Source organism: Nyctereutes procyonoides, unplaced genomic scaffold (assembly GCF_905146905.1).
Source record: "Nyctereutes procyonoides isolate TBG_1078 unplaced genomic scaffold, NYPRO_anot_genome, whole genome shotgun sequence".
Classification (NCBI taxonomy): Eukaryota; Metazoa; Chordata; class Mammalia; order Carnivora; family Canidae; genus Nyctereutes; species Nyctereutes procyonoides.
Genome location: NW_026575126.1, coordinates 24,758,816 through 24,902,994, shown reverse-complemented (window position 1 = coordinate 24,902,994; position 144,179 = coordinate 24,758,816). Strand labels below are relative to the sequence as shown.

Genomic DNA, 144,179 nt, shown 5'->3' with positions numbered 1-144,179 from the left:
CACTGTGGAAAATAACATAGAAGTTCCTAAAAAAATTAATAATAGAAATACTATGTGATCAGGTAATTCCAGTACCATGTATTTACCCAAAGAAAATAACAGCAATTTGAAAAAATACATGAGCTCTGTTTATTGCAACATTATTTACAATACACAAGATAGGGAAGCAGCTTAGATGAATAAAGAAAGATAGATGATAGATAATAGATATAATGGATTATTATACACACACATACATTTAGAACCACATATATTAGACACAAAAATATAATGGATTATTACTCAGCCATAAAAAAAACCCCAAGACCTTGCTATTTGCTACAGCATTGATGTACCCAGAGGGTATTATGCTAACTGAAATAAGACAGAGAAAAACAAATACCATATGATTTCATTTATATGTGGAATCTAAAAAAAGAAAACAATGAACAAACTAAAACAGATGGAATCTTAAGTACAGAGAAAGAACTAGTGGCTACCAGAGGAGAATTGGGACAAACTTCCAGTTACAAAATAAGTCACAGAGATGAAAAGTACAACATAGATAATATAGTCAACATTGTAATACCTTGTATGATGACTGATGGTGACTATACTTACTTGATGAGCAATGAGTAATGTACAGAATTATCAAATCAATATGTTGTACACCTGAAACTAATATAACTTTGTATTTTAATTATACTTCAATCATAAATGAAAAGTAGCAAAAGAAGGACAATATATGTTGACTATACTGGAATTTAAAATAAAATTTTAAAAATTAAAAAAATAAAAACACAAAGGATAATATTTATATAACATATCAGGATAATATGCCATGAATTCTTCTAAATCTTTTCTTTAAAAAAAAAAAAAAAGATTTTTATTTGTTTATGAGAGAGACAGAGAAAGAGGCAGAGACCAGACAGAGGAAGAAGTGGGCTCTCTGCAGGGATCCTGATGCAGGGCTCCATCTCAGGACCCTGGGATCACACCCTGAGCTGAAGGCAGATGCTCAACACGAAACCAGGGTGTCCCTAAATCTTTTATTTTATTAATTCATTTAATATTTACAACTCTATAAAGTAGGGACTAATATCCATTTTATAGATAAGCACAATGAAATAAGTAGTCAAAGATCACACAACTAAAAATTTTCAATTCTGCTAGAATTCACATTCAGGGAGTCTTACCCCAGACCCTGTGCTGTAAACGTGCCTCCCTGTGTTGAAAAGATCCAATACTACGAGGGTAATACAAAAGTGCCGAAAGTACTGACAACACATTCTGGAGCATTCCCTGAAAAAAAAGATCTCTGTTTGCAGAGAGGCCAGGGAAGGCTTTGTAGAAGGAGGAGGCCACATTTCTACCAGGATGACAAGGCATACTAACTTTGAAACCCAAATAAGCAAACTGTTACCTCACCTCAAAATTCCATTTTTCTCAGTAAAAGACCTATATTACAAAAAAAATTGTATTCAATTATGATAATACCAACTGAGTTCTATTGATTAATAATACTTGATTTTTATTTTAAAAATTTATGGACATCTGTTTTCTCTCTTTTATGTAAGTGCCTACATAATATCCCAGATTTTACCTCTTGGCCCACAAAACTAAAATATTTACTATCTTCTCCTTTACAGGAGAAGATTACTGACCTCTGCTCTAGAATATCAAAATGTGAAAATAAATTTGGGTGATTGGAAAGATGATCATAAGTATATTAACCTTTCTCTTTTTTTATTAGCCAGCTGTTATCAATAAACTTAGGTACACTTCAGGCATTACAGTACTAATTATATTTGTTTTAACACATCATTGTAAGTTTTAGAAGTCATTATTGTTTGAATGACAGAAATAAAAGGTTTCTTGAATGATAACAAAATGAATAAATGAATGTGCAAAGAAGCATCATACCGTGACTATTTTAACCAGATATTTCTATCTTGTTCCTATGGCTATGGATCATGCGATGACAGCCAATAGCATTCCTAGACATAAAAGCTAAGACAAGATAAATCTTAATGCTCAGTAGGTATGCTCACTATACCCTCCATTTGGAGCATTGTTAATCTATTGCTTTGTTTATTTATCCGGATACTGTCATATGGAAATTTTCCCACTACATACACTCTTGACTTGCATAAAAACATTGCTGTTATATGTGTGGAATTAAATGTGAATTAGAAATTGAGCATGAGTAATTTCTATAACTTTAGCGAGATACTTATGTTTTTAAAATATCCTATGTGTGGTCCAATGAGCTGAAAATTTTTAGCCCTAAGTTCTTTTTCAAGTTGACCTAGGCCCACCAAAAAAATTCAAAATCTGTTCCACAGAAATGCTAACACATCCCCACTTCTCCAAGTTTTGAAAACCAGATTCAGAATTTTTACACAACTGCACTATTTTAGTTACTCTCACCACATTTGGTAGTGGATAAAACACCTCAAGAGGCAAATTCTGGCAAAATTAAAATCCAGGATATTATATCATCTAAAATAGTATCAAAATCCATCCAGGAATAAAACTGCATAATCCTTTACTCTTTTTCCTCTATGGCTTCAACAACTGATCAGTCACTAACATTGTAAACATTTATCATTTACCTCATACACGTCCTGACATCTAAGTGCTTCATATATATATTATTTTTAGTTCTCATAATAAATAGCCTTGCAAAGTTGTTTTTATAATTTGATTAAAAAAAATCAGAGTCTCAGAGAGGTTAAATAAATTGTATGTATTGTATCTCCTAAGTACTCAAGTGCAGATTAAAATCCAGTTAGTCTGAGGCCAAAGCATCAGTATTACTAATTACACAATTACTGCAGCATCACTATTTTTTTCCTTCACTCAAATTCTCTGCCCTTCAGTTCTTTCCATTCCTGACACCTCTAGTGGCAAGCTCAGGTGCCAATCATTTCCTTTTTACCTGCCTCCCAGGCTCCAGTTTCTCTCTCTCTCTTTTTAAAGATTTTATTGATTTATTCGTGAAAGACACAGAGAGGCAGAGACATAGGCAGAGGGAGAAGCAGGTTCCCTCCAGGGAACTCAATGTGGGACTTGATCCCAGGACCCCGGGATCATGCCCTGAGGCAGACGCTCAACCACTGAGCCAGACAGGCCTCCCCAGTTTCTCTCTTTTGAGTCATCTTTCCACTCCTTCTGCTACTCATCTTTCAATCACATGAATGGGGAGGGGAGAACACTTTGAAATCTTCCCTAATTGACTCTCCTTTTGAGTCTTTATTGTTAGCTTAATTATAGTAGTCTACTATAAGGACTGATTTGTCCTTGTATGGTAATGTTGTCATCTCTTTTCCTATTAGAGTCCAAGATTTTAGCAGGTAAGAATTTACACCCAATAAAGATTACTAAACATATGAAGCCTTCTAATTTTTATGCTCCCTAAAGGAATTTTTGTTTGTTTCTTTTTTTCTGTTTCTGAAAGTCAACAAGGCATTAAAGGACATATAGTAGCAGAAGGACCTTTCCATGAGAAAACTTTATAAATGTGTGTTTGCCTGGCATGAGAAGACAATTTGACTTCTCTGAGGGACACTCGTGCATCATTTTGAATAGCATTCAAATGACTATCTTTGCTAAATCTCCCCTCTCATCGCTGTCTTTGTTAAAGTCAGGGGACCAGGGAGTTCAAGGTGAGATGGTATAAAGCAATTCTCTGTCCCCTCTTGTATTTTCAAAGATCACTTTACATTGTCTAAACATCTCAAAATAGCACAGCCCTTCTTCGCTGTGGCATTGCACTGTGAACTCCTATTCAATTTGTTATCCACCATCCTCCCCAAATCTCACTCAGCATGACAGCTTCCTGAGTAATACCTCCATAATTTGAATCTGTGCTGAGAGTTATTTTCTCTCAGGTGCATATATTATTTTGCGTGTCTTTATATTAAACCTCATCTCACTTTTGTTCAACCAGTGATCTGAATTATCTATATCCTGCTGGGTTTGTAATATGTCATCATCCTTATCTCCCCTACCTGCAAGCTTTGTGCTATTTGCAAATTTGGTCAATATCGCATTGACCTTCTATTCGAGGTCAATTATAAAAAGGATTGGATGGCAAAGATGGGCTCAGGCTCATACCTGATGGAGCACACAGGACCCACATCCCAGTCCTGTACTATCCTTATGATAACCACTGTTTGTATCCTCTTTGTAAACCTTTCCAATTTATCTACAACTCTTATTGTTCTCCAGATAATACTTATCTAATCTCTCAGTGAGTTGTGTTGTGTGTGATCAGGGGTCAGTTGCCCTGGGAAAAGTAGAAAAACATTAAGACTATTATAAGAGCCAGGTGAAAAGGGCAAAGTGGAATACAGTGTCCAAACTTTTTCTTTTTAACCTCTCAATACAGGTATTATAAGGATGAACATCATTTAGTTAATTGCTAACGGTTGTTTTACCCATCATTTCATGTGTTGGGTGTTTTAACTCTATTCTTTTGCTTTTTATTTTTTTTATTTTTTTTTTATTTTTATTTTTTTTATTCTTTTGCTTTTTAAATTCAGCATCTGTACTTTCTTCTCTTAGAATCCGTCATGGGACTTACTTGAGGTTAAATGCTTATGTGTTACTCCTAAAATGTGTTTATCTGTTGTGTTTACCACTTTATCTCAGGTTTGTTCCAAATTGTTCATTAAATTTTCAAATCCAATTCAAATGCTCCTTTTCCTATGTATTTGGACTCCAAAGATGGTAGCTACTACATGTAACTTGGAATTCTTTGAGTGGGAAGCAGAGCTCTAGTCTGGGGTCAGTGGCTAGAGGAGTTAAAGACAATGGGCTGTGATTAGGTATTGCCGTGGCCTCAATTCAACTCACCATCTTCACTCTTCATGGGGACATTGGGTGCTTTTTGTCATGAAGGTGAATTTTGTAGTATTTTTTGAACCGTATTTTATTTTTTCTTTGTTTTATTTAGATATAATTGACATACAGCCCTGTAGAAGTTTAAAGTGTACAGGATAATGAATGACTTGACTTACCTGTATTATGAAATTACTACCACAGTTTAGTTTAACATCTAGTACCTCCTAAAGATACAAAAAAGAGAAAAGAAAAAATTTTTTTCCTTGTGAAATCCTTTGGGATTTACTCTTAGTAATTTTCCAATCTACTATATATCAGTGTTAGCTATAATCATCATATTGTATATTAATCCCAAGGACTTATTTATCTTATAGCTGGAAGTTTGTATCTTTTAACCACCTTCCTCCAATTCCCCCAACTCCCATCCCTCATTTCTGGTAACCACAAACTTGATCTCTTTTTCTATGAGTTTAGGGTTTTGAGGGGGAAGGTTGCTTTAGATTCCATACATAAATGATATTATACAGTGTTTGTCTTTCTTATTTCACTTAGTATAATGCCCTCAAGCTCAAGCCATGTTGTCACAAACGGTGGAATTTCCTTTTTCACTATGAATAAGTTTTCTGCTCCACTTTAGACTACAAAAATCACAGGCTAAAAACCTCAGTGAATGTCCAGCTAGTCTATAAGGCAATGCAGTGGTGTTAACAAGGGTTAATTCCCCTGTCCCTACCTAGGGACCATTTGGCAATGCCTAGAGGCATTTTTGATCGTCAGAGCTTAGGAGAGTACTACTGGCATCTAGTAGGTAGAGATCAGGGATGCTGCTAAACATCCTACAATACTCTGGACATCCCTGTACCCCAAAATGTTAATAATGTCAATGATGAGAAACCTTGGTCTAATGTCTTTGCAACATTATACTGCTAAAAACAAATAAACAAAAATACCCAGCAAGACAACTGAACTGAATCGACATATCTTGGTTCTGCAGGTCTCAGTATCTCCCAGTAAACTTGTAGTATTTGTTCTAATTTTCCCACTCCACCCCACTGTAATTGCCTATTAAACTTCATTCTGACTCCCTGTGGAAAAAAATAGATGCCACCACTCCACATAGTCACAATCCTTTCTTAGCAAAACAGACTCACTAAGGTCTCTTTATTTCCATTTCTGTAGATGTAGGGCCTTTTACAAAAATCATTTATTTTCCCTTTCTCTCATCTGGATCCCATTTAAGATTTTAGATTTTTATGACATCTTTGGACTAAAGTTCCCTAATCTGTGGCTTCCCAAGGCTGTTCAACTAATGGATATCTAAAAAGAGGTGGAGAGGGCTGGTTGGTGAGAAAAGAGGGAGGAGCAGGAGAAGAATAAGGAGGAGAGGGAAAGGAAGTCCTGCTGGATCAGAAAGAAATTTCATTTCATTCCTATCTGGCAATTAACTTACAGAATTTATTTTTTCTAGTCAAGTGCAGCATACATCAAGTCACCCTCTTGGTTGTCTCACACCTTCACTGTAGGTCTATTCTCCAATTAATTTTCTACCTCACGCAGATAAAGAAACCAGGTATCTGATTAGTTATCTGATTTCCTTGATGCTGCCAAGCAATCACAGCCACTGTCTCTCCAAGGACTTTAGCATCCTGCACTATGGTCTGATGTCCCAGCAGGTACCCCAGAAGGTAGGCAACCTATGATTCAGAGCCAGGAGGGGTGAGTAGTACCATTGGGGGAGGTGCTGTTCTCCTGCTCCCTCTTCCTGGGTTCCACAGCCTTCCCTTCCTTTTCTCCTGTAGACAGAAAACTTGCTTCCTGTCATCTTGTAACAGCCACTGACATTTCCCACTGTGATGTAGCCCTGGATTTGTCAGAGGCTCTTCTAAGTATTTTTTTTTCAAATTTAACTAAATGCCATAAAGAATTTTGATGGGTGTCTAGATTCATGTGTGAACAGAGTAGCACTAAAAGTTTTTGTACATTCTTAAGCTGGGATCAGAGCCAAAGTTTTCACTGGTCCAGGATATGGGAGATCATTGATTTCATATTCTAGCTAAGGATATCTGATTTCTTTGCCAAGCAAACTTTCTTCTTTCCTGCAGTTCAGATTTTAGGAAACTAGACAATTAACAAAAATAATCTCTCCTTCCATTCTGTACTATTACTGCATATAGGTTATATACCACTCTACAAATACAGAGACAGTGGCATGATAGATAGATAGATAGATAGATAGATAGATAGATAGATGATAGATAGATAGATAGATAGATAGATAGATAGATAGATAGATAGATGATAGATTTTTTAAATATGTGCCAACTTTTCTATTAATTAGATCATATCGTGGTTTGGTTCAGTGACCATATGAGTGTCTGCTTTGTTGTCAAAGATGAGCCAGAAACATTGGAATACAATCCACCAATTACTGAGGGCTGTCAATAAATCAGGTGTTATACTATAAACATGCTATCATTAAACCTTATAATAACCTTTTGAAGAAGGATATTTTCTTTTTTTAAAATGAAAGAATTCCTCATTTTCTCAGGGAGAACAATCAGAAGGTTCATTAGAAGTATTGTCAAAGTTGAGTCTTAAAGACTTGTATGCTCTGGAATCTCTGTCTACAAATTCTGATGTGTGGTACATTTGATTTTTTTAAAAATTGAATTTCTATCTTGCATCCCCATTCTGCCAGATGATGGAATCTTCATCTCCATCAGTTCGGAGATGAAGTTACCTTCTGGAAATGTTTGTAGTATCTAGTTTTAGAGAGGTGGAGAGGGTAGCTGGCATCTACAGGGCCATCCATCCTCCTACCTGCTCCAAAGGGCTAGTCCATGCAGGTCACACTGAAGTCATCCTTCACATCCAGTAAAAGGACACATCCAATCCAGCAACTCCCTCTGGCAATGGTCTTCCTGCTGCTGCTGCTGCTGCTGCTGCTGCTGCTGCACTTTGGGAAACTATGGGTGCTGAAATCCTACGGCACTTTCCTTCATGTAATCATTCTGAGATGCCACAGTTCCCTGGACTGGGGGGCTCCTGTGTGGTCTCCAGGGCTGAGATGGACCACACAGCATATCCTCTCTAGGGCTACCCCCTACAGGATAAGACATAGCCTCCTATGCTCTCAGGTACACACACACCTCTCTAAGAGATCTGCTTCTCCCCGTCCACCTGGTACCCTCCCCAACTGCTTACTCATTCTTCGTGTCTGCTATACTCCTTCCTGCCCAAATAATAGAGAATTCACCTCTGGTGGCTTCATCTGTGATAGGGGGAAAAAACTGTTTTTATGCATTATTATTTTCACAAATCCATGGTTTCTCTACCCCTGAGGGCCTAAGGCTTTTAAAAACCAAAAAGCAAAGATGGACTTCTTTGTCTTTTATTTTCTGCTTTTCCTGAGACAATAATGCCTGAGGTATCTTATTCCTAAGAACAAATGCCCCAGATGACTGAATAAGAAAAAGTCTGGAGTAAAATAGGAGAAAAGAGAGGTTATATTCAATTTTGAAGAGTAAGAATTATTCAAGTAGACAAGTTAAGGAAGGGATCCCAGGCTGATGGAACATAATGTATAAAAGGTCATCTGGGGGCATGGGTGGCTCTGTCAGTTGAACAGCTGACTCCTGATTTTGGTTCAGGTCATGGTCTCAGTGTCATGAGATTGAACCTCGTGTCAGGCTTCACACTCACTGGGGAGTCTGCTTGAGATCTTTTCCCTCTATCCCCACTCTAAGTTGTGCACTTGCTTACACTCTTTCTCAGAATAAATAAATCAATCTTTAAAAAAAAGTCATCAGAATTCACATTGTACATGGCCTAGAATAGATGAAGGTCACTTGTAAGGAGAAAGATAGGAGATGGGCTGGAAAGCAATGGAGAGTCAGGAAGTCATTGTGAGAAGGTGTCTAATTCAAGGTGAAAGATACTTTCAAGGTCTTTTAAGAGACGTTATTACGGAATGAGTGCCTGTGACACCCCCTACTCCAAAGTTCTTATGTTGAAACCCTAACTGCTTCATTACCATTGGGAGGTAATTTGGTTTGGAAAAGACCCTGAGAGTGGAGTCCCATGGTGGAATTAGTGGCTTTAGAAGAAAAAGAAGAGCCATGTGAGGACAGAATAAGGGGGTATCTGTGCAAGCTAGGAAGAGAGCTCTCACCAGAAGCTTACCACGCTGGCGGCTGATCTCAGACTTATGGCCTCCACAACTGTTTAAGCCACTCAGTCTGCAGTATTTTATTATAGTAGCCTGAACTGACGAATGAATTTGTGTTTTAGAAAGATTGTCATGGCACCATGACAACAGCAACCAGGCCTCAACCTCTTCTGGGTTTCCCACAATCTTAGTGCTGAAGCACAGAGCAGGTGGTCTATAACTACATGGAACAGAATATAGAGTTTCACAGATTAGAAACACTGCCAGTAGAATGTCCTGTTATTTATGCTAACTTGATTCCTCAACAGTAACATAGGCCTGCAGGCTTGAGAGTGGCACAGCTGTAGGGAAACTTTGGTCCTTATTCCTTTAAATTCCTTGTATTTATCTTCTTCACAAATGTCTATGGAATTTTTCAGACTCTTATTTTAAATGGTGGTTATTAACTCCAATTTGACTTTTAACATTAAAGAAATTAAAAGGTATCAAATATCTAATTAGACTATGGTTTGTTTTAAACTGAAGTTGAGTGCCTAAGTGCTTAGTCAATGGGAGATTTCTCTCAGTATCCAGCCCTAATTTTTAATTAAAAAACAAAACCATGATGAGTTGCTTACCACATGTATTTAATTCAGCAAAGTTGTAGGTAAAATTATAAAAGGATTACTGAGGAGGGATCCTATGTCCATGTATGGGTTAGAATTGATATAAGCCTCAATTTTCTTTTTTTCATTCTCTGTGAGATTTGCTTTTATTATTCAATTTATAATATTCTTATCTGAAAGAGTTAGTCTGGGAAAATGGGCTGAATCAAATGGTCCTTCCTATAAAGAGGGGCAATTTTTAAATTTCAGTGAACTGGACCCTTTACTGAGGGGTTACTACAGCAGTGGGAAAGGACTAACTGATCTAAGCCATCAAATTCTGAAGCACCTAGCAGAGGAGTCTGTGAGTTGATGGTGCCTTCCTTGGCAGTTGCCTATTTTCAAGATTTCAAGAAAGGGTAACCCATCTTACTTGATTGAAGCTTCAAACAATCTGATTTTAGGGCAAGTACACAAAATTACAATGTTTGGATAGGAACACTTTCAACTCTACTATGGAGATAAGGCAAAAAAAAATGCAAACAATATGACTTTTCCGGAAAAACGAAGTACACTTAAATGTATACTACAGTGTTAATAAATGATGTGAGATCTTTTGATGAGTGCAGATTTTGATGGAAGAAAAAGGGAGCAAAAACGTGGGGTAATTAAAAAACAGACAGTCCAAAGATAAGGATGTTTGTTATTTGTTTGCTTAAATCTCAAGAACATTAGGAAGACAAAGACATCTTTTTCACCAGTGTGCTGGGAACTTTTGCTCAACCATTAGAAGCAGAAAGAGAACTACATTCTTTCCCCACCCCTGTAAGATAACCAATTCATGTTACAGTTTGAAACCATTGGCTGCAACACTGTTCTCAGGCCTAGGGTCCAGTTCTCAGGCCTAGGTCACAATTCAGTTGTGTGGTACAATCAGTTATTAGATGTTGTAATTTGTCACCTTTAATAAATACTAAGGTATATGGAGAATTGGATTTTTAATAAACAAACCAGAATCAAGATTATATCACCAAAATAACATGAATTTCACTCACAACTCAGTATGTCTCTCTTGAATGAAAAAAAAAAAAATGGTGGACCTAGAACTAGGCTGCCCAGACTTGCAGGTAGACTGCTCCCAGTCTGACCCTTGCCACACCTGGGTAGAACCATGAGAGGATGGTACATATAAAGGCTATCTGTAATATGAATCAAAACAGAAAAAATTGGAAAGCCACTGATCTAGTATCACCAAAATCAAAAGCAGTCTATACTCAGAGTCAGGTTGTTTTTCTCAAGGCAGCCAGACCCCAATCAAGGTCAAACAGAGACCCTCAGGGGCCCATGTCCACCACTTGACCTAGTTAATAAATGTGGAGGTAAAGCAAAAGGTGACACTATACTTAAGACTTGAAACACTGCTTGGCTTTTCCTCTGGCTTTGATGAATTGCATAGATATTTTCCTTAATCAAGTTCTAGGGTCTGAAAAAAGCAACTTAGAGCAAACAGAGTCTGAAGACAGGCTAACAGATTAATGGAAAGGTTGAAGAGTTGAGAGAGGATAGCATGAGATAAAGTGAATAAATAACTAAAATGTAACTGCCGGGCTCTCTCTAATAGCCTCCGGGGCTGTACGATGACTCTCAGTTGATTGGGTACTAGGACACTGCAAATACATGGGAATTTAATTACACCTAAAGGAAGGGCTCTAAAAGGCTATGTTCTGAGAATTTTTAATGTTCTTGCGATATCTTTGAAATCATGGCTCTAAAACCACATGTGGTGTTCCTAAATAAATTGGATACACAATGTCTACTCTGTTTTCATCCTGTGTCAGCACAGTAGCCATATCAAAAAGGAAAGCAGGATGAATTTGGCATGATTTACTCTTAATTAGCAGAGTTGATTCACGTTAATTGTGCTTTCTTTTCTGAGTATTTGTTAGCCTTTTTAAAAAGCAAATCTGGTCTAGAACATTGCCCTGCATTGCCATTAAGCTCATCTGCTATGGTTTGAAAACTTACCCTTTCCCCCCACATTTTTTTTAAAAGATTTTATTTATTTATTCATGACACACAGAGAGAGAGGCAGAGACACAGGCAGAGGGAGAAGCAGGCTCCATGCAGGGAGCCTGATGCGGAACTCGATCCCGGGATTCCAGGATCAGGCCCTGGGCCAAAGGCAGGCACTAAACCACTGAGCCACCCAGGGAACCCCGGCCACACACACACACATTTTTTTTTTTTTTAATCAAGAGTATTCCTTCAGTTTTGGGGGCATCCCTCTAGGACTTCTCATTTCCTCAAAAAATCACTAAGTAGCATTGGAAGGTTATATCTGTAAATTCTGAGGATAATCCAGGATGAAGTTCCTCCACATTAGAATCCTTGAACTTTTCTCTCCCTCAGTCCTAATTTCCTCTTACATGTGTTGAATGAAATATTTTCTGGTAAGGTTTAATTTTCTTTAAGAAGAAAATAAAATAAAATAATAAAAAGAGGGTAAAATTAGTTTAATGATTCTTTCCTGTATGTTTCTCACAGGTAGACCCAAAGCATTGGTTCCGTTAATTGCTTTCTTAACCTTTTGAGAAATAAAACTGTTGATAGAACAAATCAAAGATTAAAGTCATAATGTTTTCTTTAAATACATCCTTCTTCTCCTAGGCCAGAAGCAACCTGAAAGTTGAGATCATACCTTGTAATTTCCGTTCCTGTCTGAGTCATGGACTTAGCACAGTGCCCAGTGCAGAAGAGATTCTCAGTAAATGTTGAATTGCTGTACTTTATAGAGTTGAGTGTGAGGGAGAAATATCAAGGGTGATTGTCCTAGTTATTCAGAGTCTGATTCTAATTTCTTTATGACCTTGTCCAGGAGCATAAAGGTTATCCTAGGCTACTAAGGATTTCTGACTCAGAGCACTGAGACAAAGAATGGTCTTTTTTCCCCAAAGTCATTTATTCATGACATCTTTTTAGTAAGTATGTACTTTCTAAATTATTATTCATATATGAATAAAGAAGGCCCAAAATTGATACATAGAAGGACTCCATAATCCCTAGCATTCTGTGTTATGGGCAGCAAAAATCTTTGTTGGACCTTTTTTATCCTTCCTATAGTAGTCATTGTTTCTTCTAATGGTGCTAATGTTAGACAAATCTGCAAAATGAGGCTAGGCATTGTTCTCTAAGGATGCTTCCATTTCTACAAGTCTACACATTCATAAGGAACTTGAAAAAGTTTTCTGCTGCTCCAGAAATGCTAAGACTTTCTGCTAATGGGAAGCTGCCCTGCTAGGGGCTGGCAGTAGGTACATCACTTTGAGTCTGGTACTGGATCTGTGAAACACACAGACAAGTATAATGTCATCTTCACTTGGATGACCAACAAGTACCTCAAAGACAACACACCCAAAACCAAACTCCTTTCCGTCCCACTAGTCCAATACCCTTCCTGTATTCTCATCTCAATGGCTGGTACCTTTACCACCAAGATACTCAAAAGAGAAAATCCAACAGCTTTTCCTAATGTTTCCCTCTCTCACTACCAGCTCCACTTCCTCTCCAAGGCAGTGAGCCACCAGATGAAGGTCTTTTAATAGCTATAATCTGTCCACTTGGATTACTGTCTCACCTGATAATTGTAAAATCGTCCTAAATACAATCTTATCTACAGTTACCCTTTATCCTTCAAAACTCAACTGGAGCATCCCTTCCCCCAGGCAGACTTCCTGAACCCAGTTTTATTTTGCTGCTTTTTATGGATCAACCTGTCAGGACACTTACCTTCTGTGTTGTGAGCATGAGCTACCTATGTCTCCCATAATTTGTTTAGTGTTGGCATTGTGGCTTTTTTAGTCCCAACGTCTGTAAGGATATTTTCAGACTGAACGAATGGCATGTTTCTTGTTTTGAGATTCTTCTTCCTATAGATTCTTGCTTGTAACTGAAATCTTTTCTGTTAGAAAAGCTCCCCTTCCTTTAATGACAAGAGTTTGTGACCTTAGGCAATGCTAGAAATCCAGCCTGGGAGTAAACTCCTGGCATGCAAACCAGGGGCTACCTATCTACCAAGCACACACCTGAATTCTCAGTGCCAAGTTGCAAGGCCGCAAAGAAGAGACTCCAGGCCATAAAGGGGGTCCTTGTCTGACAATATTCACAAGAGTTGCCTTAAAGAGGAGAGGAAGACTCCCCATGCCTTTGTTGTGGGGGGAGGGGAGGCAGCAGGGAGCAGGAAAGCAAAGATGCAGTATTAACCTATGGGAATGCAAAGAAAAGGGTCTGGGGAAAATCTCTGGACAGGAAAGAGAATGCATGCAGCTAGCTTCTATGCTTAGTGGAGGCAATGAAGCCAGTCTCCAACTTGGCTGGGGACTAGATAAAGAACTGGATGAAGGAAGAAAGATAAAGCTGACCCCCACCCCAATTCACACACAGACACACGCTCACCTGGTATCTTGTGGCCATAGGTAAGGAACACAAGACTACTTGTATCTGTAGAGACCTCATCTATGAAAGCAGCAAAGAGAAATGACCCTTTTTGAAAAATGTAGAATCAGATAATGGCGGGTGCTGGGAGGCCATAGTTGGCACCTGACCCCCAGAGGGTTACTGTTCTTCACTACAAATCCCTTTCTAAGAGTCATGCTGCTATTTCTGACTGCCATCAGATAAACATCCACTCCCTACCAGCCATGAGATCAGTATCTTCTGGCAAAGTTGATCCCCCTTGGGACAAATCTCTTTGATCAGAAATTTTGTTTGTTTCAGCTCATGGAGACAGATCAGAGTGAAGCTTCTGAGAGTCAATAAGAAAATGCTAATAGATTTCCTCTCACTGGGGAGGCCCGTATCAGTGATTTAATCATCTTGTGGCTGCTTAATTAACATTTATTGGCATTATTTCTGCTACTCTTAGCAAAATGTAAATATTTAAATGATATGTATTTTTCATGGAGCAGGAAGACTATATGCACAGAACTTGAGGCAGAAGTCTGGCCTCATCTTCATCTCAAGTCTCATAAAACACTCTCTTTGGCTTTTGGCAAATGTCTTAATTTCCTAACTTGCCTACCTCAGTTTCTTTACCCATGAAAGAGAAATAATGCAAACAATTCTAGAGTTATAAGGATTAATCATTAACCATCCAGAAAAATTATTTGAAGACAATAATGGGCAATGTAACACTTCCACCTGTGAGCAGACGGACTCCATGGAGGGAGAACGCAAACAAGTGGAGTTATATAAGAAAATTCTGCATACTTTGTGTTCATCTCATTGTAGCTGTTCACAGTGCTACACATTAAGTATATTCATTCATAGACCATGATGAGCAACAGAATATTCAAGAGAATGAACTAGCTTACTCTAAAAATAAAGTTGCTCACTGAGAAGCTGTTTATTTCAAACTGTAACTAACACCCAGATGAATCTTTTCAATATATCCATATCCCAACTTTTTTGCTTAAACTTCCAGATTCAAATTATTTACAAGTCAAGAAAACACAATGACAGAAATTAGAATTCCAAGTGTCATGAGCTAGCAGTCCCCAGGAGAAACATTGTTCATGTTCAGTCTCTGAGAACAGAGTATTTACTTGCTTATTTATCTTTGATAGTTATAGTACAATAACAAAACCAGGAAATTTATATTAGTCAACCATTGCTTTTTTCTCATTTAGGCAACTATTTATTTTATATTTTTATTGTTGATTTTCCTTTTTATTGAAGAATAATTGACACACATTGTCACTTTAGTTTCAGGTGTACAACATAGTCACTTGACAACTTTGTGTGATGCTATGTTCACCACAAGTGTACCTACCATTTGTCACCATATGATAAAATTGATTATATTCCTTATGCTGTACCTTTTATCCATGTGACTTACTCATTTCATAAGTGTATTGTTATTCAACTTTCATTGTTCCTCCCACTACCCCTTATCTTGTTTGCTCATCCCCACTCCCAACCTCCTCCTCTCTGGCAACTACCAGCTTGTTCTCTGTATTGCGAGTCTGTTTCTACTTTTTTTATTTGCAGGTTTTGTTTTGTTTGTTTTTTTTTACTCCATATATAAGTGAAATCATATGTATGGCTGAATTTCACTTAGCGTAATATCCTCTAGGTCCATCCATGTTGTCACAAATGGCAAAATCTCATTCTTTTTTATGGCTAATAGTCCATTGTGTATGTATGTGTATATATCACATCTTCTTTATCTATTTATCTAATGACAGATACTTTGTTGTTTCAATATCTTGGCTATTATTAATAATGCTGCAGTAAACATAAGAGTGCATATATATTTTTGAATTAGTAGTTTTTGTTTTCTTTAAGTAAACACCCATTAGTGGAAATACTGGTATTTCTATTTTTAATTTGGTATGGTATTTCTATTTTTAATTTTTTGAGGAACTTCCACACTGTTTTTCACAGTGACTATACCAATGTATATTCCTACCAAGAGTACACAAGGGTCCTTTTTCCTCACATCCTGGCCAACACTTATTATTTCAGTTATTTTGATACTAGGCATTCTGATAGGTGTCAGGTAATGTCTCATTGTGGTTTTGATTTGCATTTCCCTGATGATTAGTGATGTTGAACATCTTTTCATATGTCTGTTTTGGTCACCTGCATGTCTTCTTTGGAAAAATGTGTATTTGAGTCTTCTGCCCATTTTTTAATCAGATTGTTTGTTTCTTTGGTATTGAGTTGTATAAGTTGTTTGTGTATTTTGAATATTGATCCTCTATCAAATATATTATTTGCAAATATCTTCTCACAATCAGTAGGTTACCTTTTCACTTTGCTGACAATTTCCTTTGCTATGCAAAAGATTTTTGTTTTGGTATAGTGAACAATAGTTTATTCTTGCTTTTGTTTCCCTTCCCTTCTCCTGAGGAGACATATCTAGAAAAAGGTTACTAAGGACATGCCAAAGAGATTACTGCCTATATTTTCTTCTAGGAGTTTTATGGTTTTAGGTCTCAAGTTTAGGTGTTTAATCCATTTTTATTTTATTTTTGTATATAGTTTGAGGAAGTGGTGCAGTTTCATTCTTTTGCATGTAGCTATCCAGTTTTCCCTGTTCCATTTTTTTATGTATTTTTTAAGATTTTATTTATTTATTAGAGACAGAGGGAAAGGGAGAGAGACAGAGAGAGAGAGAGAGAGAGAGAGACAAGCAGAGGGAGAAGCAGGCGCCATGCAGGAAGCCCGACGTGGGACTCAATCCTGAGTCTCCAGGATTAGGCCCTGGGCTGAAGACAGCACTAAACCGCTGAGCCACCCGGGCTGCCCCACCCCTGTACCATTTATTGAGGAGACCTTAGTTTCCTCATTGTATTTACTTGCCTCCTTTTGTCATAGATCAATTGACCATGTATGCATGGGTTTATTTCTGGCTTTCTATTGTGTTCCATTGATCTATGTGTCTGTTTTTGTGCTATATGTGTTTTGATTATTATAGCTTCATAATATAGTTTGAAACCTGGAATGTGATATCTCTGCTTTGTTCTTTCTTAATATTGCTTTGTCTATTCAGAGTCTTTTGTGGTTGCATTTGAATTTTAGGAGGATTCCTTCTACTTGTATAAAAAGTGCTATTGGTATGGATCAAATTCTATTTGTAGATAGCTTTCGGTAGTATGGATATTATAACAATATGAATTCTTCCAATCTATAAGCATGGTATGTCTTTCTACTAGTAGTGTTATCTTTAATTTCTTTCATTAATGTTTTACAGTTTTCAGAGTACAGCTCTTTCACCAACTTGATTAAGTTTATTCCTATTTTGTTCTTTTTGGTATAATTATAAATGAGATTGTTTTCTTAATTTCCTTTTCTACTATTTAATTATTAGTGTATAGAAATACAACAGATTTCTGTATATTAATTTTACATCCTTCAAATTTACTGAATTCCATGATTAGTTATACTAGATTTTTGGTGGAGTATTTAGGGTTTTCTGTATATAGCATCATACCTACAAATACTGACAGTTTTACTTCTTCCTTGCCAATTTGGATGCTTTTTATTTCTTTTTCTTGTCTTATTGCTTAACTAAGATTTCTAATACCATGATGAAGGAAAGTGACTGAAGTAGACATTTATGTCTTATTCCTGATCTTTGAGGAAAAAACTCTCAGTTTTTCACCTTTGAGTATGATATTAGCTGTGGGGTTATATAACATAGGGACATTAATATGTTGAGGTATGGGGGATCCCTGGGTGGCGTAGCGGTTTGGCGCCTGCCTTTGGCCCAGGGCGCGATCCTGGAGACCCGGGATCGAATCCCACATCGGGCTTCCGGTGCATGGAGCCTGCTTCTCCCTCTGCCTGTGTCTCTGCCTCTCTCTCTCTCTCTCTCTCTCTGTGACTATCATAAATAAATAAAAATTAAAAAAAATATGTTGAGATATGCTTCCTCGAAACCCACTTTGTTGAGTGTTTTTATCATGAGTAGATGTTGAATTTTGTCAGGTAGTTTTTCTGCATCTTTTGAGAAGATCAAATGATTATTCTTCATTTTGCTTATGTGGTATATCACATTGATTTGTGGATATTGAACCATCCTTGTACCCCTGGAATAAATCCCACTTGATAGTGGTAAATGTTCTTTTTAATATGTTATTGAATTCAGTTTTCTTTTACTTTGTTGAGGATTTTTGGTCCTATGTTCATCAGGGATATTGACCTGTGGTTTTCTTTTTTCTTTTTTTTTTTTTTTTTTGTAATATTTTTGTCTGGTTTTGGCATCAGGATAATGCTGATCTCATAGGATGTATTTGGAACCTTTCCTTCCTCTTCTATTTTTTTAATAGTTTGAGGAAAATAGATATGAACTCTTCTATAAATGTTTGGGAGACTTCCCTGTGAATTCATTTGGTCCTGTACTTCTGTTTCTTGGAAATTTTATTACTATTTCAATTTTATTACTAGTAATTGGTCATTCAGATGTTCTACTTCTTCCTGATTAAGTTTTGGAAGACTGCATGTTTCTAGGTATCTATTTCTTCTAGGTTGTCCAATTTGTTGGCATATAATTTTTCATAATGGTCTCATATAAACCTTTGTATTTATGTGGTGGTGATTACGTTTCCTCATTCACTCCTGACTTTACTCATTTTAGTCTTCTCTCCTTTTGATGAATCTAGCTAAAGATTTATCAATTTTATTCATCTTTTCAAAGAACCAGTTTTTGGTTTCATTGATCTTTTGCATTGTGTTTCTAGTCTCTGTTTCATTTATTTCCACTCTGATCTTTATTATTATATTATTTCCTTCTATCTATGAACTTTGAGCTTTGTTTGTTCTCTTTTTCTAATTCCTTAGGCATAAGATTGGATTTTTATATTTGATATTTTTCTTGTTTCTTGTGATAGACCTGTATTGCTATAAATTTCTCTCTTTTGTTATAGCTCAAAGATTTTGGACCATTGTGTTCTCATTTTTATTTGTCTCTGTATTTTAAAAAATTTCCTCTTTGATTTCTTAGTTGACACATTGGTGGTTTAGTAGCATTTGATTAGCCTCCACATATTTGTGTTTCTTCCTGCTTTTGTCTTGTAATTAATTTCTTTTTTTATACCATTTGTGGTTAGAAAGTATGCTTGATAGGATTTCAGTCTTTTTAAATTTACTGAGACTTGTTTTATCTCCTAATATGTGATCTATCCTGGAGAATATTCCATGTGAACTTGGAAAGGATATTGGTTTTGGATGGAATACTATATATAATGTGGACAATCCCTTCTGGCCTGCAAAGTTTCTGCTGAAAAGTTGGCTGATAGCCTTATGGGGTTGTATGTACCTATTCTCTTGCTCTTGTATGTACCTATTCTCTTGCTCATTGTATGTACCTATTCTCTTGCTCTTGCTTTTAACATGCTTTTTATCTTTGACATTTTAATTATAATGTGTCATGGTGTGGATCTCCTTAGGTTCGTCTTGTTTGGAGCTCCCTTTGGCTGAACGTGGATATCTGTTATTTTTTCCAGATTAGGGAAGTTTTCAGCTATTATTTTTCAAGTAAGGTTTTTGCTCCTTTCTCTCTTTCCTCTTCTGAAATTCCTATAATGTGAATGTTTGTTTGCTTGATATTTTCCAAGAAATCTCTTAGCCTATCCTTTCTTTTAATTAATTTTATTCTTTTTGCTATTCAGCTGGGCACTTTCCATTACTGTCTTCTACATCACTGATCCATTTTTCTGCATTCTGTAATCTATATTGGTTCCCTCCAGTGTATTTTTCATTTCAGCTGTTATATTCCTCAGCTTTAATTGCTTATTTTTAAAATATATTTTATATTCTATATCTCTGAAGTTCTCACTGAGTTCCTCTACTCTTCTCTCCAGTCTAGTCTAGTGAGCATCTTTTTGACCATACTTTGAACTCTTTATCAGGTAGATTACTCTTCCATTTAGTTCTTTTTCTGAAGTTTTGTTTTATTCTTTCATTTTCACGATATTTCTGTCTCATTTTACTTGACTTCCTGTTTTTTTTTTTTCTATAAGGCCAAACAGCTACTTCTCCTAAATTTGAAGGAATGGTTTTATGTATGATCATCCCCATGTAGACTGTGTGTGCCTGGTGACTTTGGCTAGCATGGGCTGAGAGTCTCAGGGCATGCATTGCTGGGCCAGAGCTGAATTGGCTGTGGGCCAGGGTGATCTTGGGGCTCTTAGCACAGAAAGCACCTGGTAGGATAGCTGAATATAAACTGAGTGCAACTCTGTGAATCCTGGACTCTCCAGGAAGAGGGGACCTTGGCAAGACAGCTGAAGTTGAAGTGGGTACAAGCCAGAGTATTATAGGCACTTTGCACAGTGGGCATGTAGATAGGGCTACTGGAACCTAGGCAGGTTCAGGCCAGGGTGTCAGGAGTGCTCTGCATCAGGGGTCACTGATAAGTCATTTGGAGCCAAAGAAGTATGAGCTGGGAGTGTGCTGTGGTGCTTTGCACCTGTATCATTTTGGTGAGATGGCTGGAGCTATAGTGAGCACTGACATGGGGTGTCCTAGTACATACCATGGTGGGGTCATTCTGCTGGGACAGCTGGGTTGGTATGGGCTGGGACCTAGGGCTCATTGAGGTGGTAGGCCAACCAACTAGGGTACCCACACTCTTCTATCCATGCTATAAAGGTGGAGGAGGGTATGTAAACCATGGCACTTGCCAGCCAGCCCCACTTCCAACCTGGAGAGAGTTTCTATGGCTTCTCTGTCATTTGGCAGGATTCTAGGGAAGATTTCTTTATATTCTGGTTGCCCTTTTAAACCACAGCTTTTTTTTCTGTGCCTCAGGGCGAATAAATCTATTCATAGTCCCTCAGTACCATTCTTCCCCACTGCAGTTCACAGCATGGGGGGTGGGGGGTGGCAGGGGGGTCTCTTCGTCACCATGTCTCTATATCTCTTGCCATTCTTTATGTGGTCTCTGTCTAATTATTGTGCAAAAACAGTTCAGTCAGTTCTTCAGGAGGAATTGCTTTATAAAATGGGTATAGATTTGGTGTGTCCATGGAGGAGGTGAGTTCAGTATCTTCCTATGTCACCATCTTGGACCTGTCCCTCCCCAGTGCTTTTAAATATCTTGACATGACCTCATAGATATTTGTCCTTTTTTGGAGGATTTCAGCCCATACACCAGGCTTATAAAATGCAGTAGTTTACATGAGGAAGGGCTCATTACCAAAGGCTATAGAAAGATGAAAGGCAGTGGATAGTGAAGTCTTGCACTTCCTCCATTGTCTTTAATAGTGAAAAACTACCTTTATTCTAAGTCCACTTGTATCCCCGCTTCCAGGTTAAATACAGCAATTTCCTATGCCTTCCTTTCTAAACTTAGCCAAAAAACAAAAAGGGGAAAAAAAAAGTACTAGTTTTAATAGGAGGTTGTAGGATGTAGGAAGATTACAAAATTAGGGTTATATTTCTGTCTTCACCATTGAACAACAATGGTGCAATATCTGTTTCCAAACCTGTGAAACAGGGACAGTATAGAGGCTTATAGTAGAATAAAGAATATGCAGGTTTCAGATCAGAACTTCTGGGTTTAATTCCTGGCTAAACTACATATAGCTAACATAACTGACATGACTTACTTCTCTCTCAGTTTTCTAGTCAGTAAGTAGAAATGTAATAATCATGGGGAAAGTTGTGAGGGCAAAATGATAACACATATAAACCATTTAGAACTGATGGAGGCCTATAGTTGGCGGTCCTTCAAAAGTTCACCATTACCATCATCATTATCATCATTTTCCAGACTATCCCTGAGAGTTTTATGTAAAGCACAAATGAATATAGAAATTCATTGCAAAATACAAAGAACTATGTGAGTATATGTTATAATTATTTTTCATAAAAAGTGAAGATCTGAGAGTCTGAGATATCCCAGATTGTGTAAAAGCCATGAGTGGCTCTTAGAGAGAGGTAGCACACTCCTACATGGCTTGGGAAAGTTTTCTTTTTTCAAAAGAATCTGGTATGAGGAAAGACCATCTGCTTATTCCAGCTCTAATATTGTGCAGTAGGAAAATTCTTTCGCCAATCTGCGTCGGTCTCCTCTTCTTTCTAGAGTGCCATGGATTCAACTGCCTACTGTACAACTGTACAGACAAGGAGGCTACTTGTTCCCAAATAGAGAGGAATGTTTGCTGTACAGAAGGCCTGCAGGAAGTTTAAAAAGGGGAAGAGGAGAGTGGAACATGGTGAAATGTGAAATACAAACATGGGAGTCTGCAAGACCAGAGCCGCTTTTCCAGCAGTAGACCTGGGGGAAGTGTGATACACTCAGAAAAAAAAAGATCAACAGTTGAGGCAGGAAGTAGAATCTAGCATAGAAAGGGAAGGAGAAAGAAATAGCAGGTTGCCTATTTTATTGTTAGAAATTTCACCTGCCAACTCCAGTGAGAAAGAAAGAAATGCAACTGTATATTTTTCTCTTACTGAACTATTTCTAGATTGGTAGAGATACCCTCAAGTGGTTCCTGTTTCAGTCTTTGTAGCTCTGTCACATACACCCTGCAGGAATTTCTCAAATGCTTCCTTATCAATGAAGCCTTTCCTAATCACACTATATAAAATATCAGCCTCAGCCCTATTCCAATCTCCTTCTACCCTGTTCTGCTTTAATTTTTCTACAGTGCACTAGTATTGCTTGGTATATCTCTATATAATTTGTTTATTATTTATCTTCCCCCACTAGAATGGAAGCCCCATGAGGACTTTGTTGAGAATCAAGAACACCTGTGGTAATCTAACTTAGATAACTATAGACCATCTATGCATAACTTAGTTCTTTGTTACCAATACAAGGCTATAAGCCAATGAATAATTTTATGATTTACTTCAGAAAATTCCCTCAGAACAATTTATCAAACACAATGACCTCTCATGCGGACAATTTGCTCATTAATGATGGTTTACTTAGCATGACTTGCTTTAAGACTGGACTTCCCTGTGATGGCCAATCCTGAAAGTTTACATCACAATCTCTGTTAAATTCCATGCCATTCACCACTTTGGAAGACCTACCTTAAACTAGTTGACTCAGACCCCAAAGTGTTATACCATTTTAATTTTGGCTTTTCCTTTCTCAGACAAAGTAGTATTCTCTCTTACTGGAGCCAGTTCTAATAAATTTACTCTGCTTTATTAACAGATTGTCTGGTGATATTTTGGGGGGAAATCAATTTTGTTTTGTTTAATTCTGTGTTTATAGGAAGATAGTAGGAGCTCTGTAAGAATTTGTTGAATGAGGGAACAAACAAAGGAATGAATAAAGGTCTCCACCCTCTAGTCCCTGCAATTCATTGAAGGGTGTTTTATGCAGTGGCACCTGGGCTATGGTACAACTTCTTAGTCCAGACTGGCATCTGTTATGACATTAGTCATCCCTTTGGGTCCTTAGCCATTGGATCCCGAAGGCTCATTCTTTTGTTCTTGTCTATGCTGGCTCTTTAAAACCCTAATGGAATTCCTGGTTATTTCTATACAGTCATCATTCTGCACTTCCATGCTACACACAAGCTGCAAAATATTCACTAGAATTGTCTTGGCCTTTTCTCTATCTTTTTAACACTTTGAGTGAGTGGTAAATCTTTTGACTGTTAAGTACCATGCTGGCTGACTTAAGCCCCTTTACCTAAGTGCGCTAACCATTTATTCTATTCCCATGAACTACTTTACACACTATTTGGGAAATGAAACTGCCAATGCCCTAGGCCAAGGGTTGGCAAACGTCTTCTGTGAAGGGCTAGGCAGTAATTCTTTTAGGTTCTGCAAGCGATATGTAAGCTATACGATCTCCATTGCAACTATTCAACTCTGCCATTTTAACATAAAAGCAAAAATAGATAATATATAAATGAGCATATACTTATAAAAACAAGCAGCTGGCTTATAGGACAGTCAGTCTGAGGAGTCTGCCTTTTGCTTTCCTAGGGAGTAAAATACAGACCTTCTCTAGAGATTTGATGTCCTGTCCCTAAATCTCAATCCACTTTTAGGGGCAGAATATATAACTCCTACTGAGCCCTTCCAACACTCTAAACTCTATTTTTCCTTTAAACATTTATTTGTCCCAAGTCTTGGGGACAAGAAAAAGCTGGCTTAGGGGCACCTGGGTGGCTCAGTCAGTTAAACATCTGCCTTCAGCTCAGGTCATGATCCCAAGGCCCTTAGATTGAGCCCTGTATCAGGCTCACTGCTCCACGGAGAGTCTGCTTCTCCCTCTCCCTCTGGCTGCCATTCCCCCTGCTTGTCAAATACATAAATAAAATCTTTAAAAAAGAGAAAACTGGCTTTGATTACTGACTTTTTCTTCCAAATCCATTATTTTATCTTTGTGCCTCAGCTTTAAGAAATGTCAAGTATTTGACTCTCTTATCTATTTATTCTTCTTGAGGAAAAGAGGTGATATTTCTCCAACTGGAAGAGTGTAAAAACATAATAATAGGATATCCTGGGAGGAAATATCAGCTAATGTTTCAAAATATCATGGGCATTTTATCATAACATGATTCATGGGGAGAAGAGTAGAAGGAAACGGAAAGAGAACTGAGGCAGTCCATCAATGGGATAGCTGGGGGGATGCGACGCAACAGCACTGGATGTCCACTAGGGACTCTGCTTCTCATGGGATGAAAGTGAGCCATGATGTGGCAGGCCTTTCTCTCACTACCTCAGCCTGGTTGGGGCCAACAAAAAGGTTTCCTGCCATTCAAACTAAAGAAAGCATTTAGGCGTGAGCTTTAGACCAGAAGAGAAATTTGACTCTTTCTGGGGGATGGAATCAGAGAAAGGAGGCAGGTAAGAGCTCAAAAATGATCTCATCCAAACTCTCGACTCATTTTCTAGTGATTGGCAACTGGATTGTGACAAATTAACAGTTCAACAAAATCAGCAGAGGGTGGTTTAGCCTGAAGAAAAAAAAGGATTATGAATTGAACTGTAGCAAATGGAGTCTTTCCACGGTTCTCAAATAGGTATGGTCAAAGACGTAATGTACATGTGGCTGAAGATACCACATGAGCTTTATGTTACATATCACAGAGAATGGTTTTGGAAATGGTCATAAGTAGTTTCTCCTCTAAAAATGACTGAGTTCCCTGTCTGGGGGTAAAGAGCCTGCCTTGCGTTTCTATAGTGTCTGATGATTTCCAGGGTGCTTTCCTCATCTATGCCCATTGCATAAAAGTATTTCATAATAGGAGAGAGACACACAAATGGGTCATGATCTGAGATTTAAAAAAAAAGAAAAATATTAAAGTGGGTAATATTTTCCCAAGTGAAATGACAAAACCTACTTTGAAAGTGGGGGACACTGTGAGAAGAGAGATGTGTAAAAGGGAACTTTCAAAAGACATGATAAAGGTGATGGATTTCAGAAGGATGATGAGATCAAAAGCAACTTTGATCATAACAGAGTATAGATCATTCATCTCCTTGTTTAAGTTTATTCTTACTCATATTATCTTTTTGGTGCAATTGTAAATGGGTTTGTTTTCTTAATTTCTCTTTCTGCTACTTTGTTATTAATGTATAGAATGCAACAGATTTTTGCGTGTTAATTTTGTAGCCTCCAACTTTGCTGAATTCCTTTATCATTTATACCAGTTTTTTGATAGTTTTTAGGGTTTTCTATATATAGTATCAGGTCATATGGAAACAGTGACAGTCTTACTTTTCCTTACCAATTTGGTTGCCTTTTTTTTTTTCTTGTCTGATTGCTAGAGCTAGGATTTCCAATTCTATATTGAATAAAAGTGTCAAGAGTGGAAATCCTGTCTTGCTCCTGATCTTAGAGGTAAAGCTCTTAGTTGTTCACCATTTAACATGATGTTAGCTGTGGGTTTTCCATATATGGTCTTATGTTGAGGTATGTTCCTTCTGAATCCACTTTGTTGAGATAAATGGATGATATTATATTTTGTCTACTAATTAGTTTGCAATTATTGAAGAATCCAAACATCCTTGGAGTAAATCCCACTCGACTGTGGTGAATGATTTTTTAAAATTTTAATTTCAGTATAGTTAACATAGTGTTACATTAGTTTCAGGTATGCAATATAGTGATTCAACAATTCTATACATTATTTAGTGATCATCATGAACAGATGTTGTATTTTATCAAATGATTTTTCTGCACCTATTACAATTATCATATGATTTTATTATTTCTCTTTTTGATATAATGTATCATGTTGACTGATTTGAGAATATTGAAATATCCTTGCATCATGGGAATAAATTTCACTTGATCATGGTGAATTATTTCTTAAATGTATTGTTGGATTCAGTTCATTTGTATTTTCTTGAGATTTTTTGCATTTATGTTCATCAGGGATATTGGACTATAGTTCTCTTTTTTTGTAGTGTCTTCATCTAGGCTTTTTTAAAGATTTTATTTATTTATTTTAGAAAGAGAGAGAAAGCAAGCAAGTAAGGGAGAGGCAAAGGGAGTGGTAGAGGGAGAGAATCTCAAGCAGACTCCACACTGAGTGTACAGCCCAACTCAGGGCTTGGTCCCATGACCCTGAGATCATAACCTGAGTCAAAAACCAAGAGTCAGACATTTAACTAACTGAGCCACCCAAGCCCCCTGGCATATACATTTTTATAATATTCTCATACTCCTTTGTATTTCTGTGGTGTCAATTGTTATTTCTTCTTTTTCATTTCTGATTTTATTTGAATCCTCTCTCTGTCTCGATTCATCTGGCTAAAAGTTTATACAGTTTGTTCATCTTTTCAAAGAACCAGCTCTGGTTTCATTAATCTGTTCAATGATATTTTTTTTTTTAGTTTTTGTTTCTTTTATTTTTTCTCTAATCTTCTGATCTTTATTATCTCCCTCCTTCCACTGGTTTGGGGTTTGGTTTGTTCTCCCCCTGCCTCCTTTTTTTAACCTCCTTCAGGCTTTAATTGTAGGGTGGTTAGCTTGTTTGAGATTTTTCCTGCTTCTTGAGATAGGCCTGTATCACTGTAACTTCCCTTTTAGAACGGTGTTTCCTGCCTCCTGAAGATTTTGGACCTTGTGCTTCATTTTTGTCTCCAAGCATGTTATTTTACTTCCATATATTTGTTCTTGTGGTTTGAATTTGTAGACACTTTTTTGTGGCCTCGAAAGTGATCTATTCTGAGGAATGTTCCATGTGCACTTGAAATGAATGTGTAGTCTGCTTTTTTTTGGATGGAGGTTCTGAATGTATATTTAGATTCAACTGGTCCAATGTGTCATTCAAAGCCACCGTTTCCTTGTTGATTTTTTTGTTTGGATTATCTATCCATTGATGTAAGTGGGATGCTAAAGTCCCCTATCTTTGTTGTATTACTATTGATAACTTCTTTTATCAAGTTTTACTTGATTACTTTTCTTACATGTGTTATTAACTGCTTTGTATACTTAGGTGTTCCCTTGTTGGGTATATATTTATGCAAAGTATCCTTCTTTGTCTCTTGTTACAGGCTTTGTTATAAAGTTTATTTTGTCCAATATAAGAATTGCTACCCTGGCTTTCTTTTCACTTCCATTTGCATGAAAAATGCTTTTCCATCCCTTCACTTTCAATCTGCATGTATCCTTAGGTCTGCAGGGAGTCTCTTGTAAGTAGCTTATAGGTGGGTTTGCTTTTTTATCTATTCTGTCACCATATGTCTTTCAATTGGAGCAGTTATTTCAAAGTATTTATTGATAGGTATGTATTTATTGCCATTTTGTTACTTGTTTTACACTTGCTTTTGTAGTTCTTTATTTTTTTCTTCTCTTGCTCTCTTTTCTCATGGCTTGCTGGCTTGCTTTAGAGGTATACTTGGATTTCTTTCTCTTTATTTTTTGCAAGTTTGCTACTAGTTTTTTATTTGTGGTTACCGCTAGATTTATATACATCATCTAATAAATAGAGAAGTCTATAAGAAGTTGATTGTCGCTTAAATTTGAACCCATTCTTTACTCCCCTCCCCTCATTTTAGGTATAAGGTATCAGACTCTACATCATTTTACTTTGTGAATGTCTTAACTAATGTTTCTAGATATACATAATTTTACTGCTTTTATGTTTCCTACTTTTCTCCCTACTTCTTTCATTTCCACTCAAAAAGTTCCCTTTAGGAGCAGTTGAGTGGCTGAGTCATTTAAGTGTCTGACTCTTGATCTTGGCTCAGAGCTTGATCTCAGGGTCATCAGTTCAATCCACACACTGGGCTCCACACTGGGCATAGAACCTACTTTAAAAAGTCCCTGTTAACATTTCTTGTAAGGCTGGTTTAGTGGTCATTAATTCCTTTAGCTTTTTTTTTCCTGGGAAATTCTTTATCTCTCCTATTCTCCACAATAATCTTGCTTGATAGAGTATGCTTGGTCACAGGTTTTTTCTTTTAGCACTTTCCAACTATCATACCATCCCCTTTTGGGCTACAATGTTTCTGCTGAAAAATCAGCTGATACCCTTATAGTACTGCCCTTGTAGCTGCTTCCTTTTTTGCTGTTTTTAAAATTCTCCCTTTATCACTACTCTTTGCCCTTTTAATTATTATGTATCTTGGTGTGGACCTTCTTGAGTTGATTTTCTTGGGGAGCGCTGTGTCTCCTGGATCTGGATTTCTGTTTCCTTTCCCAGATTCAGGAAGTTTTCAGCTATTATTTCTTTAAATACATTTTCTACCCCTTTTCTCTGTCTTCTTCTTCAAGGATTCCCTATAATGCAAATGTCATTACATTTGATGGTGCTGAGTTCACCCTAAGTCTATTTTCATTTTTCTTCCTTATTTTTCCCCTCTCCTGGTCAGCTTGATTGTTTTCCATTATTCTGTTCTCCAGATTGTTGATCCTTCTGCTTCCTTTAGTCTCCCATTTATTCCCTCTCATGTATTTTTAATTTAGTTATTGAGCTCTTAATACCTGGTTGGTTGTTTTTTATGTTTTCTCTTTGTTGAGGGACTCACAGATGTCCTACACTCTTTGTCTCAAGTCCAGTGAGTATCTTTATAACCATTACTTTAAATATTCTATCAGTCATATTACTTACTTCTGTTTTGTTTAGCTCTCTTGCCGTAATTTTGTCCTAATCTTTTCTTTGGGACATGTTCCCCTGTCTCCTCATTTTGTGTAACTTTCTTTTTCTATGCGTTTCATGGTATTTCAGGGATGTCTTTTCTGTGTATTGTGTTCACCGTACTATTGTAGCTGAGCTGTGTTTGCTTTTAGTCCAGTCATCTGCAATGACTCTCTTTGCTTATTGTGGGCAGGATTTTGCCTGTGTGGTCAGGGGGCCAATCTGAGGCCACCTTGGGTGTGAGTTAAGTCAGACCAAATGTTTGTCAGAGATGCATAACACTGAACTACTTTCCCTGTGTTGTCTCCTGAGTAGCTTTCATTGGCAGACAAGACTTGCAGTCAGACCAGATGTCTGCTCCCAGCCCACTGCTAGGGCCATGGTTGGACTGGTATGCATTATTATCTACCCCTCCACCCAGAAGTGGTGTAGGCCCTCTCAGGGCTGCTTGCACACTGACAGACTTGTGGCTCCACTTGGGTTCTGGCCAGGGCATATTGGAGAGGGAGATCTGCAAAAGAATGTTGAGATGGGGCATGTGTGTTAGCAAGGTTTTGCAGATCTGGTGTGGGAAGAGACCTGGAGCTGCTTTAGAAAACTGCAGCAAGGCTAAAAAGAGTGGATCTACAGAAGAGTGTGAGGGTGAGGGTACATGTTAGCAAAGTTTGCAGGGGTGTGCTGTGGGAGGACACCTGGAGCTAAGGCCTGACTGGATGGGGCATGTCCACAAGAGGATGTGAGGGCAGGGTACACTGTTAGCAAGTTAGGTGGAGAGTTTGGCACTGGGCTGTTTTTTGCAGTGTCAGTGTGTGTAGACCGGGAAGCAAGGGAGGGAAGTGGTGCCTGCTGGCTCCATTCTTGCTGAAGAAATCTCCAAAGGATTTCTACCCATCTAGCACATGCTCTGATATTAGTAAATAAATTTCTTTCCGCCATACCCCAGGCATTTTTCAAACTGCTGTTTCTATTCTGTATCTCTGTGGCACCATTTATTGTGGTGTTTCTTTAAGGATAGGGACTCAGTTTCCTCTCACTCTCCAGCTCTCCCAGAGCTGAGAACTGCTGATTTTTAAAGTTCCAGGTGTTAAGCCCCACTGATTGTAAGAACTCTTCAGATTAGGCCCCTCTGGTTTTCAAACCCACATGTTATTGGGTATTTGTCTTCCCCATGTGAGTTCCCCCATGCCTGGGTGCTTAGTTTGAGTTCTGTTTCTCTCCTTTCTCTGTACCTGTGGCATCCTTTCCTCCTGTGGACAGTCCCATGGGTCTATTTAGTTCCCAACCTCATCTCTGTTCTTTCCATCCTCTTGGATATGAACTCTTTCCTATATTTAAGTGGTGAGTCTGTTCTGCCAATCTTTGGGTCATTTTCTGGGTTATTTACACTGATATGGATGTTATCTAGGTGTATTCAAAGGATGAGGTAAGTCTAGGACCCTCCTAGTCTGCTCTCTTCCCTGTAAGTCCTCAGTGAATTATTTTTTAAATGTATTGGTTTGCTAATATTTTGCTGAGGATTTTTATATCCATGTTCATTAGAGATATTGACCTGTATTTTTCCTTTATTATGATGTATTCTTGTGGTTTTGGTGTGAGAGTAATGTTCATAGAAGGTATTTGGAAGTTTTCCTTCCATTCTATTTTTTGCAATATTTTTCAGAGAATAGGTATTAACTCTAAATATTTGTTAGGATGTACCTGTGAAGCCATCTAGTCCTGGACTTTTGTTTGTTGGAAGCTTCTTTTTTTAACTTCTAAAAAATTTTTTAAAAAAGATTTTACTTATTTGAGAGAGAAAGAGAGCAGGAGGAAGAGGAGCAGAGGGAGAGGGGCAAGCATATTTTGTGCTGAGCACAGAGTTCAATACAGGGCTCAATCCCAGGACCCTGAGATCATGACCTGAATTGAAATCAAGAGTCAGACTCTTAACCAACTGAGCCACACAGATGCCGCTGAAAGGTTCGTTTGTTTTTTTTTTTTTTTAAATTATGATTCAGTTTCATTATTAGTAATAGGTCTGTTCCAATATTCTGTTTATTCCTGATTCAGTTTTGGGAGATTTTATATTTCTAGGAATTTATCTACTTCTCTGCTGTCCAGTTTGTTGGCATACGATTTTTCAAAATATTCTCTTATAATCCTTTATATTTCTGTGGTGTCAGTTATTATTCTCCTTTGTCATTTCTGATTTTAGTTGAGTCCTTATTTTCTTGATGAGTCTGACTAAAGGCTTATCAATTTTGTTTATCTTTTAAAATAAGTAGCTTATGTTTTCATTGATCTTTTCTATTGTGTTTTAGTCCCATTTTATTTATTTATGATCTAATTTTTGTTATTTATTTTCTTCTAGCTTTGGGCATTGTTTGTTTCTTGTTTCTTTTGTTTTGTTTTGTTTTTAGCACCTATATGTTTTAGGTTAGGTTGTTTATTTAAGATTTTTCTTGTTTGTTGAGATAAGACTATTTCCAGAAATGTCCCTCTTACAACTGCTTTTGCTGCATCCTAAAGATTTGGACCATTGTGTTTTTATTTTCATTTGTCTCCATGTGTTGTTTTTTTTTCTTCCTCTTGATTTCTTGATTGACCCCTTAGTAGTCTAGTAGCATGCTGTTTAATCTGCATGTGCTTGTGTTCTTTCCAGCTTTTTCCTTGTAATTAATTTCTAACTTTACACTATTGCAGTGAGAAAAAAAAGCTTAAGATAATTTCAGTCTTCTTAAATGTATTAACACTTGTTTTGTGTCCAGCATGTGATCTATCCAGGAGAATATTCCATATGCACTTGAACATGTATTCTGCTTTTTTTGGATGGAATGTTCTGTATATATCTATTAGATGGATCTGGTCTAGTAAGTCATTCAAAGCCACTGTTTCTTTTTTGATTTTCTGTCTGGATGATGTAGCCATTGATTTAAATGGGGTGTTAAATTCCCCTACTATTATTACATTATTGTCCATTTTCTTCTTTATGACTGGTAATATATATTTTATATATTCAGATGGTCTTATGTGGGGGGAATAGGTATTTACAATTGTTATAACCTCTTACTGGGTTGATCCCCTTATCATTGTGTAATGCCCTTCCTTGTCTATCGTCATAATCTTTGTTTTAAAGTCTATTTTGTCCAATATAAATATTGCTACCCTGACTTTTTCTTGCCTGCTTGCTTGCTTGCTTCCATTTGCATGGTGTATGTTTTTCCATCCCTTCGCTTTAAGTCTATATGTACCTTTAGGTCTAAAGTCTCTTGCAAGTGGCATATAGATGAGTCTTGCTTTTTTATTCATTCAATCACCATATTCTTTTAATTGGAGCATTTAGTTCATTTGCATTTAAAGTAATTATTGATAGGTATGTACTTATTGCCACATTTCTAGTTGTTTTCTGCTTGTTTTTGTAGTACTTCTCTATTCTTCTCTCATTTTCTTGTCATTTGATGGCTGTTTTTAGTGTTGTTGCTTATATTCTTTTCTCTTTAATTTTTGTATATCTATTAAAGGTTTTCAATATAGGGCTACCATGGGGTTCATATATAACATCTTATGTGTATAGCAGTCTATATTAAGTTGATGGTCAGTTACATTCAAAGACATTCTAAAGGCAGTAAATTTTTACTCTCTCTTACACATAGAGTATTCTTGGTGCTCTGGTTTTTTTCTTTCAGAACTTTGAATATATCATGGCACTCCCTTCTGACCTGCAACGTTTATGCTGAAAAATTATTTGATAGCCTTATGAGATTTCCCTTGTATGTAGCTGTGTTCTTTTCTCCTGCTGCTTTAAAAATTCTCTCATTTTTATCACATTAATTATCATGTGTCCTGGTGTGGACCTCCTTTCAATCATCTTATTAGGGGCTCTCTGTGCTTCCTGTTGAGATGTCAGTTTCCTTCCCTAGTATGGGAATTTTTTGGCTATTATTTCTTCAAATAAATTTTCTGCCCTCTTCTCTCTCTCTCTTCTTCTGGGACCCATATAATGTGAATATATTACACTTGAGAATATCACAGAAATTCCATATTATATTCTAATTTTTTATTCTTTTATTTTTTCCTTTCAGCTTGGTTGCTTTTCATTGCCTGTAATCCAGATCGCTGATCCATTATTCTGTATTCTCTAATCTGCTGTTGATTACTATAGTATATTTTTCATTTGTTACTGAATTATTCAGCTGTGACTAGTACTCTTTAATATTTTCTCTCTCTTTGTTAGAGATCTCACTGAGATCATCCACTCTTCTCTCAAGTCCAATGAGTATTTTTATGACTATTACTTTGAATTCTTCATCAAGTACTTTATCTTCATTTCATTTAACTATTTTACTGTGATTTTGTGCTGTTATTTTATTTGGGACACATTTCTCTGTATCTTTATTTTGTCTAGCTGTCTGGGTTTGTATCTATATATCAGGTAGGTCCACCATGTCTCCTGGTTTTGTAAGTAGTGGTTTTGTGTAGAAGAGGTCCTGTGATGTCTTGTAGCACAATCCTCTCTAGCCTGTAGGATCACGATATCCAGGGGGAATCGCCTGTGTTTGCTGAAGTACCCTAGTATGTGGCTGAACCATGTTGCCATCAGCCCAGCTGGCTGCAAGGACCTGCTTTACCTGCCATGGGTGTAGTGGATATGGTTTTGTCCTCATGCTGTTGAGAGGCCTGTCTGAGGCCACAGTGGGTTTGTTTGTGGACATGGTCAGTAGTCAGTTCTGGTATCTGAAATTAGCCTCTCTGACACAACTTTAGGCACACCAAAAGGCAAGTATTGCTCCCTGCATAGCCAGCTAAAATGTGAGGCCGCTGGAACTGCAGTTCAGTGGTGTCTGCTTACGTTCCCACCTACCCTAGAGACCTTGGAGTGGTACTGGTCCCTTGGAGTGGTGCTAGTCTCTTCAGAAGCTGCCTGTGGGGTGTAACAGGGCAGAAGTTGCTTTGGAGGAACACCTTCTGCGGCAGGCAGGTTGTATGGTCCTTAGGGAGACTCTGAGGTGGGACACATGATAGTAGCAAGCAAGATAAGAGTGTTAGTGCTGGTTCCCCCAAGCATCTGGCTATCTAGGCTGAGGGAGTGGAAGAGATAATGGCGTCCACCATCACTTTTGTTTCTAGAGAAATATACTAAAGATTTCTACCCCTCCAGCACAGATTCTAAGATTAGTCAATAAATCTTTACTTATACCTCAGGTGCTTTTCAAATTGCTGCTTCTGTGGCTGTGTCTTCGGCTGAATTATTATGCTGGCTCTATCATATCTGTGTAGGTCCTCAGTGCTGGGGTATCTGATTTGGGGTCTGATGCTCTCATTCCTCACACTTGAAGTGTCCCTCCCTTTTGTTGTTATTCCTGCCAAGGGTTTAGCTCCCAGCCAGATCTCTGCCTTCATACTTCTTTTTTTTGTGGGCTTCTCTCTATGATTAACTGTGAAAGATCTGTTCTGCCAGTCTTCAGGTTATTTTCACAGTTAGTTGTATAGATATCGCTGTTATTTCTGTGTCTGTAGGACAAGGTGAGCTCAGTATCCTCCTCTCTGCCATATTCTTTCCTCCTTGCTTGTGGAAATTTTGTGTACAATAGAAAATGAATACAGTTGATATTTTAATTTTTATAAAGATTTTGGTTACATAGGATGATGCAAGTGTATACGTGTGTATTAGTGATTATTTTATACAATTTGCATGTGTTTATAGGCTGAGACAGAATCCAGAGGCACAATTTAGAGATAGAGAAAAGAGTAATTCATAGAGGAGTTTCTAAAAGGGTAGGAAGAAGGACATTGAAAGGAATTATTCTTGAGTAGGATGGATTCATTCTGAGACAGAAGAGAAGGCAATATGGATTGTTATGTTGTCAGCGAGAGGTTGAGTGTTTTCACTTGACAACTTGTATTTTGATTATAAAATTGTGTTGTGAAGGAGGTGGGTTATCACAGGATAATATTTTTCCCTCTAATTCAATAAGCATTTTTATTAAAAATTATTCTTTAAGCTTTATTGGAGTATAATTGAAAACATTGTAAGATATTTAAAGTGTACCTTATGGTGATTTGATATATTTACACATTATGTCAAGATTGTCCCCTTCTAGTTAATACATCCATCACCTCACATTTCTTTTTCTTTTTTCTTCCTCCTCTTCCTCCTCCTCCTTCTTGTGAGAACATTAAAGTTCTATTCCCTTTGCAAATTTCAATTATACAATACAATGTTATCAACTAACCATATTTTACATTAGATCCTCAGACCTTATTCATCTTACAGCTGAAATTTTGTATCATTTTACTGTACATACACATATATGTATGCCTAAGTAGAATGACAGATACTTCGACTATTTTTGTGTCTTGTCTATTGTGAATAATGTTGAACATGAGGGTGCATGCAGATCTTTCTTAAATATCCTATTTTTCTTTTCTTTGGATATATACCCAGAAGTAAGATTGCTAGATCATATGGAATTTCTATTTTTAATAATTTGAGGAACCTCCATACTATTTTCCATAGTGGTTGCACCAATAAACATTTCTATTCACAGTGCACTAGTTTTCCCTTTTATGTACATTCTCATCAACACTTATTATCTCTTATCTTTTTGATGGTAGCTCAAAAAGCTGAGGTGGGGGATTCCTGGGTGGCGCAGCGGTTTGGCGCCTGCCTTTGGCCCAGGGCGTGATCCTGGAGACCCGGGATCGAATCCCACATCGGGCTCCTGGTGCATGAAGCCTGCTTCTCCCTCTGCCTGTGTCTCTGCCTCCCTCTCTCTCTCTCTCTGTGACTATCATAAATAAATAAAAATTTAAAAAAATTAAAAAAAAAAGCTGAGGTGGTTTTTCAGTACGGTTTTGATTTGTATTTCCCTGATGATTAGTGATGTTTAGCACATTTTCACATACCTGTTGGTCATTGGTATCCCTTCTTTAGAAAAATACCTATTCAGTTCTGCCCAGTTTTTAATTGGATTGTTTGGGGGGTTTTGCTATTAAATTATAGTTATTTATACATTTTGGATAATATTTACCAAAAATGTGATTGGCAAATACTTTCTCCCCTTTTGTAGGTTGCCTTTTCATTTTGTTGTTGATTTCCTTTGCTGTGCATAAACTTTTAATTTTGATGTAGTGGTACTTGTTGATTTTTGCTTTTATTGTCTTTGCTGGAATAAAATTCAGTAAATTGTTTTCAGATCTTAAATTTAAGTCTTTAATTGATTTTGTGTATGGTATAATATAGGAAGCCAGTTTCATTCTTTGGCCTGTGACTGTTGAGTTTTCCCAGAACCATTTACTGAAGAAACTATCTTTCCCCGTGGTATATTCTTAGATCCTTTGTCATCAATTAATTAATTATATATATGAGTTTATTTCTAAGCTTTTTATTCTGATCCATTGATGTATGTGTCTAATTTTTATGCCAATACCATACTGTTTTGAATACTATAGGTTTGTAATATAGTTTGAAATTAGGACATGTGATTATTCCAGCTTTATTCTTTCTCAAGATTGCTTTGGCTATTCAGGTTCCTTTGTGGTACCACACAAATTTCATAATTGTTTTTTCTGTTTCTGCAAAAAAATAAATGCCATAGGAATTTTGATAGGGATTGCATTGGATCTATAGATTGCCTTGGATAGTATGAATATTTTAATTATACAAATTTTTAAAAAGATTTTATTTATTTATTTATTCATGAGAGACATGCATGAGAGAGAGAGAGAGAGAGAGAGAGAGGCACAGGCACAGGCAGAGGAAGAAGCAGGCTTCATGCAGGAAGCCTGATGCAGGACTTGATCCCAGGACTCCAGGATCACGCCCTGGGCTAAAGGCAGGCACCAAACCACTGAGCCACCCAGGAATCCCAATACTAATTTTTTAAATCCATGAGCATGATAGCTCTTTCCATTTGTGTTATTTTCGATTTCTTTCATTGATGTTTTATACTTTTCAGTGTACAAATTTTTTAACTCTTTGGCTAAATTTATTCCTAGGTACTTTATTTTCTTTTCTTTTTAAAGGTTTTATTTTTAAATAATCTCTAACTCAATGTGGGGGTTGAACTTACAACCCCAGGATCAAGAGTCTCATGCTCTACCAACTGAGCCAGCCAGGTATCCCATATACTTCATTCTTTTTGATGCAACTGTAAATGGGATTGTCTAATTTCTCTTTCTCATAGTTCATTGTTACTGTATAGAAACATAACTAATTTTTGTATATTGACTTTCAATCTTTTACTGAATTTATTATTTCTAACAGTTTTAGAACTGTTAAAACTGGTGGGGAGTCTTTGGGTTTTCTATATATAATATCATGCCATCTGCAAATTGAGGAAGTTTTACTTCTTCCTTTTCAATTTGAATGCCTTCTGTTTCTTTTTCTTACCTAATTGCTTTGGCTAGAACTTCCAATATAATGTTGAATAAAACTGGTAAGAGTGGGCATCCTTGTCTGGTTCCTAATCTTAGAAGAAAAGCTTTCAGCTTTTCACCATTGAGTATTAGCTGTGTGTTTGTCATATATGGCCTTTTTATATGGAAGTATGTTCCCTCTATACCCAATTTGTTGAGAGTATACATTATGTTTAGATATTTAATTTCGTCAAATGATTTTCTTGCATCTACTGAAATGATATAATTTTTTAAAATTTTTATTTATTTATGATAGTCACACAGAGAGAGAGAGAGAGGCAGAGACATAGGCAGAGGGAGAAGCAGGCTCCATGCACCGGGAGCCCGACGTGGGACTCGATCCCGGGTCTCCAGGATCGTGCCCTGGGCCAAAGGCAGGTGCTAAACCGCTGCGCCACCAAGGGATCCCGAAATGATATAATTTTTATCCTTCATTTTGTTAATGTGGTGTGTCATATTGATTGATTTGTAAATGTTAAACCATTCTTCTATCCATGGAATAAATCCCATTTGATCATGGTATATGATTCTTTTAATGTATTTTGAATATAATTTGTTAGTATTTTTTGAAGATTTTTGCATGTATATTCATCAGGGATATTGGCCTATAATTTTTTTTTTCTTATAGCGTTTGGTATCAGGTAATGCTGGCCTCCTAAAATGGAAAATTAAGAAATAGAAAAGAAAAGATACTTCCCAGAGAAGTTTCTAAAAGGGCAGGAAAAAGAGCATGGAGAGGAATTATCTTTGAATAGCATGGACTTCTTTCAGACTGTAAAGAAGGACATACATATGTGATGATTATATAAGGAGGAATTGAGATTTTTCAGTATATGATTTCTATTTTGATTATAAAATTGGGGTACAAAATGGTTAGGATATCATAGGATCACTTATCTAGTGAATTAGCACATGTATGTATGTATTAGGGCTGTGTATACATACGTTTATTAAGTAGGGGACTTGAGTAACGTGTTGAGGACAAGAGGAGTCGGAGTTCATCAAGATCAATTAAAATGACTGATAGGAAGCATTGAGGGCCAAGTTAGTCTAGAAAGCCCAAATTTATGAAGGCCTCAATTTAATAGTTGTGAGCCTGTCTTCATCTTTAGATGCTAGGCCCAGCCATGTGAATAAAGAAATCTGATTATAAGACTTCATTAACAATGTAGAGAAATACATAGTACTAAACAACTGGTATTTACAATAAGTTTTAGAGAGACTTGCCATTTGGATTCTGTCTAAAGTACTCTTTAAAGAATTCCGTCTCTCTAAAGCGACTGTAGCAGTCTTTTAAGGAGCTCACCATCTCCATTTTGTATGTAACATATTCTACACCTCTGATGATATTTAGTCATAGATGTTAAATCTTAAAAGTCCTGTAGAGATTTTTCAGGTTTTTTTTTTTGGTTTATTTATTTATTTATTTATTTATTTATTTATTTATTTATTTATAAATTAATTTTTATTGGTGTTCAATTTACCAACATACAGAATAACACCCAGTGCTCATCCCGTCAAGTGTCCCCCTCCGTGCCCGTCACCCATTCCCCCCCACCCCCCGCCCTCCTCCCCTTCCACCACCCCTAGTTCATTTCCCGAGATTTTTCAGGTTGATCATGATCTTCAAGATAAAAGTATCAGTCCTTAAGCTAGTTAAGGGTAAAGCCTATTTTAGGAACTCAGTTTTTCCAATCTAGATCAGTGTTTCTCCCATGGTACTGTACTTGTTTTCTTCTACTTACTGAATTTTTTTTAAGTGTTTTTCTTCCTAGAGATCAAATCTCCAAATAATTACAAGCATTATTTCTTGTCAGAATGTTTTTAAAACTATGCAGCATTTTCTGTGTTTCCAAGATAGAATGATATTTTAGTTTCTTGGCAATTGCATTAATCAATTATAGTAATTCTATTCATAAGAAATTTTATCTCGTAAATGGTGAAATGATTTATTTAAGGTCAGACTTAAATCAGTAGTAATACTGGCTCATTCTCTAAGATTTTTAAATGCGTGTTTTTATACATTAGGTTTTAAATAAAAGAGTATTTTGGGGCACCCAGGTGGCTCAGTAGTTAAGCATCTCACTTCAGCTCAGGTAATGATCTGGAGTTCCTGAGACTGAGCCCCACATGGGGCTCCCTGATCAGTGGGGAGTCTGCTTCTCCCTCTCCTTCTGCCCCTCTCTCTCACTCTCTCAAATAAATAAAATCTTTTTAAAACTAAGAATTTTTCATGATAGAATAAATATTCTCTAGATGGAAAAAATATAATTGAACCAAAAAAGTATAGTAAATCAGAGGCCACAAAGTCTTCATTTTGTATAAACAGACTTCAGTATAAAATTAAAAGTCTAAATAAATATTTAGTTAGGAAATATTCATTTATTTCTCTTTTAAGTTCAATTAATCATTTTTGAACTCTATCTTATTTAATCAATTGAGAGAAAAAAGAGACTTTAGTTTACTACAATTATCTACAAGGGGAAAATGCCTTGCATTTTTACTCTAGGTAAAATCCTCCCAGTTTGTCCTTTTTTCCCCATTGATCTTAGAAATTATATGTTAGTTTTAAATTCTGTTATTTCAAGCAAGTAGTCTTTTTAGGCCTCACAAATTTTTGCTACATCAAATATAAATGTAATGGAACTAAACTATACTTCATAAGGAAGTATAGTTTAGTAATTGTCAGTTTAGAAATTGACAAAAGAACTTGCATATAACTCTAGGTATAAATACAACATTTAGATGAACAAATAGAAATCCTATTTTATTTTCAATATTATGGTGTATACCTTCTGATTTTTGAAACATATTAGATTCCTCTATTTAAGAAAAGTACTTTAATAGATATCAGCACACAAATTATTTAATCATGTTCTTTTTAAAGTAGTTTCCATTTGAGAAGATTTTGAACTACCAGTGAACAGTTTTAAAAGATATATGCATTTGTTCTTATTTTAGTAAGTGATTTGTCCTAATATTTTCATGGATATATCAAGTATTAGACTTGGCATCCATAAATCATGCTTATAATAATCACAACTGCCAAAATAACTTCATAGTCAATTTAATTCCAAACCAGAAAACATTTTTATACTGCACATAATATTATCTCTTAACACTGTTAAGGCTGAAAGTTCATCCATAATCACAGATTTTTGAGTTAATATGTATTGTATTCAAATATTTTCATTATCACTACACAACTAAAATGTGTGATATGGTAAACTTCCCGATGTATCGACAATTAAATAAATGAAGATACACATGTGATAAAAGTAGCAATATACAGAGTATCTACCCTCAGAGAATGTTAAATTGAAATTTATATTAAAAAATAAATATAATAGGCAATAAAACCTCTGTGATTGACTGATAGGCATTCCCCAAGAGTTATATGAATAAATTTGAACCCCAGAGTTAAAACAGGATTTTAGCACTGAGTGATTTCCTATGATAAAATAGGTTTCCTGAGATTTAACTTGAGAATAAATGAACTTTCTAGCAGCTTCATTATAGCAATAAGACAACTTTAAGACAGTGCTTCTTGAAATTAAAATCATGTTTGTGAATTTCAAACAAAGCTCTTGTTGAAAATGCCTCAAGGTTATGATTATATCTTTTCCTCTAAAGTAGTTTTAAAGATTGGATGAAAACCTGAAAGTCTGTAATCTGAATGTTGTTTTGATGCCATAATATATATTTTAAAATACAATACCCTAGGAAAAACAGAATGCTGAATAGGGTAACTGAAAAGTTTCCAAACATTTTATAAATCAGATCACTAATAATATCAACTAAGTGCTGTAAATGTCAACAACTATAAGAAATGCACAGTTACTGGCTCTCTTTATAGGTTTAAAAAGTATGGAGTAACTAATGATGTGAAATGCTTATTACAAACTTGACAGTTATACAGATAGGTATTAAGAACTGGCACAAAAATGATAAACTGAACCATAGAAAAGACATTTTGAAGCAATTACTAATCAGGAAAAGATTCTAATAAATCAATCAGCATTAAGGTTGCTCTTCATCAGCTAGATTCATGGTATTGCAAATTATTTACATTTTTAAATGGCTCACCTGGCTTAGCAATGATATTCAAATAATTTCCATAATGTCTCCTGACAAGGACATCTTAGAGAATTGCTTATTTAACTTGAGATTCTAATGGAACAAAGAGAGTATGGGGGGAAAATTAGAGAAGGAGAAAAAACCCACTAAACCAGATAAGAAGAAAATATTAAGAAAAAAAATGCCAAATCTAAAGAAATTAAATTTTAAGTATCAGCAAATATAGATTAGGCCTATCTACCTAGAATGTAGGTGTAAATGTAGAACTGTGTATTTTCTCTATGATAGTATATCTATAAGTAACTGTTATCATTACAGAGTAACCACTGACAGTCTAAGCCCTTTTTCATACACTCAGTACAAACCACATATTACATAGGCCTGTTTGTATTTTGTAGCCTCTCTTATTTGGGTATAGTTAAGTCTCAAAGCAGGATAATAGAAGTAACAATACATCATTAACATTTCTTTCCAAAAAAATAGTAACTTTTCTATGTTCTTGAAAAGCCTCGAAGGTGAAACTGTGTCTGGCATTATATAGTAAGTTCCACGGAGCATTCAAACTTTTCCCTGTGGTGGAATTTCATTATATTATACACCTTGCCAGAAATTACTTTCCAAATTATTCTCTGTGCTGAATTGAACAGAGAGTGCATAAGCAAAGAAAGACAAGTGCTTCAAAGGTAAGAGAGCAAAGAGAGGGGAAAAGTTCTTGAGTGAATACTCATGCTATTTTTTTCTGCTCAGCTCTTAGAAGCATGTGAAATTTGACTCAATCCCAGCCCTCAATGGGCACATGATTTACTTGGGCAGAGAGGACCAATAGAACAGAAAAAATAAAGGTCTCTTCCAACTCTTTATAGATGATCTTACCCACTCCTACTGCCTCAACTGTTAAGTAGAGTGTATGGCCAAAGAGTTCCAGGATATCTCTACCCCCACCTCGTCTGTGCTTTATATATCCTTTTCTAACCTAAGTATTTCAACAGTTCTTTCAACTGATGGTGTAAAGCCATACTACAAGAGCTAATTCTTTTCCTATTTTGTTAATACAAATAATAGCATAACACTGTGTCAGTTCTTCCTTTTCCTTCACATCCTTTCATTTAATTGGTTTCCCAATCCATCTCTGAAAATAACTTCAAATTCTTTCCACTTCCGCTGAGTTCACAGCATGATCTTTGGCTTACACTGTTCAAGAGTTTTCCCAACTGATCTCAATTATTCCAGACTCTCTTCACTACAATCTGTACTCATCATGCCTACCATTATCTGATACAAATCTAATCCTATAGAGCCCCTTTAAATATTATTTTTAAGGGATCCCTGGGTGGCTCAGTGGTTTAGTGCCTGCCTTTGGTTTGGGGTGAGATCCTGGAGTCCCAGGATTGAGTCCCACGTCGGGCTCCCTGAATGGAGCCTGCTTCTCCCTCTGCCTGTGTCTCTGCCTCTCTCTCTGTCTCTCATTGATAAATAAATAAAAATCTTTTAAAAAATTATTTTTAATTTAAAAAATAATTTATTGAATTACAGCCGACACATAATGTTATATTAGTTTCAGTTGTACAGCTCTATATGTTATGATATTCTCACTACAAGTGTAGGTACCATTTGTTACCATACAACACTATTATAATACCATCGACTATAGTCCCTATGCTGTATCTTATATCCCCATGGCTTACTCATTCCATAACTGGAACCTAGTATTTTTTATTCCTGTCACCTATTTTGCCCAATCCCTTCTCCTCAGGCACTATGAGTTTCTGTATATATGTGTCTGTTTCTGCATTTTTTTGTTTATTTCTTTGTTTTGTTTTTTAGATTCCACATAAAAGTAAAATCATATGGTATTTTTGTCTTTCTTAGTATGGTTTATTTCACTTTGCATAATACTCTTTCAGTCCATCCATGTGGGCACAAATGGCAAGATCTCATTCATTTTTTTGTGTCTGAGAAATATTTCAGTGTGTGTGTGTGCGCGCGCGTGCGTGCGCACATTTATATAACATCTTCTTATTCATTCTTCTGTCTGTGGATACTTGTGTTGCTTCCATATCTTGGGTATTATAAATAATGCTGCAATAAACACAAGGGTGCACGTATCTTTTCATAATAGTGTTTGCATTTCCTTTGATTAAATATCCAGCAGTGCGGATGCCTGTGTTGCTCAGCAGTTCAGGTGTGCCTTCAGCTCAGGGCGTGATCCCAAGGTCTGGGATCAGGTCCCACATTGGACTCTTTGCAGGGAGTCTGCTTCCCCCTCTGCCTATGTCTTTGCCTCTCTTTCTCTGTGTCTCTCATGAATAAATAAAACCTATAAACAAACAACAAATATCCAGTAGTAGAATTACTGGATCATATATTTCTATGTTTATTTTGGGGGGACACGTGTATACTGTTTTCCACAATGCCTGCACCAGTTTGCATTCCCACCAGTAATGCATGAGGATCCTTTTCTTTATACTAGCCATTCTGACAGCTATATCTCATTATGATTTTGTTTTAATTTCCCTGATGATTAGTGATGTTGACATCTTTTTTATGTGTCTATTGGCCAGCTGTATGTCTTCTGAAGAAAAATATCTACTCAGGTCTCTGCCCTTTTTTGAATTGAATTATTTGGCGTTTTTTGGTTGAGTTGTATGAGTCCTTTATACATTTTGGATATTAATCCATTTTCACATATATCATTTGCAAATATCTTCTGCATTCAGCAGGTGGCCTTTTTGTTTTGCTAATAGTTTCCTTTGCTAAGCAAAAGGTTTATATATATATATATATATATATATATATATATATATATATAGTCCTAATAGCTTATTTTTGCTTTTATTTCCCTTGCTTAAGGAGACATATCTAGAAAAATGTTGCTAAGGCCGATGTCAGAGAGATCACTACCTATGTTTTCCCTTAGGAGTTTATGGTTTCAGATTTCACATTTAGTCTTTAATCCATTTTGAGTTTAATTTTGTATGGTGTAAGTGGTCTAGTTTCATTCTTTTACATGTTGCTGTCCAGTTTTCCCAGCACCATTTGTTCAAAAGACTATCTTTTCCCCATTGTATATTCTTATTTTTAAGATTTTATTTATTTATTCATTAGAAATACAAAGAGAGGCAGAGACATGGGCAGAGGGGGAAACAGGCTCCCTGCAGGGATCCCAGTGCAGAACTCCATCCCAGAACCCGGGGATCACGCCCTGAACCAAAGACTGACTCTCAACCAGTGAGCCATCCAGGTGTCCCTCCCCATTGTATATTCTTGCCTCATTTGTTGCCATTGACAATATATGTATCAGTTTTTGGGCTATTCTGTTCTTTTGATCTATGTGTCTGTTTTTGTGTCAGTTTCATACTGTTTTGATTACTTATAGCTTTGTAGTATATTTTGTATTCTGAGATTGTGACCTCAGCTTTGTTCAAGATTGCTTTGGCTTTTTGAGGTCTTTTGCACTTCCATACAAATTTCAGGGTTACTTTTTCTGGTTTCATGAAAAATGCTACTGGGGGGTGCCTGGATGGCCTAGTCAGTTGGAAGGCCAACTCATGATCTCAAGGCTATGGGATCAAGTCCTGCATTGGGCTCTGCAGTGGGTGTGGAGCCTGCTTTGCTTGGGATTCTCTCTCTCTTAAAAAAAAAAAAAACGCTATTGGTATTTTGAAAGGGATTGCATTGAATCTGTAGATTGTTTTGGGTGATGTGTACATTTTAAAAATGTGAATACTTCCAATCCAAGAGCATAGTACATCTTTCCATTTGTTAGTGTCATTTTTTATTTCTTTCATCAATGTTTTATAGTTTTCAGAGTACAGGTCTTTCACCTTCTTGGTTAATTTATTCCTAGATATTTTATTCTTTTGGTGCAGTTGTAAATGGAATTGTCTTCTGGATTTTTCTTTGTGCTACCTTGTTATTAGTGTATAGAAAAACAACATATTTCTGAATGTTAATTTTGTATCTGGCAACTGTAGTGAATTTATTTATTAAAGGTTCTATCAGGTTTTTTGGTGGAGTCTTTTTTTTTTTAATTTTTTTTTTTAAATTTATTTATGATAGTCACAGAGAGAGAGAGAGGGAGAGGCAGAGATACAGGCAGAGGGAGAAGCAGGCTCCATGCACCGGGAGCCCGACGTGGGATTCGATCCCGGGTCTCCAGGATCGCGCCCTGGGCCAAAGGGAGGCGCTAAACCACTGCGCCACCCAGGGATCCCTTTAGTGGAGTCTTAAGGGCCTTCTGTGTATGTTATCACCTCATCTGCAATGTGACATTTTTATTTTTTCCTTGTCAAATTGACAATATTTATTTGTTTTTCTTGTCTGACTGCTGTGACTAGGACTTCAAGCACTATGCAGAACAAAAGTGGTGAGAGTGGACATCCTTGTCTTTTTCCTGACCTTAGAAGAAAAACTCTGCTTTTCTCCTTTGAAGATGATATAAGCTGTGGGTTCATCGTATGTGGACTTTATTATGTTGAGGTACATTTCCTCTAAACGCACCTTGTTGAGATTTTTTTTATGAATGAATGTTGATTTTTGTGACATGCTTTTTCTGCATCTATTGAGATGATCATATCACTTTTATCCTTCATTTTGTTTAATGTGTTATGTTGATTGATCTGCAGTGTTTGAACTATACTTGCATCCTCAGAATAAATCCCACTTGATTGTAGTGAATGATCCTTTTAATGTATTGTTCTACATGGTTTGCTTATATTTGCAGATCCCTGCATCTATGTTTATCAGGATTATTGGCCTGTGATTTTCTTTTTTGGACTATCTTTGTCTGGATTTGCTATCAGGGTAATTCTGTCCTTAAAGAATATACATGGAAATTTTCCCTCCTCTTAATTTTTTTGAATAGTTTGATGAAAATAAGTATTAACTCTTCTTTAAATGTTTGGTAGAAATCACTTGTGAAGCCATCTGGTTCTAAAATTTTATTTTTGGGGGATTATTTTATTACCTATTCAATTTTGTTACTAGTAATTGTTCTACTCAGATTTTCTATTTCTTCCTAATTCAGTTTTAGAGAATTGTATGTTCCTAGAAATTTATCCATTTCTTCTAGGTTGTCCAATTATTTGGCATAGAATTTTTCACAGTAGTGTCTTTTATCCTTTGTGTTTGTGTTGTTTTTACTTCTCTTTCCTTTCTGATTTTATTTATTTAGATTCTTTTTTTCTTTTTTACTTGATATGTCTGGCTCAAGTTTTATCAATCTTTTTTTCAGAGAACCAGATCTTGGTTTCATTCATCTTTCCTATTTTTTTATTCTCTATGTCATTTATTTCTGCTCTGATATTCACTATTTCCTTCCATTTATTAACTTTGAGTTTTGTTTTTCTTTTTCTAGTTTGCTTTCTAGTTGCTTTAGATTTTTCTTATTTCTTGAGGTAGGATTGTATTGCTATAAATTTCCACCTTAGAACTGATTTTGCTTTGTCCCAAGATTTTGTACTATTGTGCTTTCATTTCCATTTGTCTCCATATAATTTTTAAAAATTTTCTCTCCGATTTATTGGTTGATCCATCGGTTGTTTCGCAGCATGTTGTTTAGCATGTTACTTGTGTTTTTTCCAGTTTTTTTTTTCTTATAATTGATTTCTAGGTTTATACCATTGTGGTCAGAAAGATATTTGAAATGTTTTTTATCTTCTTAAATTTATTGACGCTGTCATTGTCACCTAACATGTGATCTATCCTGGAGAATGTTCCATTTGCACTTGATAATAACATATGTTCTGTTGTTTTTAGATGGAATGTTCTGTATATATCTGTTAGATCCACTTGTCCAGTGCATCATTCAAAGACACTGTTTCCTTATTTTTTGCTCAGATGATTATCCATTGATGTAAGTGGGGTGTTAAAGTCTTCTACCATTACTCTCCATTTCTCCACTTACATCTGTTAAATTTGCTTTATGTATTTAGGTGCTCCAATGTTGAATGTTATACATATAACAATTATTTTATTTGTTGAAGTGAACCCTTGATTATTTTGTAATGCCATTCTTTGTCTCTTGTTACACAGTCTTTGTTATTTTTTAATGATTATTGAAAAATATTTTATTTATTTATTCATGAGAGACAGAGAGAGGCAGAGACATAGGTAGAAGGAGAAGCAGTCTCGCTGCAGGGAGCTTGATGTGGGATTTGGTCCCAGGACCCCGGGATCATGACCTGAGCCAAAGGCAGACACTCAACCAGATGCCCCACAGTCTTTGTCTTAAAGTCTATTTTGTCTGATAGAAGTATTGCAACTCTGGCCTTTTTTTTTTTTCTTCCATTTACACAAAATTTCTTTTCCCTGCCTTCAATTTCAGTCTGTATGTGTCTTTAGGTCTGAAGTGAGTTTCTTATAGGAAGCATATAAATGAGTCTTATTTTTATCCAGTCTGTCACCCTCTGTATTTTTTTAAAGATTGTATTTATTTATTCATGAAAGGCAGAGAGAGAGAGAGAGAGAGAGAGAGAGAGAGAGAGAGGCCAACATAGGCAGAGAGAGAGGCAGGCTCCATGCAGGGAGCCTGATGTGGGACTCAATCCCAGGACTCCAGGATCATGCCCTGGGCTGAAGGCAGGCACCCAACCGCTGAGCCACCCAGGGATCCCCTACCCTCTGTATTTTTATTGGAACATTTAGACCATTTACATTTAAGTAATTAGATAGGTATGTACTTATTATCATTTTTGTCATTGTTTTCTGCTTGTTTTTATCTCTAATCCTTTCTTCTCTCATGCTCTTCTCTTGTCATTTAATGGCTTTTTAAAGTTTTATTCTTGGATTCCTTTCTCTTTATTGTGTATGTATTACAGGTATTTGAGTTGTGGTTACCATTAGGTTCATATATAACATCCTAAGTATATAGCCATCTATATTATTAGAATTTCAAACACATTCTAAAACAATTTCATTTCTATTTTCCCCTCTACATTTTAGGAATGTGTTATTTTACATCTTTTTATTTTGTGAGTCCTCTTAACTAATTTTTTAGATACAATTGATTTTACTTTTTTTTAAAATTCATACTAGCTTTATAAGTGATTGCTACACTACCTTTCCTGTGTGTTTGCTTTTACACATGACATTTTTTTCCTTTTCTAATTTTCTTACTGGTAATTATGGCCTTTTCTTTTCCACTTTAAGACGTCTCTTTAATATTTCCTGCAATGCTGGTTTAGTGATGATAAACTCCTTTAATTTTTTGTTTTGTTTTGTTTTTGGGAAACTCTTTAACTCATCTTTAATTCTGAGTAACTTTCCCAAGCAAAATACTGTTTTTTTTTTTTTTCTTGCAGCATTTTGGGGATGCTAGGTTGCAGTTTTTGCTGAAAGATCAGCCAATAGCCTAATGGGATTTCCCTTGTATGTAACCCAGTTGCTTCTCTCTTGCTGCTTTAAAAACTCTTTAATCATTGACATTTTAATGATTATGTGGCATATGCACCTTCTTAGGTTCATCTTTAGAGCTCTCTGTGATTCCTGAACCTGGATATATGTTTCCTTCCACAAATTAGGAAGTTTTCAGTTCCTTCTTCCAGTAAGTTTTCTGCCCCTTTCTCTTTTCTCCTTCTGGGATTCCTATAACACAAATGTTTGCTTGATGTTGTCCAAGAGATACCTTATCTTGTCTTCATTTTAAAAATTCTATTCTCCTTTTGCTGTTCATATTGGGTGCTTTCCATTACCATGTTTTTCCAGATCATTGATCCATTGTTCTACACTCCCCAAACTACTATAAATCCCCACTAGTGTATTTTTCATTCTGGTTATTGTATTCTTCAACTTTGTTAGTTTTTGATTTTCTATCTCTTGTTAAGTTCTCACTGAGTTTATCCACTTTGCTCTCCAATCTGATTAGCATCTTTATGACCATTACTTTGAACTCTTTATCAGAGAGATTGCTTATCATAGTTTTATCTGATCCTTTTTTTGAGTTATCATCTTTCTTTCATTTGAAGCATATTTCTCTGTCTCCCCATTTTGCTTGACTTTGTATTTGTTTCTATGGATTAGGTGGAACAGCTACCTCTCCTAAACTTGAAGGAATGATTTACATGTGGCCATCCCTTGAGTAGACCGTGTGTGCTTGGTGACTTTGGCTGGCTAGCTGGAGATGTAGCTGTGTAGGTTGGAGATCCTAGGGCACTCTGTGCTGGTGTCTCCCTGGTGGAATGGCTGGAGCTGAAGTGGGCACAGGCTGGCATTGTTCCTGCATTCTCCATGCAGATGTACTGGCAGGATAGCTGAAGCTGACTTGGGTGTGAGCTGGGTACTCCTGTGCATCTCTATACAGAGGAGACCTTATCAGGATAGCTGAAGCTGAAGCAGGTCTAAGACAGGGGTTCCTGAGGTCACAGAGTCCTAATTTAAATATTCATAATTCCTACCTCTAAGGAAGACTAAAATCCTCAGCTTAAAAGAGGGCACTTAGCAACTTTTCTAGACTTATCTCTCACCACTCCCTATCTCCCATAGTATATTTCATCAATACTGTACTATTCATATGAGCTAAAAATAATCTTTCTATTACTCTGTGCCTCTGCCTAAATCCTTCACCATAACTAGGATACCTTCTTTAGCCATTTCTCCTGGCAAATACTTACCCTTCAGTTCTCTAGTCAAAATGTCACATCCTTTGTGGCATTAATTTATCCTTCCCATGTGTCCTTATAGCACAAATACATATATATATATATATATATATATATATATATATATATATATATACATCTCTATTTAAACATGGCAGTGTGAGTTTTTTCTTTATTAGACTGTGTGTCATTTTTGTAATTTTTGCTTTATTAGAATAAATTTGGCAAGTGCCATGATACAAACACATGGTTTGGAGAGACAAATTACCAAGTCTAGGTTGAGAAATCAGGTAAGAATTCTCAGTAACACAATTCAATTTTAAGAATAAATACAAGTCGGGAATTGCTGGGTGGCTCAGTGGTTTAGCATCTGCCTTTGGCCTAGGCTGTGATCCTGGAGTCCCAGGATTGAATCCCACATCAGGCTCCTTGCATGGAGCCTGCTTCTCCCTCTGCCTGTGTGTCTCTGCCTCTCTCTCTCTCTCTTTCATGAATAAATAAATAAAATCTTAAAAAAAAAAAAAAACAAAAAACGAATAAATACAAGTCGAGGCACCCAGCTAGCTCAGTCAGAGACTATGTGATTCTTGATCTCAGGATTGTTTGAGCCCCATGTAAGGCATAGAGATTATTTAAAAATAAATAAATAAAGACAAGTCTAGGCAAAGAAAGTAGATAAGTATAAAGGAAATGAAGATTCTAGTGAGAGTGGTTCAGATGACAGTTCTTGATTCCAGATGAGGTAGAAAAACGGAACAATTAAGGGACATAGGCTGTTTTCAAAAATCACATATATGGGGATTAAGACATTAAAAGTTGTAATTTGGGGGGCACCTTGGTGACTCAGTTGGTTAAGCATCTGATTCTTTATTTCAGCTCAGGTCATGATCTCAGGGCCATGGTTTTGAGCCCCACATTGGGCTCTGCACTCAACGGTGTCTGCTTGAGAGTCTCTCTCTCTCCCTCTGTCCCTCCCTCCATTCATGTTCTCTCTCAAATAAAATATTTTAAAAAATAAATAAAAGTGGTAATTTGTGGATCCAATAGGTATTTATTAAGCACTTACTGTGTACCAAATACTGTTTTAAGCATGGGATACAGCATATTTTTAAAAGGACGAAAGTCCCCAAGATATTTATCAAAGTTCAAATTTTCAGAGGTAAAGTAGCTCTGGAAGATTCAAAGATCAGAAAGATGTCCCATGGGAAGAGATGGCTAAAGTGTTGTGGCCTGGGTCTCTAGAATAGGAGAGCAAGAAACTCTGAGACTATATTCCATAAGTTATAAACAATGGACAGGAAATCAATCCAGACATTGTCAGCACTTGGGTGATAGGAAAAAAAAAAAAACCAGATGCAAAAATAATCTTCAATGAATGTGAGGTAGTGAACAGAAGGTTGCTACATCATAGAGACGGAAAAGGCAGAAGGCAAACTAGATGCAAAAGTTTCATTGGAGTGGTAATGTTTAACAAAAAAGTGAGATAGTAGAAGATAGAAGCAGTAGTTGAGAGAAAAGAGCATGCCCTACCTTCTGACCCAGGGATACATATAAAATGAGAATCAGTTTTTAATTAAGGAAGTGGAAACGGTATTATATGAACTCTCTAAGGGCTTTGTTGACCAAGGAATGAGGAGTGAGGTTTCCACTGCCCAGTGAAAAGAGAAAGCACAGAAAAGTATGAGGATGAATATACAGCAGACCTTACACTTTGGGCAGTGTTCAAGGGATGGACCTAGCTGACTCAAATTTTCAAAAATGTTTCAAATAGGTACAAGTTGAATCCAGGTTCTAGAGACAGACTTCCTAAGTTAGGTTTCAGCTTTACCACTTATATATAGACTCCATGACTTTGGAAATTATATAAAATGCTTTGTGTAGAGCTTGCACAGGGCAATTCTTAATTATTAGGTATTATTAATGTGCTGAGGCCCAAGGAAGTTGTTGGAAGCTAATGAGGCCAGTCACAGGCCTGTCATAAAATTCTATAGTTTGAGGCCCTAGAAAACAAAGGTCTGATCAATAGACATTGAAGCCATTACTAGATTAGGTCCCTGGTGGAAATGTAGGCCAGTGTCTTGAGAAACTCAGGATTTGAGGCCTCAGGACATTGATACCAATAGAAATAGAAATAGTCAAGTTAAAGACTCAATGGCAAAGAATACCATCACCTGGACCCTGATTAAAATACTCCCACTGAAAAGTGAGCCCAGTTTCATGTTTATTTGCCCCATCACATGGATCTGAACTTTAGAGCCTGAGGTAGGCAGGGTAATAAGAGGCTTAAAAGTAAATGTGTTGAAAAAAGCTGTTTATATTAATGAAGGCATAGGATAAAGTGTGATCACTAATGGTCTATGGGCTGATATGATAGTGGATTCGTGTTTAAAACAGGCTCTGGCTTTGCCATTTACTATGTAACTTTGGTAGTAACATCTGCTGATCCTCATTTTCTCTAATATATAAATAATAATTGCTTCACACTGTTACCACAGGAACCAGATGTACAAATGCATTTAAAGTACAGCATAAATGTTACTAGAAAATATTTTTTTAATTATAGCTATTATTTACTACAGGACCAGAACTAAAATCAGATCTACTGGACGTTAGATTTATGCTGTCACCACTGCTCCAACATGTGTGTTATTTCCTAAAATTCCCCATTATCTAAAAAGGAAAAGCAGATGTTCTCATCCTGTGAGAGAGAAGATGGAGGACAGCTGAGAGAAAGTTCTGGCTCTCTAGTGCAAAAAATCCATTTAGATCTTACTATAAAAATGTACAAGCTTTATATTCAAAGAGAAAAGTGTTATGTAAAACTGTATCAGGAATGAGTTATACAGATAAGTGACCAAGATGGATAGATTCAATAAAGATCTTTTCATCTCTCCTGGACTGAAGAGCTACCATTCGGATAATTTGCTTTTAGTTATGGTTGTATAGACAAATTAAAGGAATTTGTCTTCTTTTGGCATTGTGATCTAACAAAGGTAAATTAGGTCCATGGTTGACGCTGATCATGTCTTTATCACAGCAAATTAGGATCTTAAGGAATATATAATACTTCCCCCTTCTCCCTGAGGAAAAAAAAACGGCAAAAAAAGGGTTCACCCTGATTTCAGATCTCCATGCATGAAGTGTTGATTGTAGAGTATAGATATAATGGGACACTTAACCATGTTTCTGTGCTTTCAGAAATTGTTACAAATTATAAGACTTTGCTGCTTGTGTCTTTGTAAGCTAAATGATTTCCTATTATTTACTTCAACAAATCTATAAGGAAATATATACTTCAGCATAAGACCACATTCTAACTACTCTTGGAAAAAAACCTAAAAATTCTTGTTGGCTAGATATAGTCTTGTATATATCATGTTCAGATTTAGAATTTAACAAAAAGTGAGGGACACCTGGGTGGCTCAGTGGTTAAGCATCTGCCTTTGGCTCAGGGTGTGATCCTGGAGTTCCAGGATCAAGTCTCACATCAGGGCTCCCTGCATGCAGCCTGCTTCTCCCTCTGCCTGTGTCTCTGCCTTTCTCTGTGTGTCTCTCATGAATAATTAAATAAAATCTTTAAAAGAAAAAAAAAATTAACAAAAGGTGAGATAGTAAATGAAAACAAACATTGGATGAATTTTGCCAGTTATTTTGCATTTACTAGGCCACATTAGACCAAGATGGTCTGAAATGTATGGAGTAAATATATTAACTAAACAATGAATGAGAGTTCTTAGGTGGAACACTATTAAACTATTTATAATTAAATTACATCTGTTCAAGAACAACTCATTTAAAATATGTGTCAAAAACGTGACCGTCTTTTGAAGTTTTTAACTAGAATTTGGCCTGCATGTCAACGCTATACGCCATCTCAGTTAAGAATGGTTAATAAAAACATTTGAAACACCGAGAATATACTTGAAGGAGAGAGAATATATTGGTAAAGGACCTCTATAGAGTTCTAGGTTAATTAAGTATGGTGATTCAGTGACCAGAAAGAAAGCAAATGCTAACACAAGTATTTTTGGACTTTCTATTTATCTGTTATGAAGTTCAATATTCCCATAGATATCTTGCATTTTTTAAAATTTGTTTTCTTGATTTCAAGTAATTTTCACTAAACTCAATTACATATGGCTTTTGTATACAAAATGATAAACCAAAGGAGATGGCAAATTTAGAGACACAGGTGGTAAAGAAAAGTGTGTTGAATTTTCAATCATTAAACTCGCTTTGAGTGTGATTATAAATCCAAGAATATATTGCAAGTATAATTCTACTTTAGCTAAAAGATAAATTATGGTTAATATACCGCTATCTTTTCTCTTATTAACAAATAATATTTAAGCTTGCTGTGAGATATCCTTCTTTATGGTTGTTTTCATAAAGGGGTATTTGTTCATCTACACCAACTCTTTTTACTCAATAAAATTGGCACTTCAGATTTAAAACTTCACTTTTACTTATTAAGAGTAGGGATTCTCAGAATTCTCAAGCCAAACAGCAGCTTCAACAGCACAGGAGAGTGAACCAATATTCCCGGGTTATCGTGATGCACAACCTAAAATGGTTCTTTTTGGCTTTGAAATTTCATTTTAAACCTTATGTTGTAACTTACAGGTTTTATATTTTGCATTCTTCCAATGAATGTATGTTTGAATGGGAAAATAGTTTTAATGATCATTAAAAAAAAGACAACTCAAAAACATGCAGCATTCCAATGTCTTATCTAATCCTTACATAGAGAAGCATGGTTATGCAGTTTAGATTATCAGGATAATTACATTAGAGTAAGCGTCTTCCTTTTAATGTCATTTGACAATATATTTTTGGAGGTCTTAACTTTGTATTCTTTAAAATAATATCAAATTTTGAGATTTTTAGATGGATAGGTTTAATAAATTTAAATTTTATGTGATTTTTAGAATTAGAAAAAAACTTCAAATTTAAAAGGGATGGTTTTTAATAAGCAGAGTAAATTTACCAGTATTGTCATATCATCCCTGTTTGTTCTCTTAAATCCATTTTACCAGTAATTGTTTAAAAACCCTGATCTTAAAGAGTCCAAATTCTTTAGCAAGGCCCATGACCTCTTTCTATCAAAACACATTTTCTCTACTGCTTCTGTCACATAATCCACAACCTAGCCATGTTAAACTTTTAGTTTCTCTAGTGTGCCATAATCTTGATTCAGGTTTTCTTTTAAACACACTATTTTTGTCTTCACAACACTTCCCTTCTTTCAACCCAGCTCTTAACTGTCTCCAAGAATCCTTACTGGATAAAGGTTGAATACGATATAATAGCACCCAAAAGTTTCTATATAAAACTTACCAAACTATTTAAGTATATCACCCAAAAGTTTCTATATAAAACTTACCAAACTATTTAAGTGCTTGTTTACTTATCTCACACCAGACTGAAAGCCCCATGATAAGAAGGAACTGTGTTTTATATTTTGTTTCACAGCATCTAAGGTGGCACATGGTTAGCATGTAGTATTTGTTCAATGAATGAATGAATTCTCAAGAGGTTAAAATATGTCAACAGACGAAGTAGAAAATACTCTAAAAATTAGTTTATATTTCTAGTTGGTAGAAATCAGGGGGATAGTATTTAATTTGAAAGCATGATACTTGGATGTTTTATACTGACAATCTTTCAAACTGGAACCTACTTGTTCAAGGTGCTCTCCTGTAGTTAGTTTTGAAGAAAAATAATTTAACTATTTAAAACCCAAAAGTCGTAAGGGAATAAATCAACTATAACTTATGTACATTGTTGTCATTCACTGGTGTAAAAAGAGCATAGGCTTTGAGGTTAAAAAATCTCTATCATTTCAGAACAATTTTTACAATCACCTCACCTTAAAATTGGCCCAAAAGGTAATTTTTGTACCACTACAGACATTACCAAAGCTACACTTCTACAGTGTTGATATTTTATATAGTGCTTGCATTAATTATCTTAGTTAAAACTAAAATAAGACATAAAGGATATAGATGAGAAAAGGGGCTCAAATAACTGGCCTTGCTCAAGCTACTATGATCAGTAAATAAATGGTGATGCCCAACATCAAATCTTGTTTTCTGATGTCCAATATTTTGCCATATACTGTCGTCATGTGAATTAAATCAGAAGCTCCTTGAAAATAGTTCTATTAGAACATAGCACAAACATTTCCATAAGCTTCTATATTATCCAAAAATCACAGAATTAAGTCCACAGGGCTTAATGGGGAAATAGCGGGGTTGGGGCACAACACTCAAAAACTATCAGGAACATAAGAGTAAGAACAGTAAAAAAAAAATGGCAGCACAGTTTTACATATATTAAGTGGTTAAAAATATATAAATAGTGCTACAAATAGGACTTCTTAAAAAAAGATCTTAAGCTGCTTATGTGGAAGTGGGTATGGGAAGTGGTGTTTGAGTTTGCAAGTTATTATTGTAAAGCGTTGGTTAACTAAAACTGGACCAAAAGTGAACACCAAATGTGGATTAAGCGTGGCACCTAAACATGTAGAGAACTGCAGTAGCCAACAGATGTCTGAGGAGTATTCTCAAGCACATCTTGGGTACATTTCTACACAGCTGATTTAGCTGGGTGCCGGTTTTTGCTTTTATCAGGTTTCCCATGATGAATTGCACATAAATGTGAAACTCATGTAATGCTTATTCTCTAATATTTATCAAACATATTGGAACAAGTTTGCCTTTTCCAAGTATTATGAAACTGTATTGTGGTTCTATTTATCCTTGAATTCCCTATAATTCATGTAGCAAGTGTCCAACAATAAATGCATTTTGAATGAAAGAGGTCTAATATTTATGGGGGGAAAAAACCAACTTCCATAAATGGAATGCCAAAAATCTTCCCCAAACAAGGGAAAAGAAAAACTATAAATGGGGATGGAACTGAATTTCACATAAATCCCCCACAGTGCACATATAAGGTTGATATTACCTCCATTTTACAGATGGGAAAGTTAGGGCTTTTATAAAGGACTCACAGCTACTAGGTAGCAGAATAAGGCTTGAATACAGTTTAGTGTAACATCAATGCCTATGTTTTTCCAGAATTAAAAAATATAACTTAATGTCTCACAAAATTACAAACTTATGAAAGAGCAAACTATTGTAATGTCCCCCCCCCCCCCGGTGCTCTTTCAGAAACTTACATCTTTAGAAAATATTAATTATTCCTTTGAACATATAGGCTTTACTTTCTTGGAATCATGATTAAATGAACTGTTATCACCTTTTAGAAGTTTCTAAGTCTCCTTTATTAAAGGAGCTCTTTTTAAAAAGGTTTTATGTATTTGAGAGCCAGAACACAAGTGGGAGGAGGGGCAGAGGGAGAGAGGAAGCAGACTCCCCACTGAGCAGGGAGCCCAACATGTGGATTGATCCTGGGACTCCAGGATCATAAACTGAATCAAAGGCAGAAGCTTAACGGACTGAGCCACCCAGGTGCCCCTCCTTAAATGAGCTCTTTAACCACAATTATTTGACAATTTGTCCTCCACATAGTAATACGTGAAAGCTTCAGGTTCCTGGAAGACTTCTCATGTTTTTAACCATCTGGAATTGTTAGAATCCCAAAATTTAAAAAGCAAAATAAAGGCAGAAGGATTTTAAGCTGAACCAGACAAAAAATAGGAAAACATCTGAATATTACATACGATGCACTATCATTTGTCCGTTCATTAACCAGCAGTAAAAAGGAAAAGTGTGATCGGTTGGTTATGGTTATAAAAACGAAAAGTCACAGGAGCAAGAAACTTAATTGCAAAGAAGAGAAGAGGATGGGTGAGAAATGAAATAAAGTGTAAATGACAGCTAAAGCAGCAACAAGATTTAGGGACAGCAATAGTAGTGGTAAGCAGGAAATACTCAGCAAGACAGGACACTGGAGGAAACTGCTAGGCTCCAGAACATTACAAACTACACTAAAGGTATGTAAGGGTCCCTGAAGGCATGCTATGGCAAAGCTCAATCTGTGTTTATACCACAGCTTTAACTATGAGAGTTTCACAGCAAGTATCACTCGGTGAAGCTTAGGTATTTCAACTATGAATCTACTATCCAATTGGAGTCAGGGAAATGGATTTAAGAAGCATTTCAGTGAATAGAAAAGCTGCCTATTTACTAACATGACCCAAGGGCATCGTTTTATTATACTATAATAGAGTCAGCTCTTTAAAAAGTGTTAATTTCTAGTCACTTAAAATCAATTCACATGGAATTTTTCCCTGTCAAGCTAAATTTGACAGAGTACTAAATTAAAAATATTGATTTCTATTATTAGCTACTTATCTATTAACTTGTACAATAAGTTAGATTTAGGAATAGCAGCGGGCCTATATTTTCTTTACTTGGTAGAACACACTGGAGGACTGGATTGGGACCTGTATTCTAATTACAGGTAAGTTAAAGAAAAATGTTGCTCAACTCTTCGACTTTTCTAGAAGTTTATACTTAAAATGAGGTTAGAAACTACCATATAGGGACCTTTTCAGTTCTACAGTTATCCCTTAATGTTATTAACAGTTTTTGTGTCTGAGTAACTTAAAATTACTAATAAAATTTTCACCCTCAGGAAAAAAAAAACATTTTAAGCTGACTTTCATTAAACTGAAAAAAGTGTATTCTGTTAGAGTGCTTCTCAAACTTCAATGTCCAAATGGATCTCACCTGCCAATCTTATCAAAATGTATTCAGCAGGTCAGAGACAGGGCCAGAGATTGAGTTTCTAATAAGCTCCCAGGTGATACTAATTGCTGCTGGTCTGGGACTTGCATTTTTAGTAGCAAGGTTCTAAGATCTTAAGAAATTGTATTGCTGACAAGTGAGACTAGCTTAGACGTTATTAGAGAATAGTGACTAATACAATGCAAGGAAAGTAGGAAGTCTGATGATGAAATATATTTGGGATTTGTTTAATATAGGAAGTGAGAAGTGGGTAGAGGAACAAAGGGTTGGTAAATGAAGCTGAATGATGAGGGTTAAAGTCTTCTATTGTTCTTATATTTGAAATGTTTCATAATAAAAAGTAACATTCCTTCTCTAAAAAATCCTATACAACATTAACACCAATTAAGGGGATGAAAACAAAGATGCCAAGTACTCTTAAAGTTGCAAGAAGGGGGGTTATAATAGGAAGCTAGAAAGGATGTACTTGTATTTAAGTATATTACATACACATAATCTCAGCTTTTAAGATAATAGCAATAGTTCCTTGTTTACTTTTCACATCCTTCTTTACATTAGGAGAAACTTAAGATCCAACAACTTACTCAATATTTATTAAAAAAAAAAAAGGAACGGACTTAAAAACCTTCCTAAAATTGGTTATGTCATGACATTTCATAAGGAGAATATGGATGTCCAAATATCTCAATCTTTAAAAATTGTAATTTGTGTGTTGGATGACAAAATATACCATCCAAACATCATGAATATTAGAGTACATGCGCAGTATTTAGATAGAAAAACAAAGTTTGGGCTACAGAATACACACAATTACAGAACAAATTCCCTTTGAAAAGTAACTGCAGAATAAAAAACACCAAAGTAATGATTACCTCTGGGGAAGGGATGATGTAAGGACTAGATCAAATACACAGGGATGTCAGTTCAATCTGTAATGTTTTATTTCATATATTAAAATTAAAAAGTATGGATAGTATTACGTGTGAGAGAATCAAGTGCTAAATTCATAGGTGTTCATTAGGTTTTCTCGGTATTCTGCATATCTGAACGCTTATGTTCTTAATTTGAATAATCACATGTACACTTGCAAAATCTAAAATAAAAAAAGAACCTTAAAGGGAGTATATTTAGAAGAGTAAACAAGTATAAAATTAAGATTTTTGATAATAAATTCTAATACTGTGGCTTAAAATTAGTATTTTCTAGAAACCTATTTAGCCACAATAAACTTATGTATGCTCAGTTTCACTAAAGAGTGTTGTACCCTTTTCCTGAACAAATGTTTTCAGATTTATGTTCCATTTTATAATATTAAGTCAGTGAGGAAACTCTGAATTCTTGTTCTAGTCAAGAGAAGATCCTTTCATAGCCTTCAGTCTTTTAAGTGTTAGAATTACTGCCAAGGTTCACAGCAATCTTTAAAGTTGTATACATTAAAAAAAAAATCTCATTTTTAAGTGGAACCTATAATTAAATATGTATCTATGTTCAATTACTGGGCTATCAAATAGTTCAAATTGAAAATATAAGACTAATAAACCCTTCTCCTTTCATTTGGCTTTGGGATGCAATATATACTTGCATTCTCCATCTTTTTTCTTTAACCGGACTGACACTTAAAATAAAATTAGACCATTAAAAAAATACTTCTGTGTAGCAAAAAAGGGAATAGGATATGATTTACTGTGGGTAAGTAAGCATACTACATGCTAATCTGGCAGTCCTAAAACTCTGGCGTTGTTACACTTCCTCCTACATAGCAGATTACCATTTACACAGATTTTCTGTGTTTATCCTGTTTGAGCTTCACAAAAATTCTGTGAGGTGGGTAAAGCAGAAATTTATTGCATCCATTTTATAGATGAAAAGATATTGAGGCTTAGAAAGTGACTTGTCCTTTGCCTAGAAACTATATGGTAATGCAAACAGAACTAAGGAACAAAGTAAATTTACTGTAATTTGATTAGACTAACCTTATCTTAAAATGCCTCAAAAGTGAGTTAGTATATTCCTAACATAAAAAGAGAATGATATGTTACCCTTCCTGGTTAAGCCAAGATATTCTTAGTGGCTTTCAAATGCTACATTACATTTCTAGCATTAAATATAAAATTAAATATATATGAACCCATTCTTTAAGTAGGTGCTTTGAAACCCATTTCCAAATCCTAATGTCAAAAAAAAAAAAAAAAAAAACACAAGTTTTTCTAGCTCAGTCACAGAAAAAAAAAAAAAACTACCTTTCTACATATTCAAGGTAAGGCCTCTATTACGAAGCAACTAAGTCTTAAGAACACTTCACTGTTAGCTAGTTTACTGTAAAAGACTGAGGCATATAATGGTAATAATGATGATGCTGACATTATTTTCACCTAGCACTTCAGCAATTTATACACAGGACAAGGACTGAGTTAATTTAATGTACCAAGTTTTAAATATTCTACAATGTCAAAATTACCACTTCACTGACTTAGTGCTTTGGAAGGAAGGCTGTTATCACAGTGCACTCTAAGAGACTGAAGAATCTCTACCTCCCGGGCAGGAAGAACTTTGGTGTCGAGTCATCCCCCATCAGAGGTACTCTGTGAACTCTCCCCAGCTCAGCAACTGGAGCAACCCAGTTCCTACACACAATTCAGGACTTCTTCCAACCCAAAGCCAGCCACAAAGAATACTTGAAAAGTAGCTAAACATCTCTATTTCAGGTATTTCAATCACCACCCAATACTGAGAAAAAAGGGTCACTCAGGAGAAACTTTGCTCAATTACTATTCATTAGCCATGGTATTGGATTTTACATACTTTAGAGGCACATCTGCTGTTGCTTTGAGTGCTTCTGTAATACAATCCTACTTTAAAAAGAAAAAATATAAGATCGTCTAGCTTCCAAATAACCCCAATGTTCTTGACTCAAATGTAAACAATTGTTTCGCTTACTATATTTTTTTGAGATAACTGAATTGTTGTATTAATATGGCACATTTAACGTTATTTCCTATTCCTTCATTTGTTTATTCACCATGTATGAGTTTTGCATAATTCTCAGTTATTTCATAACAAAACAAACCAATGGAACATGTATTAAAGTCTGAAGTTACCTGACACCAATAGATCTATTTTTTAAAAGTGACCAAAAATATGAATAACACAAATAGCCCCCTAACTGAACTCCTTTAAAAAAAAAAAAAAGCGGAAGTTATAACATCACAAATTACCTGAATGTATCTTCTGCCCACCCAAGACAAAGTTTCTTCCCAATAACACCTAATACCCTTTGTTAAAAATTGCAAGGTAATCTAAGATTAGTAAGAAATCTTTAGCAGACACAAAAGATGAAAGATGAAACTGCAGCAAGAGAGCATGGCAAATCCAAAAGATCTATTAGTGCATAAATCTACTGGAAAAAAAACAACAACAACAAAAGAGATAGAATTAACAAGATACAATAAAAGTTATGTCTTTAAAGCAGTAGATTATAACAGGGTGGGAAATGTTTAATATGTGTCCTCCTGAAAAGCAGTTACTATCTTTTAAATTAAAAAAAAACCAGCTGGTATATTTTCACAGCATCTAGATTTATTTATGGAATAAAGCCATAGAATTATAATATTATTACTCCTTTCCCACCCTGGCAGAGAATAAACATGAATTCAGAAGCACAGTGGAGTGAAAAACAAAGAAGAGGAAAGAGAAAAGGCAGCAGAGAAAGACAGAAAAGGTGAATACAGAGCTACAGAAGTGTTTATTGAGCATGCTACAGAGGTAAGCAGAGTACACACAAAAGGAAATTAAACAACCATCAAACCTCCCAACTTTGTTAGAAAATTAATTTTTAATTGTGCCGCTTTCAAACTATACTGAATTTTACATTTCTAAAGATGTAAAAACTCAACTAATAGAAAATATACATGACCATTCTGTCTACATAGATAACAGAATCTATGAATCTTGAAACTAAGTACATCAATTTCAAAAAGTATTGGTCATTTAAACAGAATCAACAATTCAGATTGACAAGAACTGTTCAAATTAATTTGACCTGTAGATTCTGAGCCATGTTTTTATTAAAGTCAGATCTATTCCTAAATACAAAATATTTTGAAGATTTATTAAAACTGAATATTACAATGCAAGGTAAATTAAGACTAAAGGCACATAAACTTTGGTCCCACCTGGTTGTCAGTTTTAGAAAACTGCCACAAAATTAATCTTCCTGCAAATTTTCGCAGTACACTTTCTTTATCTTTGAAAAATACATGCACCAGTTCCTGAACTAGCTAGACCAGTCTGCACATGCTCAGAAATCCACAACCATATTCCAAATCTTAATTACAAACTAAGGATGGCAATATATATTTAAATGCACGTAAGTCATGTCAACTTCAAAAACATCTACGAAAAATATTCAGCCACAAACAAGACATTACTTAGTGCTGACATTTATATGATACGTCCCACAAGAGTGTGTACAAAAAGGTTAAGATTCCACAATGCTTTCCACGTAGGGCTCAAACTTACAGAAATCACTTTGTTGTCTTAAGAAATTAATACTCTGCATCTTGTTAATTTTAACTAATGCCTACATTCATAACTGAATCTAGACCAGAATTGTGAGATACAAAAGGCCAATGTTTTTTTAAAGCAATAAAGCCTAAGGTAGTAAAAACTAAAAAATGCTGCTTTAATTCTTTCAGTATCATGTATCTTATTTGATTAAATAGAAAGAAATGTGACAAGCCAATAATTCAAAATAAGTTCCAAGCAGGAGAAACAAAAACTTAACCTTTTTACACACCCCTGCCTAAACATATTGTAATTCCCATATAACAATGTGCCCTAGACAACCAATTCCTTTTACCTAGTAAATGCACAATAGCAACACTAGTTTTCCTTTTTAAGGCACGTATGTCAACTAAGTTGAAAAAGGAAAGTATAATTAAACTAAAATTATAAACAGACAATAAAAATGGCCTACCTATAGAACAGATGAAATACAGCAGTTAACAACTCTGCCTTTATGTATGCCATTTCATTTTATAACCAAGGAATGATAACAGCATGGAAAAAAAAAAGGAAACAACAACAACAAAAAAAAATCAAACTCTGGTCCCCACTTTTCTGAACAGTCAATAGGTGATGACACCAAACAATGTGATACACCCTCAATCTTCACCTCCCCCTTTTTAAATTGTTGACTTGGAGAAAGACACTCTCAGATGATGGTTTTCACCAAGGTTGTAATTATGAAGATCAATCAAGGCCTGGATAGCTTCTTCCACTGTTGCCATCTGAAGAAGAGCCATTTTGTGATCTCTTCTGAAACAAAATTATGAAATTAGATACTTCATAAAAATTAGGAAGTGCTTAAATACTTGAATTTTACCCATTCCAGAATTAATTTCATAAACAAAAAGGATAAAAACTACTTGAAGAAAACTTTTTGTCAAAGTCACTAATTTAGAGACAAGAAAGCTTGCTTACTGAAAAAACTTAAATGCTTTCACAGTGCCCCCAGTGTTAGCAAACAGTGTTCGTAGATCCTCTTCTGCTACTGAAGGACTAGGAAAATTGGATGGAAAAAAAAGAAGATTAATAATAAATTTTATGTTTTATTTCTATAATGTATACCCTTAAAAAAACTCTAGCTTAGTACTTACGGGATATTGGATAGGTGAAGGGTTGCAGAAGGAGGAAAAATGTTCTGAAAATTTTTGGATCCAGGTTTCTTAAAACGATGCAATGGGGAATTACCAAAATCCTTTGTTAGCCCTTGATCATCAAGTCCCTCTCGAGGTAGTTGTACAGTCTGATGTTTAGACAGGGTAACACGAATAATTTTACCATACATTTTCTGTCCATTAAGATGATTCATGGCTGTAAAAAGAAAAAAAAATGCCTACTAAAAAAAATATTAACACAGTTCAAAGCAAAATAATTCTTTTAGAATAGTTGAAATAACTGAATTCTATGATTTTTAAATAAATGGTAAGTTTATAACAGCCACTGACAAGATGATTTAAATTTATTTGCACTAAACAAGTATTTTGAGAAAAAAGTTCGTTTCTTTCATAAAATGTAAATCCTGATTATGAATCTCTCTCTTCCTTGCCAATCCTTATAAATCATAAACTTAGTTGCTGAATAAACTTAGTACTTATCTATAAAACTTTTTCTCCCTTCTGCCCCATAACCTAATTCCCAAGTCCTACGATACTCTTCTTACTCCTATTTATCCCTCAATACAGCTCTCCATTCTCTGCTTTACACTGTCACAATGTTTTGACCTGCAAAACTGTTGGACTTTCCTCTACTTTTCTCCAATCCATTCTATTACACATAGCAGCTAGATGAGCCCTATAAATTGCAAATCTGACGTCATTACCTGCTTAAAATCGTTAAGGTTAGAACAGACAAGGAAAGGCATAAACCATGTTATATGGTTAGAATAAAATCTCCCCAGCCTCTTTGAACATACTTCTTGATGATGTACAACAATACCAACTACTTTGTTAGTAGTGCTGATGATCAAGTAGTAAGAACCATCCCACCCCCTCATGGAACTTACAGATTTTAGTACTATACTTCTTTGCACTTTAAGTTAGAGCTACATAAAACCTATCTCCTTAAAGTGCTAGTTTTTCTTACCTTTAGCCCTGGGTGCATGCTGATCTATACCAGTTTCCCATCTTGTTCATTATCCCTCCTAGCCTTTCTCATCATTCTCCGGAAAGGCCTTCCCTTCACCCTTTACTTCTTTTTAAAATTTATCACAATTTATTTTAATTATCTAAATCCTCCTTCCCACTGCAAAGTATATGAAGGCAGGAACCACGGTCTCTATCCCAGCACACAGCACACTGCCTAAACACAGAACATTACATACCTAATTCTTGAAGTAACAGTTGGGTTATTTTTAAGCTAAATGAACTGGCCTGAGATTACAGAACAGTTCTCTACGTTTCACATTTTACTCACTAGTCAGAACTGAAGACCATTTCGTAAGTCATATACTTTAAACTGGAGGTCTGATTTGACTACTCAAAGTATTAAGAGTATTAACAGTAGAGAGATAAAGGCAATATGGAAGAGCAGGGAAATGAGAATAAAACCCCTACTCTCAAAATGTTTTTGATTAGTATACTGCAGTACATAGTCTGATACCAGAGATACACAGAATTTATTAAACCCATGCATCTTATCATACTTACCTGTATAGAACATAAATCAGTTAAATATAAAACAGGTCTGAAAAGGAAAATGCTATGAAAGTATAAGGTATGATTCAGAAAGGAACCAACAGTATTTTCTTTTTTCACTTGTAGCTTCTCTAATTTGTAAAAACAAGCTTACTTTTCCCGACTGTTTTTACTGTAGTGTTATATATTTGTAATGCTTTCTTCTTAGGTTTTTTCCCAACCGAGGCGAACAGAAAAAAATCATCTCTCAGGCCTGAATTCTTTCTCACTAGTTCTACTGCGTTTCACACATACTTCTAAATTTTCACTTACAAAATTCAATTACTCATAGACATGGTATATAAGCTATTATAAAACTTACTTGAATTACAAAACATTTTTAAAGTTCTATCATTCTATTACTTATGATAAAGTACTCTTAGATCATACAAATGCATTATAAGGAATGCATTTAGGGAATAAAGTGGTATAAAGAAGGACACTGTTATAAAGAATGCTTAGTTCAGCTTTGTAAAGTTATGAAAAGATTGCACAATCAGCTGAGCTGTCATACACTGAAGGGTGAAAATAACAATAAAAAGTCCTAGGGACAGTACCTGTACCAAGAGGAGATGGATGATAGAGAAATGGGATTAAAATAAAGCAAAATAACCAGAGAACTACCTCTGGAAATAGGTAATGAGAAGTATTCTAGTCATCTGACTTGACAAAACAATTGGAATCTCAAATGGATGAGGGCTGAAGAAGAGGGGTTGAGTGTGACAATTTCTAAACACTTTTTTTAAAAAAAGCTTGCCAAAAACTGAAGCAGACATAATGATTAAACAAGAAACAGGAGATTATTTGAACTACTAATTTAAGATGAACCAAGTTTAAATAACAGGACTCTGATATCCTGAAATTGGTTACAAGAAATACGGTGTAAATGGACAAAGCCATCAATGATAAAAGAGAAAAAGGCCAATGCTGCACAATGGAAATGGCACTTTTGCTTGAATGTAATTGTTTACTTTTCCCTTTATCTCTGAAGAAGATATTAATGGGGGCGTCTGGGTGGGGCTCAGTGGGTTAAGGGTCCTGGGGTAGAGCCCCATGTCAGGGCTTCCTGCTTTACCTCCTCCCTCTGCTGCTCCCCCTGCTTGTGCTATCTCTCTTTCAGATAAATAAATAAAATCTTAAAGAAAATAGAACAAATGTTTACCAAAAAAAGATATGAATGAGTAACAATAAGTCAAAAGATGGTCAAAAAGTTTATAGATACAGGAGAAGTTTATAATTCAGAGTATTATTTGTGTTGTCTCTCATTTTTTAAAAAAATCAAGTTCAATACTCACTTGTCTATTTTATTAATTTATTCAAAGACCCACCTTCTAGCTCTGTTTTTTCTCTTAACTGTCTTCTATACCAGTGATTGCTAGTCTTATCTTTATTATTATTATCCTTTCCTTGGGTTTATACCATCATTCTTAAAGTTAACCTCCTGTCAAAACACCACTTTCACTGTACTACACATATCTAATTTGTAAGTACTTTCATTATCATTTTAGTTTTAAGTATTCTAAATTCTCATTAACTTCCTTGATCCATGAGATATTAGGAAATTCTAAATGTATCTTTTTGTTATTAACTCAAAATTGTGCAACAGAGAATAGAATATATGTTAGTTACTCTCTGTTTTACTGAAGCCTGCTTTAGTAAATGTTCCCCTATGTACTTAAAAAACAGTGTTAAGTGTGTAGTTCTATACATGTGTAATTTTAAGGTAACTATGTCATACCCTTTTGTATCTTTGTTGTATTATGTCTGCCTGACTTAATTCAGAAAGGTGTGTTGGGATCTCTCCCTATAAGAGAAGATTTCCTCAAGAGTCCCTCTAGTTCTCTCTATTCATTTATGATTGATATACTTTGAGGCTATTTTATTAGGGGCATCCCCCCAAACACACACACCAAAAACTCTTTTTATCTTCCTGGTGATCTAAATTTATCTTATTATATATATCCCTTTTCTTCCAACCTTTCCACATCCTTGTGCTTTTTAAGTTTCTCGCAACAAATTAAAAAAAAAAAAACAGATCTGACAACCTATCTTTTGACTGATGCACTTACTCCTTTACATTGTTGTTGCTATTATTACTGGTGCATAGGGACTTAGATTCTATCATAATTTTTAAATTTATTATTTCCTGGGAATCCCTAGGTGATCCTGGAGTCCCGGGATCAAGTCCTGCATCAGGCTCCCTGAGTGGAGCCTGCCTCTCTGTCTCTGTGTGTGTCTCATGAATAAATAAAATCATAAATAAATAGATAGATAGATAGATAGATAGATAGATAGATTAGATAGTCTCCCCATTATATTCCATACCATTTGCTATTTCCCTCCTTGCTAATTCCTTTTGGGAAGGAAGATCTCTTGAAATCTTTTTGTGAGAGATATAATTTAGTCGATCAAGGACTATTATGAAGAACTAAGTAACTTTACTTTTGAGAAGGCAGCTATACATTAAATAAAAACCAGTTTAACATGAAGAAACTACTACTCCGTGGGATTTTATCAGAATTCTGTTAAAGGTCATTTTAAAATAATACACAAATTATTCTTAAAACATCCAATTTAACATGGCCTCCAAGGTTTGGAACAATCTCATTCACATTTAAACACATAGTATCTTTCAATTCTCCTTTTGTCCCCCATACTATATCCTAGGCATTAAAAACAAAACAAAAAAACAAAAAAACCTGCCTATATCATGAAATGAGTTATTTCCAAATAGAGTCCTATGAAAACCAAAAGGAAAATAGGGCCCAAAAATAAAGCATATTACATTTTCAAATGTCTCACTAATTTTTTCCAATATTAAAGGCATCAATGGTATGAGTATGTATTTTTAGAATCATAAGGATTTCAAAAAAGCAAAATCTAGCCATGAGAAATAATTTACTGTAAAATAGTTTAAACACTGTAAGTCATGTCAAAGCTGTATTAAAAAGATCTTAAGTTTGCAATTCTTTTACCCCTGCTTTTTATAAGTACTATTATGCATTGAACTGTGTTCTCCCAAAAGTCCTACACTGAAGCTCTAATCCTGCAAAATGACCATCTGAAGACAGGGACTTTAAGGGAGATAATGAAAGGTAAATGAGGTCATAAGGATGAGGCCCTCATCTAATTAGACTAGTGTCCTTATAAGAAGAGGAAGAGAAACCCAGAGAACTCAGAGGAAAGGCCATGTGAAGAAGACACATGGAGAAGGTAGCCAGCCATCTGCAAACCAGGAAGAAAGCCCTTGTCAGAAACTGAATCTGCTGGCACCTGAGGAAATAAATTTCTGTTGTTTGAGCCACTCAATCTGTGGTATTTTGTTTTAGGAGCCCAACCAAACTAATACAAGTATAGTAAAAATTAAAATATTTTTATTTATTTAAAATATTTAAATAGTCCTTACATAAAAAATATACAGAAAAGCTTGGTTAAATTCTACCTCAGGTACTTCCCAACCATAACCACTATATATCCTTTATATGAGGGTAATACCCCCACAGCTCACATAGTGATGAGGAAAAAACAAATGAAACAGTTGAGAACGCTTTGTTAAATGCTTCTTACAACGTATATAAAAACAACGGCCATGACTACCTCTACCACAGCACACACAGCAAAAGAAGAAAAGATTTACTAGGCATCTAGGACCTGATTAGCACTCGCCAGATGTATAGTTTTATGTGTTGTCTGAGCTACCATGACAGCTGGTAAGAAACAAGAAAATTCAAACTTACCAAAGATCAAATATATCATACCGTTCAAGTCTGTGAATTTCATTGGGTGTAATAGCAAAAATACAGTCCTTACATCAAAAGTGACAAATTTCAAAAAAAAAAAGTGAAAGCAACCAATTTGAGCCATCATCATGCCCAAATCTCAATGAACAGAATTATAAGCTAAGAACATAATATTTACAGTCGTATCACATTGTGAATACATAGCTGTATACCATATTTATGTGATCTGACTTTGTGTATAGAATCAAATGATACAATCTTATTAACATAAATATCTAATGGAAGTATAATGGACTTAAGTACATTTTAAGATTCCAAAAGGGATTAACACAACAGCCTGTCTAGCACAAGTTCTTCATTTTGTAAAAAATCTGGTATCTCTAAAATACATTTTCCATGTGACTCATTTTCCATTTTCCAATACTAGGTTTAGACAAATATTCAGAATTAAAATTTCACATTAATCAGGATTCCATGGACTATATGAACAGTTAACTTCTATTACAGGGAGTAAGCAGGAAAGAAAGATACTAAGGATCTTTAAAATAAACGCTACCCTTTTTATGTGAAACGATTACTACAACTTTGGAGGCCAAATCTTTTTCCATTAGATTGTACTTGAGGATTGTTAAGAGGACAGGAGAAAATACAAACATGGTCATCGTGTATAAATATGTTAAAATATGAAAATTAACATGACATTTTGAACCTGGCTATCAAAAAAAAAAAAAAAAAAAGAATCACTTACTGCAATAGGGTTTGTTTTTATTAACAGATTTAAACATGTAATAGATAACACATAGTTTAATCTTACCAAGTTGTGATTGGTTTCCATCAGCCATCTGTATCAGAGCACTGTCTTTCTTATTGTACAAAATCTTCACACGCTGCACATCTCCATAAACACCTTTTTTGGAGCCACAGAGAGGTAATCCAAAAATGGAATTAATTTTACATGCAAGTCAGCTCAAGATTATCTTTCTGACATATTAATGAAACATTCAGACATCAACATGATCACGCATTCAAACTCATCATTCTCACAAATGAATAAAGAAGATCAAGATTTTGAACAGTGAATTTTGAAAAGAATAACTTTTGATAAACCCTCAAAGCTATGTGAATGATATTAAATTAAAGACCATGCAAAATAAATCAGCATGCATTAAAACAAATTTTGTGTCTATGGAGAGTTTTAAATAGCAAAGAAAAATAGCAAAAGATTTACTATTCAACTTTAAGCCAAAGTGCTAGCTACAAATAAGAATTAAGGTGAAACAAAAATCAAATCAATAATAAAAGTATAGTGCTAACAATAACATACCGAAGAGGGTAAACAGACTTTGGGGCGTAACCATCTTTAGAAGGAGAGAAGAGCAAGCAGCGTAAGACAAGAAGAGAGAAGAGTCGAGGAAGAGCGGAGATGAACAGATCATCCATAACGAAGGGTGGTTCCCGCAGAATGGTGAGGTGGTCATGGATCATGGTTCAAGGCGGTTAATTGGGGCAAGTTGGTCCGAGGAACATTTGTTCAAGCACAGAAGCATGAACATAGGGAATGGAGACAGGGAATGAAGACAAGGACAAGGAAAATAAAGGATAAGACAGGGAAGGGAATGGGCATTTGGGAAAAGACAAGGAAAGGGAAGGTGAACACACAGGGGAAAAGGATGAAATGGGGAAGGGAAACAGCAATGCAGAAGAAAAAAATAAGGAATTGGGGAACAAAAAAAAAATAAAATATAGGTCAGTACATAGGAAATGCAGGAATTTGGTCAGAAAATGGTTGGTTTATGTACTGTACAAGAAAAACTGAGTAAAATGTAGTCATCCAAGACAAATATGGGTAAAGTACATCTATATCAAAGAGTAAATTACAGCATTTCATCTCAACATAGGGAAGGAAAAGCATGCACAGGAATTTTAAACTTTGAACTTTAACTGCATAAGCATGGCTGGTTATGAAATGCAGGCAAAATTCTTAAAAGAAAAAACAAAGGCACTCTGATTCAAACATTTTAGCATGCAGAACTGTGAATGACAATAGTATTAAATGATAAAATAAGCTTAATGTTCGTATTAACAGAGGCCAATTAAAAATGAAACAAATATTCAAATTAGACATTGTAAACTGATACATTGAGCTTCCCACATTTCATACCAGCTTTCATAGCAATCAAAATAAAATATACCAGACATAAAATGTACAACTAAAGAAAATAACTCAGCAATAAATTTTATTTAACAAGGGGGGAGGGGATAAAGTTGAAAAATATTTTTAGAAGACAATGACTAATAACTGCAAAGAAAAAATTACTAAGAAAGACTGGAAGAGTGCCTCGTCAAGATCTTTGGAAGAACCTTCAAAGAAAAATGTATTAGAGTAGTTCACATAAAATAAGATTTAAAAAAATGCAATGACACATAAGCATGAAATGAACAAGCAAATAATTAGAAAAGGCAAAGAACAAAATTGTTTTACAGTTAAAATCTGCAAATTAGATCACATTTGCCTTTGAGAACAACAAAAAGAAAAAGCCATACTATAGTACTTCACCATATTTTTCTTAGGAAAAATAGGTAGTTACATTAAAAATAATAATAATAATTATAATAATAATTATAATAATAATAATTATATATATAAAAAGAGATATGACTAAGGAAATATTACCTAAACAAGTACATAGATTTTATTCAGAAGTAGAAACATACAGAAAATACTTTGACTAATGAATGTACATAAAAAGAAAGGCAAGTGCAAAATGAAATAAACATGAGAAACTTTCACAAATGAAATGGAGTTAAAGAATAAACATTAGAAAATTATTTTACTAACCTCTTCATTTAAATTGCTAACCAACAGGACTGTATTGCCACCAGCTGAGACTCCAGGCATACCCACTCGGCCAGCAGCAGCTGCAGCAGCTGCTGCAGCAGCATTTGGAATAGCCAAAGGACTCAGAGCTCCTGGAACAGCTGCAACAGGAAGCCCTAATTTTAAAATAAAGCATATTTTACGAAACACACACAAGTCGTTTACAAAAACCAATTTAAGCACGATGGCTGCATGGCTTAGGGCTGACCATTCCAAATGGTTCCTGAAAGTTAATTTTTATAACGTTTAGAAAAACGGTTTGCTGATAATATAGCAATTAGAGAAAATTAACTGGTATCAATGAAATCATTAAATATTAGGGCTAAGGTACATACCTGTAGTATGTTAAAAAATTAAATATACAATATTCCATTTCCTATGGAAAAGCAAAGCATAAAGAATGATATTTCTAAGTCAGAAACTTGAAAAATTCACTTCCATGGTTTATAGCAAGAAACCACATCCAAAATAAATATCATCTTCAACAGTAACTCAACACTTTTTTATACAAGTGCTATCTTCTTCATAAACTCACTTGAAATCAGACAATTACAGCTTCTGAAACACATATCGTAAGTTCCTCAGCTCTTGGAGACACATCACCCTGAACATCATTATTTATTTAATTCATTCAAATGACCTGAAGAAAACCTTACCAAAGATTGTTTGCATTAATTTCAGACTCATGTAGTTGTAACACACACAAATTTCTCAAATTTCCCCAGTAGGAAGATTGAGAAAACATCACTGTATCATGCATGCTTTTTCTTTCAGTCTTTTCCTTTCCCCTACCAGTTTTAACATTTCTTTATTTCTATTGTTGTTTTCCAGTCTGTTGTTTAAAATATGCCATTTACTCTCTAGAGAGAATTCTTTTGTCTCACCATCTTTTATTCACATTCTAATTAAGAATAAACTCAAAATCCTTCCATCCCTTCAATTCTTACATACCAGCTTGTATTTCAATAAATGTTAGTTCACTAATGAAATGAATTCTATTTTTCTCCTTCCCATTAAAAGGAAACAACCAACCTACATGAAGTTAATTCATGACATACCTGTATAGAAATGGCCCTTAGGACTGTTGTCCCGTAAGTTCACGTTTTATTTCTTCTTTTCTCTTTCCACCAGCCTTCTTGTGTATGTCATAAGGATGTGCTTGTTGCCTTTGGTTTCAGGTATCTTAATATTTTAGCCAAGTTTTTTTTTTTTAATCTTTTTACTTTATAGAAACTATGATGATCTTTCATTGATAGTCTGAAGGGTTAAGATTCACAAATCTTAATCTCTTCAGTTTCTAACTTATAAATTTTTCCCTCCTCCAATTTCTTATCTCTTCTCTATGAGCAGTTCAACAGTGGAATTATATTTGTTTCAATCTTTCTGTGGATGAGCTTACTTTAGTACTTTCTACCCACTTTTCGAGACTCCTTTTTTTTGCTTTCTCCATTTTCTTTTTTAGATTTTACTCTTTGGTACGGAAAATAGTCAACATAAAAAAAGAGACACTAGAATAACAAACCACGCTGGTTTAACAATTATTAACTCATGGTAGTGGTGGCCAATTTTGTTCCATTCATTCATTCATCATTTTAATTATTATTTATTTTTTCAACAATTTTATTTTAAAAGTAAATCCAAGAAACAAGGATCTAATATTAAAGGAAAACTTCTCATGTCTTTAGTAGTCTTTGATGCCTTTTTGGATCCACCAGTGTGGATCTTTTTAACCAATTATTCTACAGCATTACAAACTTCCAGTAAATACCATAGCTCTCATTATACTTTATAGGTTACTTCCATTTAACATTTGAAAGATATCTTCATCTGCTGCCAATGACAAGTATACAGACGTTATTTCCCGTTCTTAGACATGCACTCACAGTATTGTTTCTTCATACTTAGAAAATGACCCCTCCTCGTCCTTTCTTTAAATATCATTCCTTCAGTATTTTCAGATAGTTGTGGCTCAATGTACATAGCAATCAACTAAAGCTGTTATTGTGCTGTTACTGTGAATAAACACAATTATTCAATCGTGGCAGAAACTCCAGATTAGGCATTACACTGTCAAATCATTCCCTTGTTTCACTACTCTTCAACAGAAAAAGTAACTTAAAAATTCTGTTAAGTTGCTTGGTCTTAATGGGATACAGTCCATGGCCCCAAACACCAATGACAATACAGGGCATGCAGAAGAAAAAAGTTCAGTATCAATCCTCAAATTCTCTTTTAAGAATAAAAGATTTTTTTTTTTTTAAATCAAAGACATTTGAGCATCTCTTTTCTACAATAAAAAATCAAATCAGTTTAATTTCTGGTTTCATTTTCAACTTACCAAATGATTTTCAGGGCAGACTAACCCCCCAAAAATTAACTGAACAATTAATTGTTATTAGTTACCAAAATTCATCTAAAAAATTTCCTAATCCCTAGCATTTTCTCTGTACATCTCAACTCTTATCACCATCTTCTGTGTATTAAAATACTCGAAAATCCTGAACTTTGTATCCCCATACTGAAAAAGCTTTTAATCTTTTTGGTCTCACACCTTTACACTCTTAGAAAATTACTGAGGACCACAAAGAGCTTTTGTTTATTTGGGTTATATCAACTGATATTTAACACACCGGAAACAAAAAATCAAGAACTTTAAAAAAAAAAAAAAAAAGAACATATGATCACATAGTCTATTATCTATTAGCCTTCAGACTAACATGGTAGTGAAAGTAAAAGTCGAAAGACAAATAACATTTTAATATTGTCATGAATACAGTTTTGACTTTGTTAGAGCCGGAGAGATCTCCAGATACTTTGTGAACCACTGCCATGTATATTCGGTATGATGTATGTATGTTTCTTAAGAAATACTAAGGAATTAAAAAAACACATTTATTCATTTCAAAGAAAATGCATAATATAAATGGGTATATATATTTTTTAACGTGAGACATTATCAAGATTACACACTACTGACACTTTCAGAATTAAGTTCTAAGTCCTCTGTTACTCATCTTTCCCTGTTGACATTTCAAGGAAAATTATTAATTCATGAAATATAAAATACCAATTTACCTAAATTTGATAGATTAAATGACAGTCTAAGTTTAATACTTCATTTTTTCAGGAAAGCGTCTTCTGAAATACATCTCTACGATGTCAATATATAATTCAACCACCTCATGAAAAACTTCACCGTATCCAAAGGTGATAGAAAATTTGTTCAAAGAAACTTTAAATATTAAAGGCAATGGTTTTTGAAATACTTTTCTTCTTGAAATCTGAGTTTAAAACGGAGGTAACTTGGCACAATATTATTCAAAACATCAAGACATCATGGAAAAATGATCACTGAGAATTAAAAGAGAAATGAAATTAATTTAAAATGGTAACTGAAAATGAAAAGTCTGGAGTCTTTTTTGGTGTGATAGATCTGAAAGACGTTTTACAAATTTATCTATGATTTTTTAAAAATTTATTCATATGAGAGAGAGAGAGAGAGAGAGAAGGCAGAGAGAGACACAGGCAGAGAGAGAAGCAGGCTCCGTGCAGAGAGCCCGATGTGGGATTTGATCGATCCCAGGACTCCAGGATCATGCTCTGGGCTGAAGGCAGGCACTCAACTCACTCAACTGCTGATAGGTGTCCCTATCTATGATTTTTAATAAAGCTTATATTTTAGATTTACAGAAAAAATGAAGATTCTACAGAGTTCCTATATAACCTGGGTCCCTTCCTTTTCCCTCTATTATTAACATTGTATTAGTATGGTGTTACTGTTACAATTAATCAGCCAATACTGACATATAATTATTAACTAAAGTCCACACTTTGTCAGATTTCTTTGGTGTTTATCTGTCCGTTTTTTGTTCCAGGATCCCATAGTACATTTAGTCATGTCTCTTTAGGCTCCTCCTGACTATGACCTTTTTATCCATGATTTTTAAAGATGCAGAATTGGTTTTGTAACTTCATTTCACATTCTAAAACTTGTATCCAAAGGTGATTGCATTTCTTTTGGTCTTACTTCTTTACCCTGCTCAAGACATGTGGTAGTTGTCTCACATACTTCTGATTAGAGGATAGGTGGTGGGACTTTGAGGCTCTTTCTAATTCATAAAAGTATAGGGGCTTGGGTGGGGAGAACGGTTTTTACATTTTATTTCCTGACTTGAAATAAGTCTCACTTTTGACAATAATGACAAACACTATTATTCTTTCCTGAAACAATCCATTCCTCCTCTTGTACCACCTTCCTTTCTTTATTTTGCCTGCTGGAATTCATTCTCTTTTCTATCATTAACAAATAGCATTTTTATTCAATCTGTTCCTTAGAGAAACTTTTTAATTAAAGGCTTGCTTTATCCTAATGAAACTTTTCTTATAACCCTCTCAAATAGTCATTTTTTATCTTCATAAACCCTTCCCCAAAGGAAAGAAAAAGGATATATTATTCATCATTCTACCCTACCACCCAATGTTACTTTCAGACTGCAGTTCCACCACCATCAAGACAGATTCTGCATCCAATCATTTCTCATCATCAAAAGAACCATCGGATTACTGGGACATTTCTCTCATTACAGAAAGACTTGAGCACCTGGCTTTATTTCTTCCTTCTCTCCCAGACCCTGTCATCAACCTATGATATGTCAAACACTCTTGGCTCACAATTTCTTTAACACTTCTACTTTGACAATTTTTACATCAATCCATTTTAGCAACTTCTCTTGCTACATCTTTGAGTTTTCTTTCTCTTTTTGTGTTTTGCCATTCATTTCTGCTTTCCCAACATTTTCCCATCTTTCTTAATTCTCCTATTCCGGGATCCCTGGGTGGCGCAGTGGTTTGGCGCCTGCCTTTGGCCCAGGGCGCGATCCTGGAGAGCCCGGATCGAATCCCACGTCGGGCTCCCGGTGCATGGAGCCTGCTTCTCCCTCTGCCTGTGTCTCTGCCTCTCTCTCTCTCTGTGTGACTATCATAAATAAATAAAAATTAAAAAAAAAAATTCTCCTATTCCATGCAATTACTGAACCCACTTTTGGGCTTTATGCTAATTCTGTTTTTTCTTGGCTTGACTTTATTTACAATGTAGCCTAAGTGTTTTTTTTGGTGTTCTTCAGTGCCAGACTGGGATAAATCCAATCTTGTATTTTGGCTAAGCTTTCATCTAGGTAAATATTAAAGTAAAAATATTCCAATTTTAGTACATGTGCTGCCGAAGTGAGCACTAGAGTGAAAACACATACACACCCCAAAACTGATTCCATAAACATTTTGCTATTTAAATCTAACGCTAGCCGATTTTGGAGTCTACTTCCAAGGGTTCCCTACAAATTTACGAGATTTATGTCCCACATCCTACTCTCGATCTTGTTAAATTTATAAAGTCTGAGAATGGCATCAGAATTCCCTCAAAATTTTCAACCAACTTCAAAAGTCCTTTCTTTCACCTGTTCCCCCCTTTTCCTTTCTTCATAAAAACACAGAATGGTAGAAGAAAAGAATATGGGCTACATAACTGATGACTTCAGTTCTGGCTCCAGCTCTGCCCCTACATTTTCCTTCCCCTACATTTCTATGAGAGCTTGCTAATCCTTTCCAGTTCTTCACTATGATCCTCAACAAGTACCTTTCTATTTTTAAGGCCTTGGCATTTTCACTATACAATCAATTCTAGGACTGAAGCTAGCCTTAAAAACAAATACTAGGGGTGACTGGGTGGCACAGCTGGTTAAGCATCCAATTCTTGGTTTTGGATCAGGAGATGAACTCAATGTTGTGAGATTGAGCCCTGTGTTGGGCTCCATGCTCAGTGAGCAGTTTGCTTGAGATTCTCTCTCCCTCTCCCCTTCCCACTTGTGCTCTAAGTCTCCCCCAAAACCCCACAAAAAAACAAATACTAGTTAATATGAAATGAGCATTCATTATATGCCAAGCACTATACAAACTATACTTATTAACACATTTAATCCTCATAATACCCTTGTAACACTGTCATTATAACCACTACAAATGGGGAGGCTAAGACAGTGAAGCTAAGATGAATTCTGAACTCATGACACCTGGATCTGGAGCCCACACAATTATACACAGTCCCTCAATAAAACCATTTCTCAACTACATTTCATTTCTCTTTCCTTTTTTTACAGCACACTTCTTCAAAGAGTAATAAATGCTTTATCATATTTATACCCTTTAATCCATCATAATTTGATTTATACCCACCTTCATGAATAACCTTATGGGAACTACTGAACTGAGTAGGAACTTTTAATTTTAATCTTATTTATCTCATCCCTAAGTTTAATTTTTCCCACAATATAAATGTGCACTGCTTAAGTTTCAATTGTAATTTCAAGCCATTAATCCCCTTGCCCTCTTACACCTGAAGAATCTTAAGCCAAACTATTAAAATATCACACCTGTTTTTCCAATTCACAAGTTCACAGAATTTTCTACTACCCAGTGGACTTCTCCACAAGTTTCTTTCCTTTTTTTTTTTTTAAGATTTATTTATTTATTTATTTATGATAGACATAGGGAGAGAGAGAGGGGCAGAGACAGGAGGAGGGAGAAGCAGGCTCCATGCCAGGAGCCTGATGTGGGACTCGATCCCGGGACTCCAGGATCGCGCCCTGGGCGAAAGGCAGGCACTAAACCGCTGAGCCACCCAGGGATCCCCAGTTTAATTCTAAGTACTTGTATCAATAAGATGCCAAGTATTATTACCTTTATGTTTTTGTTTTTTTTTTTTTTTTTTGTCCCGTATTTGTCTCTTTTCATTCTCATTTCATGTCCCCAGTTTAGATTCCCAACTGTATTTTATTTAGACTAATAGTCTCCACTATACTCCCTTGGCTAACAACAGTTCTAAGATTTTGTCTCAAGTTCTTTCTGGTATCATTGCCTTTCATAGTTTACCAATTACCCTATGGCTTAATCATAACTCAATGTTGTCACTCCCTAAACGTGATATATACTTTCTCACATCTGCTCACACTAATTTTTATTCTTTTTAAGATTATATTTATTCATTCATGAGAGGCACAGAGAGAGGCAGAGACATAGAGGGTGAAGCAAGTTCCCTGTGGGGCAGCTTGATGCAAAACTTGATGACCTGAGCTGAAGGCAGACAATCACTGAGCCACCCAGGCATCCCCTTTTATTCTTTTTATTTGTATCCAAATCAAATGGCCATAAAACATTCCCAATATCTCCTTCAGATGAATCTCACTGTGTATTTCATTATGCTCTAGTACCACACCAACTGTTACAGATTTCACTTTGCCTCAAATTAGAGCTACTCAGATGTTTGCTGCTTCCACCAGATTGTAAATCAAGTTATAGAACCTTGTAATTCTGAATCTCTGCATGCAGTGCCTAGCACAGTGCTAAAATGACTGCTGAATAAGTCAATGAATGAATTAACCAGGATGTCACTGACATGAGGCAGAATCCATTCAGGGCTATGAAATGCTCATGCCAAATACTTAACAAAGTTATGGGAATATCTAGAAAGCGGGGCATATAGGAAAGGTAGACTCAGAGAGTAACACCTTTAAATTAAAATCAAGATCAACAGGCAAAAAAAAAAAAAAAAAAAAACTCACAAAAAAAATCACAAAAGCTAAAAGGGAAGTAAATATGAAATTAGGAAGAGCTCAGGGAAAAAAAAGATCAAGAGAAGAATTAAAATGAGATTTCCTATATGCATCTATTGTTTTCTTGCTCTATCTTTAGAGCAACTAGTGAAAATTTTCTAATTTTTACTTACTTTAGATAGAGGCACATTTTATACTGCAGTCATTCTTCTATCAATTATAAAAGCAGCAGTAATACACTTTAGAAAAGCTTTTGTTTTCAATATACATAACTGTCAACTCTTAAAAACCAACACTTTTTGAAAGTAAAATTTACAGTCTGATTTAATTTAAACTTACCTTTTATATTCAAAGGCTAGCACTGATTACTACTGAATTAAGGCTGTGTAGCCCGAGAAATATGAACAGTAACACTAGAATAAATAAATTCAACTATCTGACAGACAGTCTTGGAAATGAAGGTAAATAGAATTTCTTAAAACTACAGCTGAGAACAATATGATGAGTGAACCTAACATAGTTCAAGCAAAGGTTATGTGATTATCCATTAAGAACTTTATATGAAAATATTACCTTGGACAGTTAAATGGCAGTCTATGAACAACATCTTATAGCCCTACAGGAATAAACTTATCCTATTTGAAAATGCTGGCAAATAAGTAAATGTGCATTGACATGGTAACATTATTTATCTAACATTCATATCACATCTGTGACCTATTATATTTCCAAAATAGGCAACTACCACTAACAGATTTCCTTTGCTAAGAAACCATGTTCCAGATTTAACATATATTCATTCAAATATTATTTTAAAAGGGCTCCAAGAGTTAACTCTCTAAAGATTATTGCTTCAAGTTAATTCATGATTTAGAGGTTAAAAACTTTTATCTACTGACAGTTCTTTTCAAATGAACAATTCTATCTCAGATTACTTCTTTTCTGAAAGAAGTATTTTAAAGACTGAGAAATTAATACTTTAAAAACTCAGCCACAGCAAAATTGGTTAGTTTAATAATCCAAATTAACTCAGTATTATTTTCTAAGAATGCACATGTAGAGAAGTTTCAACCTAACTTCTATAGTTTCCTACTTCTTACACATTAAAACAGAAATGAAATGAGAAAGCCAAAGTTATGGGACAGTGAGTTAGTACAAGATTTTCATGTGACTTATGACCAAAAATTTGATTTTATTGAACATGACAAAATACTGCTTTTCTAATTTATGGCTTTTTTAAAATTGCAAATGTTATGACATTCAGTGATACACTCTAAAAATCCATGGAGTTTAATATTTTTAAAAGTATTTCTAGAATGTATATTTATAATCATTTTAGTTTTTGTTGGAGGATGATTTGCAAATGTGTCTGCAGTAGATTAATAAGTTTGATTTTACAACCAAAATTTTCTTTGCTATAATGTAGTCTTATAGATTAGAGCTTTGCTAAAATTAAGATTCTGGCATTTAAGTTTTATTTTATTTTTTATTTTTTTAATTTTTATTTATTTTTGATAGAGAGAGAGAGAGAGAGAGAGAGAGAGAGAGAGAGAGAGAGGCAGAGACATAGGCAGAGGGAGAAGCAGGCTCCATGCACCGGGAGCCCGACGTGGAATTCGATCCTGGATCTCCAGGATCGCACCCTGGGCCAAAGGCAGGCCCTAAACGCTGTGCCACCCAGGGATCCCGGCATTTAAGTTTTAGTGTACACTTTGTGAAAACATAAAAATATAAATTCAGTTTACTATATTTTGGTTTGCATATATGTATTTCTCTATTTTCTATTCAATTTTTAAATGGACATATAAACAATACTTCTGGCTTTGTAATCATATAATAACCAGGTTAAACACTAAATGGACTTGGTAACAACATCTTGGTAACAGAAAACATTTAAGTATATGGGGAGGGGGAATTAAAAAAGGGAAATTAAAATTATAGGACGTACGTATTTACTACATATATGACATTATTCTATTATTAACTCCATAGGGAAAAAAGAAGGCAGGCTAACAGGCCTAATCTATAGTATATTTTATTCAATTCAAATTTGTTTGTTAGGAGCATGAACTTTGAAGCCGGACTGCCAGAATGCCTATCTCAACCACTCACTAATTATGGGAATCGGAGCAAACTGCTAATCTTTGTGTGTCCCAGTTTCTAAACCTATGAAGTGAGGGACAATAAGAATAACTACATTTAGGGATAATGTGAGGATTAACTCACAAAGGCTAAGAATGATGCCTGGCACTTCATACATATTCACGAAATGGTTAGTGATTGGTATCCATATGCATCAGACAACCTTTTGGGCTCCCGGCATTGAGACAATTTCATTTTAAGCCATAGTATTTCATGTGTTTTTGCTACAAAATATATGGTGAACTGTAGCAATTAAGGTGGAATCTTAAGTAATTACTTTTAAACTAATAACTTTGTAAATATTTATTCCTATCACAGGAACTACCCCCAAAATATCTAGGCATTTTTATAGTGGAGCCCAATTCCTATAGGGAAAGCAAATAGTGGTAGGAAAAAACAGCTAATATCTTCTATCAATACCAATCACGTAAAAAGACCCTGGTGTAAGTATCCTTAAGACTTATTTCAGCAAGCATTTCTTTTTAGAAAAGTCTCCTTAATGGCCTACATCGTAATAATTAACTGAAAGTAGCCCTACAAATTCATGAAATTACCAACTGATAATTTTGTTCTTCCTAAGCTACTGAATGGTTCAGTAGAAAAACAAGAATTTCCAAATGGCATTTACCTTGGAGGCTACTGAAACAGCCTAAATTTACTAAATAATACATAAAACACAACAATGAGCATCTTATTTCCTAAAAATACACACATGGGAAAACACAGGCATCACTTAAATATAAGGAAATAATATGAGTACTGCTCGATTAGCTCACTGCTAACATACTAATTAATTTCCAATTAGTTTAGCTTTGTAGTTTTCCCCATCATCACTCTACTGAAATAAGACATGTAAGATAGCAATGTTTCACAAAAGATGTTTTTACTGCATATCCTATAGAATCAGAGTTAAAAAGTATAAACAGACAGATTGCATATACACAAGGATTCAAGGGAAACATCACCTAAGGGACTTTAACCCTCTGGAAAACAACTCATACTCATTATTTGTAGATCATTTTTTTCCTCACAAATAGCTGTAAGAGAAAAGTGATTTATATTCTGTTGGTATTTAGTAAGGAAATACTAACGCTTCCTGGTGCATTCTTGGTTCTTTATTTTAGGGGGATGAATTCCTTTTTGAGAGAAAGATATCTGAGTTTTAATTAACTCTGTTTAGTCTCTTATTCACCACCCCCCTTCCCTCTTTTGGCCCACTGGCTAAGACTAAAATAAAAAAAGATTATTACATTGATAAACCAGACAGCTCACTTCTGGACTAAGGTCACTATCTCAAACCACATTTGAGGCTACCAGCACTAGAGGCAACTTACTTACTTACTTTCTGAAGTTTAAACTGTAGTTGGAAAGAATCTAGGTTGTACCCATTCACGAAAAGGTTTAAATAATAAATGAAAAAAAAAAAAGCTGTGCGTCAATTTCTTCCACCAAAACTAACAAATAATTGCAAGAATTCAACTGTCCTGCACAAATCGCATTACAAGGTAAACAATCCTAGTTGATGAAGGAAAACTCTATAAAGATTTTCAACTAATTAATGTAGAGAAATATGTCAATTAGGGGGGAAAGGCAACATTTGCAAACACCAAATGAAATAATTAAGGCACCAATCACTGGTGGAAACTCAAACCATTAGTAGAAAAATATAATGGAAAGATCAGAATGTCACCACCTGAACCACAATCTGTCTTAAAGCAACACTCAATGTGGGATAACCAGATGTTTTATGCTTCCAATTAAGATACAACATGAAACACAAGAACACCTACTATAAAGTATTCCTGCTTGAAAAAAAAAAATGTTAACAGGACGTAAATCTAATCAAGCTGCTGGAGCGAACTTCTGGTCTACATAAAAGATGCAGTGGATGGAACAAGTTAAGATGACACTACAAAGTGTCACTACACTACAAAGAAACAGCCACACCAATCAAGTTCGTAGGACTTTCCCCAAATTTCTAGGTTTCTTCATTAAGTCAATGGAATGGAGGGTGGGGATAAAGGGAGATGACTACCACAGATTTAGAGTCTTAGGAAAAATAACAACAACCACAAGGAATCTATGGCCCTTGAGAAGATCCTATTCTGAACAAATCGAGTCTTAAAATATGTTGAGACAATTGGTGAAATTTGAAGATGGATTGGGTATTCAGTGACATTAAGAAATCACTGTCAAATTTGATGAGTGTGATAATCATATTATGGTTTGATAAGAAAATGTCATTTTTTTAAAAAAAGAAAATGTCATTATTTTAAAGATATTATGATAATGTTTGAGATGACAATGACATGATGTCGAGGATTTGCCTCAAAATACAATAGAAAAAATGAGCAGATAAAAGATAAAACAAGTGTAGAAACTACTAAATTGAGATGAATGTAGGATTCACTACATTAGTATATGACTGAAATCTTTCATAGTAAAAAGTTTAAAATTACTACGCAAATAATCCATTCAAAAGTAACAAAGAAAACCAAAGATTTCAGAAACCACTTAAAAATAATTTTTAAAAAATATTTAAGTTAACGTGTTAATCTTATAACACATAGAGAAAAAACAAATCAATTTAACAGCTAAACAATATTCCATTAGAACAATTATACCAAGATATATTTGGCATGAATTAACAGTATTAAAATACTATTTAATCGCTATGAAGAGTGTTTTTTTGAGAACACCATTAACTTGCTAAAAAGCAAAAATTTACCATGTAAAAATTACGAACTTTTCTCTATAGCAGTAATTATCAGCTCCCATTACACAGTAAAAGCATACTGAGATCTTAAGAAACTATGGACTGCTAGGACTCACTCCGCATGATTCTCAGCCTGGTGATGTACAGAAAAACCTGAGACACTGTCTCTATAGAATTACAGATTTACCTTAATGAACAAATGTTTGTAATCTGTTCTCAATTATTATTTAAGATAAACAGATTTCTCATGAAAAATTTGGTCTGCCTTTCTGTTAAGGTCATATGATGAGATAGCTTGCTCTTATTTTATTCAACTCAAAATGCATAGAAAGTTCTAACATTAAGTATTCTTTGTACACATTATCTTCCTTAATTTTTAAAATGTAGACAACATGAGCATGAAAAATTACTTCTAGCACTTCTCTAAAATTGATCCACCCCTTAATAAACTATACTTCTTAAACATGATAAAATGATCATAGTAATGATGTCTCAATTTATAAATCTCAAGGATTTTTATCACTTTGTTCTATGAAATAGAATACATGAATAACTAATAGTTGGCCAGGTTTGTGATTATGTATTTAGATGTCAGATTTCTAATTAATTACAAAGCACTCAGTCTTCCTTCTTGAAAAAGTTACATTTTCTGAAACACGGTAATCCCTAGTAATAAAAGAAAAAGAAGAGGAGCCAGGTATAAAGGCTAGTCTTAAAAAATTACTGTGTAAAACAAATCAATTAAAATGTACTATATTGATTCCAAATTCAGTCAAGTTCTCAGATATAAAAATTATACAAGGTAAAGGAAATTCCCCTAAATATTTACAGAAAAGGAGGACCATCTAGTACTTGTGTTCTTAAGAATCTTTGAAATAAAGAAAGATAGCTAGATATCAATTATTTTATTTTGAACAAGTACTGCTTGAAGAAGACTCAGCAGGAAATGGATCCAATGATACTAGTTGGTTGTATGTCAAAGTCACCTGACTTATTAAGTATCACTGAGGAAAATAAACATAGAAAAAATTTAGTTACCACTCCAGAAGGTTATTAAAAGTAATATTGGAGGTCTTTATAAACGGTGTTTGAAAACGACTTTTAAAAAGGGCAAAATATAAGTGGTCCCTAATAAAGATCACAATATCCACAAATGTGTGGGGGAAAAAAGTTTTAACTTCAAGTCCTATAAATGTATATTTTTGGATTGAGATAAATTATTTAAAAATAACTTATCTATAAGCTGGTGTCTAAAATACTGTGAATCAAGTTGAAGACTCAGCTCATATGAAATATGTATATCCTTAATACACATTTTACATATATTGTATATCCCAACAGAAAACCTAGACAACCAATTCAGAGACTTGTAAATGTCTAATAAGAATTTAAAAATTTTAAAATGTCTAATAAGTTAGCTCATAAAAGTTAAATAATAAAACTTGACACATTCCTATTCCTATCAAATTAATACCCTAAGCAAATCAAAAAAATAATATTCAGTGCTGGTAGGCAAAAAAGTAGAATGGCCAGCCTCAAATACCATACTAGTTTAATATCATCTTTCCAGAAAGAAATTTACAGTAAGAATCAGGAGCCTTTAACATTTTCTTTGACCCAATAATTCTAGCTAAAGGAATAACTCATTCCTTTAGCTAGACAAAAAAAGTTATGTACAGGGTATTTGTCACAATGCCACGTATATTAATAAAACGTCTGGAAGTAAAGGTACTTTCAAAAGTATTACAGATCCACCAGCATGCTAGATAGCTATTAAAATTATTTTTCAAAAAAATTCTTACTAAAATAACAATTACAATAAAACACAGAACTACGCTTACAGAGTGATTTTTAATTTGTACAAAAATATGTATTTGCATAGAAAATAAGAGGAAAAAATGGTTACCCCTTTTAAATTATCAAAACTACCAGAGTCCATACCATTATTTGATTTTTGAAACTTACAACTCACCTATCATTCAAAAGATATCTGGGGATACTTATTATAAAAACCTGGTTATCACAAGATGCAAAACCATTAAAACAGGTAAATGATGAAGTCATTTAGTAAAGGAAGGTGAATTCACATATCTTCACTACATAGTGTTTTCTTTTTAATCAGAGTGCAGAAACAAGATATATTAAAATATTCAAAATAGAGCTAGAAGATGAAGACAAATTTATTAAGTAGTGAACTTTACTCATGCTTTTAGTGCAAAACATGCAGAACACCTGAAAAATGAATGATAAAAGTATAGAGAAGATACAAGTTAATTATGCCAGTGCTTCATAATCTTTTATGAAAAAGACATTTATTTCATTATTACTTAAAAAAAAAAAATTCTCACCAGGGCCATGAAGTTGCAAGGAAAACAGTGATGAATTCCCTAGAAGAAACCAGCTGACCTCTAACCAGGACTCTACCCAGAATCCAAACACACGCAGACTTATCTAACTATACGTAAATGGGCACAAAACTCTGTAGAGTCCAAAAAGTGATTATTATGATCCTGTGCTTGATGCTAGCTGAATTTCTTGACATTTTACACTTAAGTTGTTTAATGAGTTGGATGTGCATTTTTAAACTTCTCAGAAACTAGATATAAAATCTTGATGTCATCTACATTAAGGATTAAATAATTTATCTCTCCAGAACTATTGTGCCTAGTAGAATGCCTAGATTTAAGAGTTATTCAATAAATGTTGATTTTTTTTCTCTTCTGTAAAATAATTTCTATTTGTAAACAACTTAAGAATCTACAAGCAAGTAATAATTACAAAGATCTTGTTATCACTCATTGTCTCACTCTTGACTTTACCTTTAAAAATGGTACACTATGAAACAGTCAACTTAACAAGCCAAGTTGAGGGAATAAAGGCTTAAACTAAGCCCACACAGTATAGAAATTCTGTCAGAAAAGAATGCTAAAGAATCTGTTAAAATCATGATAAACAATTATGGCTTGTGCTAGACATATTAGAAAATTAGAAAAGAGCCAGTTTTTTTCTCAAGTTACCAGAATTAATTCTGAGTATCAATTGCTTCTCTTGTGCATAAGGTGTCTTTGTTCATGGATATATCACTTACATTACTACATATTTACAACAGATAGCAGAACTGATACATATCTACAGTAAATATATATCTACTTCCAAGAATTACTTCATTATAAGATGGTTTTTCTTTATCTGACTGAGGTATATAAACTGAACTGCAAGAACTAGTTTGTAATTCATCAATCTTGGGTTCCATATGGACAGAAACTGATTTAAACATAATCTTACACATGTCAGAAATCAAGAATTTCCCAAACACGGCAAATAAAACTGTAAAATTTCATCTTGTTATAAATCACTTTACTCATATAACTTGCAAAAAATAACACTTTCTCTTATTCTTTCTTCATCTTGACTCGATCAACCAGTAGTTAAAAATTTTTGCATTGTTTTTCGTGTGTGTGTGTGTGTGTGTGTGTGGTGAGTCAAATCCACTAGAGAACAAAGTGAAATATAAATGGTTAAGACAAAAAAAGAGAAAACCAAAATAAATTTTATAGAAAATTCTTCCTAGTTTAAATTGCTTTTTAAGAGATAGGCTATAATATGTGTTGAAAAAAACCCTATGACTACTCCTATTACGTTCTGTCTATTCACTTTTCATTGCTTCTATGCACTGCTAAATTAAAACAATCAGATTATCCTTAAAGAATATGCACATAGAGTCTAGACCTAGGCTCAGACCTAGACAGTCTGACATCAAGTTTAACGTGAAATAAACTCAACAGTATTTCTTCTCTAGAACTTTTCTTCTTTCATTTTGGGAGAAAAAATGAGGACAGTGAAAGGAATACAGCTGACAGAATTTTCATAACATTTTAGGTTTTTCTCCCAACAGCATTCATATGCCTCTTATCTAAAAAAATAAATAAAACCCAACAATTTGTTAAATTACAAAGTGGTGGATTCATTATACTTACTGGAGTTTAACAGGCACTTTCCCATTTGGCAAAATGGGAGAAAAGTGATATAGACAATAAAAATCATACCTAAGAGGGAGGTCTCCTTGGCAAATGCTGCAGCAATAGCTGGGTCCAATGCAGGTTGTCCATCCCCAGATGGAAGATCAGGTCGAGTATAATCCCTACTTTTATCATTGTTGTATTTTACATTCAAATTCACAAGTTTGGAAAAATCAATCCTTAGGGTACAGCAAGCATTATAAATATTCTGACCATCTAGGGCCTGTAAAAGTGAATAAAGTATATCAGCAGTCTTAAGGAATGAAAATTATCAAGAAACAGGACTTTGACAATAAAACCCAACAATGAAGACCTGCATATAAAAAACACCAGGAAAGGGATCAAATAGCATGTATCATTGTTATCCCAGCTGTACATATATCTGTTTCCACAAATACTATCTTCTTTAAATAGAAATGTTACTTTAAAATACAACCAGTTAAGCACATATACTAAAGCTTTTAATTCAAAAAAAATCTGCAGATAATTTGATTTAATAAACAAGGATATCAAATACAGTCAGTCCTACAAGAGTTGTACCATAATAATCTGCATAATACTTTATTATACATACATATTTTTTGCTGGATGGCAGTACTTAGAAGAATTGGTATAATTTTATATGGTAACTTTTGTTTGATGCCACATTTTATGAAGTGCTTCAAGCCAAATATATCACTATAATGCATAAGAGCAATTCCCATGAAATGGGGCAGAAACTATTATTTCCTTGAGATGTCCACCTGAATCAAAACTTGTTGAATTAGAAAATGTAACATCATCCCAGAAAAGCTTAGGAATAGAAGAGTGCAAACTCTAGAGCTGAAAGCCTATAGTCAATTAGGTCATCTTGAACAAGTTACTTAACTTCTCTGAATCTCAGGATCTATCTTAATCTGGAAAACAGAGGTGATAATGGCTGCCATAATCCTCACAGAGTTACCTTGAGGATTAAATAAAAGATGACATATGTGAAAGTACAATGTGAGTTATAAGACATATGCTACTGTTATTATTATGGGGTTTTTTCCTGCTCCTATATAATCACCATTTCTACTCTGGCTGGATATAAGACTAGAACAAACTAAAGAACAAGGGAATATATTGTTAATTTTTCATTAGAATAAACATTTACTGTATAAGACAATTCAGAAATGAAGAATATGTTTAGCTCTATAAACCACTTTGAAAATGAAGCGACAGTTCTTCTGATAAAATATCAAGAGATTAAGCTTGATGTTTACATAGACCAAGATCCATTAGGTATATAAATCTAGAACAATATTATTTTAATAATAGATCAACATTCTTTTGCAAGACCTTTTTAGAGATTGGACTAAAATACAGAATACGAATCTTAGGAAAAATTCAAGAGATTGTTGAATATTTCCCTCCTTCCATTGTTAATCTTTTCCTGAGTTGTTATTCTCTTATAAAGCAAAATGCTAGGGGGAAATATCTTCCAATTAACTAAAATTAATTGCCAAAAACTGTAATATATAATAAGAGTTTGGTTGGTTCTATCCCTCAAGCTGCCTTTACATAGCACTTTCAAAAACAGAGTACTGGGCTCCCACCCCCAAAGATTATGATTTCTTAGTTCAGGATATCTTAAGAGTCCCATTAGATGCATATGTATATACGCATATCATATATATATATATATATATATATATGCAATCTATAGGACAAGAACCTAGGTGAGCTCTGGATCATACTCTGAAGGACACTATAAATTCTCTTTACCAAAATGTAAAGGTACATTTTGTCGGCTAACTGAATTCCCAGTGCTTATTTTTCATCTTCCATTCATTTGGAACAATTGTCACTAGAAAAGTAGAGGTAGGCTTGAGATTCTCTTTCAAACTTGTATACTTTGCCTATAATTTTATATAACCTCCACCATTTTAACAAGCATAAAAATGTAGCAACTGAACTACAAAGTTTGGAACCAACCCATTTCATTATATACTGAGATCCACAAGGATGACTGCCAAACGAGAAGACATCTGTAGCAGAGCAGATGCTGGAAGAGTTGTGACATGGGATGAAAGTTCTAAGTGCTATACACTGCACTATGTTCTAGGAATACAGCAGAGCAAAGAACAAAGCAGACAAGGTACTCACTCTTACATAACTTAGAGTAAAACAAAAAATACAGACATCTAACAAGTAATTATAAATAAATTTAATGTGTGGTAGTGAGAACTAAGAAAGGAAGAGCTATGATGTAGTTAGAAGTTTACGAAGACCTCTCTGAGATGTGTAAACCTCAAAGACAAGAGTTGGAGATGAGAAAGCAGAAGCAAATGGAGCATGAGGCTGCGAGTCTGAGAAATTAGAGAAAAAAACAGCACATGCAATCTATTTTAAAAAGTCCAATATAGTAAAAGGTGAGACAAGCTGAGGATAGATGAAGAGTTTTGCAAGCCTTGTTAAGGAGTAAGGACTTTATACTAAGGAAAAAGTCACTGAAGGGCACTGAGAATGAAGTTATAGAACTTTAAGTTGGGATCATTCTTAGTACTCTGTGGAAAAAACAGGTGTGGGCGAAGAAGTAAAAGTTGTGAGTGAAGTCAGAAGACCATTGAAATAAGGATTTAAAAGATGATGGCTTATATTAGGGCTTTACTCAAGCTGATTCATGAACTAGCAGCCCAAACCTATCCGCATGAAGATAAGGAGTCTATGTCAGCATATATATCAATATCACACTAAACACATCATAGCTAGAAGCATGCAGACTTGTATTTTGGCAAAAGCTCCTGGTAACATTAGAGACTAGCACTTTGAAGAACACCTGGCTTAGACTAGAGTGGTGGCAAGAGCTGAGAGACGAAAGAATAAATTCAAAAGAAATTGATGATAAGAATCAGTAAAATTTGGTGATAGGCTGAAAGAAAGAGGAATAAAAAGTCATGTTTTCTGGCTTGTTACTGACATAGAATTTGGTACCCTGGGAACACCACAGGTGAGGCAGGATTTGTTTTGGGGGGTGGGGCGGGGAGGCCAGGGAGGGTAAGTGACAGGAGTTGAACACACGAAGTTTGAAGGTGCCTAATGGTTCACTAAGTTCCTAGTCTGAGTCTCTTAGGATATAACACTAGAGAATCATGTCAAAGGCACTGTCAGAGTCACAAAGGTGTGACTCAGCTGTGGGAATAGAGGAAGTCCCCCAGGCAGAAGGGAGGGATATGATAAGACATAGTCAGAGAGGTGGAATAGATCCAGGTGATAAGTGTTAAAGACCTGGAGAAGAGACAATTTTAATAAAGAGAATGGCTTACAGTGTCAAAAGTTACCTAGAGGTTAGGGATGATAAGAACTGAATTCATTAAACTGAATAATGCTTTTTAGATTTTCCTACTGTAGTGATCGCTGATGACACTGGAAAAGAACAATTTGGGAAAAGGGGGTTGAAACCAAATTATAGTAGGTAGAGAAATAAAAAGAAGTATAAACAGCAAAGAGAGCTTATTTAGTAAATCTGGCTATAAATGAAAAGAGAGAAGAAAGGGTGATAGATGGGGAAAGATGTGGAACTCAGGGTAAATTCAATTACAGTGAAGGAGATATAAGGATACTTAAAACACTGGTGAGAAATAGCCAACAAAGAGAAAAATATAAGAGAAAGAAGGGATGATAGATAGTGCAAAGTCTTTTGGAGGGCAGAAGAGAACAGGATCTGGTATTTACTGGTCTTAGAAATATCTATGCCTTTTATTAGAAGAGAAAGATAGGTGTGATATAAGTAGATTTTGTGAGAAAAGCTAATGGGAGTTTCCATTGATGTTCTATTTTCCTGAGAAGCAGTACACAAGGTCATAAGGGGAGTAAGAAAAGATTTGGTGGAATGAGAATTTTCTGATATAGTCATTGTGAAAATTGGGACAGCATAAGGACTGGTGAAATGTGGTAAGATTTTTCCAGTACAGTAGAGGGCCAAGTCTAGTTGTGGTTGATGCTGATGAATTTCAACTGGTACCAACTGCTAGATTATATGACATTCTCTAGGTATACTCAACAGTCCATATATGGGCATGAAGAAAAATTATTACAGTCATGAAAAGTCTTTCAACAAAGTGTCAGGATTACAAGATAATGGAGCAAGCAAGTTTGGGAAATAAACTTTTTTTCCTTCTCTAGTAAGTGAAATAAAGTTGAGTTCAGATACCAGAATAGCTAATTAATTAATATCAAATAATTACCTATTCTCTTGGAATTACAATGGTACATTTTTACAGAAAAGCCCTGAGTGTATTAACGTTCACAATACCTGATGTTTATTATCTGTACACAGAAGACTGAGTAAATGAAAACTCCAAACACCTGATAACATTAAAGTACAACCTTTTGTCATTACTGTAGATTACTTCAGACAAAACACACATATAAACTACTTTCCCCACTGAATTACAGCCCAAACACAGTGTAATTCCATTTCATTGATCCTTTACCAAATACTCTTCCCTCCGCATCAGAAAGGATGAAAAAAATATTCCACATTAAGACAAACATACTCTATTTTAAATATGTTGTGAAGTTGCAAAAAATGCCATAAAGATCATGACTTTTGGGATCCCTGGGTGGCGCAGCGGTTTGGCGCCTGCCTTTGGCCCAGGGCGCGATCCTGGAGACCCGGGATCGAATCCCACGTCAGGCTCCTGGTGCATGGAACCTGCTTCTCCCTCTGCCTGTGTCTCTGCCTCTCTCTCTCTCTCTGTATGACTATCGTAAATAAAAAAAAAAAAAAAAAAATTTAAAAAAAAAAAAAAAAAAAAGGATCATGACTTTTAGACTGTCTGCTACTGATCAAAGTTCATACCGCATGTATTTTGGTTACTCTTTAACTACATAAAATATTCTCCAAAGTTGGAGGACTGGGGCATATAAAGAGAAATCATTATTTTTGGAAAAAAGAATTCCAAGTGTTAATGTATGCCTGAAAAGGAAAATATAATAAGATTAGATCATGTAACTTAAGAACCAGTGAGTAGCAACAGGCTGAAAATATGTCTCCCTTACACATAGTGTGTATTACGATTAGTAATTTAACCTCTTTAAATATTAGCCTCCCTTTATAACAAAGGATAAATTCCTGTTCTGTTTACAACATTAAAATATCAGGAAAAAATTGACGTAACAGCACTTGCTAAACCATTTCAATTATGTCAATATTAACGGTACAGACTTTGTGCTATTTTTTGCTCCCCAAATGAGATTCTGAGGATGGAAACACAATGAAACAATCAAAGATTGTCTGGGTTCCATATAATCTATCTTAATCTAGAGGAAGCACTGAAGTATTACAGAACATAATTAGTCTGAAAGTAAGAGTAAGAGGGAGAAAAAGAGGTAAGATAAAAGGCAAAAGATGATAAGTAAAGACAGTTGATGTAATGGTTTAACAATGAATATTTAATGGTTTAACAATGGAATAATCACAATGAAATAATATGACACAAGAAGTTAAACAGCTAGAGCAAAGGTAGAATTAAATATGATACACAAACAGAAGTTTAAGGCATTTAGAAGAAAAGATATGGTACGAAGTTTTGAAAGGTGGTCATGATGTGGGAACATAAGTTTACTTCTTTTAATAGTTTCTCACCCTCCATACATAATAAAAAATATGTATGTTGTAAATAAAAAGTAGACTAAGAACCATTCAGAACAGTGGTCTTTAAAAAAAAATCCTTAAAAAGAATATTAAATATACCGTAGTCGTAAATAAACTGAGAACCTATCATAACGTCTGAGCCATATGTGTGATGATATACTTTAGCCAAACGGTCTTGATAGCTAAATTAATAACTGGAAAACACTTAAAATCTTTACTAGTGTACATGCACAATTTAATCCTGCTATATCCTCAAGAGCTTAAAACTTCAGACCTAAATCAAACAAAAATGCAAAATAACAGAAACCTGTATTACAGAAAACTACACATGTAACTATCCTTAAAAAGAAACACTATTACAAATACTAAGCTTTCCTAATATCTAAATGACACCAATTTGTGCCATCCATAAAGCTACACGGTATGTCAGTATTAATGACATTCGTGATATATAGTGTGTATATCTGCCTTTGAAAAATATGGCTATAGTAAAAAAAAATAGGGCTCCAGACTTACTAGTTTTGCTTGTTGAGCATTTACTGGATCACCATACTGGAGAAGAGCTTGAAACTGGTTATTTTTTGTAAATGTGATTATCTTCAATACAGCACCAAACTTAGAAAATATCTGTTAAAACATTAAAATCAAAGTATTATTTATCTACTGTATCATTATTTCTCCAGTTTATAGGTAAAGATGAAAATTAGTTAAACTTACTTGGTGAAGAACATCAAGTGTTACAGGGTAGTACATATTGTCAATAATTATTCTAAGCACTGGACTCTGGGCTGGAGTCACTGCACTCTCACTAACTGTGGTGCCACTAAGAGGAGTATTTGCTGTCTGGACAGCTGTCACAGCCTGAAGAACTGCTTGAGCACGCTGAAAATTGAAAGATAAACACTTCAGAAAACATACTGAATTTTCACTTATACTTTCAGCTCATTTCTTTTCTAGAACACATACAGATTAAACAAAATTTAATGGTCAATAAATACTTTGAGCACCTGCCATGAACCAGGTATTATCTGTTTACAATTCAAGTAGTCTACTAATATTTAATTCAAAACAATTATCTAGGGTTTGGAACCTTTATTGAACAAGCAAAGATAGGCAGTGTAGTTTATTTTCAAAAGAACAAAATATAGTTTGGCAAATTCACATAATCAGAAAATGTTTTAAAAAGAAACTTAAAAGTTTCTCTAAAGAGAATAAAACTTCAGTCTTACATTATTCACTACTCCATAAAAAAGGCACATAGTAAATCTCAGCAAGATAACCCAAAAAAACATTACCATAAGGCTTATTATTTCTAATATAATCTTAAGGGAGGAATATTCAGGATACATATTAAGTCTTTTTTCAGACTAGCGTAACTTCTAAGATACTGCTAATTAAACCAGGACAGATCAATTACTGTTGAAACACATCTTAATTTCTGAGATTTTAAAATGTGAAAAAATATACATACAGAATAGACTATTCCTACTGTGACAGATTGATAAGGAAATAATTTTTCTACCTATCTGGAGTCAAAAAAGCCTATATAAAGGCAAATAATTATTAAATAACAATGACAAATACTGCTACATTGCTTTATAGTTTGAAAAAGCTGTATTGGCAGATGAATAGGAGTATCAACTGAACACCATGATAGAATTAGGACAACATTTATGAAAATAAACAGTGCTCCCTTTGACAACACATTTGCTATGGTGGTAATCATTTTGCAATATATAAGTCTATCAAATCAATACATTATATCCCTTAAATTACACAATGTATCCATTTTATCTCAATAAAGCTAGAAATAAAAAAGAAACAGTTCACTGAAATGACACATAACCAGGGGAATCACACAGTTTGGAATTCAGAGACCACATGCCCATCTGGTTAAACCTCATTATTTAAATGCTAAAGAAATAATAAGGCCTACAAATTTATATATTGGCTAAAATGACTCAAAGTATTTTAAGTAGTGTACTGCAATATTAATTACTTCATTAGTGGAGCATGTCCTTGAATATAGTTATCTGTTACTACAAAGAAATATCACAATTTAGGAAATACACATCTCCTCTTTCAAATAATGGAATGACTGTCTTTCTGAAACAGGAATCACATGATCATGGTATGCTATTCAAATGGTACAAATGGTTGTTTCCTCTGCAACCCTATCACCCTGTCTGCTTTCCCCTAAACATTCCTCACCAATATTATCATGGGTATCCTTCCAGAGATACCACCTTCACATATGAGTAAATATGTATCTAGTCTATAAAAGGATATATACAAACTTTCTTCCCCAATACTATTCATCTTTCCTCCATCTTCTTTTTGGCTTAATAATTAGGTTCTCCATTATCAATAACAAATAACTTTCTATTATTAACAAATAACAAATATCATTAACAAATAACTTTTCTGTATTTTTTTAATTGATGGAAACTCTGTTGAGTTGGCTTGCCAACCTAGATTTTAATTTGGCAAACCACATATATACACATATGAAAGGACACAAATCCTAAGTGTAAACATCACAAATTGGACATATCTGTGAAATGACTACCTAGATAAAAAAAGAACATTATCAAAACTCTAAAAGCCACATTCATGTTTTCTCTCAGTTAAATAAATGGCGTCATATAGTATGTTTTACTTTCATCTGGCTTATTTTATTTTTTTTTTTGGTTTGGCTTCTTTCAATAAATATTATTGTTATGGTGTACATACATGTTTTGCAGGTACCAGCAGCTTGGTCAATTTTTTTTTTTTTTTTTGTATTCTAACAAATTCTAATGAATGAATATGCCACAGCATACCCTACTGCTGCTGAACATGTGGATCATTTCCAGCTTTGGACTATTATGTATTAATGTTCCATGAACTTCTTCATAACATATCTTTTGATGCACAAATGTGTAACTAGGAGTAGATTCACTAAGTCAAAGAATATGTATATGCTCAGCTTTACTATATGTTTCAAGTTTTTAAACACAATTCTAAGAATTTACATTCCCAAACGTATATATGAAAGCTCCAGATTCTCCTTGTTACCAACACCTGGCATCATCCATCTTAATTTTAGCCAATCGGTTAGTACATGGTAGTATCTCACTGTGATTTTAATTTGTGTTAAGATTTCTTAACGCAAACCTAATCCAGTCTTTGTGGATCAAAAGACAGCTTTCTGGAGGAAACTAAAAGTGAGACCTGAAGATGTCTAGCAACTGGCTGTGTGAAATGTGGGTTGGAAAAATGGCACAAGGGCAGGCAGGTCATAATATTCCAGGAAAAATTAACATTACAGAAACACAGTGGTCCCAAAATACTAGAAGTAAGAAAAAGAATGTCACGTTAGAAGAGTTACAATTACTTTTGGGTAGACGCATAGGCAAATATATAGCCAATAAGATAGAAACAGCCATCTTTTCTGGGGGCCTTTATCTTGAGCATGAAAAGGATCTATTGCAGGGGAGTAACTAAGTCAGATTTGTTTTACAAGGACATATGGGGGGAGGTAGAAAAGGAAAAGGGGGACAGTGGGGTGGAGAGAGAGGTACTAGGGAGAAAGAAATCAAGAGAGGAAAGTAAAGAAGTAGATGAGTATGAGAGCTATCATAGTAATATAGCCAAGAGGTGATTGTGTGTTTGAGCTATGCGAGTAGCAAGAACGATGATGAAAACTAAGCAGATACTAAGAAGAATAAATTGGTAAGACTTGGTAACTTGACAAAGGATCATGGAAGAATTCGTGGTTGACTCATATCTATTTGCCTCTGTTATGAAAGCCCATGAAAATGCCTATAAATGAGGTGATGGGGATTAAAGAGTACACTTATGATGAGCACTAAGTAAATGATCTTGAAAAGTCACTTTTTATGACGGTTACAATCTATGAGGAATTACATTCCACTACATTTTTAAGACAAAGAGCCAAATATAGTTTAGATATTACTGAAACAGAAAAGATATAATTAGCTAAAAACTGTATTAAAAGAGCTTACAATTTTAGACCATTCTTGCAATGTTCTATGTATTTAGGCTTAAACTGTTCTTATGCCATTTTTTAAAAAATATATTAATTTTAAATAATTAATATCTTCTATATCACATTTTAAAAAATAAATCAAAATATTCATATATTTTCAATTCTTACATATTGCTTCCTCCAGGAAGACCATGAACACATCTGCAATAAAAATACTTCCATGAAACCTAAGACCTATACAAAGTCAAATATAAACATACTTTAAATGTCCAGGCAACAGAGTTCTATATAGTTTATGTGAATAGCAAGCTCAATCTCATAGTTCCTATACAAAAATCTGAACTTACAACATGAAATGAACATTTTGACCAGAACATTAAAGCTTTGAAAAAGTATTAAACTAATTCATCAAGTACCAATTTAAAACATGAAAATAATAGACTGCACATTTTGTAAACTAACATAATATTTAACATTTAGGGACGTACTACAAGAAAATGTGTTGAAAATAACAAAATGCCATAGTTAATCTTCTGAATGGTTAAACAGTTAAATGGTTACTTTCCATTCATACATTTGAGATTCTTAATATGTCTTAGGCCATTTTATTTATGTACCAACACATACTCACTTGGTTTAACGTATTATCTGTTTTTAGTTCTTTGTGATTGGAGTACTGGATATAAATTGGTTGGTTACGGAGATGAGGTGTCACAGCAGAATAGTAATTAACCATAGTAATAGCTGCTTCCTCTGTTGCTAGTTCCAAAAATGCCTGAAAATTTAAATAGCAAAAATTTTAATACTAGGAATTATATTTCAAGTAAACTTCAGTATCTGTGTAATCTATTCATCTAATGAAAAAAATTACTATCTAGAGTATAACCTTTCCAGGTACATTTAGACACTCAAATAAGTTATCCTACTTATCCTTATTTCCACACACCACAAATGTAGTTTAACAAAAACTAGACAAAAATCTTTTTTGACATAAAATCTAAACATTTTCTAATATTAGAATTTTACCATTCCCCTATTAGAGAACATAAGAGATCTCAAAGTCATTTTTAAAGCAGTATAAGTCAAGAGGCAAGGAAAAAAATTAAAAATCCAATTATTAGTGACATTAATTATATTTAATAGATGTTAAATTTCACACCTTCTTCTAAATGGTATTAGAAATTTTAAAACAAAATCTTATTAATATGCCTAGGCTTTTTTGCCACAGGGATATTTATTCAATGAAGAATATCTAGGATTAATAACTATTTTCTTCTAATGCTACTAGATAAGTATTTCCATGAGATAAGCTTAAAGGTTAAGATGCTACTAGTGTGGGGCATGTGGGTGGGTCAAATGGTTAAACATCTGCCTTCAGCTCAGGGCATAATCCCAAGGTCCTGGGATGGATGGAGCCCCACACATAGGGATCCCTGCTCAATAGGGATCCCGCTTCTCCCCCTGGCTTGGGCTTTGTCAAATTAAATTAAATTAAAAAATAAATGAATAAATAAATAAATCTTTTAAAAAAAGCTACTAGTATCCCGTTTTCTGATATTACAAACAGTAGAGACACAATAAAAGAAAAAACTGCATTTATATACATTTGTATTTTCCACAATCTCATTATAACCATCTAAAAATGAATTCAAAGGCAAAATTTGAAAACTATAGTGAAATCACTCGTTCTGGCTCCACAGCATTAGTTTCTCAATCAGCATTACCAGGAAAAATCAGAATAAGACTTCTGTCTTTTAGAAAAGTTAAGACATACTATATTCTATCCTTTTATTAAGAATTAGCTAATTCACACATACTGACTGGGTAGTTTCAGGCTTAACATTTTATAGGTCCTGAAAGGAAGCATACCTGATTTTTTCCTTTCAGCATAAGGATGTTGGTCACCTTACCAAAAGGTAAGCCTAAAGCAATAACTTCTGTTTCTGTCACTTCACCAGGTAATTTTCGAATATGAAGTACACGAGAAGGAGCACCATCCATTTTATCTTCTCCTTTAAATTTCTTGCTATCATTACCATTGGCTGAAAAACATTTTAAAAAGTCCTTATTAATTTTTCTCATTTGCATAAAAACCACAAAATTTAAAAAAGAACTTAAATACACAGCTGAGTAGACCTGAATAATTACTAAAAATTCAAAAAGCAGGCTGCCAAAAGAATAGAGAAAATTATATTCACCATTATTAAATAAAATTACATTATCAATTAAGATCACTATTTGGTAAATATTTCTGAACTGTATACATAAAGAGTAACAAATGATAAGCAAAAATATTAAAAGGCAATTTAATAAATTGTCCAATGCCTAAAGAACACAATTATCTTACAATTTAATCATTTTATTTTCTTATGAACTAACAGAAATACAAAAAAAAAAAAAAAAGCTCTACTTTTGACTTAGCAAAAATTAGGAGATTGTAATTTTTACATGGGAAATTATAAATGGTTCACAATTTGGAATGTATCATATTAAAAAATGGGAGCAAAGAAGGTAGTGCTGAAAAAATAATTATGCAATCAAATCCACATTATGGCTTACCTACAATGAGACTCTCCTAATTTATTATCTATCTAAATATTTTGTCACTATCAACATTCAACATCTATATATTATAAAATACTCATGGACTTGATTAACTTATTCTGTTACTATGCCCTTTAAAGTAAACTGATATATTTTAATCAACAAAGTAGTTACCGGGCTTTATTTCAAAGCCTCACCAAAAATAAGGTCCTACTACAGACACAATAAAATAGGTGATGGTTTATGCAAAGCTGTTTGAAGAACTTACAGTCTATCCCTTATTCTGTATCAGTGGTTCCTAACTGTCTACAGACTAAAGGATATTTCTGAAACTAACTAAAATGAAGGATACTTGATAAGTTGAAAAATACACATGTATACACCACTAGTATGTAACTTTAGATACTTCATGGTATTCTCCAAATCAACACTACCCATTAACATTATGTGTGTGTGTGTGTGTGTGTGTATTCAACAATATCTGTAAAATTCTAAGATTAATTTGATCTCCAAGTGTCTTTAAAATTCGTACACTGATTCTGTAAGTTATGAGTACCAGACTTAAGTGGTACTACTCCTGATTTCTTTAAGTGTTAAAGAGGTTAAGGTTAAGTGTCCCACTCCTGATTTCTTTCATATCAGGTCATGATTTCAGAATTGTGAGATCCAGGCCTGTGTTAAACTCCACACTAGGCAAGGAACCTGCTTAAGATCCTCTCTCCTGTCACTCTTTCAGCCCCTCACCACTACTCACATGCTCACATTCTTTCTCTCAATAATGATGATGATGATGATGATGATGATGTTACTGAGTATCAAGAATGTGTTTGGCACTATTTGAGGCTCTAGGGGTACAGAGTGAACAAAATGATTGGTAAGATCCCCAATACTCTCATACAGACTAGTGGGAAAGGTCAACTAACTAGTATACTACACTGTAGGAAGATACCCCCAAAAAATATCACATTATATACAACTGTATCCTTTTCTCCCAAAGACCATGTAACATCAAAACTCCTTATACTGATACTCTCTCAGTCAGTTAATAGTTTTAGAAGGGGTGGCTATTATTCATATTTTAGTACTAAATAGTCATATTTTAGTGCTAAATATTATGAAAGTTTTCTCTTTATTTTTTTAATAAATTTATTTTTCATTGGTGTTCAATTTGCCAACATATAGAATAACACCCAGTGCTCATCCTGTCAAGTGCCCCCCCTCAGTGCCCGTCACCCAGTCACTCCCACCCCCCGCCCACCTCCCCTTCCACCACCCCTAGTTCGTTTCCCAGAGTTAGGGGTCTCTCATGTTCGGTCTCCCTTTCTGATATTTCCCACTCGTTTTTTCTCCTTTCCCCTTTATTCCCTTTCACTATTTTTTATATTCCCCAAATGAATGAGACCATATAATGTTTGTCCTTCTCCGACTGACTTCTTTCACTCAGCATAATACCCTCCACTTCCATCCATGTCAAAGCAAATGGTGGGTATTTGTCGTTTCTAATGGCTGAGTGAAAGTTTTCTCTTTAGATGAGAATATGAGAACATGAAATTGGGAAACGAGGACTTTTTAAATCATATGACTAAGCATACTTTCATACATTAAAAAAAAACTCCAGCCCTGAAAAAGGACACAAGAAAATGTATAGCCCTTAGCTTATCAAACACATAGGCCATTTATTATCCTATCAGAGAAGTAAAGATTGGGTCTCTCTAGATTAGATCTGTGATTCTTCAGAACACAAAGTACCATAATTTTGGACTTCTTTCTATATAATCTTTTCCCTTCTAGTCCTGAGGTAAACCCAGAAACTTTTGGTTTGTGAATGTAAAACCAGTCATAATTAAAATGGTTTCTAAGAATAAGGCAACAACGTCATAATGCTTTTATTTATGCATACAGGTTGTATAAATTGCAGAAATCTGTAATCACATCATTTCCCATGTATTATTTAGCCTTCCTAAAGTCTTGCTTAAGATGTTCCTCTCAAATTCGAAAAAATAGTATGTTAAAAAAAATGTAAAACCTATGTCTACTTAATACTTCTCTTCCAAACTCAGAAGTAGTTTTCTACCTCAATTCTATAGTGAACATCTTCACCTTTCGTCAGTCTCTCTTTTTCCTTGACTGACCTTTGCTCTTTACTAGTGTTTACCTGCAGTTCTCACATTAAGTCTCACTAAGATGATGGGTAATTTGTTAAATTCATCCATGGTCAAAATACTGTGAGTCCTCGCATCCCTACCAAATGTCTTTGTTCCCACAACACCCTTAACAATTCATTTCTAGTTTTACTTCCCTTATTCATTTTACAGCTCCTTTAAACTGTCTGCTTATGTACTCATTCCCAATAATAGTTGGGAGGTCCACAAGCTAATTGGCCCCAAAGTCCTATCTTTACTTGCTCATATGAACTCCAACACTTAGGTCTCAAAAACTACCTTCTCATTTAACTCATAAATATATTATTTTAGTCACAGTCATTCACCAATACTCTAATTTTATTTCCAACTGTGTATCAACTTGAAGTACAACACTTCAGAACTTTATACTTATTTATATACTGGAAACTAAAAAAAAATTAGTACACTGTCATTCTCTTAAGTCATTCACATTCCAGCATTTATAGAAAGTAATGCTAGCTTCCTTTATCAAATGTGAAACTGAGTAGAAAAGTGGTTTCAACTCCAAGCAGTTTTAAGTTAGATTTCAGGGCAAAGCATAATGTTAAAGAAGCTGCTGGCTGCAGACAACTAAAACATAAAAAGAATCTGAGTTTAAAAATGAATGTTTGTACACCTTACTTTACTATCTGAGAAAATAGAAATTCCAAAGAAGGGTTAACCAGAAATGTAGGTATATACAGAAAGATATTTCTGTTATTCTGACAGTTGTTTAGTCAAGACCAACAGCTACCACAAAAAAAAAAAATAAAAACAAAATAAATAAATCTTAGGCTTATTGTAAAAACTGGATGCTGTAACTACATTTTTAAGCAGCTGTACAGCCTACTTGCCAAAAGTACCTTACAGATGAGCTAGAGAAAATAGAAGCCTAGACTAAACTAGAAGTCTCATGTGCTGGAAAATTCTCAAAGCATTATAACAAAATGAAATGACATTTTATAAAAATGTCTTTACATAAAAGTTAAAATGAAAATCCCAAAGAGTTCTGGTTAACCTATATCAAACAGAAATCCTTGGAATGATTTCAGTTCACGTAAAAATATTACTTTTAGCAATAATAAGTCTATGACAGAGTAACAATTAGCAACACTGGCAGAAACATATATACCTTAGAGGAATATTCCATATCCAAAGCTATTAAGAAATGACTCAAAAATTTTACAGCTGTCAAGGTTCCTCCCCACTGACGAATAGTTAAAAACTCCTTTCAAATAATCCAACCCCAATACTAGTTGGAGCTAGTTGTTTTGAAATGTTTCACTTTTATTTCTGAAGGAACTAATGCATTACAAAATAATCTTAATGCACTGACTTAGTAGATACTTACCTGAGACTAAGGTTCTAACAGTATTAACTTTTCTCACTATTAAAATTATTTTTTTCTTTGACACAAAAAAACAGGTATATATTTTAAAAGAAAGTCTGTCTGGACAGATAAGGGAAAGGCTGTTGAGATAGATGCTTTTAGAAACCGAATTCTATAGTAAAGTGAATTTGAGGAAGCATTTTGGATATAGCTGGAATATATGAAATCTTGTTCTGTATCTGATAACCATAAAAGTTTCCTTGTAATACAGTCTGTAAAAGTACCTTTTTGAGACACCTGGATGACAGTGGCCTATTTTTCCAGGCAAGTATAATCACTGGTTTTTAAAGGTATTTTATGCTATCTGCTCTTATAAGCAACAATATTAATATTGGGGTCTGTGAAAACATACACAGAATATCACCTATGTTAAGGGGGAAAAAAATCTTAAAACTCAGTGAGTATCCACTGTGAATAAAGATAAAATAAGTTAAATGTAAATTTCTTATGTGAAAACAATACTTTAAGGATTTTTATTCCATTACCAAAAGATTCAATTCATTCTTCAGTCATAAAGTACATTATTCTTAAACATACTTTTAACAGATAATTCTTTCCACCGAAAATAAATCTCCTTTTCCTCTATTTTCCCTTTGTTAATGGTACTATCATCCATCAACCCAGTGATTCTAAGCCCAAACTAATACTTCTCCCAAACTAATCTATTTCCAAGTAACTCAGAAGTTCTAATTTCTTGATACAACATTTCCTTCATATTCTAAGAACCTAAAATTCAGAACACCTTAGTATCTCTGGAGCATATTATTGGAATGTGTTTAACTGTCCTATATATAGCTGTGACCCCCACACAATAGAAAATCCTTTCTAATATGTAAATCTGGTAAAGTCCAAGCTCCTCAGCAAATCAAATCCTATATCCAAACCCCAACCTATCAGGGTTCAACTTTAGTCATTCCCTCCTCTCTTACTTCACATTCCAGCAAAATAAAACTGGGGTAGTTCATGGTTCCCAGAGGTGGTAGCCTTTCCCTGTTTCAAACCACTTTTAGACTGTACAACTTTGTTAATTGATATGGGGTATGTCCAATACCCCAGAGAATTACCTTGTACTTGCTGTTAATCCCAACACCCACAGGCCACCATTATTTTGGTTTCTTTACTAAAAATTATCTGTTCTTTAACTTTGTAAAAAACGGAATCAGTGAGTATTGATTTGGGTATGGCTTCTTTTGCTTCATATATCGTCTTAATATTCACTCATGTTTTTGTATAATGGTCATTCTTTTGTCACTAATTACTAATCTACTGTATGATTAGAATTCACTGACCCATTTTTCTACTGACAGACATTTGGATAATTTCAAGTTTGGGATTATCATGAATAAAGTTTTTTATATGCATATTTGCACAAGTCTTTTTCACTAGGTAGAAAACCTTGATGTAGAAGTACTGGGTCATAGGCTGCTTAACTTTATAAGATACTGCCAAGTTGTTTTTCAAATTACTTTATATTTTTACTAGCCATGGTGAATTGTTCCAGTCGCTCTACATCCTCATCAACGCTTACGTTGCCAATCTGTTTAATGCGAGCCTAGATTCTGGTTGGTGTGACATATCTCACAGCAGTTATAACCCGTGTTTTCTTGATGACTAATACATATTTTCATGTGCTTATTATCAGCTATTCATATGTTCTTTCACCTATTTCAAAAAAATTATGCTGTTTGTAATTATAGATGTGAAAGAATTTTTTCAAAGAATTCTGTGTATAATCTGCATAGAAGTCCTTTGTCAGATATATGTATTAATATGTGAGTATTAGCATCTTTTCCCAATTTGTGATTTGGCTTTCATTGTCTTAACGTCTTTTGATGAGAATTTTTAAAATTTAGGTGAAATGTCTAGTTTATAAACTATTCCTTTATGGGTAGTTTGTGTCTTCTCTAAAAAAATCATTTACCTCAAGTTTGTGAATATATAATGTAATTTTTAAAAAAGTGTTATATATTTTTTAGGTTCAGGTATATATCCATCTAATATTTCTGTACAATATTAAGTAGTTTGAGTTCCTTTTTCTCATATCTGTTTTCAACTGTTTTCTGGCACCATTTCTCCAACTGAATGACCAAGACACCTTTGTAAGTAATCAGCTGACCTTAACTGTAGTTTATTTCTGTACACTATTCTATAAAAACTAATCTTGCTAATGTTAAACTGTTTGATTACTACAAGTTTACAGTGAATCTTGAAATCAGTTGTGATTTTTTTTTCTTTTGGAAAATCATTTTAGCTTATATCTAGGTCCTTTTTAATTTCCACATCTAATTCTAAATTTTAGAACCAACTTGTCAATTTCAATTTAAAAGCCTGTTGAGTTTCACTGACACAGATTTAATTCCATCTAATTTAGGGGAAAATGACATTTTAACATACTGAGCCTTTTAATTCATGAACATGGTTTCTTTCTCATTTAGGTCTCTAATATTTCTTTGTGCCCTGTATAGTTACTGGTGTACATGTCTCCCACATTATTTGTTACACTTACCCTCTGATATTGTCTCGCATATTTTTGTAAATGGATTTTTTAAATTTTATTTTTCAATAATTTGCTAATAATATCAGGAAGCAATTTTTATATATTGAATTTGTATCATGTAACCATTCAATGATTAGTTTTACAAAACATTTTATAGATTTCTGTAGGTTTATTTTAAAAATCATGTTGACGTAACATGGGTGGAACTAGAGTATACTATGCTAAGTGAAGTAAGTCAGAGAAAGACAAATATCCTATGATGTCATTCATATGTGGAATTTAAGAAACAAAGTAGATGAACACAGGGAAAGGGAAGGAAAAAAATAAGATAAAAACAGAGAGGAAGGCAAATCATAGAAGACTATATAAGAGAACAAACTGAGGGTTGTGGGACGGTTAAGAGCGTAGAGGGATGAGCCAAATGGGTGATGGGTATTAAAGAGGACACTTACTAAGATGGTGTTAAATGTAAGTAATGAATCAATCACTAAATTCTCCTGAAACTAATACTACGCCGTAAGTTAACTAACTTACATTAGTTGAATTTAAATTTTAAAAAATTACATAGCAAATAAAGCACTGAAAAGCAGGTTTGTACAGATATTTAAGTATAGCAACCAAATACCATATGAAATATTGTGAACTGCCAGAAACATCTATTTTTGTAATTCTATAAAATAATTCAATTTCCAAAAAAATGAAAATCAGGTTGTGAATAAGATAGTTTTATTTCTTCCATTTTACGTTTTGTATTTTATTCTACTTGCCCTAATACAAGAAGCTGGAAAAATTGTGAAAACAGATATCCTTACTTCATTCCTGTTTTTCAAGAGAAAATATTCAATATTTTACCATGAAAGAATGGAATTGTTTTAGACTCTTTAATAAGGTGCACCTTATTCACGTTGTGAAAGTTCCTTTATTCTTGCTAGTTTCTGGAAGATTTTTATCATGTATGAATGTTGTATTTTATCAAATGCTTTTTCTCCTTCTATGAAAATGATTTTTTTCTCCATTCTATTATTATAAATTAGACTGATATATTTTCACTTTCATTCAGTCAGAAAGTTACCCTTTTATCTTCTTTATGTGTTGTTCAGAATTATGCAGTTCAATTTCTAAATATACCTTATAATCCTCGGGTAAGCTTCAATTAATAAACATGAATTATCATTCATATGTTGTTGGATGATCTAACATTTTGTTAAGAATATCTGCATTTGGGGATCCCTGGGTGGCGCAGCGGTTTGGCGCCTGCCTTTGGCCCAGGGCGCAATCCTGGAGACCCGGGATCGAATCCCACATCGGGCTCCCGGTGCATGGAGCCTGCTTCTCCCTCTGCCTATGTCTCTGCCTCTCTCTCTCTCTCTGTGACTATCATAAATAAAATAAATAAATAAATAAAATAAAATAAAATAAAAGAATATCTGCATTTATGTTAATAAAAAATATTAGTTTGAAATCTTGATTTCTTACATCTTCTTTGTTAGGTTTTGGTATCAATTATAGCAGGATCATAATGTGAATCTGGAGTATTCCTTGCTTCTCTAATTTCTAAAAAAGTATATTGAATATGGCTATTATTTCATACTCTGAAGCTTCATACCTGAGTAAAATCACCTATGAGTGAAATCACCTATACCTGGAGTGATCTTTGTGGAAAAAATTATAAATCCGATTTTTATAATGGACACAGACATAATCTGTATTTTATGGAGTAATAGTTTAGGTCAGTTTTGGTAAATTAGGTTTATGAAGGATTTTGTCTATTTCACCTAAGTTGGTGAAACTATTGGCATTACTGCTTGCTGTTTATAACATTGTCTCATTTTCCCCATTAACATTCTGTAGGATCTAGTGGTACCTCTGCTTCCTGATACTGGCATTATAGTTTTCCGATCTGTAGTGGTTCCTCTACTTTCATTCCTGATATTGGCATTGTAGTTTTCTTTTCTTGATAGGAGTAAACCTTCTTTCTAATATAAGCATTTTCTAATACACGGATATAGGAAGACACATTTTCCCCTAATGTATTTTCTTGCATTACAGCCATCAAATTTTGATATATTTTCACTTTTATTCAATCAGAAAAATATTCCCTTATATCTTCCTTAATTTACATATTGTTCAGAATTATGCAGTTCAATTTCTAAATATTTGGTGATTTCCTAGATTTCTTACTGTTTTTGATTTCTACTTAAATGCCACTATAATCAGATATATGGGCTTTCAGCCATTTGAAATCTATGGAGTTATTTTATGTCCTAATATAAAGTCAGTCTACCGTGATGCTATGTACACTTGAAAAGTTATTCTGCAGTCAAGGTATAGTTTCCTGAATATGAGTTAAAGCCCAGCTGAAGAATACCATTGTTCAAATCCTCTGTGTATTTAAAGATCTAACTGTCCTATCAATTACTGTTAAATCAATTACTGTTAAAATATCCAATAACGATTATAGATTTGTTTCTCTCTTTAGTTTTACATATTTAATCAACTCTGAGGCTCTGTTATTACTGTTATACAAATGTTTTCCAATAGATTAACCCTTTAACACTATGAAATGTTTTAATATTAGTAACAATCCTTGTCTTGAATTCTGTCTGAAGCTACAATAATCAGATTAACTTTTTTGTGCTTGTCGTCTGCATAGATCATTACTTTCTGTCCTTTTTGTTTTCAGTCTATATCCTTCTCCCTCAGTTGGACTCTAGCAAGAGGTACTGCAGTTAGGCCTTGCTTTTTAATCCAGTCTGACAACCTTTGCCTCTTAATTCTTAGATTAGTAATATCCAAAAGAAATGTTCTGCAAGTCACATAATTTTAATATTCTATTAACTATATCAAAAAGTAAAAAGGATTAAAATTTTAATAATATATTTCAGTTTGCTGTATCTAAAATATTACTGCATCAACAATCAGTATTTTAAAAAATGAAGTATCTTGCATTCTTACTATTTTTGATACTGTCTTTGAAACACACATGTACCACACATACATACACCCCAGTTAGGAAGAGCACATTTCAAATGCTCATGACCTCACATAGCTAGTGATTAGTACAAAGGACTTTTCTTTACCAATTTACATTTACATACTAGTTTACTGTTTTGATGTTAGTTTAATATCTACTTTTCGGGATGCCTGGGTGGCTCAGCAGTTGAGCGTCTGCCTTTGGCCCAGGACATGTTCCTGGAGTCCCGGAATCGAGTCCCGCATTGGGAGCCTGCTTCTCCCTCTGCCTATGTCTCTCTGCCTCTCTCTCTCTCTCTCTCTCTGTGTCTCTCATGAATAAATAAAATATTTTTTAAAAGATTCTACTTTTTTAACTGCCCAGTGTTTTAATAGGGCACTCCAAGGCAGACAGCCAAAATGATCATGGGATTCACTTCGTGTATTTCCCTTTTCTCAGGGATCATTATCTAGTACTGCCTATTCATCAATTCCAGGCAACAGCTATCCAATATATTTGATACAGTTTCATATTTTTTTTATATTGGAGGACATATCAGGGGAAGGAAAGGCTGCTATAAGTTATTCTGTCATAGCCCTATGTATTCATTTTTAAAATGTTTCAACTATTCATACTATATATATTGTTTTTAAAAATGAAACTAGCAAAGCAGCGTTACAGACATCTGATCACTTTAATTATTTGTACACCATACTTTGGCTATCAAAATCATGATCTAGTGATTTTGCTTTGTAATCATAAAAAATCAATAATAATTATCTGCAGGCAAATTCAATTTCACATCACTATGACTATATTTGGTAAATACTTCATTATAGTTTTTATTTAACTGAACTGCCAGGCATGTTTACGTGTGCACCAAGGTGTATATATACATAAGCAATAGCTATCTGAAGCAAATCAAAGTGGTTCTATTCTTTTACAATCCTTTTACTACCTCAAGCAAGTCAGTCAGGAAAGGGTTTAGAAAAAAGCAAAAGGGTTTTAGGTAAAAAATGTAAAATGCAAGACTATAAGCCAAACTAATTCAGTTGTCCTCCTCCTCCTCCTCCTCCTCCTCATCATCATCAGATTCAAAATTGTGCCCATAAAACTAGGGCCTAAAAATTTGTTTTGTATTTGTTTAGATGGACATTACAAACAACCGACAATTTATTGTCTTATTTCAGACATACACAATTTAAGATAAATACCCTAAGTATGAAGATAATATGGAGATAACATTATGGAACTCAATTCAAAGAAATAAAATATTGTTACAGCAAAGAAAAAAGGTTGAAAGTACACAAAAAGACAACTGTGCAGCTGAATCTTTTGATTTTTATTTAATTGGACTTTAGGGTTTGTGGGATATAGAATACAAAAACATAGTAATTCCCTTTATATGCAATTTTGCTTTCCATAGTTTCAGTTACCAGTTGTCAACCATAGTCCAGAAGCAGATGATCCTCCTTCGAAAATACTGTAGCTTAACACTGTATCACAATGTCTACATCATTCACCTCATTTCATCTTATCACAGACATTTTATCATCCCACATCACAAGATGACAAAGGGTGAGTATGCTTTAATTAAAGTATATTGTTATTACCGTTCATTTTTAGTTGTTGGTTAATCTCTTCATAAGCCTAATATACAAACCAAGCTTTATCACAGGTATGTATATACAGGAAAAAGTGTAGTAGATTTAGGTTTTTGTACCACCTGCAGTTTCAGGCATCCACTCTGAGTCTTGGATATGTTCCAAGACTCGGAGGTAGTACTATGTTAAAATATATACTAAGACATAAACACAAAAACTAAAAACAAAAGTACAAAAGGGACAAGAATGAGGGGACTTAGAATATGAAAGAAAGAGTTATATTTTTGTGATTAAAAAAATGGCAATCAGACTCAGGTAGTTGCCCACAGAAGTCACCAAGTTCAGGTTTTTTACTTGACCCATATATACTCTAGTAAAATTTCTGTAGTGTTTAAACAGAATCACTTAAAACACTTAACATAAATTATAAAAGGCTTAATTTCTATAAAAGACTAAATTTTAGTTTTGACATTTGGCCCCATAAAATGGCAAATAATTAAGCATTCTTAACAGAGAAACACTTACCTGTAACCACCATGCTGCTCATATTAGAGTTTGGACTACTGAGAACACTGCCTGAGAGTAGTTCGTCAGATCCTCTCTGTAAAAAAAACAAAACATATTACCATCAGACATTTTTAATTTTAAAAATATAAATAGGCCACTTATCTGTTTTTCAAATATTCACTGAAAAACAAATGTCAGGTGTTACAGTATTAGGAATGGTTTAAAATTCTTAACCCTAAAAAAGAAAATTAACTCCATTTTGTCAATCTCTCCCCTTTTCCACAAAGCCAACAGTTTTTCCTTCCTTCCTTGAAATAGCTTAGGTAAGCCTAACCATTGGTTCACCAGCAACAATAAAAGATTTTTTTTTTAATATTTTAAGAGCAGTTTTAGGTTTATAATAAAAATGAGAAGGTGGCAACAGAGATTTCTATGTACTCCCCGCCCTCACTCATACATTGCATCCCTCATTATCAAAACCTCCTGGCACAGTCGTACAGTTATTAGACCAAGGATCAACTTGCATTGACACATCATAGTCACTGAAAATCCAGTTTACCTGAGGGTTCACTCTTGATGCTGTACATTCAATGGGTTTGAACAAATGTATAATGACATATTTCTAGCATTAGAATGTTGTATACAATATTTTCACTGTCCTGAAAAACTCTCTATTCTCTGCTTTATTCATCCTTCTCCCAACCTGATCTTTGTACTGTCTCTATAGTTTTGCCTTTTCCAGGATGGCATATAGTTCCATACATACAGTATGTAGCCTTCAAAGAATGGCTCCTTTCCCTTAGTAACATGGACTTAAGGTGCCTCAATCTTTCCATGGTTTGAAAGCCCATTTCAAAAGTAAAAACTTTTGAAAAATATCCCACTGTCGAGACATACCACAGTTTAGTTATTCATTCAATCTACTGAAAGATTTTTGCTTGCTCCCCATGTTTTGACAACTATGAATATGGCTGCCGTAATTATGCCCAGGATTTTGTGGGTATATTAAATTTTCAACTTCTTTAGGTAAATACCAAGGTGCACAATTATTGGTAAAAGTATATCTAGTTCTATAAAACTGCCAAACTATTTTCCAAAGGGACTATACCATTCTGCATTCCCATCAACAACATATGACTATGCCTGTTGCTTCACATCCTTGTCAGCATTTATGGTTTTCAGCGTTCTACATTTTGGCTATTCTGATACATGTGTGGTAGTATCTTGTTTTAATTTGCGTTTCCTTGATGACATATGATGTGGTACATCTTTCCACGTGCTTATTTGTCATCTGTACATCTTTTTGGTGAAGTGTCTACTAAAGTCTTAGACCCATTTTTTTTAATTTTTTTTTATTTATTTATGATAGTCACAGAGAGAGAGAGAGAGAGAGAGAGAGAGAGAGAGGCAGAGACAATGGCAGAGGGAGAAGCAGGCTCCATGCACCGGGAGCCCGACATGGGATTCAATCCCGGGTCTCCAGGATCGTGCCCTGGGCCAAAGGCAGGCGCCAAACCGCTGCGCCACCCAGGGATCCCCTTAGACCCATTTTTTAATTGGGTTTTCTCACTGTTGAGTTCTAAGAGTTGTTGATCTGTTTTGTCCTTTATCAGACACATCTTCTGCAAATATTTTCTCCAGTCTGTGGCTCATCTTCTATTTCTCTTGATAATGTCTTTATAAGAGCAAGAGTCCTTTAATTTTAATTAAGTCCAGCACATCAATTGTTTTTTCATGGATTGAGTCTTTGGTTATAACTAAAAAGGTATAATATATCTATAACTAAAAAGGTCATCTAGGTTTTCTCCTATATTATCTTCTAAGAGTTCTACAGTTTCACATTTTACATTTAGGTCTCTAATACATCTTGAGTTAATTTTTTGTTAAGATGTTAACAGTGTCTTGATTCATCCTTTTGCAAGTAAGTGGATGTCCAACTGTTCCAGCAGCATTTGTTAATGAGAATGTACCTGATACGCGGTATTGTATTTGCTCCTTTGTCACAGGTAAGTTGATATTTACAGGGGGCTCTATACTAGGCCCTCTATTCTGTTCCACTGTCCTATTTGTTCTTCACCAAAACTACACTATCTTGATTACTGTAGCTTTTTCTTTAATACTGTCTTGGCTAAAAAAAAAAAAAAAAAAAAAAAAAATACTGTCTTGGCTACTCTGGGTCTTCTGCCCCTCCTCAGAAACTTTAGAATCTGTTTGTTGATAACCATAAAACAACTTGCTCTAATTTTGACTGGGATTGCATTAAATCTATAGATCAAGTTAGAAAGAACTGACATCTTGACAATATTGAGTCTTCCTATCCACAAACATGGAATATCTCTCCATTTGTTTTGGGTTGGTTGTTTTGGTTTCATTCATCAGAATTTTGTAGTTTTCCTCCTCCTCTTAATCAGTTCCTTTCCTATGTTGAAAGGAACTGATAAGAGGCAACATCCTTGCCTTGTACTTAATCTTAGAAAGTGCTGATTTTCTCACCATTAAGTATGTTTTAGTTTCTTTGTAGCATTCTTCACCAGGTTGAGGAGGTTCTCCTAAAACTGGAAACTATTTCTAGTTTTTATCACAAACTGATGTTGGATTCCGCCAAATGCTTTTTCTTCACCTACTGCTATTATTAGCATGTGACTTCTTTTTTTAGTCTGTTGATGTGACTACAATTAGATTAACAACCTAATTTTCATTGTGTTTTATGACAAGTATGCAATACGGCATTAAGAAAAGGGGCTCCATAGTTTAGCTTCCACCTGCCAGCCAAGTACCTAGTAAATTTCTTAACTATTCTAAGCTTTAGAATATTCCTCATTCATATCTGGAGAGAACATTTACATCAAAATCCTTGGGATTAAGTGTTATAATAAACCAACAGTGATTATCAGAAAGCATGCCAGGCTCACATCAGCAGTGTTCACTATGATATCCCCAAGTGTCAATGAAGCACAGGGTTCACAAACAATTGTTGACAAAATAGGTGAATGAATGTTTTATTAACAATTGTCATCGTTCTCAAAAAAACAGACTCCCACACTTGAAAGTATACTTGACTTCCTTTGAAATACATCTTACCAGTTTAATTTTAGATGTTTGTGTGAGTCAAAAATCCTCCTTCTCCAGTGGATTCATAAGTAATTCTGGAGATGAGGAGTGAGATATCTTAGATCTACTGAAGTATAAAAGAAGCCTGTTATTCTGACATGAAGTGTGCAGGACACTCTCCTTCCTACAATTTATGTTCATGAATGGCAAAGTCTTGTCTATTTTTTAAAAAATGCTTTATTTGTGGCCTTATCGTCCTCAAATGATTTCACACATGCTGCTAGAAGAGTACATTTAACAGCCTTCATAACTAAGTCAGCAGAATATCAAGTTATTTGCAATTCTAGATAGAAGCACTAACTCATACAACCAATAAAAATACAGAATATGGGTTGCAATGATACACTAAAGAGAATGAGTAAAAAACAAAAGCTGAGTTTTAAACAAAACAACAGAACAGACAAACCTCAGGTTGAGAATAATCAAAGGAAAAAAAACCAAGATAGTACAATTATCTATTATCAGACCACGCAGACAACAAAACAAAAGCTTAAAAAATAATGAAGCAACAAGATGAAAGAAAGTTGGCCCAGTGAATAACCTGATGGAGCAGACTGATACCATTTTCTTAAACCAACAGGACTTTGGCTTATGAAAAATAAACTTGTCTATTTATACCACAATGTTCTGCATTTAATACAGTAACTTAGCCTTCACCCTAACACACATTTACCTATAATGGGAAGAAATGCACTGCAAATTTAACTAGCTATCTCTACATAGAGAGAAAAAAAAAAGGAAATTGGATCCCTATCTACTTCAATAAACAAAAAATAATTTTCTGATGGATTAGAGACAAATATAAAATGCGTTAACTTTAAAAATTTTTGTAATGTATGAAATAATCTTCATAATTTGAGTATGCAAGGACTTCTTAAGTTTAGAACACAAGAAAATGAATCATGAAAAATACTGATAAATTCTCCTACAGAGTGGACACAAAATCTCTATTAAAAAAACTATCCCAACAATAGATGAAAACTTAAAAACCATTATTAGAGATTGCTTTAAAGATTTCCAACAATCAACAGCTAAGACTGCCATAAGAACAAGGGAAAGATCCAAACAGGTAGAAAAAGAACACAAATAATTTTAATTATGATGGCACAGGGAATTTGTGGCCATATTAAACTCAATACATTAAAATTAGCAGGTTCTGTTCATCAAAACACGCCATTAAGAAGTGCCAAGTAAAGCTACAAACTATGAGAGAATATTAGCAATAACCAATAGAGAATCAGCAACAATGATACATAAAAAAAACTATATAACTGGTTAAATTCAAATTTTTTATTAGGCAAAGAAACAAATAGGTATTTCATAAAATTTCACTAAAGAAACACTAATGGTCATAAACATGTTAGGGAAAAATAAATTAGTAATTAAGAAAATATAAAGAAAGACCAAAGAAAATATTACATACCAAAATAGCAAATATTAAGGAATTTAAAACTTGACCAATTCTTGATGAGAATCTAAAACACGAAGAACTCTTATATCCTACTGTACATTGAAAAAAATCTATACTACCCTGCAAAGTTCAACATACTCTACATCCTAGCAATTTGTATTCTTATATACTCGCAATAACTTTTGCACACATGTACCGAGTAGTAAAAAAAGTTCAGAGCAGCATTGTTCTTAAGTCAAAAATAGTAAATGACCAAGGTGAATTCCAACAGGAAAAGAGACACATCAGGGTATTTTAACAGATTAATATTATACTACAATGAGTATTACATAACTATACACAAAAACATGGCTAATAATTAAAACCATTGTTAAAACACAAGTCATGGAAAACATAAAATGGGCATACCATTTTCGTAAGACTCAAGAAAACACAAACAATACATTTTTGCCATATACGTGACAAAATCACATATGAAAAGGATAAAATAATTCTTGGCAGTCACTACTCATGGCAGAGTAGAAGGGAGATTAAAAAGGATACATAAGCATATGCAACAGAATTGATAACATTAATTCCAAATATTTAGAAAATTCAAGTCCAAAAAGAGAAAATGTGAAATTCTCCCCAGTCCAAAATTTATCATTAAATTTACAATTCTTTTCCAAAAATTATTTATGTTTCTAATATTCATACAAAACATAATCATACCATACATGCTGCTTCACACTGCTTTCCTTTCATTTAATAAAACAGCTAAGAGATTCTGAAAAAAACTCAACACTACTAATGTACTTCATTTTACCAACAGCTTCACATAGCATTCTAATATATTGGTATACTATGATTTTTTAAATTCTTCAACTGATATGTTTCAGTTATGTGCAACTCATCCTTGTATTTAAATATCTAGGAAAGTCACAAAAGCAGATCATAATCTCTGTAATGAGTAACTCAATAAACTCCATAAAGAAGAACTGTGCAAACCATATTTGCTCAAACACAGTAAGACATTTTGATAAGAGGAAAAAAATAGAAAAAATTAAATTGTTTTAGTTTATCAGATGAATTTTTCCAGTAGTTTCTAAATAACTTTGATCAAAAAGTACATATAAACTTCAAATACAGACTGTGAAAATTTAGAAAGACCAGTTACTCCATTAAAAAAAAAATATAGGCAGAAGATTAAACTGAAAACTGTTTTATCTTGCTCACAATAAAAACAAATTCAAATTAATACAATAAAGGTGCCATCTCATATATCAGACTAGCAAAACTCCAATCACTGAACAATATATTCTATTGGACAGGTTATTGGGAACAGAGGTACTCATAGACTTTCTATACAGCAATACAAAAAAAAAAAATGTCCATGTATAGCTATGGTGTGATTTCCAGGCTACACTTAGCATTAATACTCTGAATACACTGCCACTTTCTCTTTCACTGCCCAGGTGGGAGAATGCAGGAAGCAATTCACATGTTTATATTTGATAAAGAAGGACAAACCAAATATTAATGAAAATAGCTATAATGGGATAGAAAAAGCAAATTAGAGTGGATAAGAATTTAACGATCATTATAAATGGAGTTTTACTTTTCACTTGGGTGGAATCCCTAAAAATCCAAACCAAAATGAAACCATTAAACCTATCAACTTGGTAGTACAACCACAACAGAAATCTCTCAATAAACTTTGGAATTCTGTAATTATACTCTAAGAACAAAAATAACCACAAAGAAACCTTTACCTATCGTCAGTAATTACAGTATCAGTATAATATTGATGTTCCTTTTCAAAAAACTAGTATACATATGTAATATTGTTGATATTACAAGGGAAATTATGCAACATACGAGATACAAATATAAAATCAGAAGAATAAAAATGTAAAGTTAAATATGAACTGGAAATAACAAATGAGCCCAAAGTATCTGCTCTCAAAACACTGCTAGCTCAATCTACTAAAAAGAGCTTTGAAGTAGTAACAACCTTGCAACAATTAGCACCTTGGCACCCACATTGTGGTCTCTAAGGACTACCCACCCAAAGGAACCAGAATTTTCTTAAAGAAATGGCCAACAAAAGGTCTGGAACAAGAAATCCTACTTCAAGCAAGTAAGTATCAAAGCTACCTGTGTTATGAGCTCTCACTGGCTCTAGATGAAACAAAGACTTTTTAAAGAATGATCATCATGATAAGACTGGAAAATTAATGTAAAAGTCCTTGCCATCACAATGATTCTTAACAACAAAAACTTTACACTGGCTACAATGGAGGCTGCTACAGTACCAACTCATCAGGAAACGTTTTTAAAGTCAAAATCTACCCTGTTTTTTTTTTTTACAAAAAAGGGTATTCCAGTATGACAAATATTTGATGTAAAAAAAGAAAAATCTAACTAAAATATGCAGGGGTAAAAAAGAATATCACCATTTTTGCAATGCTCAATGAAATTCCAGTCATTATGAACCATTTTAAATGATTAATAAATCATTTTAAACCATTATAAAAACCAGAAGGTAGAGGATGCCTGGGTGACTGCAGTTGAGCATCAGGGCATGATCCCAGAGTCCTGGGATTGAGCCCCACATCGGGCTTCCTGCATGGAGCCTGCTTCCCCCTCTGCCTATGTCTCTGTTTCTCTCTCTCTTTCTGAATAAATAAAATCTTTAAAAAAAAAAAAAAAAAACGAAGGTGAAAGGATGATGGAGCACTCTATACGGGATACATCACACTGACAAAACCCAAATCCACTGATAAATGTTATCACTCCAAAGAAATAAATAAATATATTCCTCCTGTTGTGATACAATAGGAATTACATAGAGAATACCCACAAAATATCTCTGCTAAAATTTAAACCTGAATCTGGTCAAGCCTCATCAAAGGAAAGAGGATATGAGGAATGTATAAAATGACATAGAAGTATAATCATCAAAATCAACAAAGTGGAAAATCATACAGAATAGATGACACAGTTTCTCTAATAAGCAGTAAAAGAAAAAATGATAAAGGGGGAGAAGAAGGTAAATTGATTTATAAAGAGACTTAAAAGTCATTAACTAAACATTAAATTAACTGAACATTAGATGTTAAATATTGACTGTCCTTAGTTCCTGATTTGAAAAGGGGAAAAAAGACATCTTTGAAGGAACTGGGAAATTTTGGCTACTCTGGGAATTAGATAATATTAAGAAATTAGTTTAAATTTTATTTAGGTTTAATAATGGTACCAATATAATCCTTAGGAGATTATATGAGACACACAATAAGATATTTAGGGATGGTATGAAACGACCTCTGAGATTTACTTTAATATTCCCCAAAAGAAAGGATTTGTGTATCACTGTACCATTCATACTATTTTTGTGTATCTTGAAAGTTTAATAATGAAGTTTAAAAAATAAAAATGAAAAAATTGACACAAATATATAGAAAGACATTTTGTGCTCAGGGATTGGGAAAATCAATATTGTTAAAGTGGTTTTTTTTTTTTTTTTTTTTTTTTTATTTATTTATGATAGTCACAGAGAGAGAGAGGCAGAGACACAGGTAGAGGGAGAAGCAGGCTCCATGCATCGGGAGCCCGATGTGGGATTCGATCCCGGATCTCCAGGATCGCGCCCTGGGCCAAAGGCAGGCGCCAAACCGCTGCGCCACCCAGGGATCCCTGTTAAAGTGTTTATACTACACAAAGCAATCTACAGATTCAATGCAATCCCTATCAAAATTCCAACGGCATTTTTCACAGAAATAGAACACAATCCTATTTGTATGGAACTGTGAAGGATCCCAAATAGCCAAAGAAATCTTGAGAAAGAACAAAGCTAGAGGCCTCACACTTCCGGATGTCAAACCAGTACTCAAAACAGGATGGCACGGGCATAAAAACTTGATACACAGATCAATGGAAGAGAAATATATCCACACATACAGGGTCAATTAATTTATGACAAAGCAGCTAAAAACGTACAATGGAGACACAACCATCTCTTCAGTAAAACAAAACAAAACAATCTCTTCAGTAAATGATGCTAGGTAAATAGCCACATGTAAAAGAATGAAACTAGACTACTACTTCACACCACACACAAAAAATCAACTCAAAATAAGTTAAATAATTGAATATAAAACCTAAAACCATAAAACTCCTAGAAGAAAATACAGGGATAAACTCCTCAACATTAGTCTAGGCAATGAATTTTTTTTGGATTTGACACCAAAAGCAAAGGCAACCTGAGGACCTACAGAATGGGAGAAAATATTTGCAAGTCATATACAATTGTCTCCTCTTAACTATAATTTTAGTTACCCATGGTCAACCGTATGATCCTTCTTCTGAAGTATTGTCAGAAGGTCGAAAGCATCCTAATCCTACATCACAATGTCTACATCATTCACCTCACTTTATGTCATCGCGTAGCCATTTTATCATCTCATATCACAAGAAAGGTGAGTACAGTACAATTAGTCTGAAAGAGATCACACTCACCTAGCTATATAAAAAGTACTATTTCATTGTTATTAATCTCTTACTGTGCCTAATTTGTAAATTAAACTTTACCACAGGTATACATACAAGTAAAAAACAGCATATACATGGAATTAGATATTATTCAGTTTTAAGCATTCACTACGGATGTTGGAATGTACCCATGGGGGACTAAGAGGATACTATGGTATTTGATCATATCCAAAATATACAATGAATTCATATGACTCAGGGGAAAAAAATCTAATTAAAAATGGGCAGATGATCTGAATAGACATCTTTCCAAAGAAAAAAGGCTGATGGCCACTTGGTATGTAAGAAAGTGGTCATCATGTAAAAAAGTGGTCAACATCACGAATCATCAGAGTAATGCAAATTAAAATCACAATAGGTATCTATCACCTCACACCTGTTATAATGGTTATTACAAAAAAAAAAAATAAAAAGTATTTGATAAGAATGTGGAGAAAAGAGATCCCTTGCTCACTACTGGTAGGAATGTAAACTGGTGCAGCCCCTATGGAAAACAGTAAAGGTTATCCCCCAAACTTTTAAAAGCATAATTATATAATCCAGCAATCCCACTTCTGGGAATTTATCTGAAGGAAATCACTATCTCAAAGATACCTGCATCCTCATGTTCACTGCAGAATTTACAACCAAGACATGGAAACTAACCTAAATGACCATCAATGAATGAATGGATAAAGACAATGTGGTGTGGAATATTATTCAGCCATTAGGGAAAAAGAAAAAAAAAGGGAACCCTATCATTTATGACAACGTGGATGGGCCTTGAGGGTTATTATACTGAATCTGATAAAGAAAGACAAATAATACACATATGATCTCACTTATATGTAAAATCTAATTTTAAACAAAACCTACATTTATAGATACAAAAAACAGATGGAAAGCTGCCAGAAGTAGAGGATGGACAAAAAGGGTGAAGGTGGTCAAAACATACAAACTTGCAGTTGTAAGATAAATGAATCCTGAGGATGCAACGTATAGCAGTTACTGTAAGTAACAATACTATATTGTACATTTCAAAGCGCTAATAAAAATCTTAAAAATTTTCATAACGAAAAAATTTTAATGTTATATGGTGATAGATATTAAATAAACTTATCTTGGTAATTGTTTCATAACATACACATATATCAAATCATTATGTGTACATGTGAAACAAGAGTTATAGGTAAATTATAGCTCAACGTAAAAAAAACAGAAAAAGAAGAACTCTAAAAACTTATTCTCAAAAGTATCACCTAATCTTCCTTAATCTTGAACACATTTTTTAAACAAGAAAGTCAATGAGTTCAGGATCTAAAGTGTACTGAAAGACAAAATTAATCTAGTGTGAGAAAAAAAAATGATAAAGAGATTAAAGAATTATGGAAAAGCTGGTCTTTGTCCAGACTAATAAAATAAGCTCTCTGACAAGAGAAATAAACAGAATATGTTTAATATTAGCAATACAAAGAGGAGAATTAAAAAATGTTATACAATTCTGAGAAATCTGAAGCCCAATAAAAACATGATTTTCAGGAAAACACTAAATAAACCAGTAACTTTGAAGGAAATTGAACTATTCAAAGTATCCCTCTTTCTTCACCCTTTACATATATGTGCTGCTTAAAATTCTTATGCTATATAGCAGAAATGATGCGAAGTATGTATAGTGCTGATTAACTTGGGTAAAGTCTCCGGTCATCTATTTTCCTTTTTGCCTAAAGCATTAAGCATGACCTCTATAATTAGAGAAAATATTACACAGAAAGAGAGAGGTAAATTTTTCAAAAAAACGTTATAATTCTCTCCCTCTAAGTTCAAGTACTGCCATCTTATTTTATTGATAATGTAAATGCTCCCCCCAATTATAAACTTAGTCAATTTAATCAAAACCCGAAGTGTCTTCATGGAACTCGGCCAATTGATCTTAAAATACACATGGTAAAGAAAACGTCAAGACAATTTTGAAGAACAAAGTTGTAAAAATCATTCCACAAGACTCCAAGACGCTACAGTAAATTAAGACACTATGGAAAAGATAAACAATAAAACAGATAACCCAGAAATAGTTCCATGCATATATGGCAACCTGGTAACAGACACTGCAGATTAGTGGGAAAAAAAACACGAACTATTCAATTAAGTTGGTACAAAGTTTGTTATCTGTAAGAGAAAAATATCATTAAACCTTTTTCATATACTACACAAAATTTAAATTCCAGGAGGCCTTAAATGTGAAAAACAAACTTTCAAAACTTTCCAAATAAAATCTACTGTATCAAAACTTTCAAAATAAAATCTACTGTATATAACACCCTGAGTTAAAGACCAATTTCTTAAGCCAAAACATAAAAATGATGTTAAATTTCCAACTTCTGTTCATCAATGCAAAAACAAAACAAAACAAAAAAAGCCACAGACAGGAGTTAACTATAGTACTTATAAGTAAAATGGCTTTAGTATCCACAATATATAAAAACCCCTAGGACATAGTAAGATTAAAAACTACATTAAAAAGAAAATGAACAGACTATATGAACAGGTACTTAACAGAGAAGAAACGTGAGTGAACTAAGAAAATGTATCATTCATACTCAGGGAATTCAAACTAAAACAAGATACCATTCACATGTTCCTTAAACTGACAAAAAGTCTAACTATGCCAATTATCAGAGAAGATGTGCAGAAACAGGAATTCTCACACACTCTAGTAGAGTATAAATTAGCACAACCACTTAGAAATATAACATCAATATCCAATCAACTTGAAAACAGACACTAAAATCCAGTGATTCCAATTCCAGAGACACTTGAAAAGTGACTTTTATTGATATATGCAAAAGAATACTCACAATTTATAACAGGAAAAAACTGGAAACCACCTCAATATTTGTCAATAGGGTTATGGTACACTTATATAGTCACAAACCGTATGGCAATGAAAATGAATGAGTTAGAGGCATATATAAAGTTAAAGTAACAAAAATAATATTTAACAGGAAGGACAAGTTACAGAATACACACAGCATATGGCACATATACATAGTTTAAACATGTAAAACAAAGCCATATATTGCTTAACATACAAAAACATAAATAACACAGTGAAAGTATACACAGGAATGGCAAACAACAAATTCAAGAGTGGTTACCTGGGGAGGGCCTGGAGAAAAAGTATACAGAGGATGCAATGAACTGAATGTTAATGACCCACGAAATTCACATGTTGAAGTTGTAACTCCCAATGTCATAGTATTTGGAAATGGAGACTTTGGGAGATAATTAGGGTTAAATGAAATCCAACCCTCCAAAATTCTACATTTAAAGACTCAAAGGAATCCTCCACAGAACCTTTCCTAACACTATTAAAATGAATTCACTTTGTGTCCTATTCTTTTACCTTTTCTCCTTGACTTCTTTTAGATTATGTGCCTTTCATTTTAGTCACCCTCATCCTCCAATTATTTTAGAAGTTATACACTCTACCCCTATTTTTACTGTATAATTTTAAAATTTACCTTACAATTTAAGACATAAACTTAATCTGATTCATTTTGGACCTGAAATTTCTATCCTCCAGATTGGTACTGTCCAAAAGAAATGTAAGATGAGCAACACAAACAATCTTATAAATGTTGTAGTAACCATATTTTAGAAATTAAAAAGAAAAGGATACAAAAATATTTTATGTAATCCAAAATATTATCAACATGTAATAGGTATAAAAATTATATTCTTTTTTTATCATACTAATAAGTCTTGGAAATTTATGTGCACTTTATACAATTGGAGATTAGTTTAGACTAGTCAGTTTAGACTAGTCACAGGTCAAGTGCTCAATACTATAAGGGACAACACAGCTTAAGAATACTAGAATCATCAGACCTTAAACATCAATTACTCGACTACTCTCTTACATGTTATTATGATTTAATATTTTTATTTCTATTTTTTAAACCCCAAATCAAACAATCACTGCCATTACTTTCTTAGTTAATAACATCAATAATTAACCTTACCCATAAACCTACCAATTTCTTGGTTAACACCTTGTTTTTCCTACCTCAAACCTCCTTCCTGGAGTTACCAGTATTCTTTCTAAAGTACAACCTCTAGAAATTCTTCGATAGGTCTGTTGATAAATTTCCTCAACTGTCTTTTTTTGGGGAGAGGAAAGGGAAGAAGGGTTTCTGAAAATGTCACTATTTTGTTTTTCTCTTTTACGTGACAATTTAGCTGACTATATAATAATAGGTAGTTATTTTCATTCAATACTTTGAAGATACTATTTCACTATCTTCTGGACTCCTATGCTGAAGAAGCATATTGTCTCTCCAGTTCTTATTCTTTCTTAGGAAATACGATTTTTCTATGGCTGCTTTACAGAACTTCTCTGTGTCTGGTCGTCTGCTCTTTCACTGTGATGTACATGTACCTAAGTTTTCCTGTGCATCCTAAATCTAAGAATTCATGAGGTTCATCAATTTTGGAAAAATATGACTCTTTTAAACTTTCATATTCTACTTCTCTGCAATATTTAGTTTCTCTTTCTGACACCCTAATTAGGTACTTGTTATAATTCCTTTTCCTTTCCTCCATCTTTTACCCCTTCTACTATTTTCATCTCTTTGTTCCTCTGTTAAACAGAGTAATTTTTATCTTTCAGTTCACTAATTCTATCTTTAGTGTTATCTGACTAGCTATTTTTAACATGGACTCCAGGCTCTCTTAAAAACTAATATACACTTGAGGGGGCTCTGCTGGCTCAGCTAGAAAAACATGCAACTCTTGATTTCAGGGTCCTGACTTTAAGCCCCACACTTAAACACAGAGATCACTTAAAAAAACAAAAACAAAACTTTTTTTTTAATTATGTACACTTGAAACTAGTAATAGTGTATGTTAAATGCACTTCAATAAAAAAATTTAACTTTTAAACAATAAAAAAATGGTCTCTAATACCTACATAAAAAACTATATTATTTGGCATCCACTGAGGTGTTCCTTCCAAATCAGGTGTATAAAGAGCTATAGTAACACCATGCATGATCATCATTTGAGCACTTATATGTCATTCTACACAAAATATAACGAGTTACTCTATGTAATCTTTAAAATGACTTTTGAAGTAGATCCTATTAAGTCCATTTTAAAATTTGTTAAATTAAGGGTGCTGAGTGGTTAGTTGGTTAAGCATCTGCCTTCAGCTCAGGGCATGATCCCAAGGTCCTGGGATTCAGCCCCCTGCATGGGGCTCCCTGCTCGGCAGGGAGCCAGCTTCTCCCTCTTCCTCTGCTGCTTCCCCTGCTTGTTCTGTCAAATATATAAATAAAATCTTTAAAAATATAAAAATTAGTTTAACTAAAGCTCAGAAATTACCTTCAATGTTATAGAGGTCAAACCCTAGCCTGCTAGCAAATTCTGAATCACATGTTCTTAATTTGACAAGACATTCATCGAAAAACATTCTTGTCCACCATCAAAAATTTCAAGTTACATTAAATTTTAATACTGTTTCCATTATGCAAATTTTAAGTGAACTTTAAGATACACTTCTTTTATATATCCTTTAAGAACACTGAAGAACAGATGTTTACAGAGCAGACTATGCTGAGCACAAACAAGGTGAAAGAAGTTATTACAAGAAACATTGAGAATAACATCACACACACACACACACACACACACCAACACACACAAATCAAACAGCAATGTCTTCTAGTGGAAAAACATACCACCACTAATAAAATATTACCAAAAACAAACAAAAAAAGAATATGATAGTCTCTATATCCAACATCAATGACACATGAACATTTTAAATGAGAACATCAGAACACAATGAATAGACAGAGACGGGGGGGGGGGGGGGGACTCTATGGGACCAACAAGTTTTCTTCAAAAATAAAATACAATGTAAAACGAAATGAAACCCACAGGAGTGAAAGAACTTAACATATTAAAAGAACTAAAACAGGCATATCATTCTATTGAATGTGTTCATCTTATTTGATCCTGATCTCCCCCTTCCACAAAAAAAAAAAAAAAAAACCCTGCAAAAATTCTATGATTTTATGACAATTAAAATTTTAACACAAATTTGGCATTTGGTAACATTAAGGAATTGTTCATTTTTTTGGACATCCTAATATTATTGTGTTTATTTTTCTAGAAAAAAAAAAGAGAGACAGAACCCTTATCTTTTAGAGACACACCAAAACATTTACAAATAAAATAATAATACAGGGGTGCCTGGTGGCTCAGTCAGTTAAGCATATGGCTCTTGATTCAGCTCAGGTTATGACTTCAGGGTTGTGAGATTCCCCGACTCAGTGTGGAGCCTGCTTAAGATTCTCTCTCCTTCTCCCTCTCCCTACCTGATGGTATACTCTCAAAAAAAAAAAAAAAAAAAAAAGAATATATATATATATATACATATATGTATAAATTCTAATTACAATAAAACTTAAAAATTAAAAAAAAAACAGTATTTGCAACTTTTCCCAAAACAATACAGGAGAAAAGGAGAGTGGATATCACAAATTTTAGCAATGGTATACTGATGATTGTTAGGATTAAGTGCCAAATGGTAACTATTCATGGTATTTATATTTATTCATGGTAACTACTGTCTTCTTCTACATTCAAAATTCACAACAGTTATAAAAGGAATCATTCCTCAAAAACATTTATCTTTCGTAAGCTTTTGTGACACTTTATTACTTCTAAAGTAAAAATATTACTTACCCACATTAGCCCTTAATGCCATATGTCTAAAACTAAATTAAGAAAGCTATGATACTTCAGCAACACAGAACAAATAAGAGATTAAGATATAACATTTACAGAGACTCATTATTCTAATTCACAGCACTCCATATAATACCACAGCCAATCCTTTTGGAACTTATTCTCCAAATTCCAAGAACAGCATAACAGTGGGCTACTTTTATATATGGGGACTTACAGTTAGAGTAGTGCCTACATGATGAAATACAAATTTGATAACCTGCACTTAAGGCCTTCTACAACCTATCTGCCATCTTCTCTTTCTCTCATATCCATATACAAACCCATATATAAACCTACCAACACAAAAGCTATTCATTGGTTGTGATTTTGTGCCACCCATCAACACAACTTTGGCCATATCATTCCCTCAACATATACTACTCACTCCTCCCAAACTGTTTACCATACATATGTCACAAGTCACTACTTTTGTGAAGTCTACTCTGATCCTTACCAAACCAAACTAATCTCTCCTATTGAGGCCAAATGGCACATGCTTAAATCTTGTGTACTTATCTCTTCATATGAAATTCTAAAAGATACAGCTCTTTTTTCTCTCCAGTAAAAAGGAAGAATGCTGTGAAATAAAATTGGTGTTTATCTTTTTACTGATAAATGGCTGAGATTATAAGCATACTGAAGCCAGAAACTCTTGAGGAGTCATTAAATTATTTACTGAGTAAGGTATAATCCATGGTGGAGGAGCACTAAAACAAATAAGGTCCCTACCTCTACACTCAAGGAGCATATATTCTCAGTCTTTGAATTACAAGTTAACAATGTTGTCACTTAATAGACACACTAAAAATGCCTTCAACTTGAAATTCTGATACAAATACCTAAGCATGCGCATATATATGTGTGTGTGTGTGCTATACACATGTATATATATACATATATAGCATTTTAAGAAATAGAAGAATCTAAAAACCTGAGCAAAGCAGTTTTTAATAACACACCTATTATAAACAACCAGTTATGTTCAATCATTACAAAAAAAGTAGGAGCATTATTTCATTACAACTATCTAAAAAGCCAATGTTGATAAATTCAATACCTATAGCAAAATTTAAACAGTAAAATTCAGCAATTTACAACCAGTGCTTTCAAAATACTAATGAAATCCAAGTTGGAAAATGCTAACAACTTATTGTAACAACGATGTCCTTTATTAATTATCCAGTTTTAAAGGCTTCATTTAGTTTACAAGAAAACTACAACAATTTTCACTATTTAAAACATCTATCCAAAGAGTTAATATTTCAACATACTGAGTTATCATCTAGAATTACTATGCAATCACTTCATGCATTTGTTTTCCTAAGGCCAATTATTTTGCAAAGATTTCGCAGTGGAAAATGGTTAAGGGTATAGAAATGAAACCCTGAAATTAATTACAAATTACAAAGAATGTAAAAAAGAACATTTTAAAGAGATGCAACAAACCTCTTATTAAAAATTCACAAATTTCCTTTTATGCTCTCACTAAACTAACCAAAAAGAAAGGAGTCTAAAATCAATGGAGTAACTACAGCAAATTTATAAAGATAACAAAAAAATGAAATTTCAACATATCCTAAAGCTCTAAAATTTGGATATTCTGTATGTAGTATAAATCAACATTAACTTAAGACCTAGTTGTGAAACTATACTTTTCCTGTATAATCACGTTTAATCTTCAAAACTATTATAATCCCATTTAAAAGATAAAACTAAAGCTAAAAATGTTTAAGATCAAATAAACTAAAAAAAGATAAATTATACTTAATATAAATAAATCTATATACCTAAAACTACGTGAAAAACCTCAAATTCAAAGAATGTAAGAAAATGTACCTACAATGAATCTATCACTTTTTACACAGAAATCTAACAGAGATGATCATTAAAATAGGTCAGGTATAGAGAGGTAGTTCATAGGGCAAGAAATTTAAAACTCTCAAATTCTTAAAATCTCACCCATTTCAAAATATAAACTATAAAGCACCTTTTTAGCCTATAATTAGCTAACATTCTAAATTTTTATAAAACCCAGAAATGGGTAAAGATGTAGAGAAACAGGCACTCCCATATCCAGTTGTGGAAAACAAATTAGTGAAGAATCCTTTTGCCAATGTGGTTTTCATAAACTTTGTAATTGTAATTTCACTTGACACCGCATTTTTACTTCCATTGTAAATATTCCCAGTCTGTAACTGCAAACTGGAATCAAACCATAACGCCACCAAAGTAGGAACTATATTGCAGTGTGTCCATATGACAAAGAATGAAGCAGATGTAAAACTGCAGACCATATTATGTAATTTTCTAAAAAAGGAAAAAAATAGATGGACTTCTACCTCCAGGCAAGGTGATGTAATACACACCAGTTTACCCTATTAAAAGAACTTAAAAAAAAAAAAATCACACCTGATGTACATAACAATGGTTTTCAAAACCAGTGAACATCAGACAATGCGGACATTGATCCCTGAAATTCAAAAAACAAATGAATGAGTCCATGACTGCCTCCAGCTTAGTTTCTTAAGAGAAAGACCGGGCCATGGCACAGCTCTGGCCATGGCACAGCTTGGGTGGAGAAAACGGCCAAACTTCTAAACTCCCTAAGTAAGAGGACTTAAGTCCAACGAGACCAAAGTAAGTAGTTTCTACAGCAAAATACCAAAAAGAGTTGCACAGAGACAACTCTGGGAATCTGTAAAGAATCCCCGCCCCCTCCCCCCCCAGAGATCCCTGGGTGGCTCAGTGGTTTAGCGCCTGCCTTTGCCCTGGGGCCTGATCCTGGAGTCCCGGGATCAAGTCCCATGTTGGGCTCCCTGCATGGAGCTGCTTCTCCCTCTGCCTGTGTCTCTGCCTCTCTTTCTCTTTCTGTCTCTCATTAATAAATAAATAAAATCTTAAAAAAAAAAAAAAAAAAGAATCCCCCCCTGAATATTCAATGTATACAGATGACCATATGATGGGTAATACAGAAGATGGATCCTAGTCCGGGAATCGAATACTGCATCAGGCTCCCAGTGAGGAGCCCGCATCTCCCTCTGCCTATGTCTCTGCCTCTCTGTGTCTCTCATGAATGAATAAATAAGATGTTTTTTAAAAAAAGGTAATTGGCTGTTTCAATAAGCAAACAACAAAATTTATAACATCTACGGAAGATGTATAACAATAGCACAGATGCCAAGAGAGGAGAAATAAAGTATTCTAATACTCACATAATTTATGTGAAGTGGAATACTCCTTGTGGGAAGACTACGGTTAAGTTAAAGATCTATGCTACAACTCCTAAAAACAGCCATTAATATAACAGAATCACAAGCTAATCAACTAACAAGATATATAATGGAATTAAAAAAGTACCTATCTAAAAGAAAGCAGAAAAAGGGAAGAACACAAGGCATAAATAGAAAAACAGCAAAATCGTTTTAAAATGCTATTAGTCAAAAGAAGGGGGTGTAAGTTGGATGTAAAAATCAAATTCCAACTTGATGCTATACACAAAAAACATACTTGTGCGTGTCAAAATTTAAGAAATGCTATGAAAGTTGTACTTAAAAGGGAAACACCTAGCATTAAGCCTCTATGTTAGAAAAGGTATGTCAATGACCTCAAGCTTCAACATAAATTGAAAAAAGAACTAAATGCAAGCAGAAAATAAAACAGATGATAGAAACAGAACATTCAGAGAAACCAAAAGCCGATATTTAGAGAACATTAATAAAAGAATCTCTAGCTAAAGTGACAAGGAAAAAAGAGAAAAGCCAAATCGTAGGTATCAGCAATGAGAGGAGTGACATCACTACAGATTCTACAGACATCAATAGTATAAAAAGGTAATCTCATAAACAACTCAATGCAAATAAATTCAGTAACTTGGAAGAAATGGACTAACTCTATGGAAGGTACAAATTATCAAAGTTCACTTAAGAACTAGATAACCTGGGATGCCCAGGTGGTTCAGTGGTTGGGCATCTGCCTTTGGCTCAGGGCAAGATCCTGGAATCCCTGGATCCAGTCCCCCATCGGGCCCCCTGCACGGAGCCTGCTTCTCCTCTCCCTCTGCCTCTCTGTCTCTCTCATGAATAAATAAAAAAAATTAATAAACAGAAAAAATAACCTGAATAGTCCCGTATCTATTAAATAAATTAAACGTGTCATTTAAAACTTCACAAAGAAAATAAACATCAGGCCCACACAACTTCACTGGTGAATTGCCCCAAACATTTAAGAAATAAAGAATATCATTTAGGGGTTCACCCTCATATAAGGGACAAAGATACCTGCTCTCATCACTTCTACTCAGCACTATACTAGACGCCACAGGCAGGGAAAAAAAATGGTATTAAGATAGAAAATGAAGAAATAAAATAAGCAGTCTATGTAGATAATCTGATGGTATCTACAAAAAGCTACTAGATCTAACAAGTGAGTTTGGCAAGAGTGAAGAACACAAGAAAACATGCAAAAAAACTGTTGTAGTTCCTTATACTAATAACCGGAAACATTTTTTTTACTTCATTTTTTTTTTTAAGATTTTATTTATTTATTCATGAGAGACACAAAGAGAGGCAGAGACAAAGGCAGGGGGAGAAGCAAGCTCCCCCCATAGGGAGCCTGCTGCAGAACTCGATCCCAGGACCCCAGGATCACGACCTGAGCCAAGGGCAGACATTCAACCACTGAGTCACCTTGGAACTCAGTGGAGTTCCTGGTGCCCCCTGGAAACTTGAGATTTTTTAAAACAACATCATTTACAATAGCACCAAAAAACACAAAAAAGGGATAAATCTAACAAAAATGTACAAAAACTGTACAATGAAAATTAAACACTGCTAAAAGAAATTAAAAGAAGATCTAGGTAAATGGAAAGATAAAATTGTTTGTGAGTGGAAAAACTCAAGATTGTTAGGATGTCAATTTGCCTCAAATTGTTTTATATATTCAAGTTAATTCCAATAAAATCCTAGCAAGCTTTTTTGTAGAAACTCTTATTTAAAAAAAAAAAAAAAGACACAGTACTAAGTTGTTTTTCAAAACAACTTTGAAAAAGAACAAAGAAGACCATGACTGCTTGATTTCAAGACTTAATATAAAGTCATCATAAATAACACAGTTTGTTTTTGGCATCTAGATGGATAAAAATGGGTCAGTGGAAAAGGATACAGTACAGAAATAGAATCATATATACATAGTTGATTTTTGACAAAGGTGCAAAGCCAATTCGATGACAAAGGATAGCCTTTTCAACAAATGGTCCTGGAAGTTTAAATCCGTATACGAAAACAAAAAATGTTGACTTATAGTTTGCACTGTATTAAAAAAAAAAAAATGAACTAAAAAAAAACTTAAATGCAAACCCAAAAACTGTAAAACTTCTATTAGAAAAACCAAAGGAGAAAAAAAATCTTTGTTAGGCATATTTGGCTTAGAAATGAGCCATACAACATAAAATTGGTAAACTTCAGTTCTTCAGAATTAAAAACTGCTGTTCTTCAAAAGACACTATCGAGACAATGAAAATACAAATGGTAGAAAATATTAATCATATGTCTGAAAAAAGACTTATAACCAGAATGAAGACTTAAGACTCAACAGTAATCCAATTTAAAAAGTGGGCAAGAGAAATAGACACACTTCGTCAAAGATGATATACAGCTGGCAAAAAGAACACGAAAAGATAATTAACATCACAGACATAAGAAATGCAAATTAAAACCACAGGAGATTACCACTTCACACCTACTAGAATGCCTACAGCTAAAGACAATCTCAAGGATTGGAGAGGATGTGGAAGGACTGGACATCTCATACCCTTTTGGTAGCAATGTAAAATAATACAACCATTTTGGAATATGGTCTGGAGTTTCTCAAAACTTTAAAAAAGTTAATAGCATATGCATACCAAACGATCCAGTCATTCCAATCAAAGGTATTTCCCCAAGAGAAATGAAAAGTTCACACAAAGACTTTTACAAGGATGTTCACAGTAGCTTTATTTACAATAGTCAAAAACTGGAAACAACCCAAGAGTTGAATGGATAAACAAATTGCTGTATATCCATAAAATGTAATATTACTAAGCAAGAAAAAACAGACTATTGATAGATAACATGGGTAAATCTCAAAATAATTAGAGTAAGTGAAATAAAACCACCTCTCAAAATTCTAAAAAATGCAAACTGACCCTATAGTGACAGAGAGAGGATCAATTGTTGCTTGGGGAAAGAAAGACATGAGGAAGGGATTACCAAGGGGCAAAATGATACTTCTGGGGGTGATGGACATGATCTTCATTATGGTAATGATCTCATAGGTGTATTCATATGTCCAATAATAAGTGCAGTTTATTTTATGTCAAATTTTCTCTCAATAAAGCTATCTTTTTTAAAAAAGGGCAAGAAGTGAGCCAGTACACATGGTATTTGTGGAAAACCCATTTGTGTAAATAAGCAAGGATGCTAATGTTTGATAATATACAAACCTAATAACACTTCAGGAAAAAAATGCACCAGAAAAAATTTAACGTAATTACCTCACCTGAGAAACAGGACTGGGACTCAGTGAGAAATACTTACCACTATGAATTTTAACCAGGCACATTAAAAAAATATATATACATATGAAAACTTAATTACTTATACACAGGCATGACTCCAAAGCAAAAATTATTAACCACCATCTTAGAAAAGTTCACAAAACAAAACTTCAGTTATTCAAACTTTTATATTAAAAAATGGATAAAAAAAAACGGCTGGCAATTATTTTTACATTGTTTTCCAATTTTTTTCTCCTCTACTAATATATAGAAAACTGTTAAACCAATAAACCATAACTGGACATCTGATTCTCTGTCTCATTTCTGTCAGCCTACTCCTGGTGGCTCTTGTCAGTTCGTTCTCTCCATACTTACATCATTCATTCGTTTATACAAAATTACAGAGGATATCTATTTCAATGGTAATTTTACATTCTATATCCTGCACTCATGAACTATTCCCAATTTCAAACCCTGCAACTACTTCAACTTAGAAAATATCACTGCCAAGTAAGATTGCCTTCCCCAGAAAAAGCTCACTATCTCTCCCCTGATCTATGTAATATGAACTCAACAAATAAGACTAAATATCAAGTATGAACAAATATTTAGTAAGGCAGAAAAAAGAAAATACAAAATATCTCCTTAGAATATAAGGAATATCACATTGTTGTAGATGAAATTTTAAGAATTCCAAAAAATATTGTCAACCATCACTACCACTATGCTAAGAACATAGCCTCTCAAGACTATTCATACTTGAAAGGGGGAAACGTCTTTGCATCAACAAGTTATTTGTGTATTAGGCCTAGAAGATGTGCCAGGTCTGAAAATTTTTAAAAAACTATGCCGAAGAACTATGCCCCAACACAGCAGACAGGTTTGCAAACAAAAATTTTGACATAGTACACTGTTAAAATGTGCAAGGATTCAAGGAAAAGGCCAAAGCATTAGAAGGAAGATCTAAATAAGTAGTTTTCCTGGCCAAAAAGTGAGGAAAGATTCCAAATGATCTGTACCACAAGGCCTATTTTCCTTTAATGGAAAGACAAACCAGCTCTTAACATCTGACTCTAATTTGAAGCTAATTGCCTAAACAAGTTTCTTTTAAGGATCAAGATAACGGGTTGTTAATGTGGCTCATTATTGAAATACATATTTTAGTCTTCACAATTAAAAGTACAAAAAAATATTAGATTAATAAAGTCACACGATTTTGGTCAAACCACCTATCTATTTAAAATCGTAATCTCTCCTCAAAAAACTGGGCTATTATTTATATATTCTCAAAGCTCTATATATCCGAAAGCATTTTTCATTCCCTGAACAGCACTCATACCTACTTTAAGATGTTATTCTCACAGACTGCCTTTCTAAAAAAAACTTAGTTTTTGTCCACTTAGATTATCAACTACATAATCCAACTCTTTTTTTTTTTAATTTTTATTTATTTATGATAGTCACAGAGAGAGAGAGAGAGAGAGAGGCAGAGACACAGGCAGAGGGAGGAGCAGGCTCCATGCACTGGGAGCCCGACGTGGGACTCGATCCCGGGTCTCCAGGATCGCGCCCTGGGCCAAAGGCAGGCGCCAAACCGCTGCGCCACCCAGGGATCCCCATAATCCAACTCTTAAAATCAAACACTTTCACTTTTGTTAATTGTAACTTACAAAAGTTAGCTGAAAATTTCCACTAATGGTAACAGTAGATTGAGCAATTCAGTTTTCATTAGTTTCAAACAATTTTTTCGTACCTTCACGCCAACTGCAACCTCAGTGACAATTCTGTAAAGAAAGAAAAAGAAGTTTCAACCTCGTTGTTCTAACGATCACTGTCGGGCTCTAAAACTTTTTCAGAGTAGTTCATCATCAATAAATCCTCCAGTCACCGTGCATGTGGAAAACAAATAGAGAGATGGTCAACGACACTTCGGTCTTGTGGAAAATCGCTTTCAAACCTGAGATGAAAGTCGCTGAACTTTTGGTACTGTTTCCACGACCCTCATCTACCAAAAAGAACAAAAGCTCCAAACACTATGGTGCCATTTCCGCCCGGCTTTACACTTCAGACTAGTAATGTTAAGACTTAAACCAACTCTTTAGCTATCGTGATGGACTCAGGGAACGTGAACTCCACTGCCAAGTCTCGTCACCAATTTCCAGGTTTCTCGGGAGAAATAGTGAACTTCTCTAGATCTACGTTTCACTGGAAAACAATGTCTAAACAACCTCTGGGGTGAAGTCTGCTACTCTGCTTACTTTGGTATGTTCTTCCCTTGATGTGTCTTAAAGAACACTGAACTCCCAACATTTAAAATGAACTCGTACTTTACTCGGCTCTCCGTTACGCTGTCACGGATTCTACTCCAGGGGCTTTCTGAACGACCCCGCTAGAAGCCCCCGGCAGGGCTGCGGGCGGCGGCGCGGTCGCCCAGCACCGCCCCCGCGGGCCCCTCAGACGCCGAGCGCCGAGGCCCCCGGGCCGGGCCGCCTCCCGGAGCCGCGGCCTCACCTCGCTCGGCGGCGCTGCACCTCCTCGGCCTTTCAGAGACGCCGCACGGTTCCGGCTGGGGTGGTTTTTTGCTTTTTGTTTTTTTGTTTTTTTGTCTTTTGCAATTGTTTTTCGTTTGTCCAGAAACTGGTCAAAGTGACTTAAAAAAAAACGGCCCTGGGTGGGTGGACCGTGGGCTCCCGTTTCTGCCATGGCTGCTGGCCTCTGCCCGTGTGACTGAGGTCGACCACAAACGCTCGGGTTTTCAGAGGGTTTCGTTTCTGGGCCCTTCTGCCAAGCCTTGAACGTTCTCAGGCCCCCACAAAAAGGCTTTTTTTCTTTTTTTTTTTCGGTCTCCCGCCCCCACTACCAGACTCCAGTGAAAACAAAGGAGTATGACATCTGCCTTCCCCCTTCCTCCCGCCGCCGCTCGGCCTCCCCGCCCCCCCCCCACCCCCCGCTCCCGCCACCGGCGTCCTCCCCCAGCCAGGGCGGGCCGGGGCGGGCCGGGGCGGCCGGAGGGGGGGAGGGAGGCCGCGGAGGCCGGGGGGGAGCCGGGAGGCCGGGGAACCGGGGCGGGCCGGGGGGGGAGGGAGGCCGGCGGACCGGGGAGGCCGGAGGCCCGGGGAGGCCGGAGGGACCGGGGTGGGGGGGTGGGGGGGCGGCGGCGGCCGGGGGTCACGCCGTGGCCTCTCCTCTCGTCTCCCCCGGCCGCCCCCCCCCCCACAGGCCTCGCTCCCGCCGGCGCGGCCGCCCGGGGCCCGGGGCCCGGCTCTCGGATGGAAATGGCTCCCAGAGGGCGCAGGGCCGGGCCGCCGCGGCGGGGCCCCCACCCATCCCCCGCCGCGGCCGCCGCTCGCGCCGTCGCCCCCCGCAGCCCCGCCGCCGCCCCGGCCTCCGAGCCCGCTTTCTTCTCCCCTTCCCGAGCGGAGCCGCCGGGGGAAGCGAAGGGAGGGGTGTGTGCGATGGGGCGGGGGGTGGGTAACGGCAGCCCGGCCCTGGGAGCGGCCGCCCGCGGGGTCCCCGGCGACCCCGGCCCGGGCGGCAGGACGGCCCGGCGCCCCGCTCACACACCTCCTCGCCGGCCGCACTACGTACCCGTCCATTGCCGAACCGGACAAAGCTTCGCTCACAGGAACCGAGCCACGCAGCCAGCGAGACACACAAGCGGCGAGAAAATGGCGGCCGGGGCCCGACGGAAATTGCCGAAGGTGCCGGAGCGCACGGGGCAGCGCGCGGCAGCGGCGGCGGCGGAAAGAGCCGAGCGCGCCGGCGCCCGGCGGCGGGAGGCGAGCGGCGGGGCGCGGGGCCGAGGGGGAGTGGGCGCCGCCGCCGTCGCTTCCTCCGCGCCGCCGCGCGCCGGGCCTCCGCCCCCCGGGGCCCTCCGCCCTCGGGGCCCGCGCTGCGGCCGTGCAGCGAGCGCCGCGGCCCGCCGTCCCCTGCGCGCGCCCCCGCGGAGCCCCCGCCGAGCCCCCGGGGCGGCGAGGGCGGCGAGGGCGGCGAGGGCGGCGAGGGCGGCGAGGGCGGCTCCTCCGCGCAGCAGCCCCGGGGGGAGGCCCTGGACGCGGGGCTGCCCCCAGGCCGCCTCCGCTCTGGGCCCCGAACCTCGTCCCCTGCGGCCACCCTGCACCTTCGTGCTCCAAGGGGGCGCGGAGGAGAGAAAAATCAGAACACACACACGCACACACACACCCCCAAAACCCAAAACTATCTTATGGCTTTCCTCTTACGCCATCTTCTCTTCGCAGACCCTCTCCATCCTCTAAAACAAAAAACAGCTGGGAAAACCAGAACCCCCTTGCCCCGCTACACGGGACCGTCGCGGGGGGCGGACCGACACCTCGGCTCGTGCGCCCCAGCCCGCGGAGGGTGCGACTCCCCCCCCCGCCGCCGCCCCCGGCTGATGCCTGGGGGGCCCTGTAGGAAGAAGGGTCACGAGGCCCGGAGGGAGAGAGAGGAAGGCAAGACCAGCCCGGTCGTGAAGACCAGATTGGGATTGGGATCGCCCACCCTTCGGAGCCTGGAAGGGGGCAGTGGGGACTGGAGTGACACCTCCGTCCTGTCCTGACCGCTGGTTCTGGTTGGGGACCACTAAGATGGGCTACACAACCCGACTCCCTTGCCTATGTGTCTCATGGCTCCCCGTTTTCATTCGAATACCCCACTGGGCCTTTGATACGTTTCTCAGAGGTTCAACGAAATTTGGACGAGCGTCCATTCTGTGGAGTTTGCTTTTGCCACCGACTTAGCCTTTCCTCCATCTGTCACCCCCAACCACGACACAGACACAAATGTGCTCGCAGTCCTGAGAGACGAGAAATACCCCCTATTTTCCGCCCAGTTACTCTCAAGTGTCTGGTGTGGGTCTTCCTCTACATCCTTCCTGCAATCCTCTCGCGTCTTTTACTAAATGGAATTTCGCTGTACTCAGTGGTAACTTTATGTACGATTCATAACATCACTTTTAAGGTGAGCAGGTCTTAAAGAGCATCTTGTCCGAATATTTTGCCATAGAACGATTCAAAGCACACAAATATTAGAAATGTTTGACCTACCTTAGGGGTTGGCAGTCCTTAAAAATATCTATTTCCCACGACGCCTTCCCCGTGTCTTCACCATTGACTTACAATACAGAAAGGACCCATTGTCAGTGCCATTAATAATCACTTTTCACTTGTTTGTGGTCTTGTACAGGTATTTTCCCTCCATAATTAATATGTGAGTTCCCAAAGGGCAGGAACCGTAGCATAATTTTCTGTATTCTCCACATTGACTCAATCAATATTGATTGATTTGGCAAAGGCAAACCATCTTATGAGGGGAAGCTTGTCCTTAGGTGCCAAAAGAAATTACAATATTCACAAAAACACGTTTTTTTTTCTACTTTTTCTCCCAACAAACTATAAGACTATGAACAGGGGCACCTAGTTGGCTCAGTGGTTGAGCGTCTGCCATTAGCTCAGGGCATGATCCCAGGGTCCTGGGATGGAGCCCCACAGCAGGCTTCCTCTGCCTATGTCTCTGCCTCTCTGTGTGTGTGTCTCTCATGAATAGATAAATAAAATCTTTAAACAAAAAAGAGGGATCCCTGGGTGGCTCAGCGGTTTAGTGCCTGCCTTTGGCCTAGGGCGTGATCCTGGAGTCCCGGAATTGAGTCCGACGTCAGGCTCCCAGCTGGAGCCTGCTTCTCCCTCTGCCCGTGTCTCTGCCTCTCTCTCTCTCTCTCTCTCTCTCTCTCTCTCTCTCTCTCTTTCTCTCTCTCTCTCTCATGAATAAATAAATAAAATCTTGAAAGAAAAAAAAAAGACTGAACAAACAATAGTCAATACGCTTGCTTATGTAAACCCACTACCATCTAGAAAAGATTTAAGATTCTTTACAAGTCAAGACACGTAAAATACTAGATAAAATAGCAAAAACGAGAGAATAAGTATGACAAAAGACAAAAATATAATATGGAGTCAGGAATGAGGCCAATGCAACAATGTATGTCACAAAAGCATGTTGATTAAAACTAGGTTCAAATTTGAGCTCTTTCATTTAGCAGCTGTGTGACATTAGGCATGTTCATTAACCTCTCCAGGAAAAAAGTTTCCATTACTGAAAAGAGTGGGATTAAAAATAGGGCCTTCGGGCAGCCCGGGTGGCTCAGCGGTTTAGCGCCACCTTCAGCCCAGGGTGGGATCCTGGAGACCAGGGATCAAGTCCCATGTTGGGCTCCCTGCATGGAGCCTGCTTCTCCCTCTGCCTGTGTCCTCTGCCTCTCTCTCTATGTCTCTCATGCATGAGTAAATAAAATCTTTAAGAAACATAGGGCCTTCATCCTAGATGGTTGTGAGGTCTAAATGGCTTGATGGATGTAAAGCACCTCTCTAGTTCAGTGGTGGGTTACAAGTAAATATTCAATAAAGGGTGCTATCATCATACTTATCATTTTTGTTATTAACTATTATTATTCACTTGACAAAAAACTGGCAACAAATTTAGCTCTTGGATTGTTAACGGCCAACAATATTGGTATAAATAAATCTATATAGAGATTTTCACAAAGGTTAAACATGTCGCTGAAGTAATTAGATTGGCTGCTATCTAGTGGAATAAATCCGGGAAAATGTCATAGATAAATTTCTGAAACCTCATCCAAACCTAAATTTGTATGATTTTATGAGTTAACCATGGGGCAGATTATTAATCTCAACATTAGCAGATGGCCAACCTTTGTAATATATGACAAGATTATATTAGTGTTTATGGATTCCTAACAAAATAAGGCAATAAAAAGTGAAGTGCCTGTACAGTATTATTTTCATACCCATATCTTTTTTCAGCGTAATGATTTGTTCTTTCCCTTCTGAGTGGTAAATGTTTTGACCTTTTACAGAGATTTACACTTATGTGAACAATGATTAAATCTAAAATTCAGTGTATGCTAAGCCAAAATGAGGTCTAATATGGCTGCAATAAAAGTAGGAAATAGGATCTTGTTCATAATGTCCTGATTTTATTCCTATCTCCACTTCTCATCTGCTTATAGTACCAAAGACTTCTTTTAACTTTTTCATAAAGCAGTTTCATCTTATGAAAAGAAGGAATCAATTAGATCAGGTTTTTGGGTATGTATTTTTGAATAGGTAATATAAATTCAAATGGGAAAAGTAAATTCAAAAGATACAAAAGCATATATAAATTGCCCAGAAAGGGCAAATATAGAGAGGCAGAAAATAGATCAGTGGTTGCTTAGGGCTGGGAGTGAAAATGGGGACTAACTATAAATGGACACAGGTTTCTTTTTAGACTGATGGAAATGTTCTAAAACTAGGTTGTAGTGATAGTTGTACAATGTACTAAATATACTAAAATTCATTGAATTATGCAGTTAATATTGGTGAATTTCACAGTATGTACATTATATATCAATAAAGGAGGCACAAAAAGAAAAAGCATATACCTTCCACTCCTGCTCCCCAGCTACTATATTCCAGAAGCAACCCATCTTACCAGTTTATTGCATAACATTTTAATGCATAAATTGATAACATATAGTTTCAGTTTTTATTTTAAAATAATAACTACAGTACACACTTTTCTGCAACTTACATTTTGCTTAAAAAATATAGAGATCTTTCCTTATCAATACATTTAGAACTGCCTCATTCTTTATATGTAGCTGCATAATATTCCACCAAATGAGTGAATCATAATTTATTTCACTGGATCTAGTTGATGAACATTTAGGTTGCCTCCAATCTTACTATTTATAAACCATTCTGCAATCAATATTCTTGTTTCTAAGTCATTTTCCACATGTGTGAATATTTCTGCTGGAAAAATACCACAAATTAAATTCCTAGGTAGAAGGCATTTTTAATTTTTAAAAATGCTGTCAAACTGTCTTCTGGGCCCTTGAGCCCTTGTGAGAAAACATTAACATTCCTATTGTAAAGAGAGAGGCTGATTTCTTTAATATATAAGGAGTTCCTGCAAATAAAAAAGTCAACAACCAAATAGAAAAATAAGTAAAGCATAAAAATTGAATATGGATAAATAGTACAGAAAAAGTAAAACAAAAATGCTCAACCTCACTTATAATATGAGCAATTCAAGAGAAAATTCTACTAAAATTCACTTTTTCACCTATCAATGCTCACCTGTCTCCCTCCTCAGCAGGCATAACACAAAGCTTCCTAAGAACTGAGAACAAGGATTCCTTCCCAGACTATTGATTTGTGTAAAAATAGAAAAAAAACATACTCTAAATACACTACATTTAAATAAATAAATAAATAAATAAATAAATAAATAAATAAACTATATTTGTGTGTCAAAAAGTTTGTTCCCTATACACTTCTTCTTTGAAATCTTCTGGAAGATGTATTTTCCAATGAAGGTATGCATCAGTAAAGAACATATGGTATCCAGGAAGCCAGAGATCCAACATATAAGAGAGTAGAAGTAAATTAGATATTGATCAAAGAAGACCTCGGCCAACAGCTATACAACAGTACAGCAGTCCTTGGGTTCCAATACAATATATGACCAGAGGGCCCCAGGAGATGTCTCCAAGAGAAAGCATGGAACTTATCTAGACCAAAAATGTCTGACTATATTGAGTAGAGTTTTGTAGTGCTGTTGGCAAGCTTAGGAAAAAATAAAGTTAACTCTAAGATAAATAAAAAGTTGTAAAGAAATAAATCACAATGCACTGTATGGATCAATTGTAAAAATAGTTACATTTTCATAATAATGTAAGCACTGAATATTAATAAAATTAAGATTATCAAACAATCTCATAGGAGGATAGAAGAAAAGTATGGATGTATGCATGTGTGCGTGTGGCAGGAATATAAATTCCCATATTCCAAAGTAGGAGGTCAATAGAATATATCTAGAATTGATAGGTGAGAAAATAGCAAGTGAACATATCATTCAGAAGCATAGAGGTAAATACCAGAAGAATCAGGGAAAAGAGTTCAAAGTGGTTGCTTCTGGGGCATGGTACTTGGGGATAAGAAAAGGGTGAGACAGAAGAGTATAGTTTTGGCTTTGTTTATTTCATGATAAATCTTCCAGAACTATTTACTTGTTAAGCTTTGTGCATGTGTTACTTTGATAAAAATACATTTTACATTAAAAAACGAAAGGATTAGATGGCAGCGAGCAAAGGACTGTCTTAGCATAAACATTGCCTCTTTTGTATTCAGCAAAAGTGACTGCTTATCTACATGCTCACTGAAAAAAGCTCAGCATAGCTGGCTGTCCTTCCTATACTGTGCATATAATAGAGATTATTCTTG

At 35.1% G+C, this 144,179-nt stretch overlaps 1 protein-coding gene across 4 annotated transcripts; it reads right to left on the bottom strand.

Moving 5' to 3' along the window:
• Nucleotides 1-62,491: 62,491 nt before the first annotated feature.
• Nucleotides 62,492-138,661, bottom strand: PTBP2 (polypyrimidine tract binding protein 2). Of its 4 annotated transcripts, none has more exons than XM_055339603.1 (14): nucleotides 138,484-138,661; nucleotides 136,649-136,679; nucleotides 112,556-112,631; nucleotides 100,750-100,922; nucleotides 99,512-99,655; nucleotides 95,607-95,771; nucleotides 95,406-95,516; nucleotides 89,297-89,492; nucleotides 72,750-72,904; nucleotides 71,235-71,268; nucleotides 70,725-70,817; nucleotides 64,593-64,809; nucleotides 64,417-64,494; nucleotides 62,492-64,251 (listed from the first exon to the last, which is right to left on the bottom strand). In XM_055339603.1, the coding sequence occupies exons 1-14, from the start codon at nucleotides 138,489-138,491 to the stop codon at nucleotides 64,119-64,121; spliced, it is 1,614 nt and encodes a 537-aa protein (XP_055195578.1). In that variant the 5' UTR covers nucleotides 138,492-138,661; the 3' UTR covers nucleotides 62,492-64,118. The 4 variants fall into 4 exon arrangements, with proteins under 4 accessions (XP_055195578.1, XP_055195579.1, XP_055195580.1 ...); XM_055339604.1 differs by having other exon boundaries at nucleotides 62,492-64,248; XM_055339605.1 differs by having other exon boundaries at nucleotides 72,750-72,889; nucleotides 138,484-138,660.
• Nucleotides 138,662-144,179: the final 5,518 nt, after the last annotated feature.

Excerpts from the sequence above, each read along its gene's own strand:
- PTBP2 (XM_055339603.1), bottom strand. Across the intron at positions 100,923-112,555 it reads GAGCAGCATGGTGGTTACAG|CCAATGGTAATGATAGCAAG; the intron begins GTAAGTGTTTCT and ends AATGTTTTTCAG. Across the intron at positions 70,818-71,234 it reads AAGTCTGTTTACCCTCTTCG|GTGTTTATGGAGATGTGCAG; the intron begins GTATGTTATTGT and ends GCTCCAAAAAAG.